Source organism: Ictidomys tridecemlineatus, chromosome 5, assembly GCF_052094955.1.
Source record: "Ictidomys tridecemlineatus isolate mIctTri1 chromosome 5, mIctTri1.hap1, whole genome shotgun sequence".
Lineage (NCBI taxonomy): Eukaryota > Metazoa > Chordata > Mammalia > Rodentia > Sciuridae > Ictidomys > Ictidomys tridecemlineatus.
In genome coordinates, this window is record NC_135481.1 from 164,282,776 (window position 1) to 164,426,954 (window position 144,179).

Genomic DNA, 144,179 nt, shown 5'->3' on the forward strand with positions numbered 1-144,179 from the left:
GAAGTCCCATTGTATTTGTTTTCTAATGTTACATAAAATATTATCACAAACTTTGCATCTTGAATATCGCAATCAAGTATCTCCCAGTTTCTGTGGGACCAGAGTGAAGACACAGTTAGCTGGTCCTCAGCACAGGAAGAAAGAAATATCCAAACATGAAGTTTCACTTCTTTGCAGGCCAACGGAGTTGACTTCCCTCTAACTTCTTTTGTCTCTAAACTAACAACCCTCTTTTAAGAGCTCACCTGATTAGTTCAAGCCCCCCCTCTAAAATCTTCCTCCCTTTGATCACCTCTAAGTCAGCTTATTAGGGACCATTTTGCATTTACAAAAATCTATTTACTCTTGTCACACCTTCCTATTCAGAACCAAATAGTCAGAGTTTCATGGAATCCTAATCAGAGGTCCTAATGGGGAGGAGACTTTTCAGGGCTGTCCACCAGGATGTGGACATCCTGGAAGACACTTTATAATTCTGCCTCCCACACCAGCTCACTTTAAAGGTAAGGACACAGAGCCCCGAGCGCAGAGTCAGAGCCAAAGGCAGAGCAGGCTGTCTCCCCGCAGGCCTCCCTTACCAGTTTCCTTTTATTCTAACAAAGGTTCTCATTCTAAAACAGCTCTAGCGAAATTACTGTTTTTCTCATGGTCATTGATGCTTTCCCCCTAGATCCCATGGTGTCTGGTGGTAGTCAACCTCTGGCAATGTTTTTATGTTGCTACATTCATTCATTTAATAAGTATGAACTGCATTTCCCCAAGGAAAGGATGCTTTAGCTGTAAAGTGAAGCAAATGTTGTGGTTACCTAGAGGATGGAGAGATGGTGCGGGACTTATAGAAGCCTGAGGCGGAAATGAGCAAAGTTAGTAATAGAAAGCAGAGAGGCAGGAATAAGGTGAGTTCTGTTTCCCTAAGAAAAATCAGACACACTTATAAAATGGATTCTGAATTTTGTTTTGAAAAAAACATTCAGACAGCAAAATAAAAAGACAGAGAAGAGAGGATGTGAGACTCATTGCCCAGTGAGCTGTGAAGAGGTCATTGTCATAATCGTACAGCACTGTGCAGCCGAATATTCTATGACAGTGGAAAATTCTATATCCAATCATCCCATGAGCTAGATTATAGACATGTGTGGCTCTTGAGCACTCAAAATGTGGTTAGTACAAATGAGAAATTTAATTTTGAATTGGATTTAATTGTAATTTATTTAAATTTAAGTAGCTACAAGTAGCTAGTGGTTCCTATATTGGACAGCACAGAGCTAGAAAGCAAGCACTGATAGCTTGTGAAATGGCATAAAGAAAATGGTGTGGCTTTGCAGGAAGGTACGTGAAGTGGGCAGGACTTTGTCTGGATTGGGAATGGGGAAGGGGACTGGAAAGTTCCTGACAAAGAAAGTTCACCATCTGTCACTGGCAGCTCACTTTAAGAATTTAACCCTTTAAGCTGAGTACCATTGTGAATGTCTGTAATCCTGCCTACTCAGGAGGCTGAGGCAGGAGGATTGCAAGTTGGAGGCCAGCCTGGGCAGCCTAGTGAAATCCTTTCCTGAAATAAGAAAACAAAAATGACTGGAGATGTAGTTCCATGGTAGTGCATCCCTGAGTTAAATGCCAAGTAACCCTACCACCAAAAAATTTAATCCTTTAAGATATATGCTTATTATCAGTTAATATCTGGTGACAGATATCCCCTGTGAGGGCCCATTGTGCTGTTAGCTGATGAACAAGTACATCAGCTATTAGGGAGGGTAAAGACAGAATGTTTGAAGGAGAGGAAGGCCCAAGAACAGGAGAACCTGCAAGCAGAGGTGGGGATCATAGTGGTAGATGTTATCCACTTCATGTTTGTGCCTAAGGCTTGTGCTTGGCTCTAGTCTGTCTCTCAGCATATGCTGGGTATGTGTTCAAGAGCCTGAAGGTTGTTTTCCATTGGATTTGGAATCTTCATACTGTGATGACTCAGCAACTGGGTTTCAGTTGGTTTCAGTTGGAGAACTGCAGGAGACCTGGGTACCAACCTGACAGTTGGTGGGCTTGAGTTTGGGGATAGCATTCACACTCTCCCAGCAAGGCAAGCCCCCTTCACTCCAAATAGGGCTCCTTACAAATCTTGTTTAGATTAACTGTCCTTGCTGCAGTACTAAAACTGAATTCAGGTTGGAGAAACAAAGAATACAATCACTTTAAACCTCCATTAACGAAAGGAGTGCATCCAGCCTTCCTGTTTGCTAAATATTCACTCTAAGTAGGGCAAGTGTCCTTCCAGACTCTACCTAGCCTGAGCACTTGGCCTCAGCTTTGCCCCAGCAAGGAGCCAATGCGGTGAGCTCACATCGATTCTAATTTGTGTTTCATCAGTAGATGGCAAACCATTTAAATTGGCTTCTGTCCCTTATGATGGAAGGGAAAGGTGGCTCTATATTTAGAACCTGTCCTAGAGATTTGGGATTCACAGCAACCTTCTCTTTAGACTCCTGTAAATCCTTTCTAGAAGCTTACAGGGTGTTCTGAGTTTAGGTTATACAAACATTTTAAAATCTCACCTTCATTCTAAAATGTAATGACTCTTTTTCAGAGCATCAAGCCATGGTTAAATGAGTTTCCTTCTCATCGGAGATACTTTGCTGAGTTTCAAATATCATGGGACATATTGGGGACAGAGGCTATTCAGCAAATAACTGATATCCTCAGCAGAGTCCTGTTGAGGAGAAAGAGACAAGAGGGCTCTGGCTGTGTTAAATAAGATATGAAAAAGAAAAGGAGAGAACAGGAGAGGAGAGGGGAGGTGAAAAGGTAAGAAAAAGGAAAAAAAAAAAGTTGGTGTATTAACAATTAGAAGATAAAGTTCAAGTTCTTAGCCTTTTCTGCTTCTCAGATCCTGCTGGCAGTCTGAGCTGATGGATAATTCCTCAGGCTGAAATAGTTCCAAATGCATGAAATGAAAATCTCAAGGGTACAACATTTTAATAAAATTTAAAAACACCAATATTAAAAAGCCTAAATTTGTAGTATAGTGATGTTTGTACTTCTTTATTAGCATATTAAATAAGAGCTACTGGAAAGTCTAATAATATATAAAAGTAGCTATTAGAATACATAACATTTTAAGATATATGAAACAATCACATGGTGATATAGAATTAACTGATTTCTAATGATGCCCAAAACCTAGATACTGCCAGATTTACTACTATACTGGTTGCTTATATACACAATTGAAGGCAATGCTGAATTCCAGTGAAAGAAAGGTATTTGAAAATGTTTCCCTTACAAATTCCTGGTGCCTCCTCTCAACTACCCCATTTAGGTATGTGACCTGTAACTGAACAACCAGTGCAAGTTATCTGATCACATATATTAAATAATTCATGTCAAGAAAAGTCCATTTTTCATTTTGATTAATCTGATAATTGCTAAACCCCATTATCTTTTTTTTTTTTTTTTTTTTTTTGCAATTTCAAAGAGTTTGAGAACAATGAAGGAGAACGGAGTTTAAAACCATATAGGAGTTTAAAACCATATATGACTATCCAAAGTCATAATATTTCATTTTAATTTTAATTCTGCCTCCATGCAGTCAAGAATATGCACAGTCTGCAAATGTTTGCAAGTAATTTTTGAATTAGCATATTGACCCAGGAGCATTGGCACTGGAAACAAAATAAAAATAAAACTCAGAGTGAAGTTTTTAAGCATCAGGAAGAATGAGAAGGTTGGCTTGCTTCCTAGAGTGCAGGATGTACCTCCTCCAATTTTGCGTATGATGCAGGGAGAGATTTGCTGCCCCTCACCCACTGTAGCTTGCCAAGAGAAGTTTCTTTTCTCCAGAGAGAAACTCAAAGCCAACCCACTGACAGAAAAGATCCAGGTTATAGTTTTCTCTGAGTGATTAAGTCCATTTCATGTTATTTTGCTTAAGAAAATCCTCAAATACAAAAGCACATTTTAATTGCATATGAAATAGTTTATCATTTCCACTGAAGAAGATACTTTGCTTTATAAAATAATTTCCTGCAGAGTTATTCAATCAACTCAGTGAGTGACCACCTCATGACAGGTACAAAGTGTTAAAGGAACAACCATAAATGTGAAAGTTACCTTGTCCTAGAGGGGCTCTCCATTTGGTGGAAACTACTTGAAATTTACTTGCACTCATTATTCTTTTAGAGTCCCTTCAGCATCAGTGCAGACAGAGGCTTTACTCATGAGGAAGGAAAATTTAAAAGCAAAGTTTTAGAAGCCCTTGTTAATTGTAGAAAATGTTCAGACATGAAGATGAAGTCTTTTTGCATTCCAGGATCTTAGGAAAGAAAACAAGGCTTTTTCCTCCCAAGGCAGTAACAAGGGCAGACAGCTGAAATCATGCCTTTTAATATCACACTTTGGGACAGGGTTTTTGAAGGAAAACAGGAGCTACAAGGAAATAAAATAAATAAATAGATAAATAAGGAACAAGAATAAAGCAAGCAAAGTGGACAATGATTCCATGTCTTAATGCATTTTTTGTAGAAACTGGAGAAAGAATCTCATTTGGAGCCCTGCAGATAAGAAAGGACCAGACTCCCCTGCTTAAACAGCCATTGGATGGGAAACACAGGGGCTCAGGCCAAATTGAGAAATGCACAGAAACTATAGATGCGGAAGTTCAGAACATTATTTCTTGAATTCTCTGGAGGACGAGAAGTTTGGGGCAATAATAGGTTCATGTGGAAAGCTGAAACATAAGCACTTTTTCAGGAACACCACTCTTGTGTAACGTGAAGTGCGTCTTGAATGAAAATATTAAATATGTGATGCCAGAAATAGGCTCTTAAAGAAGGTATTGAAACCATAGAATTGACAGGTGTGCAACAGGCCATGAAAGACTGAAAGTGATATGTGGATGTTGCTTGCCAACGTTGTGAGCATGTTTGGTTCATGATGAGCCAGGCATCAGCCACTTTCTTTGCACTAACATGAAATCACCACCCTCCCAAGTTCTAACCCCAAGGAAGTGGCTCTGTTGGCAGCTTCTCCCCAGGGAAAAACTGCTTGAGAATTTTTTATCCATGTCAGTTTGGGATGGAAGGTCAGCTTTCAGACTGTAGTCAGGATCCCAGATGTCCAGAACCTTAAAGAATACTGTAGTATTTGAGAAAAGTTACTTATTAATTTAGAGAGTTCCAAAATCATAGGCAGGGACATCTTGAATGCAGATGTATCTGGATAAATCACAAGGTACAGGGAGCTGGGGGCTGAGGAAGGAGGAATACAGGAAGCCAATCCATATTGCAAGTTTTGTCTGCTCAATCCTCTGAGTTCCATGTGCTGAGAAGATAAGGAATCTATATTATGTCAAGTTGCACATACGTGTACAAACACACACACACACACACAAACACACTTCTGATTTTTTTTTTCTTGAAACCTAAGGATGTTCCAGTTGGATGGAGGAAATCAAAAAATTGTGAGAGAAGAAAACAATGGCGCTATAAACTACCTTTCAAAGGAGAAACTCTATTTTAAGCTTGAATTAGTAATAACAGAAGGAAGATGGGGAGGAAATGCAAAAGCAGGAGCAATGGCAGATAGAAAAGCAGTGGGGGATGCTTCACAGCCCCTGTGGTGTGCACTGCCAGATCTCTCCCCATCCTGTGTGGAACATGGTGCATGACTGAACAGAAGGAAAATGGGGAGCAGTGGGCTAGATATGGGAACCCTTGGAATTTACCTTGAAATTACATGTTCCTAGCAGACATGTTTTATTTAAATTTTATGTTTCAGATTGTCTATATTCAGATCTCCTGGAAACAGACCTCCAAGTCAGGGAAGGGGGGATTTTCTGGAGCATGATGATGAAAGATACATTCTATAAGGAAGTGGGAAAGGCAGTGTTGGGCAGAGAAAAGGGCCAACATTTCCCCCTTAGGACAGCTACTGGAGGTCTCTGCCAACCTTACTCTGAGACTGAGATGGCCTTCTCCATCGTCTCAATTGAAGCAAAGCATCAGACCCTGTGTCTTGCATTCGTGAGTCATTTTCTTGATCAGGGTGTTCTCTTGGAGCCAAAGGCAACTTCCAGGTAGGGTCCCTGCTGTTAGCAATTAACTACTGAAATTCTTGACAGTCAGGACTGGAGGAATTGTCCTGAAGAGGGCATCTGGTTTGCACCCCACAATATTCATTAAACATGGGAGCATGCCAATGGAGGTTTCAGAGACCTAAAAGGCCCTGTCCACCATTTCAGGCTGCTATAACAATACTTTAGACTGAGAGATTTAAGCAAGAGAAATTCATGTCATATTGTTTTGGAGTCTGGGAAGTCCAAGATAAGTGTAGCAGTTTGGTTGAATTCTGAGAGGGCCCTCTTCCAGGTTTACCCATTAGTTATCTTCTTGCTATGTCCTCACATGGAAGAGAGATAGAAAGTGTGGGGGGGGGGCAGGGAGAGATTGAGATTAGTTGATTCAGCTCCCTCCTCTGTCCCCTTACACAGGCATTTTTCCCATTTGTGAAGGATCCACCTTTGTGATTGAATTACTTCTCAAAGGCTCTTCCTCCAATACCGTCACATTAGGGGTTGGGATTTCAACACGTGAACTTTGGAGGTATACAAATAAGCCCCAAGCCTCTGTTCCTCCTCCTTTGCTTCTCAGTCAGGGCTCTCCAATGAGCCATGCTGAAAGAGGTCAGTGACTGCTTGAACCTGAGCACCTCTCTAACCTGTCCCACGACTGTGACTCCCCGTGGTGGCAAGCAGATTGTTTTCAAGCCACTCCTGGACCCTCAGCTCCTAGCCACATGTCTAGGTTCTTTCTCTTATTCCAATTAAGCCTCATAGTCTTCTACAAATAGGCAATATTTTTTTCACAGAAGAACATCAGAAGTCTGCTATACATTTCTAGTTTTTTAATTGACAACTAAAGGGAATCAGTAAAGGTCACATAAGAATGATCTATGTGTATCCATCCCCATGACGGAGGACAATGAGTAGAGAAGAGAAAGCAGGAAGAACCTCAAGTGAGAATGGAAATTTGGATCTTTTAGAAGATCTGAATATTCTGAGGGATTGGAGAGGGCTGCAGCATAGGTATGACTCAGAAAGGCCACACACTCTATCCCCCATTTCTCTTTTTCTTTTGGTGCAGTTTTGTGGCTTATGCCCTAGGAGGGCAATATTTAAAACATTCCCTGTATGTTTTGAATCAGTTATTTCTTGATTGCCTTGTGAGTCAGCTATAGCTAGAATGACTCTACATCCTGTCTGCCTAGAACAATCTCTTTTTATCTGGGACCTGGATTAATTATTAAAACTCCATCATTCTACTCTCATAAGAGGCCTTGTTTGGTCAATATGATTACCCGAGCTATGGGCAAATGGTGCTCTTTAATGTACGTGCTTGTAAGCACTGCAGCTTTCTAGCTCTGCTTCCTCACACAAATCTCTCCTGTCTTTAGGTCCCAGAGGCCTCCTCCAAGCAATCCCCCTGCTTGAAAACAAAGCCAGGCCACATTTTCAGCAGAAAATGTGCTGAATTCTGCTTAATGGAATATCTGTGGAGCAAAGATCACCACTTCTAGGACTTACCCATAAAACCTGCTCTAGTGTAAGTCCTGCTGTCCTTCCTCAAGTAAAGAGGATGCTGAGGAACTAGAGAAAGACAGAACCCCAAAATGGAAGGAGACTGGGTCTTTGAATGATTGCCTGATGCCCACAAAACTGCACTGAATTAAAGAGAGCAAAAACAACAACTTATCATTTTAAGCCACTGACATTTGGAGTTAATTGCTATGGAATTTTGACTTCACAGTTCATATATTCTCTCCCAGATCCAAACCTGCAGTCTTAGACTGACTTTCCTAGAAGCAGAATTTGAGTAGGGACTCGGGTGCACGTTGTTCATTGAAGGACACTTAGAGGAAGAGAGTTAAGAAGGAAAATGGGGAGCAGTGGGCTAGATATGGGAACCCTTGGAATTTACCTTGAAATTACATGTTCCTAGCAGACATGTTTTATGTAGATTTTATGTTTCAGATTGTCTATATTCAGATCTCCTGGAAACAGACCTCCAAGTCAGGCAGGGCTTTCATTTTGAGGATTTTCTGGAGCATGATGTTGAGAGATACATTCTATAAGGAAGTGGGAAAGGCAGTGTTGGGCAGAGAAAAGGGCCAACATTTCCCCCTTGGGACAGCTACTGGAGGTCTCTGCCAACCTTACTCTGAGACTGAGATGGCCTTCTCCATTGTCTCAATTGAAGCAAAACATCAGACCCTGTGTCTTGCATTCGTGAGTCATTATTTTGATCAGGGTGTTCTCTTGGAGCCAAAGGCAACTTCCAGATAGGGTCCCTGCTGTTAGCAATTAACTGCTGAAATTCTTGACAACTAGGACTGGGGGATTGTCCTGAAGAGGGCATCTGGTTTGCACCCCACAATATTCATTAAAAATGGGAGCATGTCAACAGAGGTTTCAGAGTCTGGGAAGTCCAAGATAAGTGTAGCAGTTTGGTTGAATTCTGAGAGGGCCCTCTTCCAGGTTTACTCATTGGTTATCTTCTTTCTATGTCCTCACATGGAAGAGAGAAAGAGTGTGTGTGTGTGTGTGTGTGTGTGTGTGTGTGTGTGTGTGTGTGTGTGATGGGACTGAGATTAATTGATTCAGCTCCCTCCTCTTTCCCCTTATACAGTTTTTGTTTTTGTGGGACTAGATTAGTTATGGCAAAGACAGAGTGGTATAAAGTCAGGCTTCCCCTTTTATTTTGTCTTTTCTGCAAACTCCTTCTTATCCTTCTGCTTTTCTACCATATTATGGTGCAGCATGAGGTCCTCAATATACAGCTGCCTAATTTGGACTTCCAGCCTCCAGAACCATGAGTTGAATGCACTTCTTTCCTTTATAAGTTACCCGGTCTATTGTGTTTTCTTATAGCAACAGAAAACAGACTAAGACAAGAAAATTATTAGAGAGAGGAGTTTTATTACCAAGTAGCTATAAAAACAGCTGAGAAGCCTGGAAAATGTAGCTTACAAAAATGGCAGGAATGAAGGAAATTTGGGCAGAAAGAAATGTATCCAAGTTCAAAATATCTAAATAGGATGCTATCCCTAGCACCATCAGCACTGAGCTCCTTTAACTGTCATCTCCTACATTACCCTTCACTTGGGAAATGCTTTGTTCAGCATTGTACTCCTTTAAATTTTTACTGAGTAAAAAAGAGTGCTAAGGGAAAAAGAAAATGAGTGCAAGAGCTATCTGGAGAGCTAGGTAGGTTACTCATCTCAAATGCATGAGCACCTCTGCTTGTACTTCCACCATCATAACTTTAAGTGCTTGACCCTTGAAAGCTTCAGAATATCAACAGACCCTCTAAAAATGGAAACACACTGAATATTTTTTTCCTTAACACTTTAATCTTTGGCTAGCACCATATGTATGACTATGTCCAAGTTAACAAAAGGCAAGGCAATGATGACTTGGGCTGATATATATTCAGAGGTAAAAAAGACATTCTGATGGAAGAAGAATTTCTGATGGAAAAAAGAAATATACTCAAGAAGTATTTTTTAATAACTTTTTTTTTTGGTACCAAGGATTGAACCTAGGGGTGCTTAACCACTGAGACACATTGCCAGTCTTCTATTTTTATGTTAATTAATTAATTAATTAATTAATATTTATTTTGAGACATGGTCTCACTAAGTTGCTTAGGGCCTTGCTAATTTGCTGAGGCTGCAATTATCCTGTTTTAGCCTCCCAAGTTGCTGGGATTACAGGTGCATGCCACCACGTCTGGTTTAGGAGATTTTTCTGAGCATTAATTGACAACGTTACTTTTCCCTGCTTGAGCTTGTATTGCCTCCAAGCTGGAAACAAACTTCAAAATATAGAGGTCTCATTTTATCCCTCTCTAAACGTACTGGGTCTTTTTCCTGATATATATTGCTTATTTTTTTCACTACCTGGAAATTCAACCAATGAGCTTTTTTAATGCTCATATATTTTAAGTAAATTACAATGGCTGTGGTATATTGACCACTTGTTCCCAGGCCTTTTGTAAGATTATTTTCACACTGCTCCCATAAAGACATGAACTTTATTTTCCTCCCCTTGAATCTTGCAGACTCCCAGGTTATATCTGAGAGATATAGATAGCAGAATAGATAGCATATCAATTCTGAGTGTTGGCCTATTTAAGATTTTCAGATTCTGCTGTTTCATAGAGTTGATCTTCTCTAGTCTGGTGGATGATAAGAGATATGTGTAGTTGAAATAAACTATTGTAGTGAAGATCATTTTAAAATAACTCCCAGTCAACCTGGCTGCTGACCACAAACAAATAAGTGATCCAAGACAAGACCAGAAGAAGCACCCAGCTGAGCCTCGCCCAGATTGCTAAACAATCTGTTGAATCATGAGTTAACTACATGGTTATTGCTTTAAAAGCCACTTAAGCAAAGAAGTGCCTTGTTGAGCTACAAAAGACTAAAAACTATAGATACTGAATTAACTCTTACTATATGGGCAAAGGCAGAAAATAGACATCCAAAGCTTAACTATCATATTCAGGTGTCTGACCAGAGACTTTCTCCTCTGCTTAATATTCTTTACATAGCAGGGCTGTGGAAAGAATGTGAGCCTCAGTCATTTTGCAGGCACTAATTATTTGACCACTTCCATTTCTAAGATAACTTTGTATCTTAGAAAGGATAACCGTTTACTTCTAATTCCAAGAGAGCTAAGAAAAAAAGGAAAGAAAATGACAAAGGCTTCAGCATCCACGGATTGCACAATTAAAACAGAAATCTGTCATCAGTAGCCAGGGGTGAGGCAGGTAAAATTAAACATAAACTGTCATGGAAATAATTACCAACCAGACTTTTACATTAAAAGTTGTATTTTCATAATTAGTTAACACTTGCTATTGTTTTAAATAGACTTGTTGTTAACCTTTGACACTTTGCTCATGCAGTCCTTTCTCAACCAGATTTTAATTATGCCTGTGGGAAAGTGAAAAAGTTATCTATTCATTAGTTTATTAAATACCTATTCTATATAAAATGAGCCTTCAAAGGATGTAGAAAAGGATGGCCCCTGTTCTCAATAATATGAGATAATACAGGAGGGGAGATAAGTGCTCGAACATATCACTTGATTGTTGATTTTCAATTAATTGGGTAAGCAAAAAAGCTCAAAGAGATGGCATTTGAACTACCTGAGATGAAAGAAAGCTGCTGATTCGGATCTTCTGAAATGTACTATCAGTAGTAGATTGAGTTCTATAACTCTCAGGAAGAGAATGTCAACAGTGTAGGCTTGTAAACCAAGCCATATTCTTTCCTCTACAGGCCTAGTCAGTTTCCTTAAACAATAAACTTTCTCCTTGAGTAGCAGATTACAGCAGCAGAGGAAGACAGTAGAAATACGAGTGACACCCATGTGAAAAACTTCTGAAGACCAGAGATTTGCTTTTCCACCATCCCAGTTGTCTCAAGTAACAAAGGTCCACAGGTGCTTGCTATGGGATGTCCTTGAATACCTCTATGAGGACATTCATTTCTGCCTGTACTGAGCACTTCAAATACGTTTGGACTTTGGCACCTTAGCACCATTATGTCTTTAAGAAGGTGCTTGACTGGGGGCTATTTAGCTGAAGGTAGGAAATTTGACTCTGGACTATGGACAAATATTTCCTTCTTCAGTGAAAGAACAGAAGCACTTGGAAAGACTTTTATCAGCCCCTACCAGCACATTCCCACCTGCCTGCCTCCTCCTTGGTGGAAGGATGAAAGGTCCATGCCCCCACATTAACCACTTCCCTCTCTTTATGTATAGAATCCACGCTTATCACCATCCAATGCCATCAATCCAGCCACTACCCCTTCTCTTTTGTATTATTACTTTTGCTTGCTCTAATGCATCCTATGAGGATGCTTTCCCCATCCATGAAGAAACTAATTCTCCCTTAATTCATCATCACACTCTAGGAAAGAAATAATAAAACATTCACTCTTTCCTAGTACTATTTGAAAGAGTGATCTGTACTCCCAGTCACCAATTTCTCCAGTCCAGCTCTCTGTTGAATTCACTTCGACCAAGCTTGTGCCCTATCATTCAAACTAATCTCTTCTCAAGGAGATCATCAGTGACTTCCATGTTGCTCAACCTCACAGTTGACTTGTCAGCAGCCTGTGACAAAGTTGACAACTCCCTTCTGCTTTAGAGCATTTCTTCACTGGATTTGTATCACTTTATACTCTCTTCTTTCTCTCCCATGCTCTAGCCATTTATTCTAAGTTTCTGTAGCTGGTTCTTCACCATCTTCTTGGATATAGAAATTAAAAGTGCTCCAGGATTCTGGCTTTGATTTTTGTCACTCTTTTATCTATATTCACTTCTTTGGTGATCTTGTCTTGTCTTGCGGCTTTCAATAGCTTCAGGCCTACATGAAAGCATACAAAAATTTCATGACTTCCAAATTTACATCTATAGTCTGGACCTCTCCACTCATCTTACCTGCTTGATAACCTATTTGACTGTTCCACTCAAATATCTAATCGACATCTTAAAAATAACTGAATTCTGAATTTTCCTTTCTGTCATGCTCTTTGCAGAGTCTTTCCCACCTCAGGAAAGTGCATCTCCTTATTTCCAGTTGATGGGGCTAAAGTCTTTGCCACCCTCCCTTATACCACATTTTCCCAAACTGCAGATTTAATCTGTTAGCAAACCCAAATACCACCAGTTCAGTGATTTAACACCACATCTCTGCTGTAAACCTTATCTAAGCTTCCTTGTCTCTCACTTCAAATATCCTGACAGCCTCTTCTCTCTTTTTTCCCCATGCCACCAGTCCACAGCCAATGGACAAGTCACTGATTTTTCAAGTTAGTTGAAAAATGTAATCAGGTTATGTACTTTTTCTTCCAGAAATACTCCAATGGACATTTAGCTCATTGAGAATTAAAACATAAAACCTTTCACTGGCCCCAAATAACCTGATCTCACTTCTTTGGTCTGCTTCTCTTCATTCAGCCATACATTGAATACATTGATTCAGCCATACAGACATACTTTCTGTTCTTCAAATAAGTTAGGTGCCTTTGCACTTGCTTATATCTTTGATTTTCCTCCTATATCTTCTTGGATATGTATTTCTCTGCTTGCAAGAAATTTACTGAATTTTTCATCTTATTTGGCATGTTTTTCCTTTCTGGTCATTCTTCTAAAATTCCAACCACTATTCCCCTCAGTATTCTTATCCCTTTTCCTTTATTTTTTTTTTTTTGGCCATAAAATCCATATAAAATCTTACATGTTTTATTGATTCATGATTTTTCTGTAGAATATAAACTATATAAAACTAAAGATTTTGGTCCAACCACTGCTGGTCTTGACTGCAACCTCACCTGCATCTGAATCTCTAACCCTTGACATAAGTTTGTAGATTGTTTGAGAGAGGTGAATTGCACTTCACTGCCCATGTTTCTGTCAGTCTTAGCCATGAGACTTGCTTTGATCCACGAAATACAGACAGATGTGACCATGTAGAGGTTCTAAGCATCGGCATGTTTACATTGCACGTTTCCACTCACCTCTGTTATACTGCTACCATTGCCATGATAATCATGGGCCCCATGCAGTCACTGGTCCTGGGAGAATATGAGCTGGCTACATGTACAGCCCAATCTGTACAACTTACAGTTTGGAGGCTTGCTCAGTTGAGCCCAACTTAGATCAGTTAGACCCTAGCCACCAAACATATGCACAAAAGAAATAAATGCTGATTTTGAATGTCCCTGAAATTCTGTGATTGTTACACACTAAAAGCTCGCTAGTGTATTGTTATATCAACATAAGGAGTACCAAATGAATAAAGGGTTGATAAAGTATGAGATAAAAGTACAAAACATGGTATCTCTGGGAGTCATTTGTGCTTACCAAATATTTTCTCTCTGCATCTTCTAACAGAGAGAATAGAGCTCAATGATTAGTTCTAACCAAGGGGTTATGAGTTAAAGCACTAGTGTGTCACTTTCAGGCTAGAATATTTAATTATAAGACATTCTAGAGCACCATTTTTCCTTTGGCATGATGAGAGCAATGAGTGCAATGGTGGCTGCTCCATCTGTGACAGCAAAGAGCAGTACTTTAACATGACTGAAAAACTATTGGTGCTTTAAATCACTGACATTTGAGGTTTGTTCATTACTGTAGCTTAACTTACATATTTTCTCTGTGAATTGTAATACAAATCAGATTTGTGTTAAGGCTGTGTTGTCCTTATGTCTTTGTTTTATGATATAGAAAGTTCCTAATGAGTGTTCACCCTAAAGAAAGTTGAGTGAAAGTCTGGATATAGCCATATATTATTTGTGTTACAGTAGATAAGTCATTAAATTACTCTGATCCTATTTCCTTATTTAACAAAAGGAATAATAATTCCACTTCTAAGAGTTATTACTGTTATTCATTCATATACCTGGCATTTATTGAGCACATACTGACCTGATATATTGATCTCAATGAACTGGATGTCCAGGAAGGGACAAACCATAGGAACATACCTTTACATACAAAGCACTGGATGTGGAAAATGCCAGGATGGCCTCAGAACAGCATGTAAGAGGCTGATGAATAGAACTGACAGCTGTCAGGGGAGCAGGAAGACACTATCCACGACTCAGCAGCAATTCTCTGGGCCAGACAAAATCATAAATTGTAAGTTGGAGGCCAGTTTCTAAGATAACTTTATTCTTTTTGTTTATTTCTGAACTATTAAACTGCTTCCTGTCACCTGTCTGATAAGCATTCTGTTTCTTATTCAGGATCATCTGATCTTTGAACATGAGTTTTTCTGTGGAAGATAGCACTATGACCCTAGAAAAGTGACTTTTAGTGATCTTCACTCTTCCTTCCCTCATTCCCTCCTTCTTCCCTCCTTCCCTTTCTCCCTCCCTCCCTTCCTTCCCTTCCTTTTTTTCTTCCTTTCTTTTTTGTAGTGCGGGGGAATGAACCCAGGGCCTTGCATATGGTAGGCAAGCACTCTACCACTGATCTTCACATCCATACAAAAAATTTCCAAATCCTCTCATCTCTTTCCATCTCTTTTTCATCCAGGTCACTGAAACCTTCATTTCTCTCAATAATTTGTACATTCCATAAATATAAATTCCATATTATATACTTAATAGCATTGGGTTAGATTAAAAAAAATTTTGTTGAACCTGAATGCCTAGTAAGGAAAATGATCCAAATAAAGCAAATTTACCTCAAGTATAATCCAAACTTTCCTGTTCAGAAGGTTTTATGTTTTAAAAGATGATTTGTAAAGGGAAAGTTATTTAAGCAAAATGAAAGACTATTTAATGGTGGAATTTTTGACAAGAGAGATATTTAATCAAAAAGGGACAGGCAATTATTTTGAAACATTTTCACATGTATTATCATGCTGCTCTTCAAATTATACCATCTGTATAATTGTTCACTCATGAAGCCAACCAGGATTAAGACATGAGAGGAGCAAAGGAGAATTTGGGGAAAAAATACATAGTTTTTCCTAAAACTGGATAATTTTAATTAATTCAACCCTCATTAAAAGCAAGCAGCTAATTGAATTAAAGTGTGTCCTAGAAATTATAATAACTACCTTTTGAAATGTAAATGCTTGAACACATGAAGAACAATTAAAGAAGCACTTCAGAAAAAGAGGCCTGACTTTATTCTGATGTAGCCAAACATTTTAGCTATTCATTCATGTTATTTTATTTAAAAATACTTCATCATAATACAATATACCAGAATAACTTACCATCTTTTTTCTTTACAAGCAAGAATGAAGTGTTAAACATTATGTGCTTGCATATTAAACTCAAATCATTAGACTCAAGAAGTAATTCCTCAGAAATGCTAACTGTTAAGAGTAAAAGCACAGCAAGTATGTAGAGAGTGTGGGTTTCCATTTGAATGTTGGGATGTTGAACCAAATTATATAAATACTTGGTTTAGATTGGAAACCAACTCATTTAGCACTATGTCAATGGTTCTAAAATACTGTAGGCTTCTAATTTTATACATCTCATCTGCTCAATTTGCCTTTAATTTACGGTATAAGCCGTGTGACCTCATTTCATGGAGATGAAGAAAACCTCAGATTCATTCAGAAGCAATAATTATGGATTGCAAGAGGATAACATAATGAGAAGGTCCCGATTGCATAAAATTGATGCTTGAGTGTTGGATGCAGTGTTGGCTTTACGAAGGTTCGACACATCTGCTAGACTTAGCTTTGATTCCAATGGGAAACTGAAATTTAATGTGAGTGCTGATGATGTTGAAGTCTACAATTCACAGTAATGGGTGTCGCAGCTGATGTGACAAGTTATCTTCTATATAATATCATTATTATGGGCCTGCCAGCTTGCTAAACATTTATGAGAATTATTTCATTTCCAACTTCAAACAACCCTCTAAGGGAAGTATGGTTATTATTATCCCCATTTGATGGATTTAAAAAAAGGATCTTTCTCTAAGGCTGTGCAGTTAGACAGTGGCTGAACCCTAACCAATAGATCTACATATAGAGCCCAAGCTTACAATCTTTTCATTATCATACTATCTTTTCTTTTATCATACATGTATCCGTCTAACTACTCATTCTTCTCCTTCCTGTCACTTTTCCTCTTTCTTCATCTCCCCATGTATGTGTGTTCTTTCTCTGTATTGCCATGTTTCCCTGTCTCTGTTTTTCTTATTTGTTTTTCCTATTCTTGTGTCTTTCTCTGCCTTATGGGTTTCTATCTTTCTCTCTATTATTCTCCTTCTCAGTGGTTCAGTCTTTCTATTCATATAATTATTTATGTGTCTACTACTCATTTATACATCTATTACACATACTCTTTGTCTTTCCTTACTGCTCCATCCATCCATCCATCCATCTATCTATCCATCCATCCTTCCATTGCCCCACACAGCTTACCATATCTCTATATACTATTTTTGGGGGGAGGTGCAGGGGATTGAACTCAGGGTAACTCAACCACTGAGCCACATCCCCAGCCCTATTTTGTATTTTATTTAGAGATAGGGTCTCACTGAGTTGTTTAAAACCTTGCTTTTTCTGAGGCTGGCTTTGAACTCTCGATCCTCCTGCCTCAGTCTCCCAAGCCACTATGATTACAGGCATACACCACCATGCCTGGCTCCATATTCTACTTTTAGTCTGTTGTATATTTTCTAATTTTCTCTCTGGTTCTACCTCCTTATTTCTGACTCTGTCTCTCTCTTCCTCTCCCTGTATCTCTATTCTCCCCCATCCCTTCTCTCAATTCTCTCCCCTCCCCTCCCCTCCCCTCCCCTCCCCTCCCCTCCCCTCCCCTCCTCTCCTCTCCTCTCCTCTTCTCTTCTCTTCTCTTCTCTTCTCTCTCTCTCCCCTCTCCCTCTCCCTCTCCCTGTCTCTGATTCTGCCTCTGCTTCTCTCTGTCTCTGTCTCTCGCCCCCACTTTCAAAGTTACTGCTAATCCACATATTCTAAGCATGCCCTTCAATTCTCTGCAGAAAAACATCCATTTGTGTAGATCTACTAATGGTCAACCCTATCATTACTTGATGAAAGGCAACATATTGAAAAAAAACTTCTCATAACTCTCTTGCAACTCTGCACTAATGTCCCTTTGTTCCAGATTATCTTTTGTAAACTGGTCAGCCTTAGGAGACAAAGATAGTGTCTGCTTCTGAATCTAAGACAAGGTCTGCTTACATTCTTGGAAGAAAGAGATAGTATTTCTTTCTAGAGGAAATGGAAGGTACCCTTGCTATTCAGAATAATAAAGATGATCTCTCTCTGAGCCTAGGGAGTGCTTACCTGGCCAATGTGCATATTTCAAATTCCTTACACTCAGGGTTTCTTTCGTGTAATGGAACTTTATGTAAGGGCTTCCATTTGGATCCTTCTGTATAGTTCCTTTTGAACTTGAGGATAAGAAAACTGGACACAAACATGTAAACATGTGCTCTCAGTAGTAAAGTCCTTTGTCTCTGATGCAGAGTCTCCTGCATCCTACTGTCATCTATGAGTCTGCAGCAAATCAGCTCATTAAACTGTAAGTGGAGAGAAATCAAAGCTGTACCTTTGTTGCACTGTATCATAGTAGCATCATGCTGACTATCAAATTTATTTAAATAAAAAAGATTCATATCTTGAATAAAAAATATTTTAGCTAAAATTTTCCAGCCTCCTATTGTCCATCGGGAAAAAAAAAATAGATATTTCAGCAGCAAACTCAGGTCTTCCTTGATCTATCTGCTATTTTCAATGTGAAAGAAAATCCTTCCCATCTGGGCACTTCACAATGCCTCCCTCCCAAGGCTTATTTGGTGAAATGGTCTGTCACTTGGGTGTGACTGAGATATTGAAGCTCTTCTGCCTTTCTAAAGCCAGTGCAACTGAAGACTTTGCTTGTAGATGTGGCCTGGAAGGGCTTGAGCCCCAGGTAGTGTGACTGCTAATGTCAGAGCCCTTGGTGCCTCGGCTCATCTGCTCAGCCTCACCTCTGATCCTGGATGTGGGAAGTCCGTATAAGTTTAGGCTTTCTTCACATTCAACGTATCTCATCTCAGCCGTTCCCTATCCCCTAAATTCTTCTCTGATCCTCAAAAGCAAGCAACAGTCCAATCATGCACTTCCTAAAAGGGCAACAGCAAATTTCAAACACAGGGGAATGGGTAATCATTTCTCTCTATTTATTCTGAAGTGGAAATTTCTGAGAAACCTTTACAAGCTGTTGAGGAAACTCTGGAAAGGATCAAATTCAAGTTTCCCATACCAGTGTCCTCGACAAAATGCACCCTCATATTGGCTTTTCTTTCTTTCCTCATTCTCTCGCGTTCCTCTCACCTAACCTCTGAGATCACTTTGCAAATAAACTACCTGGACACAGTTCCTTGCCTCAGAGTGTACTTACAATGGAAACAAAAGCTAGTCCACTGTGAGGCAGAGACACCAAGACCTCTGGAACCAGACAGACTGGGGTCTCCATAACAACTCTGCCATTTCTACCTAGGAGCTCTTGAAAAAATTACTTAACTTCTCTGAGCATTTATATCTTAATTTAACATAGAAAAAAATAATGCTTACTTTTCAGGGTCTTTTTGAGAATATTGATTATAAATAAAAAGCTTTCAGTCCTTAACCCAGAGTCTTTGACCACATCAGTACATGACAAATAGCAGCAATTACTCTTATTATAGCCCAAGCAGATCTCAGGGGTATCCTGAAAACTAGAGGTGCAGAAACCGGGATGTTCTGACATCAGTGACTGTCTGGGGACTACTAAGCTGTAGAACTTAATCACTTTAAGAACCCCAAACCATATCAATTATTTATAACTTACTGTTTATAAAAATTATTGCTCATAAATAGCTTCTGGATTCTATAAATATATTTATGCATATGCAGAAAGATAATGTATTTGGAACATTAAGCCATTTGTTTTATTGATTCCTTCTACCTTTGGACTTTCATTTGTCTAGTCAGCTAGTCATTATGTATTTGAGGTCTCAAAGAAACGATGATACAGCAAACTTAGTGAGAAAAATCCAAGCAACTATGTCAAGTTGAGACAGCAGGTAGAGGATTGAGGCAAAAAGCTAGAATTCAGGCAGGGGTCCTATCCATTACCATTCCTTCATCTCCAAAATTGACTCACATCCTTAGTGTTTATCCTGTCTCATGCGGTCCTAACTGGGAGCCTTCACTCATTTCTGTTTTTTCTTCATTTCTAGGCTTATTGACAATAAACTTGTTCTGAGCTAACTAGCTCAAACTTCTCTTATCATTAAAAGAGAAAGAATAAGAGAGCTAAAAATAAGAGCCTTGTACTTTCAACTGTCACCTTGTCACATTTTCATTTCATCTCTTCTTGTTCTCTTCCCCCTCCAAGGTCTCCAAATAGAGGCTTCCATAGCCGGCTCCCCAGGCTTGCCTGTTCTTCTGGGTCCTTCCTTATGTTTCCACATCTCTTGGTACTCTCTAAAGTGGGTGATGGGCAGAGCTTGGGATCAATCCTTCTCCTTTACTACTCAATCATATTTACCCTTCTACCCTTAATCCTTGCTTCTTAAGTGCTTTATTTTTGTGAGTTGCAATATCACACAAACCAGCTATTTTTTTCTATATTTCTCACCAATCCTTCCAGAGCTTATTCATTTATCTTTCCACTGAAATGTACTGTGTACAAGATTGTGGTGCTTCAGTGCTCATCAAAGTCTTCTATGGAAGATTATAGTTGGGCTTTTGGTATAGGTCTTGGCCTCCTCAGGAATATTCTTGGAGTACCAGAGTTAATATCCACAGGAAAAGCCCCCAGTCAATGCAGGGCAGGAGATGGTAGTTAAGTGGCTCAGTCCCTGACTTCTCAGTAGGGAATTTAACAAAAGATCAAGCTCTCAATAGAAATCAACACAAAACCAAGCCACATTGGAGCCTGGGACAAAAGCAAATATGTATGCTCCTTTGCAATTGTTTTTATGTATGTTTAAATGTTTAATGGTTTTAAAGAGAACATCGGTGAGTTTGCATCCATGAAAACCAGTAAAGTAAGATTATAATTATTTCTCTTTGATATAGGTAATATGTTTAAGTCTAAAATGATTTGATATTTAATATGCTTACTTTTCAATTTTACAATGTTCTTTCAGTTAACTTAATGTTCTAGAAAAAATGACCACTTAAAAGTTCATAAAATGTATTTTACATAACTTTCCTTTTGCCTCGGGCTCTGATCTAGCCTGTCTTTATTAAAAATCTTGATAATTTGTTTATTGTGAATTTTTATGTTGACTCTGTTTTTCAAAAGTGGACTTTGTGGACACATGGTTCACGTTGGTTGATCACTGGCCTACCGTTAAGCTCTGCATTCTAACAAGTGGGCCCTCACCTCAGTCCCAAAGCCATTCACTTTGCTTCCTTTATTGGAATTTTCCCCTTCCCTTCTTTACTCTGCTCCTCTCGCCCTGCTTACTGGGATTATTTTCCAAATAGACTTATTAAACTATTTGTCTTAGGATATTCTCTTAAGGGAATCCAAAGCAAGACACAATCTTTGACATTGGAACAGCTGACTATTCCCAAAACACACCATACCATTGACTCTTAAGCCTATACATAGACTATTCAGGGTGTTTCCTACTCCTACCTTGATTAACAACTATAATTAACATCTTATGTAAGAGATCCCTTTATTAAAATGAACTACCAAATTGTGACTGTGACACAGTAGGATTATATTTGGGTTTTGTCTCTAATTCTTGGCATCAATTTTCTTAAACTCAGAATTTCTTTTTTTCTTTTTTTATTTTTTTGGTACCAGGGATTGAACTCAGGGGCACTTAACCATTGAGCCACAGCCCCAGCCTTTTATTATTTTTTTTATTATTTTGAAACAGGGTCTTATGAGGGTAGCTTTGAATTTGAGATCCTCCTGCCTCAGCCTCCCAAGTCACAGGGATCACAAACCACTATGCCTGGTTTGGGTCCCAAATTTGGAATCAACATCCTGATTTCTTAAAAGATAGGAGTATATCTATTTTTCATAAGAAACTCTTTTTCATCATACCTGAGTTTATTCTAATTATGCACCTGAAGATGGGTAGCTTGTCCCAGGATTGGGCTAATCAACAGAAAGAATAAGGGACTCAAGGATTGGAATTTATATCTCCAATCACCAATCTCTGGGATGGGAATAGGGGCTGCTGATTAAGCTTCATAAAAACTCAAATATTGGGAATTAATGACCTTCCAGAAAGTTGGTGAATGCATCCACATGCTGGGAAGGAAACACACCCCAACTCTTTGGGAAGAGAAGCTCTTGTATGTAAGACCTTTCCAAGCCCTTCACTATGCTTCTTCACCTGCCTGTTCATTTGTAATCTTTATAACATCCTTCATAATAAACCAGTAAACATAAGTAAATTGTTGATCTGAGTTCTGTGAGCCACTGTTGCAAACTATAAACCCTGATAAAGGGCTGGGTAATTTAGGGATGCACTGTTTGTGATTGGCACCTGAAATTGGGGACAGTCTAGTGATACTGAACCACTAATCTATGGAGTCTGCACCAACTTCAGGTAGTTAGTTCAGAATTAAATAAAGTTTTAGGGTACCCAGTTGGTTCTGCAGAAATTTGGAGAACTGCTTGGTGCAGAGTACTCTAACACATTTGATTAGGAGTGATATGAGTAAACAGATCCTAGCAATAAGCAATTCTCATTACTTTGTCCATGAAACTCCCTCTTTCTAGAATTCCTTTATTCTGTGTTCACCATTTATGAAACTATCCATACCACTACTCTCATGAAGGCATTGTTCCACATCTCCTCACTCAGATGTATCCTCTTTTCCTCTGTTCTCATGTCTCACTAACAATTCATGATATGAACTGATACGATAGCTGGTAATCCATACCCCAAGTGTTTTAATCCCTCCTTTCTCCTCAATTAGGCCTTCACTCTCAAAAAGTGAGGACACCACCTTATTCAACTTTCTGGGCAGCCTCAGCACCACGCCTTTCAGTGGGCAGTTGCACACTACATGTCAGGTGAAACTAGTTAGAGGTCGAATTTATTAAAATCAGAACCAAACATTCAACAGCAGAACCGTTCAACAACAGAACCTTCACTTGGGTGAACAGAGCAGGTGGAGATATACACAAATATACTGAAAGCAGAATTATCAGGGAACACAACGTACCAGATTAGTTGGCTCAATCTGCTGCCTGGGCGGTAGGTTCAGGAATAAGCCTGCCCAGCAATCTGGAGGTAGGTTTGACAAATAATTCTTCCCTGAAGCCCTTGGCCTTACCCATCAACACAAAGCTCTACCTTTGCCACCACCAAACTGTCCCTGCTTGTGTTGTTTGGCTTTCCATAAATCAGGACAAATATTCCTAACACGTGTCCTCAATCAGGTCTAGAATTGGGAAATGAGGAAAAATAGCTGGCATCTGCTCTTAACCTGATGATAGGGTTGATTTAAGCCCTGGAAAGCTCTTTTCATAACCACCTGGCAGTATATCTCAACACACCCACATACACCATTCAGTTAGCATTTAAAGGACTTTCATAAATCACCAGGTTCTCTAAACTGCTACATAGACAGCTGAATTTTTCTTGGCCATGATTAAACTGTTCATGCCATCTTTTCCCCCGCCTTGTCAAAAAATCAGGGAGTTCAGGACCAAAGAAAAGAACACTTTCTCTTTCCATTCTTAAGTCTTTCTCTGCCATTTAATGGATATTGAGTTGGTCCTTGCAGTGTTATTTATAATATTGCAGAATTGGTAAGAAACCTAAATCACAAAGGAATGGTTAAGCAAAGTATTCCATTTTCACAGGTTTATTCATAGGAAAGTTTATACTAACGGGAAGGCACTAGTAGTCAGATCACTAAGAGTAATAATTTGGGTTATCTAAATATGGATGATTTTTTTTTGTTCTATTCATAATCCATTTTAATACATTCTGAGTATGCATTCCATTAATTATTACATGAAATAATTATCCATTTTACAAATTTCTAAAAAAATGAATCCATGAACATATTATTTGGGGAACATTACTTTGGGGAATAAATTATTAGAGAAGGGTATTTGGGTAAGAGAAACATTTCACTCTCATTCTTTGCCCTAAGAAAAATGACATTTACTTATTCTGAGTGTGTGTGTATGTGTATGTGTAATTCCCAGTTGTAATCTTCATAAATGTTTAACAACTAATTCCAGTAAGAATTATGATTTGTTGTACTTCCTGATTTTTATGATGTAAATACCCCTATGGTAGCCACTGATATGATATCACTGAATGGGATTGAACAGAGATGTGTGACTGACCTCACAAGGCCATAGGAACTGAGCCAGCTCCAACATATCACCAGATTTTATTTTCCCACTGAAAGCCTCTCTGAGCCATGGGCTAAAAGTGGCTCCTAGAAAACAGTTATCCATAGTAGTCTCCAGGGAGCACAATTCCCAGATAAGACAAACTCACCAAGACACAAGCTAAAAGGAATAGATAGGTCTGCATTACCTGAACACAACTATCTGTGTTCTTTGAGTCCTTTTCTGGAAACCAATCATTTGACATTCCCAAATGTCAAATAGGAAACCGTGTGCTGGACTTTGGTAAAAGGAATAGGCAAGATACGAAGAATATTTTTTTTTTTTTGAGAGAGAGAGAGAGAGAGAGAATTTTTTTAATATTTATTTTTTAGTTTTCGGCGGACACAACATCTTTGTTTGTATGTGGTGCTGAGGATCAAACCGGGGCCGCAGGTATGCCAGGCGAGCGCGCTACCGCTTGAGCCACATCCCCAGCCCAAGATATGAAGAATATTAAAGATGGATAATAACATGTGAAGAAGAGCAGTGAGTGAATTTAGAATTTGCAAGTAAATACGAAAAAATCAAACTATTTCTGGAAAATTGATTGGGAAATTGCCAGGCTGGTAGGGACCTTGGTGAATATTTAAACTAATCGTTGTTTTCATAGAAAAGAAAACTGAGGCCCAGAGAGTTGATGTGGCTGGTACAAAATCTACTGTTTTGCATATCTAAAAAAACCAATTTTTTAAAAAAATCTAGTTTCACTTCAATGAATTCCGACTCCAAAGAATCATTTTTTTTGCTATTAATATTGTTCCAAATAAAAATTCATACAAACCTGAATTTTAGTAGATTATAATATATCTCATGTCAACAAGAACTCTGAGAATTTTTTATTATTTTGCTCAGTGAATAAGAAGTAAAGTTTTTATTTTTAAAAAGCATTTTCAATAAGTTTATATTCTAAGGGGAAACTTTTTTGACACCAAACAGAAAGGTGTTGATGTTCACTGTAAATAAAAGTAAAGTCTCTCCCAGATTTTCTCTTCCTGGTACAAAACAGAAGCCAGCCTGCCACAGTTCACCTCTTAGGATCTCATCAAAGGGAAAACATCCTAAGCACACACTGAAAAGAAGTCATATTTTTTACTTTGTTGCTGTTAAAGTCTTTGGAGAATGAAATCTGGAATTGACTTCCACAGCAGGAAAGCCAGGCAACTTGCGCTTGCTCTTCCTGCCAGTAGGCTGCATCTTGTCACAAGTGACTACATTTCTCAGTGAAAGTCTGACTGCTCTGAAATCTCCTAAAACTATCCAGTTAAAAATAAAACAGGTGAAAGCCAAATTCAAATTCACGTTTATATTCTCCCCATCATTTTTGCTAATTTCTTTTTAAGAGACTGCAGGGTACACTAAATCTTTGCTAATTCCATGAGTGTGTCTTGGGGTGTACAAAACAATACACACATGTCAGACATAACACAACGATATTTTTGATTTATCTATGTGACTTAGGTTAGGATTTCAATGAAAAGTTTCTCATTTGTAGCATGCAAATATGCATTAATATTCTTTGTCACTAAATAGAATGTACATTTGATCTCAGGATGACAATTAGTAATTCATACTACAATATGGGCAGTTTAAAAGAGAAGAACAAGTCTTAACACTAATTTAGGGGGACCAACAAGAGTCTTTGGAGTGTTTTGCAATTTACTACCAAATTAGAGATGCCCTTTCCTCCTCTTATTTCCATTAGGGAGAAGCAAAAATGGGTGGATATTGAAATCGCCTATATTTTCCGAGAACCAATGAAATAAGTGGAATCTCATTTCAAAAATATGGTTGAGTACCAAGCAACTGTAGGAAAAAGCGTCAACTGATAACTTTCTGTAAAGGGAATATTCACAGCTGGTGAGAGTGATTTGGAAGCAGATCATAGGAAAAAATAGTTTATTTTCTATCACCCTAAGAGGAATGGGTTGGAGACTACAGCTTGCTTTTTCCAGTCTCTTAAATCATATCAATGAAAAACAACAGCCATTACACAGCAGGAGAGAGAGGAGGGCGGAGACAGGATTGAAGCTGTATCATTGCAGAGTCAAAGACCCACTTTAGTGTTGTGGTTGAAAGTTTGAAAACTAAAACAATAGATTTGCAGTTGACAGCAATCTCACAGGATTTTTTTCAGATCCCCATGTCCTTCCAAGTCCCTTTTACATTATTAAAGTCAAAAGGGAACATGAGACATCATTGTCATTTTACATAAAAAGAAAATGAGGCTCAGAAGACTTTTAAAAAAGACTTTGTCAAAGTCATAAAATAAGGCACAAAACTGGCATGAAGATCCTATGTTTTGGGTTCTCCATCCAGTGCTCTGACTTGGCATAATAACCACATTTCCTGCTTAAAATTCTAGTTGGATTTCACAGAGGAAGGAATCTAGCTTACTTTTTCTTTAACACATTTCCATAAAAAGACTTTTTTAAAAAAAATCAAGATCTAGGAGAAAATAACAAAAGGACATGGCTTTGTATTGGAGAAATTTATTATCTGAAATTTAAAATGTGGGCATCCTTTTATGTTAACAATATACAGACTTAAGAGATCTGGGTCAAGTACAGGGAAGGTCAAGAGAAATCTATTTGCATCACTTGGCAAAGAATAGCACATTTAGGAATACTGGACAGGGGTCCTTAAAGTCTTTGGGGCTTAATTAAAATCTCAGTAGTCTGTGTGGCTTTTGGTAGTGCTCCTACTTCTGTTTCCTAACTTTAGGGAATGAGAATTTGGCCTTAAAGCTACAGACAGCTGTGAAACTGAATGCTCTATTGGAGCATTTTAAATAGCACATTTGGCCCTTCAGAGGTAACTAAGTGGGTTTCACTTCTACAGATTTATAGAACTTGCTCTTTTGCCCAAATTTCTACCTCTTCCGGCTGACTCACTTCCTGCGCTTTTGAATTGAGTCCTTCATTACTCACACTCCCTACAGTACCTAAGGTAAACTGGGATTGACTTCACACAAGGCTGGGAAAGCTAATTTCCTTTCACATGCTAGAATTTAGCCAGCTCTTTTACATAGCAGCGTAGTGAAAAGGAAAAATGGCAGGTAGTGTTGACTCTCAGCTTGGAAAGGAAGGTATGGTGTAGGAAATGGTTTTCAACTGTGGCTGCACATAAGAGTCCTCTGGGGGAACTTCTGATAATCGCCCTGGAAGGCTGCTTTCCACTTCAGTTTCAATCAGAACAGATGGGTGAGACCCAGCCATCAACAGTCTTTATGTACCTCCTCCAGTAGGTCCAGGGTCGCACTAAGACTAAGAACCAGAGGTTCTTCTCAGTCTTTGGTGATCATCAGTTTCATCTGGAGACTTGTGGAAACACAGACTTCTTTGCAGCCTGAGGAGTCTTGGTGCTACTGAAACTGTGGCCTCCCAGTCAACACAATGGCAATACCTAATTAAGCACTTGTTAGAAAGACAGATTCTCAGGTCCTACGCAGAACCAGATCATAGCAGTGGATGGAGCTGATGAGTTTTCCAGATTACCTGGTACACTGATATTTGCCAAAGTTCGGGTACCAAGCTGATAAGAAGGGATCTTATAACAATGGTAACAACTGAAAATATTGACAGTGTTAATAGTCTAATCACCCATTAGCTGATCCATCTGTCATTTGATGCGGTGAAACCGAGATAACTGTCAAAGGCCGGGTTAAATCGATTTGTAAGCTGATTCCTCATTCCACTTTTCCATCTGTATGAACCTTTCTGATTATTTCACAGACAGTACACATCCATGCTGAGGTCTCCATGGAAAGCGACGCCCTTCGTTGCTAGGTTAAGTCTTCATGAAAATAAATGGCAATATGTCTGTCAAGCCCCTAGATTCTCATTTTTGATCAAGGCTGGAGAAGTGAAGCTTAATATGAAAGCAAAGCCCATAACATTTCCAGGGGAATAAGTGCCCAGGATAAAAATATATGTGGGAAACCTTACTTATTGCTCCAGCTTCAATCAGGAATGGTGTTCTCATTCAAGCTTCTAGCCTGCCTCTTGGAATCCAGGCAAAGCTCTAGACACAAAGCAGATAGAGGAGCTTTCTCCTGGACAGAAAGTTCAATTCCATTCTTTAGACTCTCTTTCCCCAGGATTCTTTCCTAGATATAACATCTTGATCACCTCTCTTGACCTCTATTATCCAACAGTTCGCCTGAAGTCACTGAGCCCAGGATTTTTATTTTTTCCTTTCAACCATTATCTTCCTTTAGATAAAACTTTCCCTTGAACTAGAGCAGGACTTCAAGCCACTAACACCTCCAATCTTACCACCTTTATCTGAGAGCAGCATTATCAAGCTCTGCCAAATCAGCTCCTTTTAATCAGTGGAATTCCAAACTAGGGTTCAGAGAGGATCTGATTAATGACATAAGAATCATAACTTCCAAGTCTCTATCTGTTAGTTCAGTCCCCAAAAGCTTTGACTATCATTTTTTAACACAAGTCAATTTCTTTTTTTCTTCCCTAATTAAAATGCTACCTCACTTCACAGTATGTGGTAAAAACAATCACTAACGTTTCAGACACTTGATTGACATCAGGGAAGTACACTTGAAAATTAGACCAAATATTTTCACTTTCAGAGTTTGAGTGGCAGGACCAGGAATTTGGCTTTTTCTAAAGGAAGAAAGAAACATTATTCTGAAGCAAAGCTGACATTGAAACTCCTCTTGGAGAGCAGCAAGCCTCCTTGTAGGTTACTCATAATATTTTATCATTTCCCACCCATCTTGGCTTATAAAAATGCAATAGGAACAAAAAGCTCAGAATTAGAAAAGTATGTAGATTAATTGCAAAGAAACCTTAGACAATTGCAAGCTTCTAGCTTGGGATGTCTTCAATGTTACAAATTTTAATATAGTACCTTTCCCCCTTAAAATTGTATTTAAAAAATTGGGTTCACTTTGCATGTTGATGTTCCTCCTCCTTAGCAAGGTGCTCTGTAACTAGGAAGTTGAATGCTAATGCAGGAGTTGCTATGGTAAGCAATCTTTTCTATTGAGCAGGGAATAAATAGTTATGTGAATTCCTAAATCAATAGTTAAGGAGACTAAACAGGATGCAACCAGGTACTGTAGCACCTAAATATAGGCTTGGAGTTAGAAGATAATATCTTCTCTGTAAAATTCTAATATAATTATAGATGCCTCAGGAAATTTTGTGCTCACCTTTTGAAGCTGATTGTTGATATTTTTTTCAAAGTTTTTACATAACCCTCTAACATTTGCTTAAAAAAATAAATCTTTTAGCCAGATAAAGCCAGCTGAGGAGGGGAAAAAAAAAGAAGAAAAGAACTTCTGATATTCATCACTGGGAAAAGGAGTTTACAAATTTAGACTCTAATTAAAGAATGCATAATGAGCCAGATGTGTTGAATGGACATTAAATGACAGTAAAATAGGTATGCATTTAAAAAAATAATCAAAAAATAGAGTTTTGCTTCATTTATTGAGAAAAATTAACTGTCCATATGATGTTCTTAGAGTTCTTTTCCACCTGGGAGCAAAAGGAGTTTATCTTAGAAGACTGCATCAACAGCTCCTTTGCCTCCCATTTTCTAGTTGGATTCATCCAGTGGTGGACACCAATAGGAGACTGGAGTGATGGAAAGTAAAGTTTGGCTCCCTTCTGTCAGGTGGCTACAAGTTGGCTGATTCCCCACCTACAAACACAGCTCTCCTGGTTGCTAGTTGTTGTTTCTTCTCCCAAACCTTTTCACCCTAGGATTGATACACTGCCCTTGACTCCTGCTAACTGCAGTGGCTTCTTGATTCCTGCCAGTTTCCCTTAACCCTTCCTGTAAACACATTCCTTTAACTTGCTTTAATTTCTTCACTGGAGCATGCATCTGATTTCTTCCAGGGTTTTGAATACTACTTTTAGTCTATTTTTTACTAAGATAAAAACTTTATTAAAAAGCATAACTAAATATTATTTAGATGCACATTTTAACCATATTATATGTATTGCATAATTGTTCCATTTGGCTATCTCATTAACAAATTCATTGAGACCATTTATACAGTTAAAAGTGTTCCCTGTCTTACTTGTACTCTTATGAGCCAGTTTGTATCATTATTTGTATCTGAATCATGTCCTGTTTCCTAAAATATTTTTATGTCTTCTCTACCAAAGTGGAAACTCTGTGAAGAAAGTTTTCCAACTGATTTTTATACTTATCCAAGGACAGTCATACAGCAGACAGAATAGAAAGTCTCAACCTGCTGCTATTAACTAAGGTGCTGTGAGAAAGTTTTCCTCTGCACATTTTGTCTTCTGCTCCCATGGATCACTTACATCTATCTGATATGTCCTTTGGAGTATGGTGACCACTTCAACATTTATTCCGGCTGGTCTGGAGGCTCTTGGATAAATCTGTCAGTTGTGACTGATCAGCAGACACTGAGCAATAAAGCTCTTAGAGCTATGAGAGATGATGAGATATGGTATTCGGTAGAAGTAGTAGTGCCTTTCATTCTATCTCTTACTTCCAAAGAGTCTGTCCTCCCTCAAATTCTACTTTCTAACACTCTGTCTCTCTCCACAGAGGGGCAGATATGCAAAAATCTGGAGAGAGACAATACCATCTAATGTCATTAGTATAGCCTTTGAGCTATGAGGCCTGACTCTCTATGAAGAGAAACTGGAACCCTAAAAAGATAGCAATTTTCCAAATTCACCAACCCAGGAGAATGTTGAGTGATGATGTGTTAGACTATTTTCCCTGTCTATGACAGTTTTGGTGGCAAAGATCCTCATCTTTTACAAATCTATGAGTAATAAACCGCATAGAGACCCAGGATCATAAAGAAGTTAGTGCATCTTCAGAACTGCCTAATTCCAACCAAAGAATAGCTTAGGTCCAGAAATAGCTTAAACTCATTTGGGTTTATTGAATTTTAAATGGCCAGTCAAAATCACATATATCAAGGAGTAAGTCTAGTCTATCCTAAAATAGACCCTGTTAAATGGAAGCTGAAAGTATCAACTGAAGCTGAATATACATAAATCCTATGACACCATGCTTCTACTCATAGCTGTGTACCCAAAAGACTTGTGTGTGTAGTTAAACAGAATATATATCGTAGAATGTTTATAGCAGAATCATTCCTAATAGCTAAAAGCTGGGAGCTTCCAAATTGTTCTTCTCTGTACAGAATACATAAGTACATAAATGTTACATAGAATGAGAAATAATAATCTACAACTATATGCAAAAATATGGGTAAATCTCACATAGTGGTAAGTGAAAGAAACAAGACATACAAGAACATACGGAATGACTCCATATATCCAGAGCAGAGAAACAAAAAAAATTAACATGTTGGCTGAAGTTGGGGTAGTGGATGTACTTTGAGGCATAGTGATGGGAAAGGAGTCTGAGAGGGAGGTTCCATCATCCTATTAGTATTCCATTTCTTGATTGGGATAAGGTTGGAGTCTAATATATTTTCATAAGGTTAACATACCTCATAGATGAAAGGGTAGGTAGGAGTCTTCACTGATTTAATGCCAAATCATTCATCTATAGGAGACGAGCTTTTAATCTTCTTTTAGAATAGGAACAGAGTTGGATGAATGGGAGGTTCATCCAGGCAGCTGTCTGAGGTGCCATTCTATAAGGAATAAGGCCTGCCTGGGGAGAGACAACACAGAAAATTATGTTTTCCTGAATTCCTTCCCCATAGAGTATTGTATATGCTTTAAAACAATCATTTGACAATTAGTTAAATTTAGTAGTAGATTCCAGAAAACAATGGCAAAAAAAAAATTTGACACATACCATTTGATAATAAGAGTAACTTGAATAAAATGACCAGGATTCAAATAACCTCTGTGATAGCTGAGTCAACCATTTAGTTTGATTAACCCTCTCTTTTGCTCTTTGGACAGAGCATGTATCTGGGCATCAATGTGAGGCTTATCTTGTGGCTAATGGAATGTTAGCAGATCCACTAAATCACAGTCTTCATTTGTAAAGAGAACATGAATGGTTCGTCCAGTCACATGAACAATGAAAGGAAGAAAGACAATAAATATATAACAAAGCTATTATCATCTTGGTTTCATAGGCAGAGACTGCAGATTCTTCATTTTTAACAAGCTCCCAGGTGGTGCTGAGGATGCCAGTTGATGTACCACAGGATGACTACAAGGTGTTATACTGTAATGTCTTCATCTTCAAACTGCAGACCATCATACTTACTCATAAGACTGGGGGCCAAGTCAAATGCTGCATCTAAGTGGCCTAACCTATGCACAGTGAATGGTCATTTCTCTTAGTAATTACTTCCCTGACCCAGACCATAAAAAAAGGAGAGCAAATACATGTGGATAAGCATTGTATAAAAAATACAAGATAGAAAATAAGAGGATTTGAGTTCAATAGCATCTCTGTCTCTTACTCGCTGTGCAAATATGGGAAAGTCATGTAACTTCTGTGACTCCCAGTGTTCTCATCTGTAAAAGGAGACCATGGTCTCTAGATTAAGACCATTGTCTTTAAGATTAAGAAGGTTAAAGAAGGTCCGTTCCCTGACAAATGGTGGGTTCCTGAAATGTGTAAATAAAATCCCTTTGTGGTTTAAAATTAAGTATATAAACGTGTTCTGTGACAGTCAAATATACTGAATAGTGGCACCCATGGATAGCAGCATCCTGTGGGTTTCCCTGAACACCAACTGTATATGCACAGAACAACTTGACAGGAGGTTGGTAAATGTCTAAAACTTCCGGGAGCAATTAGAGAATGGGTTTCTTTGGAAAACATAAGTTTGGTCATGCCATATTCCTAAAACCCTTTAATGTCACCTCCTCACATTTAGGATAAAATTATAAATTCTCAACAAGGCCTGCATGAGCTAACCATTGACTGTCGATTGCTTCAAATGCATACTACTCTCTGGTCACTGTCCACTTTTCTTCTGTTCAGCCTCCTATCTCCTTTTATAATGCTTTCTTTTTCCTTGTGGCTCATCATTATTAATGTGCATTTTTGTTTGCATATTTTTTGATTCCAGCATGAAATTTGAAGATTTATGGGGAAGGAATTTTGTTCCTTTAGTTTACCGATGTATCATCTATCAATACATAGTAGATGCCTAATAAATGTCATGAGTGGATAAATGAGAAATACTACAGCATGAAAGTTCTGACTTGTAAATGGATACATGTAAATATTTGGTTGTCCACATTGATGTTTCATAGAAAGTGCTGGTTTTTTACATTCATTCCTTTGTGTATTCAATATTTATTAAGGAACTTTGAACTGCTAGACACTGTGGTAGATTCTTGGGATATATCATTAAATATTCCAGATTGACTTCCTTGGGAAATAAACTCTGAGTTAGAGATTAGCAGAGCTGGAAGCTTTAAGGGAATGTTCTTGGGATTTATATCCAAGAAGCACCTGAGAAAGTGAAGGAAATAAGCCTGGGAAGAGAAGCTGGTCCAGAGAGAAGCAATTACAAGAGTAGTCTCAGCCCACCTGCCATGGAGTTATAGAACATGGGTACCCTTCAGGGTTGTTCCAAATTGAGGTAATGAAGTCAACTTTGCCTGTTTGCATTCAGTAGTCATTGGGTATGGGTTATCCCTGAGGAAGGGCATGACACTGGGCAAAATGAAGCTCTTCAGCAGAGCGCCATTCCCAGAAACCTTTTGAGCTATCAGCTTCCCAGGAACTGGGGAATGACTGCTTTTGTTCTGAAGGTAGGGGCAGTGGCAGGGCATCAGGATGACATTCATTGACATCAACTACAGATAGCAAAAGGAACAGAGAGCTTGTCTCTAAGAAGCTTTTGTCCTGTTGTGGGCAAAACAAACCATCAACCACTGACAAAGTAAATAATTTACGTAGCATAGAAAGTGATAAATGCCAAAGAGAATATAATAAAGAGGAACTAAATACCAGAGGGAAGCAGATGGGCAGGATTTAAAAAGGAGAGTGTAAGCTTCATCATACAGGTTCAGTTTGAGCAAGAGCTTGAAGGAGATAAGAAAGCTGGCCTAACAGAAATGAACCTGGAGGTATAAACACCCAGTCAGAAATCATCCCACTATTGCAAAGACCATAAGGTACAAGGGAGCAGGCTTGGCTTACCCACAGTACCCTCCTCGTAAGACCCTTGACAAATAGAAGTAAGTGGGACCTAGTCACAAAGAAAGAAAGGGTGACCTGTGACCTTTAGATGAAAGAAGAATACAGGAAGAAGAGAAAAAGAAAGAAGAAGGAAGAGGAAATGTCTTTTTTTTTCTTTTTATTCATTTACATAAAGTTGTAAACCTAATTTTCTAATCAAAGCTATAGCTACACTTGGGTTGCTCTGGGGGAATCAGAACGGAGTCTATTTGTTCTTTGTCTTCTCTGTCTTCATGGAGATAAAGTATGTTTTTTAAAAAAAACAAGCAAACATGACCACTCTCTTGACTGACATCTGTCTATCTTTGCCCATTTTAGTTTTTCTTTATGAATTCTCTAAGAGGCACCACTCTGAAAGGGCATGTCATCTTACATGGAAGAATGAGTATTTGTAGGGGAGTGGGATATGGCAAGAGCTTAACTGTGATGAGCACAGTGAATACACTGCTGTATCCTCACTTTGTTCAGAGGACCAACCTATTAGATAAGACTTTGCATGGCTTTATCTTTGCATCTTGAGAAATGCTGGAGTCTGTGGCTGAGCTGAGGATACACATGAAGTGTCTGGCAAAGGAGCCAGGTTGGAAATAGTTTTTCCATGTTCTGATATAAAAGCATGGATAGCCTTGTATCCCAGGACCTTTCTTGTGTAACCAGGAACATTGCAAGGACACTCAGTGAGCAGGTGTATTGTCCTCTAAGGAGCTCGGCTGGGGATATATGAGGGATAAACGCAGTGACTTCTTCCTGTAGTTGCCCTTGAAACAAGAACAGGCACTTGAATGGAAGTGGGTCACAATTGCTTACTAGGAATTTGGATGTAAATTTAGGCAAGTTCTTCTAAAAATTTTAAAGAAAAATCTCATGTATTTGTTCAGTTTTTTTTTTTTTAAAGGAAAGTTTCAGGTATTTGGGCTGTGCCCTTGAGAGGAGAGGAGGAAAAATAATGATTTTATGAGCACCAGATCACAGAGAATCATCATGACTTTGCATTTAAAAAGGACCATATGTTTTATCAGAGCCCTGGGATGAAGGAAATGGGACCTGGGGGCCAATTTTAAACCTAGACAGTTGCCTAGGCATTTTGCAATGGCTTTAATTGAAGCAGGAGTGGGAACAGTGTTGCCTGATGGAATGAGGCCTGAACCTAACATCTAGACATCTTTGCATTTTCATCTCACACTGACCACTTTTCAGATACACAAGGCAAGAAAATGCCTTTATCCTCTCTGAGACATGAAGATTTCCTGTTCCAAGCCCATCTAACAGGAGAATAGGGAACAGCAAAGAGTTTAGGGATATATAATATATGGAGTCTTGAATCAGTATCACCAGTACCGGAAATGAGGACTTGTGTATAAAGCTCTTGTTGGATGGTGATTCCAGGAGAGTCTTGTAAGTGAGGGAAGCTAGTATGGCAGGATCCTAGTGCAAAGCGTAAAGGTACTTATCATATATCATATATTAACCTTGACATAGCATTTGGCCCTTGGCCCTTATCCTCTCAGCTCCTAGCTCTCATGACCACTATAAAATAAGCACTCCTTGTATGTTTCTTTAATTAATCTGTTAGTTAATATATATATATATATATATATATATATATATATATATATATATATATATATATATTTTCAAATTCAGCATAGTAGTTGAGCATATACTCATGAAAGATAACCAACGTAAATTTCAAGGGAGTTAGAAACCAGGTACCTGTGGCCCAGTTTTGGCCTTGGTTCAATCCAATTCTAAAAGTGTGTGTGATATCTTACTCTTAAGGCACTCTTAAAAGGAAGAAATGTAAAACTAGAACATGCCACTGCTCTCAACATCAAAGAAAATACACTCTCACTTTGAAACCAGACTCCATTCTCCCTTTCCCCAGCAATAAAAATTAATTTTCTATAATTTTGAATTTCCCTCTCCTGGATGTTTCATCTAAAAGAAATCAGACAATATGTGACACTTTTTACATCTGGCTTAAAAATTTCATATGAAATGGTTCCAAAATGCATCCTCGCTGCAACATAGACTAGTGCTTCATTTAATTTTATGGATGAATAATATTTCTTGTATGTTTATACTGCAATTTATTTATCCACTCATCCTCTGATGGATCTTTAGGCCCTCTCTACATTTTGGCTACCATGAATTATGGTACTGTAATATGAATGTTCATGGACAAGTTTCTATGTGGACAAATGTTTCATTTACCATGGGAATATAGCTAGGTGTAGAAAGTGTGGGTTATATGACAATTTTGTTACCTTTATGAGAAACCATTAAACTTTCACAACAATTGTATCATTATACATTCCCACTAATGTATGAGGATTTCTATATCCCTATATTCTCACCAATACTTGCTCTTTTCCATTTTCATCACTACTATTATTGGTATTCTAGTGAGTATGAAGTGGTAGTCCATGACTTTTCCTTTGTGTTTCCTTAATGACCACTTAATTTGAATAACTCTTCATGTGCTCACGGGCCATTTGTATATATTTTGGGGAGGTGTCTAGTCAAGTCCATTTTCCATTTTTAAATTATGTTGTCTGTGTCCCTGTTATTGAGTTTCACAGGTTTTTTTTTATATAGTCTGAATATTAAATTAAGCCAGATATATAATATGGAAATATTTGTCTCTGCTCTGGATGTTTTCTTTCACATTATGGATAATGTTCTTCAATGCACAGAAGTTTTAATGTTTATGAAGTCCAGTTTCTCTATTTTATCTTTCATTGCTGATAGTGTTTTGGTTTTAGAATTTCATTTATTTCATCTAGGTTATCTCATTTGTTGGTGTACAATGGTACATAGTATTCTCTCATAGTCTTAAATTTCTCTAAGATTGATAGTAATGTTTCTGCATTTACTTCTGATTTTATTAACTTGAGTCTTCTCTCTTTGTTATTAGTCAGTTTAACTAAAAGTTTGACTCTTTTGTTGATCTTTGTAAACTGTTTTAGTTTTGCAGATCCTTTCTATTGTTTTTCTCTCCTCTGTTTATCCATGCTCTAATGTTTGTTGTTTCTTTCTTCTGTTTGTTTTGGATTTGGTTATTTGTGTCTTTGCATCTAACATAATTCCCTTGTAAGCAGTGTGTATTTGTGTATGCAGTTTTTTAGATCTATTCTATAATCTCTCTTTTAATTGATGAGTTTAACTATTGAACCTTTAAGAACTCAATATTTTGAAACTCTGGAGTCTAGTCAAATGCTTGTACTATCCAAAGAAGTGTTTGATGAAGAAAGAAGCTGGTGATTTCACTTAATATCAGAGTCTTATATAGCAGGTACCATCCCCAAATTTCTAGCCCTGTGGTGTACAACCATGGGGTCACCAAACCTCATTCCCTGTACAGCTTGCTGGTGCCAGGATAGCAAACAAGACCAGTGGGTCACTGAGAGACCAGGAAAGATGTTGTTCACTGTTTTAAACCCATTGAGTTAAAGTAGCTTCCCAGGTGACATCTGCAGAAGGGACTAAAAGAGGAACTCAAAGAAAATTCAGACAGGTATTCTGTTTATTTCAGCTAGTGACCTAACTTGATTTTTCTTGAGTGCCTGAATCCAATGTCCGGCTAGGGCGGGTAGATTGAGGGGAGAGGAAATTATATGTCTCCTTTGGATTCCATAATTTCAAAACAATGGACTCTGATAGTTCTTGCAAGTTCTTGGGTGGAGATATTGATTCCTGGAGTTTCTTATTCACCATTTTCTGTGATACTGCCTAATATGTTTCAGAATTTGATAGACTAAACTCGTTACATTCCCTTGATTATCATAGTTTTTTCAGTTACCTTTGCATAGCTATTTTTTTCAGATAAACATTAAAATAATTATCGTTTCTTAACAAAAAAGAAAAACAAATTTATAATGAAATTTGCTTTGCATATTTAATTATTTTGGTTAATTTTTAGAAAAACTGTATCATTTACAGTATTACAAAATCTAGTCTGATGTAGTTATTTATTCAGATCTTCTTCCAAGTCCTTGTATAGGGCTTATATTTTTTATACAATACTTGTCAAATTATTGTGATGTTTGTTCTTTAATGTTTTATATTTTTAAAATATTAATATTAGTATTTATAACATGATTGTGAATGCAATCATTTTCTCTATTATAGTCCTAAAGTGGTACTATTATATAATAAAGCTACACTTGATTATTTATTTTGAGATTGCCTGTTCTAATGAATTCTTTCACTAATTCAAATGGTTGTTGCTTTTCTTAAGAGATCTCAAATGTGTAATCACATAATTTGCAAATAATTATAATTATTTCCTTCATATTTCTGTTATTTATATCTCTTATATTTTCAGGACAATTATGAACAATAGTGATGATTGCAATAGTCCTTCTTTTGTTCCTAGTTTAAATGGAAAAGTGCTTGGTGTTTCAATATTAATCATGATGATGGTTACTATTATGTGCTATAAATATATATAAATATATATACATATATATACATACACACATATATATATACACACCACACACAGAAATATATTTATTATAATCCACATATATGGAAACTTCATTTTAATGAATTTTATTTAATTATGACATTAAAACAATTATATACCTTAGATATATTTTGGATTTTATTATATGCCATTTGTAATATATTTAAATATTTATAATTTTCTAGTTTTTTTCTTTGACTCAGTAGTAAAATTAATCTATTAATAGATTTCTAAAAATTTAAACTTTCTTCATTTGGAGCATTAACCTCCTGGGATCACTATGTAGATGATATTGTCTAGATCTACATTTCACACTTTAAATAGGTCAGTTCTTTTTCTCCTTCATCTGTTATGTTGTCATGAAGTGATACAAAAAATGACAGCATTTTTTTCTGTAGTTCAGTGGACAACTTCTGTTCTTTCTTTATTTTAAAACAGTATAAGGTATAGACACCTGCGCTTTGTTTTTGTTTGTTTGCTTATTTTTTTGATGTTTGAAATATTAATAATTATACCAAGAATCATTTTTCTTCAGGATAGGTATTTAGTTCCCGCATTTTCCACATGACTATTGTACTATTTAATTGTCTCAAAAATCATCTGTTACATTTAATTTTATAAATTTATTATCATAAAGCTATGCAAATACTTGAATATCTTCTACAATTGAATCTTGACTCATGATTTATGGGGTAAATTTGTTTTGTGGCTACATATCTATGTATATATGATATATACGGTCATTATTGTCATATATACTTACATATTAGTACTGTATGTTCATTCACCTTTCAAAAGACAGCTGTTATTATAATTTTATTTTTTCTAACTTATTTTTAAATCTATTAAAAATAGATGATGAGTTTTCAGAGATGTCCCTGAAAGTGTGATCTGTTTTTAAATATCAGTAAATTAAAGTTCAGTGAAATTAAAACCTTTTGTTTTGCAAAATACCCTACTAAGATGATAAAAATACAAGGCATAGACTTGGAAGAAATTATTTGCAAACTACATAAGTGACAAAGGATTTGGATCTAGAATTTATTAAGACTCTTTTAAACTCAACAATAAGAAAATAAATAATCCAACTGGAAAGTGGATAGAAACTTGAACATTTCACCCAAGAGGAGATAAGAAAATAAACAATGAAAGGATTTTCAACCTCACTAGACACTAGTGAAATTCAAGGCTATAAGATACGACTACATAACCTATCAGAATGACTAAAACTGAAAACGAGAACTCCAGAGCTCTTATACATTGCTAGTAAAATGGTACAGACACATTAGAAAATAGTTTTGTAATTTCCTGTCACTTTAAAAACCATTACCACTTGACCCAACTACCATTATTTCTGGATGTTTATTGTAGAATCAAGTAAATATATGTTACACAAAATCTGTACATGAATATTCATAGTAGCTTAACTGATATTTAAAAAGTGAAAACAACACAAATATACCTTATTAATTGGATGGACAAACAGTAGTATATCTATACAGTGAAGAACTTATCAGGAATTAAATTTTTTTAAAATAAACTATTAATGTTTGCAAAAATTTGAATGGATCATAAAGACATTATGCTACTTATTTTTCAAACCAATCTCAAAGGCTTATACACTGTATAAATATTCCCACAACTGAAATAATGTGACTGTAATAAAATTATATTAATAAGAACATATCAGTGGATGCTGGAGGAGTAGAAGAAGGATGTAATGACGTGGGAGATGTGAGGGGGTTTCTTTATGGTGGTTAAATGGTTTATATCCTGACTGTGTAATAGTCACTTAAATATGCATATGTAACAAAATTTCATAGAGCTGCACACAAAAGACTGCAAGAAAAAAAATGTTAAATTCCAAATAATTTACTTAATTATGGCCAATAATTAATAATTATGTCTAGTGATTAACATAATTTAATATTCATATTTCTATCAAATTCAATATCAATGGCCAAATTTTTATTTAACATACACTGTGGTTATATAAGCTGTTATCTTCATTTTCCAAAAATTAATCTAATGGCACAGAAGTATATATACCTCAGATTCTTTCCTCTCTCTCACACACCACACACACATACACACACACAAACACAAAAACAAACAACAACAACTAAAAGAAACGGGTCAAATATCTCACGAACTGGTCAGATTTCTTTAAACTGGATGAAGGGCACTGGGGGCCTTCCTGGGAAAATTTTGAAATTATCCATGAGTCTAGATGATTATTTCCAAATAACAGATGTAAACACATTGGCTTCAAATTCTGTTGTGACTCTTACTGCTTAAGCAATACGCTTGGTCTGGTTCCTACGTGTAAAGAGCTTGGGAATTGCCATTCTCTTTCTTCAAACAAGAAAAATCTGGGAAAACTGAAGCCCCATGGTTTTGCTTGGATCTTTCAGAGAACAAAGGCAAACAAACCTCTCTCCTGAAATCTTTAGTGACATTCAAACCCAGAGAGTAAAAGCTGGGATCGGCTTACCTAGAGCAAAGCCTCTGGAGTCCTACACTGGGAGAAGCTGTGGAGGGTTAATTTTCATGAAGTGATGGAGGGTAGAGAAGTATAAGAGTGAGAAAGAAATGTGAGGACCCTTACTTTTGTGAGCTTTGCTTACAGGGGCCCCACTAGTTTCCCATATTGAGAACCTAAGGCCTATCTTGTCTCACATTGAGAAGACAGTAATCATTTTGAAAAAAAAAAAAAAAAAAACTCCCAGAAACATGAAGACCCATGATGCAGGGTAAAAGCCTGCCAAAGTTTCATCTTACCCAAAGAAGGGCATTGCTCTCACCCTAGCACCCCCTAACCTTCCTGACTCATCTGAGAATAGAAGGGATCCCGCAATAGGGAATAGGGCTTCAAGAAAATTGACTGGCAAATCTGAAGACAGGAAAAGGCATATGAAGCAATTAGGGAGAAAGCAAGAATGTATGTTGGATGGATGAGTTATCAATCCTATGTGTCAAATTTCCGATTACTACTTATTCCACAGTTTACCAGGGGAGCAGCAGTAGTTTAGAAGAGAAAATTATTCGAATTTTTCCATTCCTTCAGCATAGTACAAAGCTTCTGAGAAGGTAGACTACTTTTCTCTACCCCCTTGACTTTGAACATGGCCATGGGGTTGCTTTGTCCCCAGAACATGATCACATGTGATGTGAATAGAGGCTTTCAATGTGGTTTAGTTTTTGTTATTGTTTTCATATTTCTCCTCTACCAGGAGAAGCACATGCCCTCATATGACCTCTTCCTCTTCAGCCTGTGTCTTGAAATGACAGATCTGTGAAGCTGACATAAACCTCAGTCCAGCCAAGATAACTGCAGACCCTTGGACATGAAAACATTTGTTTTCATATGCAACTAAGATTTTGGAGATTGTTTGTTATCCAGCATTTTATGCAAACTGATACATAAAGAAGGCATCTTCCTTAAATACAATCTAAATTATTCGATGTCTTGTTTATAGCATTTGAAGTCATTCATAGCATGAAGTTGAAACCCTAGGATTCTAGTCACTAGCTCTGTAATCCATCAGTGACTGTGCCGAGGCCACACTCTTCATGGGATGATGCCAGTCAATGACTGAGCACATGATGAGTTACACTAAGGCAGGCCCAAGACCTTTCTGATGACAAACTTTGGGTCAAGAACTCCCCAATAACTGGGTGAAATTTCCTTAGACTGAAAAATGTTCTAGGATGCTTTCATTCCTCCTTCCTTCATCCCTGATTTCTCTCCAGGTCAAACAGATGTGCATTGTTGTCTAACTTTTTCCAGCTCTTACATTTTCATTTTTTTTAAATGTCCCCCTCCAGTCCACCAGAACAAAACCAAAACCAAAGCCAAACAAAATAACAAAAAAGACCTTTTGCTTGATCCTTAAAAGCAGTGTTTGGGTAGGCATTTTAAAATCACGGTTAGTGATAGGGATTGTATTTTCAGATTTGTTTTATCAGGGGTGCAAAGAAATTCAGGGAACTTCTCATCTACTCTTTCAGGATTGTTCCTTTTATCTCTTGAGTTTTTAAGCTAGGACATCTTTTTAGGAAGCAATGCCACATTTCTTAAGGAAAATTGGCATAGTTCATAAAAAGAAGAGGTCGGATTTAGGAAACAGAGATTCTGTCCATAAGATTCTGAATGTTCATAAGATAGTCACACGGTTCATGGATTCTTAAACAAGGCAGGCGAGATGAGCTTTCATATTTGAAATTTAATTATAAATCTTAAACTCACTGAGGCTTTGTGGCCCGGTGGCCCCCGAACTAGTTCATGAAATGATTGGGTTAACAGGACACAGTTGGATCTCTGCAATTATAGAGCAATAGCCTTGCTTTTATTTCCCTAAGGTATGAGGGCTTTAGAGGCTAGGATCAGATTTTAAACATATTAAGTATGTGTGCATATGGAGTGTGTGTGTGTGTGTGTGTGTGTGTGTGTGTGTGTGTGTAAAGTAGGCCAGTTGGATATCCTTAACTTTCACAACAACCTGAATAATGTATGGTTTAATAATGGTATCTTGTGTATTTTGTTGTGACTATTGCAACCCAGCTATAACACACAAAGGAGATGATGGAACCATAATTTCCTTGAAGCTGTTAAATATGGATATAAAATGGCTGATGTGCTGAAGCCAGTTTTCAGCTTGAAAATTCATTGGGAGTTTTGACTCTCAGGGGCACATCCAAAAAATAGCTTTGAAATCAAACAGTAGGGGCAAGAAGGAGGTAAGACAGATACAACATCTATAAACAAATAAATTACCCCAAAATATGTTTGAATTCTCTGTGGACAAATGAATCAAAGCCATTCTGTAGTCAGCACTCAAGCAGACACACACTTACAAAACCTGCCTGAGCAGTCACCAATCCATGCTGGTTGTTTTCATGGGCTCAACTGATCCACTGTCAGGCTTTTAAAAAAAATGATTTTATTTTATTTTATTGATCAATTCACATGATTGGGGATTGAATCCAGGAGTGCTTTACCACTAAAACTACATTCACAGCCCTTTTTATTTTTTATTTTGAGACAGGGTCTCACTAAGTGGTCAAGCTTGGTCTTGAACTTTCGATCCTCCTACTCAGGCAGCTGGGATTACAGGCATGTGCCACCATGCCCAGCCTTTTAAATCAAGCTTTGGCTAACTAGTTACTCATCAAGACTGCTATAAAAATTAAAAAAAAAAAAGTGCACTGAAAAATGGTCCATCTATTGTTTCTGTATTGAAATAACAATAGCTGGAAAGGTAGAAGGCATCTTGGAAAAGACAGTATTTGAACTGTCAGTGACAAGTAAAAAGCAAAAGATTCATTAAAAAGAATCTGCACACCCACACCAAAACATTGTAATACTTGCTTTTCTCAAAAAGAGGAGTGTCCCCTTAGTCAGAATTCAATTTTGCATTTCCTTGCTTTACAGATGGAAAGAATTCCAATGCTCATTTATTTTGTGATGCCTGGCATGTGAACCTCTAGCTGGCTCAAGTAATTCTGATGAAATGCAGGACAATGACACCTTGAAAGGTGGTGACAGTATATCCACTTGAAAAGTAATTGCTCCTGGCTCCACGCACAGTAACTTCAAGATGAAAAATACATTCAGAATAGCAAATGCCAAGAATGCTTCTCATACAACTCAAGTAGTCCCTTATCACTTTAGGGAAGCAGGTAGGATAAAAATATGAGCCCAAAGTATTATTTATTGTATCAGAATTTAGTGTTTGTTCAGTATTCTATATTCTGCTCTCACTCTTTCTCCTTCCCTCAATCTTTAACATATCCATTAATCTAAATTTTATTTTATCATTCATTAGGCCCTATGTATGTAATCCTAAACCACATATTGTTTAGTTTTGACTTTATTAAAAGGATATCCTCCTGTGCCTATTTTCTGTGGGACTTCCCTTTTTTCACTAAATGTATTTATATTTTTATTCATCCAAATGTTATAAGAGCTGAACTTCATTAATTTTCACTACTATGTAGTATTCTATTTTACAAATATTTTACAATACTTTGTGTTAACTCATGGTCCAGTTGTGACGTGTGTTACAAATATCTTCTTCCAGTTTAGAGTGTATCCTTATTTTTCCTATAGAATCTTTGATAACCAGAAGTTCTTAATTTTAATTTAGTCAAAATTATCACCTTTTTAAAAAATTTAGAATCCTGTGACTTATTTAAAAGAATCATTCTTCTCTAAAGTTATCTTTTTCTAAGTAATTTGGCCTTTACATTTAAATCTTCTGGTCTTCAAAAATATGTCTTTGTAGAGGCTATTTTATTAAGTACATACAAACTTACAATTTTATTTTCCTGTTTTAAATTTTTATAATTCTCAATCTCTGACTGTGCTTTTTGTCTTAAAATCTTTTTGATCACTAATACAATTACACCAGACCTCTTTTGGTAATGTTTGCCTTGTATATTTTTCCCATATCTTCATATTCAAATGTTCCATGCTCTTATAATTTGATTGTACATCATAAAAGTAAGTAGGTGATTGTTCTTTAATCATATTATTTTTTATAATCTGACCATAACTCAAGAATTGGAGGGGGTCAATGGTATAACTCAGTTCTAGAATGCATGTTTAGCCTGCCTGAGGCTCTGGATTAAATCTGCAGCAAAATAAAACAAAACAAAAACTGAAATTGTAAACTTTCAGTTAGGATTCTTTCTATATATAAGTAAAAGCACAGAGGGTGCCAACCTATAAAAAGTACAGATTGGATTATGTCACGTAATTGATTATTATCATAAAGATGACTCAGCAGCTTTGAAAGAAGTTTAATCTAGAAGCTTAATCTCTATCTTGATTCTTTTAGAACAAGTTGTGCAGACAGAGTCCTAAAAATGAACTGTTTGTTGGATCATTTCAATTCATATGAAGAAAAATCCTCCAAATAGAAACAAAAATGGTTCTATCAAATCTTATATTTAACAGCATGTCACACTGGGGACTTATCTAAGCAAAGGAAATACCTAGTTATTAAAACTTTCTTTTAAATTGCATTTTGCAATTTAGTAAGAAAAAAAGTGCCCTTGTGGAACTAGAGAGGACCTTGGAGAGATGCACCCCACCAAGCAGTCCCCAATACACACATTTTCTACCAGCAAATATTTTCTACCAGGGAGATTGTTCAAACCTCAGTTCTGGTTCTGTACATCTTAGCCCATGGAAGAAAATAAAGGATTACTCAGAATGAATCAAAGCTTCATGCCTGTAGGTTCTAAAGGAGGCCTCCAGTTTGGGCTCATCACATCAAGGGGTATCACTGGCTCCTGGCTATTTGAAGATGGCCACAGCTGGGTTGACTCCACAGGCCTTTCATCTCCCAACAGCCTAACCTAGCCATGTTCACACAGACATCCCAGAGAGCAAGACGAGCTACCCTGATATGCAGATACTTTGAGAGCCTCTTCCTGTGTTTCCCTTGCTTCCATCCCATAGTCCCAAATAAGTCATATAACTGGGCTTAGAATCAGATAAGGCAGACACTAGAAGGCTCAGGGCCAGGGTAAGGGTACTTGTAATGGTGAAGCAGCAGGACCATTAATTCAATCAATCTACCACAGAGACCAATTTCCTTCCCTGGCTAGGAAATATGGGAAATGAACAAAACAATAAGCTTTTTTTTTTTTTTTTTTTTTTTCCTTACAGGGACTGACAGAGAATCATTGTCCCCGGGGAAAAGCTAGTTTCAGCTCAGGCAGGACCTCTGTGAAGGACAGGCTTGCCCTTTAGCCTGGGCACCTCACCAATCTTCGCTTGCTTTTTGAAGAGCTGGAACTTCTAATTGCCTAGAATCAATTTTAACAAGGAGAAAGAAGCAACCCACAAGAGCAGAGTCCTTTGTCTTACATCACATTTGTGACAGAAGCAACCAGAAAAAGTGACATTACCCATAAAGGAATGGCGGATTTCTTCAAAGGGATATAAAGCAATTTGGGGAATAAGACAGATCCCTTGTAACTGCTATTAGGGAATTGTTGATCCTTGATTTGCATAAGCTGTGGGTATCTCCATTGAATTTTAGAAAAATTGCACATTAAGAAATACAGATGCATGCTTAGGAACAGCTAGATTTCTGAGGCACTGTAACAAAATACTAAAAAGCCATTTTGAGATATTGCAATGAATTCATGATTTCCATCTTTTGTATTTGGGTACATTGACTTCATTGTTTTTTTTGTTTTGTTTTGTTTTGTTTTGTTTTGTACATGTGTGACAGTCACATCACAAACTTGATATATAGTTTTAGCTTATTTAGGTTAGATCCCCAGAGTTACATTGATGCATGTTTTTGCATTCACTGTTAGAAAACAGGGCAATAAATTGGAGGGGTTTCAGACCTAACCTGTGCTGCCGTAGCAGAATGAAAAGCTAGATATTCTGCGCATATTTTAAGCTGCCTCCTTCCTTAATGCATTGTGTCATGTGCTTAGCAGTTATTCCCATAGAAGATAGGCTTTCAGTGTGCATGTCGGCTTGAGGGAAACCATGCTCCTATGTATTAGCTGCTCACTCCTTTAATCCTGTTAGAATTTAATTTTTCTTGATTGAATGTGGTGTTATCACCAGGTGCTGAGTGGCCCTTTCCTATCAGTACATATAAATCCTGTTAGTCCTTCCCAGACTCATGGTGTTCCAGACTCTTCTGAGGTCACACTGATCCTAAGGAGCATTTGCTCTCAGGTTTGTTGCACAAAGAGAATGAAAGTGAAACTTCAATCTATGGATATTTGTGCCTGGGAAAATACCAGCAGTTTTCAGAAGTTTCTGCATTAACTAATGTATTTAAAGACATTTTTTTTTTAAGTCTTAAATTGTGAGATGTTTTTCATTCTGCTACGGCAGAATGAAACGTCCCTACCTATACTATTATATCGGGTGTTCTGTTCTTCCAATTTTATTAAAGAAAGCATGTCTTCTTTATATGTGTGACCTGGATTCACATGCTTATCCCAGGAAACTTTCTGGCAATTATTAGGATTTGTAATGAAATCAGTTCTCTAAGATCTCAAGCTCTTTGGTTTTCTGTAAGAGAGACTGTTTCTCCAGACTTGTTCTTTCTGCTCCTCCTCTGTTGGCCATTTCCTGCTAATTATCTTCCTTCAACAACCACAAGAAAGGCATGTCTGATCATAGTGAGTTTGCCTTGTTAGCACCTCTAATTATTTTTTTTTCAAAAGTTTAAGAAGAAATTATTGGAGAAATTGACATGTTTGTGGTACCTGCAGATTTCAGATATTAATTAAAACAAATCCACCTTGTTACTAACAATCAAGAGGTACGATTCTACTGATAGCATTTTAAAGGTTTAATTTAACTATTTTGCTGGCATCAATTTGGTTACAAAAGTGGTCCAAACATTCTGCAGCATGCTATGATTTACAGATAATTAAGATGCTTTCCCTTACAAGAGTTTACTTCAGAATTTTTTCAAGGATGTCAGACTCAAAAACATTCAGGTCAGCTTAGTATTAAAAAAAAAAAGAAAAAAAAAAAAGCCTGGGCCCCCTGGCCATGTGTAGATCTCAGCCCCAGTGGAAGGAGGAGGGGGAGGCCAGCTTTAGTAACACAGCCATCTTTTCTGCATTGGAATGTCACTCTACTGTGAATGTCTACTGCTGTCAAGATTTCTGAATTTTCAAGAGGTGTTGGAGTTTGGGATTTGTTTGCACTATTTCCTAATTTATAAATGTCAACAAACGTTTTAATGAAAAGCCATTTTGAGGTTATGAACAGGGTTTAGCCTTCTCTTATACCCATTTGCAAAGAAGAGTTGAAGATCCAATTATCACCAGCAATTGGCAGGGCTCTTTTATTGTCTGCTTCAGGACTGATTTTCTACTCTTCATTGGACCAGATCCTACACACCCCCGTTCACATCTTGAACTGCAAACTGGTGCCATCACTTGGCCAGAAAGCTAATATTTAACCCTAGCTTAAATAAGATAAGGTAAGTCAACCCAGAGGATAATAAAAAGAGGAAATGAAAAGCCAGAACCTGCTGATGAGAGATGGACAGTGAAGCTGTGGGAGGGTAAATTACCCTACCTCAGTATGCTTCTTTGGAATATTTAGAGTTGGTTATTCAGAGAAACTGCAGACCTCTGCAGATACAGGAATGGCTCTGGAAGGCTGCCCTTTTGTAAGAGAAATTTTCATATGTAAAGGAAATCTACATTAGTGAAGTAAACACCCAGGAAATGTCTTCTTTCCATCTCCAACTCTTCTTTCTGCTTAGGAAGAATCTTTTAACAGAATAAGAGACTGGGAACCAGACAGTATTACTGGTGGCTATACCTGGGGGACTATCTGCATAAGAAGAAAGTCCCTGCTCACTGTGCACCTCCTATTCTAACTTTCTATAGCCTGTTACCCCTTTCCTTCCCCCTACAAGCCAAGCCCCTATCTCTTTGTTTGGTTGTCCATGAGGTTCAGATATTCATTTGAATCTCACACTCTATATGTGGCTCTAATGTTAATGTGCAGTAATACATTTGTCACTTTTTTCTTTTAATCTGTCAGTTTATCTCATAGAGTAAAATTATTGAGCCTTCATAAGGAAAAAGGCACATTTAAAACTTCCCTATGCAACTAATGTTAGCATCTTCTTGGAAAGAAAAAATAATAATTTTTTCAACCCTTACTTATAAATTCATAGTGGAAATGGACACACTGTATCAAATGAGGAGATTAACAAGATAAAAATTTTAAAAAAGTGTTAAGATGCATATCTTGGGTAGGGATTGGTGTTCAGCAGTAGAGTGCTTGCCTAGCATGTGTGAAGACCTGATTCAATCCTCAGCACTACATACAAATAAATAAATAAAATAAAGGTATTGTGTCCACTTACAACTGTATATATATATATATATATATATATATATATATATATATATACACACACACATATATATATATATATATACATTTATTATTTTTCCATGCCTGTAATTATATATACTATATAATTTTAAAAATATATATATATTTTTAAAAGATGCATATCTCACATTTCCATGAGAGATACCAAGTGAATGAATAGTTCTCAGAGAGATACTTTTGGATGTCAACTTATAAAGCATCTTCAACAAAGAACAATAATTTCTGAGAGTAACAGACAAAGGAAAATGACTTTGAGTCTCTAGGGGTGATAACTGGTAGGAAGGCTAATAAATGGCAGATAGAGATCCGTAATAGTAAAGAGAGTAAAGTTTGCTTAGATAGATTCCTTTGGTGCCATCTCATAGGATTTGAAATTACCTTCAGTGGTTAACCTTGTCCTCCCTGGTAGGAGGAGATGGGATATCTTTTGCCTTCCGAAATTTATGTCCTGCTTTGAGGCACACAGGTGGAGGGCAGAGAGCTTCCCTGCATCTACTTCTTGCTGTCATTTGACAAGCTTTATGCTCAAGAAGCGTATTTTGAGTTGGCTTATTCAGGTCTCCTATACTCTAAACAGGGTAAGAACTGTGGAGATAGAGTACTGTTTTGTAAAACATAGCAGAAATGAGGAAATAGGAGCCCTGGGAGGGAAGAGTCCTCAGATCTCAGTAGTTTTCCAGTTCTTAGATTATTTTTGATGGAAGATAGGGTGCATTTTCTGCATCAGGATTTTATTATTTTTCCATGCCTATCGGTAATTGTTCTTCTTTTATGTAACTAATAATATGTGACAATATTGGGAAAAACATATGAGGTAATTTTTTAAAAATTTCTTGTTGTTGTAGATGGACAGTATGTCTTTATTTTATTTGTTTTATGTTTATGTGGTGCTGAGGATAGAACCCAGTGTCTCTCATGTGCTAGGCAGGCACTCTGCTGCTGAGCTACAGCCCTAGCTCCAACATGAGGCAAATTTTAACTGAAAGTTGTCTGCTATAATTATATTAAAATGAGTTTAGCCAGGCATGGTGATTCAAGCCTGTAATCCTAGTAGCTACGGAAGCTGAGGCAGGAGGATTGCAAGTTCAAAGCCAGCCCCAGCAACTTAGTGAGGCCCTAAATAATTTAGCAAGACCCTGTCCCTAAATAAAGTATAATAAGGGCTAGGGAAGTAGTTTAGTGGTTAAGATCCCTGGATTCAATCCCTTGTAACCAAAAATAAGTAGATAAAATAAAATAAGGTTTTTTTTGCACTCTTTTTTTATTGGTTGTTCAAAACATTAAAAAGCTCTTGACATATCATATTTCATACATTAGATTCAAGTGGGTTATGAACTCCCATTTTTACCCCAATTACAGATTGCAGAATCACATCGGTTACACATCCACATTTTTACATAATGCCATATTAGTAACTGTTTTATTCTGCTACCTTTCCTGTTTAGTGGTTAAGATCCCTGGATTCAATCCCTTGTAACCAAAAATAAGTAGATAAAATAAAATAAGTTTAAAAGACCTTAACACAAACATCAGAGTTAGAGTGAGAAAGGTTCTTTGTTTGATGATGTTGTGGTTTAGATCTAGAATGTCACCTAAGGCTCCTATGTCAAAAGCTTGGTCCCCAATGCAGCAATATTCAGTATTAAGTGGGGCTCTTGGGATGCTAAGTTCCTCAGTGGATTAATCCAGTGATGCATTCGTATTTTGAATGGATTATTAGGAGATGATGGCAACTGTAGGAGGTGGGACGCAGTTGAAGGGAGTGGGTCCTTGGGGCTCTGTCCTTGGATATTATATCTGATTCCTGACCCCTTCTTGTTCCTATGCTTCCAAGCCACAATGAGGTAAGCAATTTTGCTCTGTCACATTCTTCCACCAGAAACAGTGGAGCCAACCATGGACTTGAACCTCTGAGACTGTAAGCCAAAATAAGTATTTCCTCCTTTCAGTTGTTTTTCTCAGATATTAAGTTATATTGATACAAAGAAAACTGACTTACACAAACAATTAAAAAAAAAGTTAAACAGGAAAATTTGGAATTCTAAATACTAAATCCAAAATTAAAATACTGATTAAAGCTAGAGTCTGCTCTTAGTCAGATGTTAGCAGTAGCTCACATTTATTTAATTCAAGAGGGAAAAGTGGAAGATTACAGATTCAGGCAGACTGACTTTGGTTTCCCCAGTTAGTTGTAAATAGTTATTATAATATAAGATATTATAATATAATATGTTTCTGATCTCACTAATTTATGGATTATTTTCTTTGGAGAAAGTCAAAACCTCATGATACCCATATAACTTTGTAAAGATTTGCATATAACCTGGTATCCAATTACTGGGTTTCAAATATATAATGTACTACATGACAGAAGAAAGAGGGAAAATATATCAATATCACTCATAGAAGGAGATTTAATGCAGATATCTCAATATATTATAAAATAACCAGATAAAACATTACTAAGGAAAATTAAATATGATGAATTAATTTGACCCAATTGGTAGGTATTCTGTATCCTTTATCACTTTCAATAATACCACTTTTGAATGCACAAGAAACATTTACCAAAGTGGATCTCATGCTTGCCACATCTAAACAAATTTCATGGAATTGAAATCACGTATAGTGTGTTTTATGGTCAGAATGGAATTCAGCTAGAAATCAATAACAACAAGAAAAAGGAAAATATCATGTGTGTGGAAATTAAATAATAAATTTCTAATTTATCCATGGCTAACTGAGAAACAGAAAGTTCTCTGAAATTGAAATTTAGGGAGCATAGTTCAATCTATGACTAAAGGGGAGTTTATACCAATATATATATACGCAGAAGAGAAGAAAAACTGAAAATTGACTATCTAAACATCATCTCAAAAAGTTAGAAAAGAATAGCAAATTAAATGTGAAGGATGGAAATAATAATAATTGGATAAGAAATTAAGGAAATGTAAAATAAATATAATATAGAGGGGATTGGCAAAGCCAAGAGTTGCTATTTTTAGAAAGACTAACGAAATCACTGAGCCTCTGGCAAGACAGATTCAGAAACAATGAAAGAGGTACAAAGCACTCATGTACAGAAGGAAAACTGGGACACCATTATAAATAAAAAATAACAGGAGAATATTATAAAACTCTGACCAAATCTGCTACCAAAAAAAAGAGACATATTTAGTGGCTCTTATTAAAAGGTAGGAATGGTGGAAAGAATCTGACCAAACTATCCTATCTACATATATTAATGAACCACAATGAATTTCACCTTTTCATCCATAATGCACTAATCCTAAAATTAAAAAATAAATAGAAGGTCAGTAGAGTAGAAGAAAGGAAACAGGGTGGAAAAGTAGAAGGAAAGGGGAATTATTGGGGACTGAATTGGAGCAAATTATATTCCATGCATGTTTATGTCAAAACAAACCCTAATATATGTTTAAGTGTAATAACTAAAAAATAAAAAAGTTTAATATGAAAGAGCATTTCCACAAAGAAAACTTCTTACTCCAAGTTGCTTGATTTGTGATTTCTACCAAATATCCAAGGGAGAAGTAATTCAACCTTATGTAAATTATGGCCAGATAATAGTGAAAAAAAAAAAGAAGAAACTCATTTCACTTTTTTTTTCTTCCCCACCAGAATAGCCTTGACACTAAAACCCAATAAGGACAATAAAGAAAGAAAAAGTATAGCCCAAGTTCTCCCATGAACATGAACACAAATATAAACAAAATAACAATAAAACCTGGTAATATATAACTAGAATAATTATATAATTAGAATATATTATTAGAATAAAGATAGATCATGACAAAGTGAGGACTGTCCCAAGAATGCGTGGGTGGCTCATCTTCAAAGCTGAAGCATATAATTTACAATAGGGAAAAAAGAAAAGAAAAAGTATCTCAGAGGATGCTGAGAAAGCCTCTGACAAAACTCAATATTCACAATAAAAACTATAGGGGGTTAGGAACAGAAAGGAGCATTTTAATCTAAGAGTGTCTGAACAAGCTTTTCCTGGGATATTAGGGAAAGATACATGCTATCACAACTTCTAATCATCACTGTACTGGAGACCTAGTCAGTTCAGTAGGAAAGAAGTTTTTACACAGGTGAAATAATAAGAAAGAAGAAATAAAACAGTCATTACTTGTAGATGGAATGATTGTGTGCATAGAAAATCCACTATAATCTACAAATAACCTGTTCGTATTCCTAAGAGGTTATAACAAGGTTACTGAACAATATATCAATTTACGGCATCATTTTCATTCTATATTCTATCAAGAAACAATTAGGAAATGATTTTTAATTTATATCTGTCACCTAAACATTGAAGATCCTGAATAATTCCTGCTAGATTAGTTTTCCTTTTATGATGGAGATCATAAGATCAATACTTTGTAAATATCATTTACATCCTTGGTGTATTTAAGATTTTATTATTTCAACATATACTTTCTTTTGCTATTTCTTTTGCTATTGCTATCAAGAAGTGTAGGTATTTTTGCAAAATCCTTCATAAACATTGCCATTTGAACAATTTATAAAAAGGATATAGCCAGGCATGCTAACACATGCCTGTAATCCCATCAACTCAGGAGACTGAGGCAGGATCACAAGTTCAAGGCCAGTCTCACCAACTTAAAGAGACCCTCGGCAACTTAGCAAGACCTTGTCTTAAAAAATAAAAAAGTTTGGGGATATAGCTCAGTGTTAAACACCACTGAGACTGAGTTTGATCCCTAGTACCATATAGAAAAAAAAAATAAAAAGAAGAAGGAAACGGAAAAAAAGACAGTGTTTATAATAGGTGGATACCTATATTCTCAACTACATGGAAGATAGAGTCAGGAGCATCAGTTGAGCCAAAAGTTCAAGGTCAGCCTAGGCAATATAGAAGAATACTGTGAGAGATGCTATTTTCTTATATTGAAAAATTTAACATATCTCAGAAATTAATACTTCTCAAATTAATCTAAAGTTCAAATAAAATTTCATTAAAACTATCAGATATTTTTTGGGGGAATTAAAACCTGATATATGAAAACGGGGCAAGGGGTTAGGAACAAGAATGAACAAGATAATCTGAAAGAACAGCCTTTTGGATGTGAGGTCTTATACTACTTCTTATCAAGAGAAAATATCAGTAAGGCAGAGAGATTGTTTGAAGAATAGATAAATAGACCAATGGGACAATTTGGGATTCAAAAGCAGATCCATGCCTGACAAATACTTGATTTATGACAACATTGACACTGTAGAATAGAGGATGAAGAATGTCCTTTTCAATTACTGGTATTGGGTCAATTAAATAAACATAAGGAAAACCATACATTTTCCCCTACAATCATTTACAGAAAATCAATTCAAGAGTGATCATGATCGTAAAAGAAAATATAAATGGTAAAACAATAAAACTTCTAGAACATAATGAGGGAGAATGCATTCATAAAACTGGGGTAGGAAATAATTTCTTAATCAAGAAACACTAACCATGAAGAAATAGATGTATTGATGGGCAGTATAGCTCAGCGGTAGAGAACACGCACCAGGTTCTTGGTTCAACCCCAATTGCCAATTAAAAAAAAAGATGAATAAATTAAAGTTAGACCTTTTTGTCATCAAAATATACAAGAAGATAAAAAAGCAAGCAAGAGAGTAGATAAAGAAAGATGCTTGCAAAACTTTTATCAATAAAGAACTTTCCTTTATAGGGTACAAACATTTTTTTTAAACCAGTAAGAAAAATCAAACAATCCAATGGAAAAAACTGGGCAAAATCTTTGTTTGTTTATTTTGTAAAAACCTACCCAGAGGACCATTAAACATATGAAAAGTGCATAAACTTATTACTCATTGTGGAAATACAAATTAAAACCATATTGAGATTTATATACTCTTGGAGTTACCTAAAATCATCCATGTGACAATATCCAATGTTGTAGATATATAGAGAGCAGCTGGATCCCTTCTGGCTATGAAGACCTATAATACTATCTCTAATCAAGAGAAAATATCAGTAAGGCAGAGCCTAATTGTTTAAAGAATAGATAGATGGAGCAATGCAATTGATGGGCCTGTAAACAATAAATAGAAGTAAAAACAAACAAAAAAAAGAATAGTACACCCACTTTGGAAACTGGGAGTTTCTCATAAAATTAAGCATATATTTAACCCATGTGACCTAGAAATTATACTCCTAGACATTTATTAAACAGTAACATACACCAAAATGCTCATATGAAAATGGTTACACCAGCATTATGCATAATACCCTCAAATCTAAAACAAGTCAAACACTGATCAGTATTAAGACATATAAACAATTTGAGTTATATCCATGTACATAAGCATTGCCTAGCAAAGAAAAGAAATGAACTATCATTACTTGTTTTAACCTGGATAGATCTGATAAACTTGAAGTTGAACAGAAGAAACTAGTCACAACTGAGAACATACTCTATCAGCCCCTTCATGTAAAGGTTGAAAGCAGGATTGGAAGATATTCCCTATGGGGAAGACTGAGGATAGTGACTGGCAGGTTCACAGAGTATCCTATAGAATTGAATCTCTTCTTCCCTTTGACACAGACAGGTTCACTTTGTGATAGTTCACTTATAATTCATATCATATGCTCACTTTTCTTAGTATATGAAACATTTTGAAAATATTTGAAAAATGTTTTCATAAATAAAATTATATATCGAATTGAGGTTAAAAGTTTAAAATTATCCTATTACAAGTGTTAGGTAAAGGTTTACAAAAATAGTGAGGAATATACAGTCTTGTCAGCAAAAGTATTTTTATGATTGCACAATCCATAAATAAAATAAATAACATAGAATGATTATTAATAATTAACTATATTAAACAATTATGTTTTCTATGCTGTTTTGTATATTACTATTACTTGTATATTACTAGTAATAGTAATATACAAAATCATCCTCTTTTTTGTTTTTGCATTTCTATTTTGTCTGAGCTTTATCCAATGTAATCTATTTTACTGTAGTTGGTCATATACTTAATTCTAAAATTATGAGTATATATACATATTTATACATATGATAACATTTTCAAGGAATGATGTCCTCACATATCTACCATGATGAGGGGTTTGTAAGCAAGCACTCAACAAATACATTTAAGAAATTACATAGTAAATCATAATTTTACTTATCTAAGCAGTGAGCATATATTGAATTAGAGATAATACCATGCTATTAAAAGGATCAATAATGTCACAAAGACTCATGTTATAATCATAATTATATATTTATTAGTTGTCTTACTTTGTTCAAGTGTTTAATCTTTCTTCTTCTTCTCTTTTTATTTTTCTTAATAGTACTATAGATTGAACCAAGGGACTTGTACAAGGTAGGTAAGCATTCTACCATTAGTGTACATCCCAACTCTCCTTATCTATTCTATAAAAACATGCAGCAATTCCCCTAATTACTAATATTATGATGAGTAAATTAACTATCAGACCCAAGAGTACTTTAACACATGCCTGACACATAGTTGATTTATAAACACTATCTCTTTATCCAACTCTTCCCTTGTTATTCTGAATAACTGTCACCTAGGGTAGGAAATAATGTTTGTATGAAACCCTACCAAGAAAAGAGTGGAAGGATAGTTCTCAATACCTAGAACATGCAATGTACCTCCCTGTTACTGTCTTCTTCAAATATAAATAACATTCCCTGGCCTTTTACATACCATGACACAGATTGATTTGGACATTATTTAATGTAAGTATTTATTTTAGGATTCTTACACTATTGGGTTAACTCAGCAACATTGATTTATAACATGCAATACATTTTCAAATTCTTTCCCCCTCTGTCAACAAAATGAATTGTGTCCATGAGAGCTGTGGCTGAAACTGTGATTTCCCTAACTGCTGGTGACATTTTGAAGATGGAAAATATTGACATATCCTATCGCCAACTTGCATTCCTGTTTCTTCCATTATGACACATAAACCTGAAAAATAGCATCATGGCATTATTTGAATAAAGAACCCCATTGCCTCATGAATTACATCTACTCCCTGCCCATTTCTTGCTTGTTGTATTTAACCTGCCTATAGACTCTGTGCCTAGAAGAAGCCATTATGTCTTGCCAAATTATTCACTAGGGTCAACTCGGTATTCAAATTGCCTTTTCATCTTTCTTAAATTTTACAAAAGGATTTTGGCTTCTTTCCACTTCAATTTCCTGGTAGCATTACTATTCATTTTTTTTTTTATATTTGACATCCCTACAGTGGGTCTGGATTAATGGCCAGCATGATTTGCTCATGTTCTCCCAGCCTTCTGCTCTTGATTGTGAAATTATAGTGTTTTTTTTTATTCCTGCGAAGAAATTAGAATGTGTGCAGTTGTTCAAGTGCCACATAAAATCACACAACTAAATGAAAAATTAAACTATATTATTTCAAATCACAAACCTCCATTCTCTGGCAATAGTATTGATACTCTGATATTTTTAACATAGTTTAGTGGAAGTGAACCAAAGGTAAAAATTTCCTTTGCATAGGAAATCATCACCTCTCCCCCAAAACAGTGATTATTTTTAATGCTGCTTTATGAACCCTGCCTCAATGGCCTATGAGGGAGGCCAGTCATGGAAACTACCATGGCCTGAATCCAGCCAATTGTTGAGTATTAGTTGGCAAGTAATTGCTCCCCACTCCCACCTCAAAATGCCCTCAGCTACTTTTCAGAAATTTCTGCGGCACTACATCATGGACACTCAAAAACTTCATGTCCTGCACCCCACTCTCCTCACTTTTCCTCTAGCAGTTTTCTCAGTGTTCATCATAGATTATTCTATATTCCAATATCAGTGTCTCTGTTGGGTAAGACCACCCCTAGAAGTCTGAGACATATGGGCACTGACCTTATTCTGATTCCTCAGAATACACCGTAGCCAAGCTACAACTTAAAAAAAGGCTCTTATAGTTATAATAGTGGGGTTCATTTTGACATAATTATATAGGCATGAAATATAATTTGCTCCCTTTCAGGCCCATGTACTTTCTCGTTCTCTCTCCTTCTCCCTCTCCCTATTCCATTTCATCTACTCTACTTATCTTCCTTCTATTTATTATATTATTTTATGTATTATATTTTTTTACCTAGAGCTTTATAGATATATCTAAAGGTAGAATTTTATGTGATATATTCATAATCTATACAGCATAGTTTGGTCTATTTCATTCCATAAAGTTTCCTCCTAAAGGCAGGGGGATAGCAAGTTTGAGACAAGCCTCAATAACTTAGTGAGAACCTCATTTATGTAGCAAGACCCTATCTCAAAATAAAAAGGTCTGGGATGCAGTTCAGTGGTAAAGTGCCCTTGGGTTCAAATCCATAGTACAAAAACAAACAAACAAAAAGTCTGTAGAAAGGCCATTACTTTTTAACAAGGACCTTCTGAAGTTTGAAGATAATGGAAGAGAAGCAGAACCTAGAGACAATTTCACAGCAACAAAACAAGCACAGCACCATCTAAAATCTCAATGTTCCCATCCAGGAGTTCATTATAGGAGCAGTTCAGATCTCTCCAAATTCTCAAGCAAGAGCCAAATACACAAATTTTGGATTTTAGAGAAATACATAGTCTTCCAAACTTTTCTTTAAAATCTTTGCAGTGGGGCCTGGGGTTATAGTTTAGCCTTAGAGAACTTGCTTCGCACATGCAAGGCACTGGGTTTGATACTCAGCACCGCATACAAAATAAATAAATAAAATAAATAAAGATGTTGTGTCCATCTTTAAAAAAACCTCATATGTATCTTAAAAAAAATCCTTGAAGTGAGTTGAATGATGGCCCCCCACAGGTTATGTCCACATCCTAATCTATAAAACCTTTGCATATTGCATCATATGGCAAAAGAGCCATTTCTACCTTACAGTATTTCACCATATAATTGTCACCATCATGTAAGAGTGGCACCCTGTTTTTTCAGTCCAAAAATTTAAAACTTTTAAGTTTTAAATGGGTAATCTTAGCAGATTTGTTGTCCCATTGCTTATAAGGTAAATAGCAGCAATATATTCGCCAGTGACATATGGATGTGTGTTTATGTTCTGCATAGCAAGTAGCTTGCCAAGAATTCTGGGTGCACTGCATTGTTGGCATATTTCTGAAAGCCAACTTTCATGGTTTGTTTGGACCACTGCAGCACCAAAGGGTAAACATATCCTACATGAGTGGTGCCCAGAACCATGCATCAGATAATGAAACTAAACCAAAATGGAGCAGATTCTTCAAAGATTAAACTTTTTAAGTCCATACTTGGCAACACTCTAGTAAATTTTCTCAAGTATAAAATCTTGACTATAATGCACAAATCAATAATAACTAATGTTTGGCTTTATTTTGCAGACTGGAAAATGTTTGCTAACCTGTCATGAATAAATAATGTGTGTCAACTTGGATTATTTAATTTTTTTAAAGAATTTTTTCACAACACCTTTATTCTATTTATTTATTTTTACACAAGTATTTCATGTGTCCTAATCTTGCACCAAAGACAGTTTAGTAAAAAAAATTATTTTTAATAATTCTGGCAAATTTCTTTTAAAAAGTTTACATAATGGTCCGCATCCCACATTTTTGCAAAAAAAAAAAATATTGGCATAAAATCTCCAACAATTATGTGGTGAAATACAGTACTCGGCAGAAGATGTGTTTACGTTAAGGATTTTGAAAGGGGAAGGTTATCATGGGTGAAACCAGGAGGTGTCTGAGATAGAAACAACCAGAAGAAGACTCACAGAAGAGGAGAAAATGCTGAAACCAATGTCCAATGGGGGTAAATATGGGGAGAGTTGAGAATTCAAGTCAAGAAACCAATGACCACCAGAAAAGTCAAGAAAAGTACTCACCTCTGGAGCCTCTGGAGGGAGCATAGCCCTATAAACATCTCGATTTCAGGTTTCTGATCTCGAGAGCTGTAAAATATAGAAAGATTAACCCATTATTTTCCAGAGACTGAGTTCAACACATTCTGTATAAGAGTTTTGACTCTTTCCTGTGAATGGAATTTATTAAATTAGACTCTGAGTTGTTATGACCAGATTCCAGGTCATCAGTGTTTCAAATTAATAAACACTTAGGTGCTGTTTCCTTTATCCAGGAAATAATAAACTATGATATTATTAAAGCAGCAGTTGCACTAGACTAGCAGAATTTTTCTGATGCTCCTTTTGTCAAGCACCTGCAGAGAAACCAAAAGCCAACTTCCATGAAATAGTGGTGGTCCTGGGAGCCTTCTAAAGCTCTGTCAGTCCAATCCTTTAAAAGATTTAGGGATGGCATTTTTTTTTAATGTAACTGTACCTCATCTGACTCTTCCCACCATCACTCAAGTTCCTCTGACCTTTACCTCAAGCTATTATTATCTTTACAATAGAAATCTGGAAACATGAATGCTATACAAAATTATCAAAATGCATGTAGAAGGAAAAGCTTACACAAAGAGAAAGTACAATACCAAGTGTGGATCAATCTTTTCATAAACTTTTGATTAAAATAGACCTTGACTTTATTTTTTACAGAGTTTATGCACAGAGGAAAATAAGAGAAGACTTTACACAGGTGATAGATCACGAGGATGATTGATAGGAAACATAATTTCTCTTCAGGAGATATCCAACCCTAAAGCTCTGACAAGAGACTCAGAAAAGAACTCACCTTTGGAATATTTCTCCAAAGTTTGGTGTTACTACCCCCTTTTGTTGCTAGTTTTTTGCCCACATCCTTTTCAAGAATTAAAATAGAATCTCCATATTCACTTCATCCTATGTCTAAGATTTTACATGTTGCAAATCTGCATCTGAAACCCCCTAGCTTTTACTAATGATAAAGAGTTACGTTTTTACCATTTAAAACATACTTTGCTGGTTTTCCATTTTTTACTACAAGTGGAGCATTCCTTATATGAAATGTATGAGATAAGAAGTAGTTCAGATTTTGTATTTTTAAGATCTTAAAATATTTACATGTACATAATAAGGTATCTTGGAGATGGGACAAATCTAAACACTTCATATATATCTTGTACACCTATCACAAAGGCATTTATATAATATTTTTAATAATTTTGCACATGAAATAGTTTCATGGAATGGAATTTTCCATTTGTGGAATCATATTGGTGCTGAAAAAGTTTGGTAGTTTATATCATTTAGAATTTCAGATTTTCACATTAAGGATGCTCAATCTGTAAAACCATATTTTTGAACTTTTAAAGAACTTTCCTTCATTTTGGTTTCTTTACTAATTATAAGCATAATATCTGTTTGACATTATCTTTCCAAATGACTGCCTTTTAAAAATATAAATGCAATAGGTGGTTTGTGAACACTCAAATCCCTTTCTAGAATCAACACATCCTATTCTCATGGACTTTCCCCCTCCTTTAAAAAATGGTTTTAGAAAACAAATTTTATATAAAGAAGACATGAATCTTAAATGTAGATGATTTTTTTTCATATGCATGCATATTTGTAACTACTCTTCACATCAAGATCTAGAATACTCCAAGCACTCCAGTTGTTTCCCCTGGGCCCATTCTAATCAGTCATCTCTGAAAGATAATCATTATTCTCACTGACTTTTTTTAAAAAATCCAAGTAATTCCTATAAACAAATTCTTTCTGAACCTCTTATTTTCGAAAAGGGCTGGATAATAAGGCATAGTTTTCTCTTCTAAAAAAATTATTTTGTCTCATCTCCAAATGTTCTGTTCAGTGAAACATTTGGACCAGCCTTTGCAGAAAACCCACCAGATTGCCAGGTGTGCAAACAAGGCTTGCTGTCTGTGGTTGCCAGGGTCATTCTCCATGGAAAAATTTCCCATGGGTGGAGGGTCTATTGGCAGGACTCCAGTGCATAAACCAGCACACACCACAAGCCTGGTATTACACATTTTTTCCCAACAGTTTCCCAGGTTTGCCCTTGAATTACTGTGGCTTTTAATAGAAATGTTTCTGAGCAATTTGTGCAAATTGAATTTTATATCTTCTTAAAATGAAGTATTTGTAACAAAAATTGAATGTAAATTTCTTTAAAAGCAAAGAGTCTACACTTAGAAGGCAGGAATTTAATAGGGCATATTTATGAAAAATGAGGAAATTGTTTAAGTGAGTTTTAAACTTTCAATAACCTCATATATCCAATTTGTCTTTAAGCAAATTGTACCCATAATGTGGATGAAAACCCCTTACATATCACTTTTAAAGGACAGTTTTGGTGTTACTGATGTCAATTTAACATTTTATAAAAAATAATTACTCAAGGTGGTAAAACTTAATTACTGAATTAAACTCTTAGAATTTAACTCAATTAATTTAGTTTGACCATGCTACACTAATTCCCTGAACAGACATGTTTAATGATGGCTACTGTCGATCAGAGTTAAGCACATCTATGTATCTGTTTGCAAACATTTAGTTACTGATGTATTATCAACCACTCCAAAACATAATGGTTTAAAACAAACATAAGTTAATAATTCTATAGGAAACAGAGTTTTTCTCTTTATTTGGCAGGATTGGCTGGCCTTGGCAGAAATGGCCCAGGCATCTGTAGTCAGTTTAGAGCGTAGCTGAAGACTAGGTGCACTTGGTGGTTCTCACTGTGAGTTGCTAGCCTCCTCTCCACATGCTTTCTGAAATTCCTCCAAGACAGTCCAGGCTTGCTCATTAGTATGAATGCTTCCCACAAACAGCAGAATTATGCAAGGTCTCTTGAGGTCTAGGTGCAAACCTGGCCTCGTACTCACTTTTGTCACATTTTATAGGCCAAAGCAAACCAGAATACTCACCCTGATTGAAGGGAGGTAGAAATAGAAATAGAAGGAGCTGCAAGTTAGGCTGTAAACGACCAGGGTAAGATGCAGTAATTCATTTATATGTTTTATAAAATAAGGCTTTCCCACAAATAGTGGTGTTTGTTTATTGTGTATAATCATCCACTCCAATGATAAGTTTTTAAGCCTACAATTAAGTTTCACCATATCATGTAGTGTGACTATATCTCCCAAACTGGCCTGTCCCAAGGAAATTAAAACTAAGTGATTTGGACTTGCACTTCTGGACACATGAAAGTGGAACCATAGGAACCAGATTTATGCTACCACCTAAAAAAAAAAAAAAAACCCAACCAAACAAACAAGATGTGCAAAACATATTTCAAGAAGCTGAATGTCACACAATAAAATGCAGTGACCTCTGAAAGACAGGAAACAAAACAAGATTAGCCCTGCGACTGTCCCAGCTGCATGGAGGGTTTCCAGATGACAGCACAGGGAAGGGGACAGAGATTGAGACCAGTAGATTCCCTGAGTTGAGAACACAAAGATGAAAAGTCTCAAGAGACCAATTTCAAGGACTAAGAACCAGAGAGGAGAGAGCTAAATACAGAGAGAACTTGAGAAATAAGCAGAAGTTTCCACTTGAGTTGTTTTTTTTTTTTAAGAGAGAAGAGACAGGAGAGAGAGAGAGAGAGAGAGAGAGACAGACAGACAGAGAGAGAGAGAGAGAGAGAGAGAGAGAGAGAGAGAGAGAGAGAGAATATTTTCAGTTTTCGGTGGACACAACATTTTTATTTTTATTTTTATGTGGCGCCTCACGCATGCCACGCGAGTGTGTTACCGCTTAAGCCACATCCCCAGCCCTACACTTGAGTTTTGCTGAGTTCTCAGAGAGAGAGAGAGAGAGAGAGAGAGAGAGAGAGAGAGAGAGAGTGAGTTGGGGGGAAACATCCAGAAATAAAAACTACAAAGTCTGAGAAGGAAATTACACAGGAATGAATTAGCAGTAGAGTCAACATGCAAAAGGAAAATAAACAGATGAGTAGATAGCAATAGAAACAATACAAAATAAAATAGAGGTGCAAAGAGGAAAAAAAAAACAATAGTAGCAAGAATAGCATTTATGAGGCAAATATCCAAAGAGAGAAAAAAGGGAGACACAGATTAATATCTAGTCAAATCATAGTGGCTGAAATTTTTCCAAGTTGATGAAAACATACAAACCTGAGAAGCTTGAAGAATCCAAAGGCAATAGCTAAGAAATAAACAATAAGACGTTATAATAAATCATTCCAAATCAAGGATTAAAAGAAAAGGTTAAGAAAGCCAGAAAAAAATGCATGATATATGTAGAAGAAAACAATTAAGGATGGCATAAATATACAAAAAGAGGAACAGATCATTACTAAGTACAGTTTATCTCAGGAATACAAGATTGCTTTAACACTGGAAATCAACATGTATCACTTTATTAGAAAATTAAGAAAACCCAGGTGACTATCTTAACAGATGCAGAAGAAAACTTTTAATACAATTGAATGTCCATGCCTGATAAACATTTTCAAAGAAATATGAATAAAAGAGACATCCCTTAACCTGATAAGGGACATCTCTCTATCAAGGGCATCTATCTATCTATCATTAATAATTTATAGCTGGCATCATATTTCATAGTTAAAGACTAAATGCTTCTCCATTAGTTCAGAAAAAAAGACAAGGATATTTTCTGTAACCATTCCACTCAAAACAACATTTAGAAAATGTTATGAAAATTCTAAGTCTACTATCATTAAAAAGGCAGTTTATCAAAATCCCCAGATACAAAATCAACATCCAAGATGGAAGATTGGAAAGGAAGGATTGCCAAGAGACATGGCAAAATTTTGGGGAGTGGTGGATGTGTTCATTACCTTGATGCTGATGATGATTTCATGAATGTCAAAACATCAAATTTTAATATGTGTACTTTATTGTGCATAAATCATACCTCAATAAAGGTATATATAAGTTATATATTTTATAACTTCTTTAGGGCTTTTAATTTTAAACTTCCCTGCCAAACAATATATGAAATGAGTGATTATATGCTGAATTATAAAAGAATCACAAAAAAAATCTTGATTATTTTTATGTCATAGAAGCACCAAGGATAATTTACAATGAGAAAACAGCTACTTTAGGATACTACAGGAAGAAGTCTCACCCTCATTGTGATTGAATCTATGTTGCCTTTAAGAGAAACCATGAAATTCATCCAGTGCCACAAGTGCAATACGTTCCCTAAAATGTTCTTGTCACTGAAGAGGATAAAGACTGACTTTACACAGAGGGGTTGGATTGTGTCTCCCGAGTTTGAAGTAGGTCAACCATGGATCTACAAGTTTATGAGGTTCTGAATAACAATACTTATATATGAATAACTATGACTAAATTACAGCAAAGATTCAAAGAGTCAGAGAATTAAAATGATTCCCTGGATCAGTGATTCTAAACTTCTTGAAACATTTTAGGATTTTGTAGCAGTATTTCTGATTTCTTCATATTCTACTTCAAAATCTCCTTTAAAAATATTTTAAATACCTCTTCAAATGGCCAATAGAAATCACATATATTAAATCAGTGAATTCACTCAGAATTACCAAATGTTACTTTTTAAGTGACTCATTTCTGTGCCACTCTCTAAATAAAAACTTTGTGCTGTCTCAGTTTAATTAAAGTGTAGCCTGAGTTTGCAAATGCTCCCCAGATATCTGGGTTTGTGGCAATGTGTTGTGGAGATGAAAGATTTCTCTGCACTGACCTTTTGTGACTTCAGGCCTGTAGATGTCCATTTACTTAAAATTGTACAAGGAAGTTCAAATCTACAGAACAAGGACAGCATGCTCTATTAAATACGTGTAAGACCGGATCATATTAGCCAGACACAACTTCCTGCTGTGAAATCCCAGTTGAAGGCAGTTAACAATAGAATGTGAAGCATGCACCTTTATGATAAAAATACTTGATGCAAAAATTTGTATTCATGATATATTTAATATGGTTCTTGTCTATTATAGTTTCATACATTTTTTTCTTATGTGGCAAAATGATTTGTATTTAAAACAGAAATAGATGACCAATTAAATGTAGAAAATTTGAAATAAAAATCTGCTGGTACAAGTGGAATATTTGAGTTTTGCAAAGTGGAAATAAGACAATCTAGCTCTAGAATTCACAGGATCTCTAAACCTTCAAAAACAGGAACCATTAATTCTCCACTAGAGCAAAAGAAACTCAGATGGCAGGACACAAAATCTTCCTAGCTATTTCCAGAAAGTCAATCTTCCTTGCTATCTTCCTAGCCAGAGGGACCAGGTGGGCCCCAATGGACCCTGGATCTAGGAAAGAGCATCTCATTCTTTTTCAGATCCTTAAGAGAGAAAGCCAAGTTACTCTATGGTGATATTTAACAATTGTTATTGTTACACAATTTTAGAATTTTCTAAAATAATATTGAAGTCACTTTTGCAAAATGAGTCTAGCCATTTCTATCAACCAAATATTATTTAATTTTTAAACAAATTAATGCTAAAATAAGTGTCTTGAGTTTCATTTACTACAAAACATGAAACGTTGTAAGTTTATTTCCAAAAGACACTAATATAAGCTTATAGTTTCATTTAATGTATTCAAAAATACAATTAAAAATACAATTGCACCTGAAAATATGTGAAAACTGAAATGCAGCAATGTACATGGAACATACCTAAATTATATATATATTACAAAAATAAATGTACATATATATGCAATTTGCTTGGTGTTTAGTAAATGTAAGTGTGGGGACTGGTGTTTTCTTCCTAAATTACGCCTTTTGCAATTGGACACTCTTTTTTTTGTCCTCTTTCACCTCTTGATCTCTTTTTGTTCATACTTGCCAGCAATTTTTCTGCTCCCATTCTTTTATATCCTGTAAATAATGTAAGACTGTGTTTTTAACCGAATTTAATTTGTTCTGCTTTATGTAGGACAATTCAGCCTGTGCTCACCTAAGGCAGCCACCAAAGTATTGATTTGATTCCATTCATTGTTCCTTACATTTTCCATTTATTTCACTTTGCTTTCTGAACTTCTCTTCTCGTCCTTGTTTCTTTGGGCCTTGAAGTGTACTTTCCAACTTCAATAGTGATTACCTTCAAAATGCCACCAGTCATTATCAAAACACACTTCTGTATTGTGTGAAAGAAAGTTACCACTTATTCTCCCTTACAAAGAAATTCTCTTCCCCCACACTCACATGGCAATGAAAGGAGAACTTCAGATTTATAAACTTATTTATTTAAATTTGTTTTATTGATGAATAATTCAGTAAAATGCACAGATCTTTATGTATACACTGTGGCAACTACCACCTAGATGGAAATACAGAAAGTTTCCAGTACCCTTGATGGCACCCTTAGGTTCTTTTCAGCAGCCTCAGACTCTCATGTAGCTACTACCGTGACTATTCCTGAACATTTTTGTTTGGTTGTTTTTTTTGGGTTTTTTTGTAGCGGGTATTGAACCAAGGGGCACTTAACCATTGAACTACAATCCCAGCCTTTATATTTTTTATTTTGATACAGGATCTCACTAAGTCACTTAGGGCTTTTCTAAATTGCTAAGGCTGGCTTAGAACTTGTAAACCTCCTGTTACAACCTCCTGAGCCACTGGGATTATAGGTGTGCATCATGGTACCTGGCTATTCTTGAACTTTTAATAAAATGAATCATATAATATGTGTTCTTTTTTATCTGGCTTCTGCTATTTTGTATTATGTTTTTGAGATTCATAAAAACAACCATCAATAAGTCATTCTATCTCATTGGTTGTACTTTTTAATATGAATACATTGTAATTTATCTATTTCTCATTCATGGACATTTCAGTTGTTTTCAGTTTGGAACTATTATGAATCACACTATTATATACATGCACATATGTGGCTTAGGTAGGCCCTTACTCTTGATTTTTCTTAAGCTTATACCCAGGAGTGAAATTGTTTGGTCATAAATTTACTAATTTGGTCATAATGTTACTAAAAACTGTCTAAGGGAGAATACTAGGGAACAAGTAGGCCAAATTATACTGTCATATTGGGTTCATGTAAAAATGCATAATAGAAAATATAGCCATTATGAATTATTATAATGCACCAATAAAAAAATATAGGAAAAGGACTATCTCATGGCTTTCCAAAGTAGCTTTTTTTAATTTAAAATTAAAAATTTAGGGATGTTCCCATGACACTGTTCCGACACTTAATATTGATATTCTCTTTAACATTAGGTCTTCTTGAATTCTATTCAGATAGTAAATGAGTACCTTTCCATGTTTCTATTGGCATTTTAGGATGATAGAATATGCATAGTACTTCTATCGCTAAGAATAAGAAAGAGGAAATAGAAAGAACTCATTTAATACCAATAAGAAAAATATTTTCATACAAAATAAAGAAGCAAATTATTTGATTGTGAAATTTACATACCTGGAAATATGAATAAGCAATAAACATGTAAAGATGGTCCACCTAAAACATGAGAAAATGAAAGTTACAATATTAATGCACTATCATTAATGTTCATCAATTTTGATATAATTGAGAGTTGGTAAGAATGAGAGAAATTGAGAAACTTTAGACTCCTGGTAGACATGCAAATTGAAACTTCTCTGTTGATGACCCATTTGACAATGTCTAAAATCTTTGGAAAAACATATTCATATACTTAACAAGTTTGTTTCATGATGTATGTACATGAGAAACATGTAAAAGATGTTAATTTTAGCATTGTTTATAAAAACAACAATTTGGAGAAACTTGAATGATCAACAGGAGAGAAATGGATGTATAATTATTCTGGAATAGTTAATATGAATGAAATACATGTAAATTTTTTCATATGGATAGAACTTTAATTTTATTTTTGATTAAGAGCAACTAATGCATTGTACATAGAGTTCCATCTAAAAAAATAATAAATTATTCATAGAGTATTTTTGGGGGGGAGGGGTACCAGGGATTGAACTCAGGGCAGTTGACCACTGAGCTACATCCTCAGTATTATCATGTATTTTATTTAGAGACAAAGTCTCAATGAGTTACTTAGCACTTCACTTTTCCTGAGGCTGGTTTTGAACTCATGACCCTCTTGCCTCAGGCTCCTGAGCCATTGGGATTATAGGCATGCTCCACTGTACCTGGATCATAGAATTTTTGTGTGTGGTGGTGGTGATAGGGTTTGAACCCAGGGTCTTTTGCATGTGAGGCAAGCTCTCTACCAACTAAGCTCTATCCCCAGCCCACATAAAGTATTTTTTTAAAGCAAGAAAAAATATCTGGCCCCTAGACCTGTGAGATTAGCATTTCCTGGGAACTTGTTAGAAATGACCAACCTCAGCTGGGCATGGTGGTGTACACCTATAATCCCAGCTACTTGGAAGGCTAAGGCAGGAGGATCACAAGTTCAAGACCAGCCCCTGCAATTTAGAGAAACCTGTCTCAAAAATAAAGTTAAAAAGGGATGGGGAAGTGAACAGTGATAGAGGGCTTCTGGGTTCAATCCCCACTACTGAGAGAGAGAGAGAGGGGGGGGGGGAAAGGAAGAAAGAAAGAAAAAAATGGAAAAGAAAGAAGGAAGAGTACAATACTAATATTTCTCAATTCCTAGTGCTGAATATTGGCATCCTTCTGAACTTACTAAATTTTTCAGAAAGCAAAAAAACCATCTCACTTCAGTCAGAATGGCAGCTATTAAGAATACAAACAACAATAAGTGTTGGTGAGAATGTGGGAGAAAAAGTACACTCATACATTGCTGGTAGGACTGCAAATTGGTGCAGCAAACATGGAAAGCAGTATGGAGATTCCTTGGAAATCTGGGTGTCAACATACTTTATATATAAACAGAGATATGAAAAATTGTGCTGTAGATGTGTAATAGGAATTGTAAGGCATTCTCCTGTCATTTATTTTTTTAATCAATTAAAAATGTGTGACAGAGAATGTTATATTAATAGTTATAGGATAGTACAAGAATTCAATGTGGAAATTAAAATATTTTAGTTCTTTCTCAAGTTTTCAAATTTAGTTGAAGAATAATTCAAGATTGCAAATCAGGCTTTTAGAAACAAAAATCTCAGAACCCATAATTTTGTAATCATTGACACTTGTTAAATTTACTGAATCACACTTTTTAGGATTTTTTCACCTCAAAATAAAATAGAAAAATGAACTAGAAAGTAAGGTTGATGTTAAACTGTAAATCTATCTGTAATCTCAATATCAATTCTTTGATTTTTATGAAAATAGTTCTACTGACATCAATGATTGTATTATAAAGTTAAAAATGAGAAAATACACTTATTTGGGAAAAATGGCACATTTACTTGTTCATATATTGAAATTGTGTAATATTACATACAAACAAGATATTTCATTGCTTTAAAAATGGTTTGTTAAGCTGGGAGTGGTGGCACACGCCTGTAATCCCAGCAACTCGGGAGGCTGAAGCAGGATCATTGCCAGTTGTAGGGCACCCTCTCCAATTTAGTGATACCTTAAGTAACTTAGTGAGACTCTGTCTCAAAATGAAAATAAAAAATAAAAAGCACTGGGAATGTATCTCAGTAGTAGAGTGCTCGTGGGTTCAATCTCCAGTAACAAATAAATAAATATGATTTGTTTGGTAAGGGAATATTTTATTTCATTCCCATCTTCCTGGCAGGGATGCCCCTTAACCCTGAGATGTGAATACTGTGTGATTGAATACCTCCAGAGACTTGGATTTCCCAGCGACATTTAGTAAGAACTTTTTAAGTCTCGCACTTCAGATCTTAGGGCATCTTGCCTTATGTTACCTGACACTCCATGATCGTTCTGAACAAAGAATATTCACTTCCTGTCATTTATAAGATACTCTCCCCAAATAACTAAGCTCCTAATGAAGCACACTTCCCACTTCAGTCCTGATGGCTGAATCAGCACAAGCAGCCATGCCCTGGCTTTTCTTTCATTCAACAGTGACCCTTTCTGTGTCGCACAAAGGAAATATAAAAACAGCTTTGAGTATAAAAACTTAAAGTTTAGTTAAAGACATAGGAAATTTCTACTTGCAACATTGTGCAGAAAGACACTACCATAAACTAACATTTGAACAGTTAACCATAACAAATTAAATCATTTGGGACAATACTGAACGCAGAGAACATTTTAGAAGGGGAAATCAGAAAATGGTGAAAATATTGACAGAAAGTTTTCATGAGAGAAATGAGGCTCGAAAGCTCAATGGTGTTGAAGAAAACAGTGGGCAAGAGGAATGGAGGGGGAGGTGGAGCCACACATTCTAGAGCATGTGGGCTGCTAAGGTTAAGAGAGGCCAAGGTGGGTAATAAAGATGGTTAAGGCAAGGGGCTGAGAGCAGACTGTAATTATGCAGTGTGGAAGAATTTGGAAGATGTATACACTTGTTGTGAAGAATGCTATCTATTCCCTCATTAAGAAAAACTTCCTTTATAAATGTACTCAACTCTTATCACAAACCATTTGGGAAACAGTGCAGAGAAAATAAGGGCCTTCCCAATTTGTCATCATCAACATGGGCCTGAATTAATATTTTATTGCCTGCTTTTGTTCCACAACAACTGTTTCCTTCTCATATTTTTTTCTTGCATTTTAAAAATAATATATGCTCACTTTTATAAAAAGTGACCCCAAATTTCACTTTTTATAAAAGTGAGCATATATTATAGCTCATTGAGTGGCAGTCTAAGTGTTTCTTTCAATTTTAGCTCTGTGTGATTCTCACAACCACTTGATTATTTTACAAAAAAGGATAGATTGCACAGAGATGTTAAGAAACTAGACCAAGGTCACATGTGGGTAGGCTGTGCTAGGTCTTGATTTGATGGACTGAAGTCCACATGTTTAACCACTCTTCTGAGCACTACTGCTTATCTCCTTACCCGAATCTGAGTTTGATTTTGGCATTAAAATTCATGAAATGTATGTATCATAAGCCTTCTAAATATTTCTTTAATTTGGTTTTGTGTCCATTTGAAAATATTTGCTTTTGCAAATGATGCAAACATTGGACATACTTACACAGAAATCTTTACAAAAGTATCAATTATTTTATTAATATAAATTCTTATAAGAAAGACTAAGTCATATATGAGAAGTATTTAAGGCAATTATGTTGGCAAATATTTTTTTAAAATTCACCCACATGTGAAAATGGAACCTCATCCAATATGTAAGCAAGAAGCAGATACTGTTTCATCTTTTCTAACTCAAAGAATCATGTTTTTTTTTCCTAAATTAAAGTTTTGAGATAATCATTGATTCACAAACAATGAATCTTTTGTACATTTTACCCAATGTGCCCCAACAATAACATCTTTAGAAACTTGGTTCAATGTCACAACGAGGATCTCGACATCAATATTACAAAGGTACAGTTAATACCATCACTGTAGGAGTCTTCACAATGACTTTTCATTGCCCACATCCACATTTCTCCTTTCCCCACCCCTTCTTAATTCCAGGTAACCACTAATCTCTTCTCCATTCCTGTACTTTTGTCATTTCAAGAATGTTGTAAAACCTGAGCAAGGTGGTACATCCAAAGTACTCAGGAGGCTGAGGCAGGAATATCCCAAATTCAAAGACATCCTGGGCAACCTGGTGAGACTCTGTCTCAAAGTTTAAAAAGGGCTGGTAATATGGCTTTTTGGTTGAGCATCCTTGGGTTCAATTCTCAGAATAATGATAATAATAATAATAATAAATGATGTATAAATGGAATCATACAGTATATAAACCTTGGGCTTCCTTTTGCACTGAATATGATTATTTAGACAATTATCCTGTTTGTTTCATATGTTAATAGTTTGCTTCTTTGTATTGCTGAGTATCCATGGTAATTATGCAGCATGGTTTGTTTAACCATTCACAGTCTGTGTTATTTCCACTTTGGTCTTTTATGAATAGAACCACTATGAACATTTTTGTTCCTGTTTTTGTGTGAACATAATTTTCATTTCTCTGGTATTAATGTCCAAGGATGCAATTTCTAGGTCATATGGTTATTTTAGATACATATTTATATGAGAAACTGTCAAACTATTTTTTTTGAGTGGCTTTACCATACTACATCTTCATCAACAACTTTTGAGTTTCTCCTCATCATTGCTAACATTTGGTGTTGTCACAGTTTCTTAATTTGGCCATTCTCATAGATATAAGGTGCTATTACAGTTTGGTTTTAATACATTTTATAATTTATCCATTACTAATTTAGCCCAATAAAGTGATTTCCCATTTTAATTTGGTAGTATTTTTCTTTTCATCATCTCAATTTTTGATTATTTTCTTCTATAAATTGTACTTAATTGATTTTGTTTCCGATTTTTTAATAGGTTGTCTTCATCTCTTCAAACTTCTATAACAGAATTTCATAGACTGAGTGGCTTATAAACAATAGATTTATTTTATTTTCAGTTTTTCAATGTATTTCTACTAGTTGTGGAAATGGAAGTCCAAAATCAAGGTACAACTATGATTGGGTTCTGTACAGGCTTTTTTTTTTTTTTTAACTTATTGCAGACTGCCCAGTTTTGGTTGCATACTGACACTGGGAACCAAGGGCTCTCTGACTTCTTCTTGTAATAATTTTCATGCCATTCATGAAGGGTTCACCTTCAGAAATGGATTATTTTCCCAAGGCCCAACTTCTAATATCAATCACACTGGAAATCAGGACTTCACCATATATATTTGGTGAGGACACAAATATTCATTACACAATATAAGTATTATAATTGTTTTTTGAAACTGCATCTCATATGATTTTTATATACTAATGATTTTATTCTAGTTTTAGTCTTATCTTTTCTTGATTTTTCTTCCATTACTTGAGCAAGTAGGTGTTTTCATTTGCCCATAAATCTTTATTCTGTAAGCTTTGAATGGCCACCACACTCCAACACACACTTTTTAAGTCTGCTTTAATTCTTGGTCTCTGCAGTTGTTGAATAAAACTAAACTGAAGACCTCTTAAATTCCATAAAGAATATTCCATTGCATATTATACATAAATTAACACTATTTTTATGAGACCCTGCTATGCTTGATGCATTATTTACCTACAGTAGCACATTATTTGCTATTAATTTTCTCTGAAACCAGGTATCTTTTTCTGGTTAGTATTTATAATCCTCAGCCCATCTCAAGGTTTGGGAATGAAAGTACTACACCTGAAAATGAAGCCATTTAAGTCTATAACATGTAAATAAATTTTTGAAGAGAACAGGAATTTTATATAAACAGTTGAAGGACTGATTGAGCCTGAGAATTCTGAGCTTGTACATGCTCATTCTGGATCAGTCAGAGACTTGCTCAGTGACCTAAGAAAATTGCTCAACCCCATGCCTTTTTCATTTCTTCTTCTTTAAACAGGGATCAAATAATTTTTGTGCCCCTTTGGTCTGATCTGAAAAACTTCACTGATGAGATAAAACCAGTAGAAAGGTTAAGACAAAAGACAGCACTCGGTCGGGAACAGATTCATTTTAATTATCCACCTAGGGAATATTTGTGTTTGCAACAACCCCTACTATTGATTATCAGATTGAGGGGCATATTGATATTTACAGCCATAAGACAGAGTTGGTGTTTCAGAATGCTCACCCAAGAGCCAAGGGAAGCATTAATGGCCCTTCACAGTAACTCAAAGCACCCTGAAGTTCAGTCTCAGAGAGTATTAACAAAGCTAGGGATTATTTTGAGCAGTTACTGTCCACAGGCAAAATTCAGCTTGCTCCGGATATGAAGCCAGATGAAAGAAATGACATCAAAGTGCAAAGGTGAAATATCTGCATCTGGGGATGCAGAACATGAGCTAAATCTCCTGCATAGAATCTGAGAAAAGCAAACCACGTCAGCCTAGGTCCAAAGTCTCACAAGAACACTAAGTACTGCTGAATGGTCCAGCAGGATGCAATTGAATGGAATACCCATCTCTCTCTCTCTGAAACATCCTTTGGCAGAGTGCACCTAGAAAAGCCCTGCTTTTTCTTCCAAAGGAAGCCAACTCTGAAAGTTTGCTAAGAAAGGGTAGAATCTTTGCAACCACAGACTCCTGATATTTTTGAGTTTCATGGAGACCTCAGGAATCGGCAAACTAAAATCCACAAGCACAAAGTAGCCTGTCCCATGTATTTTAGGGCCTCTGTGCTAAGAATAGTTTTTATATATCTAATCACTGAAAAAATATCAAAAGATGAATGATAGTCCATGGCACAAGAAAGTAATATGAAATTACAATTTCCATGTTCATAAATAATACATACATTCATTTATGTATTATCTGTGGCTGATTTTGTGCGACAACAGAGTTTGCTTATTTTGACAGAGACTATAAAACCAGAAAGCTTAAAAGACTTACCAACTGGCCCTTTAGAGAATCAGTTGGGCAGACCACCCTCCCACCAACTACTTGATTGATTCAATAGACTATCATCTTTCTTTGTGTCTCACACTAGCAATGGCACTCTCACATGGCACACTCACAAGTCAGCCTGTAACTTTGACAGTCAGCAGCAATTCTCAAAACTATTCTCATTTCAGACTCAAATCTCTAATGTGACAGAACTAATTATTAAAGCTCTATTAAAATTATGTAGAATCGACAGGTGTGGTAGTGAACACCTGTAATCCCAGTCTTGGGAGGATGAGGCAGGAGGATCTCAAGTTTGAGAGACCCTGTGTCAGAAATTTAAAAAATAAAAACAGCTGGAGTTATAGCTCAGTGGTAGAGCACCCCTGAGTTAAATCTCTAGCATTACCACAGAAAAAGTATTAATAAATTAATAAACAGAACATTATCTACAATAGAAATGGGATAAATCATTCCCTTTCAATTGAGAATGTGTTTCTCTATTTTTTTATTATCAAATGCTCCTAAGATTCTATCAGTTACAACTCCATCCTCTAATTTGGCTTGTACTAACTAGAATCTCTAGTCTTGTTGGTTTTAGGGAATATGAAGGGACATTTTTAAGCTTTTGACACATGTGCCTAATATATGGTTGTATAATAAATCAAAACACCATAAATCTAGAAACATTTAGTAAAAAAAAAATCTTTGTCTTTGGTAATGCCACAGAAATACATCATATCTCACAGATAGTAGTTTTATCTAAGAGTCTATTTGGGACTGAAATAATTAAAAACATATTTATGGGGCTTGAGGTTCAGATCTTAATAGATGGGTCCTGCCCCCACATCCTGCACCGCAGGTCTTTTCCTTAACAGCCATCTTAAGTAAAATTAAAATGGGCTATGCATTTTAACATAATAGTCACTTTTGCCCTTGTACATGTAATTGCTTGAATTTTAGTTTTAATTCTCCCTCTCTCTTGCTGTAATTACGAGAATAATTAGATGTCAGAGTTCAGAGCTGTGTAAGTTTAAGAAGAGGTCCACCCAAAACGAAGTCTTTTTTCCTGCCTTAAAATACTGATTGCTAAAACAGTTACAACTAACATTTTCATAATGCTTTGCAGCTAAGACACATTCACCTAAAAAGAGACAAGCATGAAAAGTAACCTTTTCTAGGATTAACCAATATTGTAACAGAAAGACCTTGGATTCAATATTCAGACATACCTGAATTTGAATCCTACTTAGTCACTTATTAGTGGCCTGCCTCAAAATGCCTAAGTTCACAGTACCTTCTTGTCTATAAAGTGGCATTGAGACACAATCTTCCCTGAAGAGGTGTTCTGGTGAATAAATCAGTATTATGTGTGTGTGTGTGTGTGTGTGTGTGTGTGTGTGTGTGTGTGTATTCTAATACTAATGATGAAGCATATCCATTACACACACACACACACACGTAAAAGAAATGAATATGCTTCATCATTAGAGTAGAATTTATCCTCTGAAAATATGGTCCCTGGTCTTCATTATTCTCTAACTCTGTACTATTCAATACTATAGACTCACATGGGCTTACTTATATTAAATTTAAAGTACAATAAAATATAGAACTGAAGGTTGAGGGCCTCAGTCATGGTAGGAAGTGCTCAATAGCCACACATGGCAAATAGCTACTATATTAGACACAATGTATTATAGAATATTTTATCTTCTCAAATATTAGGTAGTTCTATTGGATAGGTCTGGAGCTACATCTATAGATAGAAAGATTTCCAAATAGTTGGCTAATCATAGACAAGCTATGCTATACTTCATTGTGACTATCACACAATCCTGCCCTGTGAAGAGACATAATTTGGGGGTGCTCTTCCATAAGCTTCTTCTAGGGTGAGGTGGCTGGGATGGGCCATGGCTGATGGGAGGAAAGTTGTGGATCATCTCTTGCTCCTCAATTGGTGGAAAGATCTGAAGATCTGGGCTCCTTGATAGTTAACATCAGACAATAATTTCAATATAAAATTCATATAGGTAAGTATATATTTCCGTAAATCAACATTAACTTTCCTTCGAATTCCCATCTTGCTGGTATGGAAGAAAAGTAAACATTTGCAATTGCTCCTCCTTACCTTGCACACTTATCAAGGACTTATTCCACATAGTCTTGGGGAGTGCTCCCTCTCCCACCCCGTTGTCTTCTGTCATCCCAGACACTCCCGTAGTATTTATTCCCCAAGGTGCATCAAGATCCATTGCTCCTTATTTATTGGGGATACATCCCTTAACTTCAGGATGCTTAAAACCACAGACAGTCCTGAACCCTTCATGTACTATTTTGCTTATACATAATACCATACCTATAATTGAGTTAACTTTTAAATTAGGCAGTAAGAAATTAACAACTAATAACATATTATTTATTAAGGTATATACTGTAATAAAAGTTCTGCAAATGAGCTGTCACCCTATCTCAAAATTTTATTTTCACCCTAAGAAATTGACATCTTCTTTGTGGCACATCTGAATTGCCAGAATTTCTATTCTTCTGTTTGGGGCTATTATTAAGTTAATAAGGGTTATCTGAACATACCTCTGAAATACCATAATAATTGATATTATAACCAATAAGCCTGCTAAGTGACAAAAGAGTGGGTAACATATAAGTGTGGACACACTGGGCAAAGGGATGATTCATATCCAGGTTGGAACAGATAGGGACTGGCATGAAATTTCATCATGCTAATCAAAATGCAATTTAAAACTTAACGGTTGTTTATATCTAGAATTTTCCATTTAATATTTTTGTTCCTGGGTTAGAAATAGCAACCATGAATAAGAGGGGACTACTACCTTTCCCTGATCAAGAGGGCTGAGTTGTTCCACGTCCTCAGCAGCCTGCCCAACTGAAGAAATCATCTAGTCCTTAGTGTTTCCATAGGCTCTCTCTTCATCCTGTCAGTATACTTAGAATCCTTCCTCTAGGATTTCACAATGAAGAGCAAAGTCTCCACATTTTATGAAACTTCTTTCAGCCCCATAAAAATACTTGAGGAAAAGAAATTCAAACAGCCTGACTATATGATTAGGGAAGGAAGTCACAGAGAAAAGAGATAATAGAGAACAAATGCAAATTGACATCTCAAGTAAGTAAAATATTCTTACCCTCTGGGGAATATGAAATTTGCACATAAAAGGTTTCAATATCAATTGCTTTAGTTTTTTTTAATTATTTATCAGAGCATGTCACTGATTTGCTCAAAGCCACAGAATGACATTGGCCAAGCCAACACCCAGTCCAGTGACTCTACCTATGAGGAATTCCCTGAGACTTAGGTTTGTAATAGCCGATGATCTCCTGAGTAAGTACAGGTGAGAAGGACTCTTGTGGATGTTTGCTACTATGAGACATCCAGCATCCACCTCCCTTTCTTCTAGAATGATATATTTACTTTTTCTTTGTAAAACAACCTCTTCCTCAGTTTTGGCCCACATGGCTTGGGTGAATCAGCCTCTTATCTGAGCTCCAGACAGAGCCTCCTGACTCACACAGGTGTAATCCATATAGTCTACTTATGGGACCCATATGTTTGGTTCAAAGATTAGCTTGTAAATCCCAAGAGTCTAACGATACAGGCCCAAATTTGTATAGATGGAACTCTCTTTCCTCCAAGGTGACCAAACTAATAAGATGTAAATCTTGATCTTTTGGTGGCCGACTAGTACTATTGTGTGGAATGGCCATCCTGAGATTAAATCTGATATGGTGGAAAAGGCTGTCAAAGGATGCAAAGACACAGAAGCCTGGAAATGCTGTTAGAGTGTCTGACTGAGGCTTGGAGTAGTTAAGGTCAGACCCACCTGGAATTTTCAATTATGAGAACAAATAAGTTCCCTGTTCTGTTCACACTGGGCACATTGCATATTCTGTCATTTGTGTCCATAGAGTTCTCAATAGTTTCAGAATTCAATAGGATGGAAATCTCTTCTCATGCCCACGGTGGGGGGGGAAGATTTATGGCAACTGGAGGCGAGCAGAGATGATTTGAAGAGCTCAATATCCCCCGCACCCAACAGGGCAGCTGACCATAGAAACTCAAGGGACAGTCTGGGGCTCATTGCTTTCCCTTAAAGAGACAGCTGTAGAGGAGAGAGCAGCAGATAAACCCTCGCCTTTTTGTTTTTCTCAAAGGATGCTTGAAATGAAATTATATTGATAGACTGAATACTTGTTGAGAGCAAACAGGGCTGAGTATTCGCAAGGGCTCCAGAACACACATATTTATTGAATCCTCCAGTAGGTATGTATGTTGGGAAAGCGACTCTTACTCAAGGCTTCAGGGAGTATCAAAATCTCTTATTCCCAGAGCCAAACTATAACCAGATAAGGAAGTTCAAACAGCAAATGGTAATGGTCACTAAATTTGAAAGGCAAGGAGCAGGAAAAGCAAGGGTGAGGCACAAAACCAGGGATTCAAGAAGCAAAGTATGATGCACAAATATGGAATTTCTTGGGAGTATTATCTAAGGTAGACAGTCTTCTCTATACCTATTTTTTGTAGACCATGCAGGATGTAGGCAAGCTGGTCAAACTTCACAGTTCAGGCACAGAGTGGGCTGAAGAGATGGGAATAGAAGAGAATAAGGGAACTTTCCTGAATCACCTGATAGTACAGTGCAGAAGTTACATGCATTCACTATAATAAAATGACAAGTAGCATATGGGAAACAGGCTACAGAAACAAGTAAATATCTCCAGGAATATGGGAGAAAGACAAACTGGTTTTGATTCAGTAGTCTTAGAAGATTTCCTGGAAATAAAAGCAACTTAACTAAGTTTTCACAGGATTTCAAGATGCAAAAAAAAATGGTTGGAGGGAAAACAATTTCAGTGGAGGGAAATCAAGTTCAAAAGCAAGAAAGGTGGAAAACACAGATAATTTTCAGTGTCTTAGTACAATAGAGGAAAGGCCCTGGCACCTGGCAGACTAAGGGGTCTGGAAGAAGGTGAACTTACACCAGCAGGAGCCCTGAGTCAGAGGGTGGTTTGTATGATGGATATGTCAGGGATGGGATAGGAACATGTAAGGAATGCAGCATACTATTCCTAAATGAGAGTGTAAAGGGGGCTGCAGAAGTGAGGGATTCTGCAATCAGAGGTTGCCTTTTGGTTGCAGGCAGTTCAGAAAGAAAAGAGGCAAAGAGACTTTCAACCAGTATGGTCAGGAGATGGTGATTCTCTTAAATGAACATCAGTACTTTATATATTAAAGAATGATTTGTAATGCATTCTGCTGTCATTTATTTTTTTAAAAAAAATTAATTAAAATTTTTTTTAAAAAAAGAATGGTTTAAAATATCTTTTCCCCCCTTTTTTTCAAATGCCTCATGTCAAAGATATGTGTTTCTGCCTATTTTGAAAATCACTTACATATGAGACTTATTTATAACTTCAAAATATTTCCCATGTTATTTTGACATATGCAGTTTTTAGGTTGGATTCCCTGGAAGCAGAACTTGACACAAGAATCTGTTTTCCAAGACATATGATTTAGTGAGAGTACAATCAGGAGAAGTCTCAAAGGGAAGGAAGCAGCAGATGGGACCAGGGAACAAGCTAAGCAAAAATGTGGGCTCCTCTGGAGTAGACCCTCTACTTGATCCCATGGGGATTTGTGTAGCATAAAGTATGCCACAGGGTTGGTCCCAATTAGAGGAAAGGCCCTAATTTGAGGTTTCCTGCACCACTAGGTTCAAATTACCTTGGGACCAAGTGTCAAATGATTCTGGCCTCCATGGAAGTTCTCAATGGTTTATGGTAACTCTCTAGAGGAGGAAGGAGCTTCAACTTGTAGATGCCAATGGTTAGGGTAGTGGATATGTATATGCTGTCCTTGTGCAGGGAATCTAGAGGAAAGTACAGGTTTGAATATTGACCTTCAATAACCATATCCCAGGATATTTCAAATAAAAGACATTTTGGTGACTTGTCATTTCTTTAATTATCTTTTGTTTTCTCCCATGAGGATGAGTTGGCAGAGAATATGCTCCTACTGACAGAAATAATGGGACATCTTGGACCAGGATCTTAGAGATAGCAAGAAGGCTGCCAAAAGAGTATGAGCTCTCTGAACCTTCCTCCATTTATAGCTCCAGCTTCACTTTTCCCCCACAGAGCATCATGGTCAGAATATATTCTTGTCAGAATCTATGAGTCACAGTCTTTGTTGCCTAGTAACATTTGAGCTTAACCATCCATTGATCTCAAGTTGCAGGAAACACCTGAGCCCAGAAGCAGAGTGAGCACTGGATAAGAATATGACAGGCTTTGGTGCTAATATTTTGAATCAACCAAAGCTATTTCTAAGAGAAGGATTTTTAGATAAGCTCTGGGTAACTGATAAGCAAATTTCAATAAAGGTCACATTAATAGCTTAATTGCTTGAATTAATGAAGGCAATAGTTCTAGAGTTGATCACTTCACAAGCTTGTGAGTTTTTGTCACTTGACCATAGAAATGTAGTGTCTGTCCACTGTTGCTTGTTACACTAGAAACGTTTTTTTTTTAATATTTAAAAGAAAAAGCCCACAAAGTTATGCTATCACATAGTTCCTGCCAGACAAATAGAGTACAATTTGAGCAACACAATATTTAAAGATGGCAATCCATAATTCAGTACCAAATATAGCTAGAAAATTCAATAAGTAAGCAGGAGAGAAGGAAATCTCTTGCTTAAACAGAATGCCAATTAGTGATTGATAGATGTAGCTGATAATTGGAGTTAAAAGATCATTATTTCACATCCACTATAGCAAAGATTCAATCAAGCAATGAATATCAAAGGATACCAAATTTATGCAGCAATTTTGATCAGGAAAAAGATAGTTGTATGCTTTTAAGTGCCTTTGACAGACTTTTTATTAGTTGCAAAAAGAAACATACTAACTATACTGTAGATAAATTGGACAAACCCTTAAGCGAAAAGTATTTGAATAATGCATTAAGAAAATGACCAAAATCAACATCATTACTGAGGGCTTGATGGACATTGTATCCCTCTGAATCAATATCTGGATAAGGGCACTATATCCCCATGCAATATTACAGATGAAAATGCACAATCTCAATCCAGTCATGGAGAACTCTCAGAATCCTCAAAAGAGAAGCATTCAATTTAAAAAAGAAAAAGTAGTCGTATTATTTTAAAATGTCAATGTCAAAATCACTAAGGCTAAAGAAGAGTTCCAGATTAAAGAAAACTAGAGATATTGCAATTAAATGAAATGTGTGATCCGAGACTAGATAATGCACTAGAAGGAAAAGCATATTCTAAATGTCCTGAAATTTACAATTGACTGTAGTTATACAAAAGAAGATCCTTCGTCTTAGGAAATGTTCACTTACAACTCTAGAAGTAAACAGCTGTGTTGTGTGAAACCTACATGCTCTCTGGAGGTTTCGAAAATTATATTTATATGGGGTGCAGTGGTACATGTTTTTCATGCACCCAGTGACTTGAGAGGCTGAGGCAAGAGGATCACAGGTTTAAGGCCAACCTAAACAAACTTAGCAAGACCCTGTTTCAAAATAAGAAATGAAAAATTAAAAATAGAAACAACAAAAAGAACTGAGGATGCAGTTCAGTAGTAAATGAGCTATTGGTTCAAGCCCCAGTACTAAAAATAAAAAAAAAGTATCTTTATATTTAAATATATATGTATACTGAGAAAGAAACAAGAGATGAACAAACAAATTGATCAAAATGTAACAATAGATAAAACTGTGTGTTCATTGTGCACTATCCCTTCAACTTTTCTACATATTTCCACATAGAAAGTTATTTACACCCAACAAACAAAAACCTAGGATCAGGTAACTTTGACTTCACCAAACATGCAAAGACAATTAATACAAACACCTCCCTAACTCTTTCAAAAAAACTGAAGGGGCAGGAATACTTTCAACCTCAATTTTAATACATTTACCTATATCTTAATTAATTAATAAGCATTATCTTTATATTAAAGCCAGTCAAAAACACCACACAAAAACAATATTCCATAACCCTACTGAGTACAGGTACAAAAGTTCTCAAGAACATTTTAACAAACCAAATTCAACACAGTACAAGAAAAAGATTATGCACCATAGCCAAGTGAACTTTTATCCCTAGGTTTCAAGGATATCTCAACACATGAAAAATCAACTAATGCAATGTCCCACGTAACAGAATAAAGAATAAAAATGGAAAATTATTTTAATAGATGCAGAAATAAGCATTTGACAACATGCAATACTGATTCTTGTTAAAAATGCTCAATGATCTGAGTAGAAGGGAAGTATTTGAACATAATAAGGGCCGTATATGAAAAGCTGACAGGTAACCTCATCTATGTGGCTCCAGTGGTAGAGCACTTGCTTAGGACATGTGAGGCTCTAGGTTCTTTATTCTAAAACTATTCTATTTCCTTTATTCTATAACTATTCTATTTCCAAGAAAACTGAGACATAAAGAGGCTAAATGACAAGGTCAGATAATCAGTAAAGTGACAAAGCCAAGAAGGAGACCCAGAGAGTTGGACTCCAAAGTTTGTTCTCTAAACCATTACAGTGCATCATTTGGAATGTTGCTTCAGAAGTGCCATTTGCCATTAAGACAGCAAGGAGATTGTCTGCAGGCAGGATTGTCATAAAAATGTCAGTGCCATTGGGCAGCCACCCTACCCGCTCACCCATAGGAGGCCATGTGCTTTTCCAGCTAAGGACCCTGCCTTCTTCCTTGTTTTGTATACTTCTTCAAAACCAACCACTACTCCTTTCCTACCACTTGTCTTTAAAGCTTCTGTACCCTAAATATCTCACCACCCAATCTCCCCTTCTATTAGATTCCAACTGTGATGATATACCACCCCACATCTCATTGGCTTATAAAAATGCTTATTTATTCTATCAGAATAGAATAAGAAAATAATTGGCTAATCTTGATTGTATTTACCTGATTCACATGAATGGAGATAGACCTTAGCTTCTGATCACATTTAAGTTTGTTCTATATGTTTTCATTATTTTGAAAGGAGATACAAAGAAAGAACCAGTTCCTCTTGATCAGGAACTGACAGATATGGGAGGTGGGAACATGAGGTTAAGGAAATAGTTCTGGAAACTGGGCTCACTGCTTTGACCCTCACATACTTTCTTTTAGAAAACAATTCACCTCAGCCCTGCCTGGCTTAAGTCAATAGGATAAGTTACACTCCTCAGCAAACAATCTGTTATCTATGGGAGAAATACAGACTCAAAATGCCAATAGAAAAAAACATGATTTAACCTAGAAGGGGGAACTTTTATGACCCTTACACAGAGCAGATCCCAGGATTCAGGGAGATAAGGATAATTCACCCTAACCATAAAATCCGTTAGAACAAATTAAAATTAGTGCTGGTCAGCATGGGCCAAAGTGACCTAGCATTGTCCTGGATCTTTACTATGTACAGTGGGGACTTGAATGTTTGGTGCCATTCTGCTGTTGGTTAAAAACATAGGGACTTGGGTAGGACTCTCTGGAAACTTCCTTGGGGCCCCTACTAAAACTGGAAGGTAAGAGGGTTCTGCCATCCTTCTCCTCTCTGAGAAGACCCACTCTCTCTCTTGAGAGTACCGCTTTTCCCCTTTTCCCATCCCTTTTAATAAATTCATGACTGCAACTCCTAGTGACAAGTCTGAAACCTTTCAAGTATAATCCTACGAACCCATGCAAAAGCCCTGCCTGCAGTGGCTGCCTCAGCTCTGCAGCGAAACCTTGCCATGTATCCCTCTGAATAGGCAGGCAGGAAGTCAAAAGAGGCTGTAAAAGCTACAGAGCATATTTAAGTCCTTTGCACATGATACATATGTTAATGTTCCATTGTTCAAAGCAAGTTGTATGAACCCTGGGTGGACAAGATGGAAAATAACACAGCAAAGGAGTTGGAAACAACCATAGGAAAGAGTGAAGAATTAGGAATGGTCATACAATCTACAGAGCTCCCCCCAAAATCCTAGAGACAGCAATGAGTTGGGGTCTCAACCAAAACATGGGTAGGAACAGCACATTTTATGGCTTACCCCCTAGACTCTCTAAGGACTGAGCCCTAGCAGTCATTTGGAAGTGGATGGGAAGACCAATCAGTAGGAATGCTCAGAGAGCATATTCAGGTACAACCCAACATGCTTCAGAAAAATCATGTTACTCATTTGAGTTAGTGGGCACAGTTATGCAATCAACCAACAAATAGCTACTGAGTAGCTAAACTACATCAAGTCAGCGTTGCTGAGTCCGAAAGAGAAATGGTGTGTGGAGGACCAATTGACCTCTCCCGGAAGACATGACTAACACACTTGCCACACTTATTGAACAAGTCAGTGTGTGATTAAGTCCTCAACCACTTAGAGGAGCTCCTAAAGAAAAGGACAGTATTTTACAAAGTGATAATTGCACAGCATGGAACACATGCAGAGAAAGCCTTGGGGAGCTGAGCACTTTGAAAGAGGACCTTGAACGTCCTATAGATAGAAAGAACAGATAAAAAAATGTTAGATACGCATTTCCAGAGAGCATAACCAGATGAGTTGGGAGAGAGGAGGGACAATAATAGAGCAGGATATTATAGGATTGCCACTTAATAGACTCTTAGAGAAATGTGTGTGTGTGTGTGTGTGTGTGTATGCATGTGGGGACACACACACACACACACACACACACACACACACACACACATATGCCAGGAGCAAGAGGGGAAATGGAAAATAGCCTGGGCTGACATACTGAGGCTGTCTGGTCTGGGAGAAATTCCTAAACTGTCATTTTGAGTTAAAGTTCTATGTTTTATATTTTAACTGCTTCAAAACCATTTACTTTCTGACTAAACTGTGGAGGGAAACAAAATCTAAATGATTCAACATATGTCACCCAGAACTTCTGAGCCCTGCTGTTCCTTTTTAAAAGACAACCCCCAGGAGAGGTCTATTTTTGGTTTGAGCAGATTTCCATTTCAACCAGAGCTCCCTGGGATGACACCTTCCCTTCTTCTCTGTTTAGCGTGGGAGTCAGTTGGGATTCTTTAAAAGGCCTGCTGTGTTGCTGAGTGTCCTGGAAGGAGGCAGGACCACAGCACTGCAGTCCTTGGGGCTGAACCAATAAATCATGACCTGGGAACATCAGCCATTGTACCTTTCCATTCATCCTGCACACACACAAAAAAGAAATGCAACTCCTTTTCTTTCTCCCTCTGTAGCATTGTAGCACCCAGGGATTATAATATGAGGAGGAAGAATTTAAAACTGGAGGCTTGATATTTTTCTAACATGAGTCAAATGTTACTTTGCAGATTATAAATCTCACTCTAGAGACTTCACCCAAATCTGGTTCTAGGGGCATAGGAAGATGAAACGCCCTTACCTCTTTTATTGTGGGTGGACACGATTGACCGGTTCTGGCCAAAGGACACAGATGTTTGTAACTTCAAGATTCTCAGGGAAAAGCCCACACAGCTTTCTCCAGTTTCTCTAACCTGCTTTGATAAATAGGGAGGTCACCTCTTTCTGATAGTGTAGCTAATAGTTATGGCACGCAATCAGCCCTGAACAAGAAGTTGCTGTATCAAGGACAGTGGCCTTGGGGGTGTTGCTTGGACACTCAGTGGATACCACATAAGCAAGAAATATACCTTTTCTGTGTTTGGCATTGAATTCTCAGAGTTGTCTTCATGGTTTAAACTATCTGTCCTAATTCACAACTGCTAACATGTATTTCTGCAGAGACCCGAAAGGCAATGACCTTAATGTTGTGACAACAATGATAACTAGACAAAGTGGAGCCTAAAGAACAAAGGTGCTTAAGCCATATGTAGATCTGCCAAGCTCCACTGTGCATTTTATTTAGAGGAGAATCCCTCAGAATCTTAATTAGGCACAATTCAAACACAGTTTCTTCTTCATAAACCAAAGCAGAAAGTTAGAAGGGAGAATGTTCAAAGGTACATGTGGCAGCAATAAACAAAGACACCTGGCTGCTTATCAGCTTGAATGTTTTGCTGCTTTCTTGGTCCTGAATTTGGTGATCTTGCAAGTTCCCTTTCTTAATGTCTGATTTTCTGAAATGTCATTTATTTTGCCTATTGAAGATCATTGCTGAATGTCTTCTCTGGGACTCAGCCCACTCTATAATTCCAACAATTTCCTAGAAGCAATGCAGTGGAAGACATGTCAGAAGCACAGTGTGGTTCACATGAACCCAAATTAAGCATTTGAACTTGAACATGAACTGGATCTTTTGGCCAGCAGTCTAAAGTGTAATACCTGAGTATAGCCATAAAATGTGTGAGGGGGTATGAGGCATCAGGTTCTTGTTATCAAGGAGCAGTGTGATTTACATGGGAACTTCATTTTGAACACACTTATAAACACGCTTAGTGTTGCAAGCTTCTTTCATACTGGCCACCATCTCTTTGGAGACATTTATCTAAGTTTACCGACAATTGGTAACATCACATGTACAGAATAAATCTTTCATTACCATCTTTTCCAGTGAACTTGACTACTTTTCATAAACAGCATTAATTGACAGATGATATCTGAGAGAGAGTTGATGGAGGTTAACAGATTACATTGTACTATAACCATCAGATGTTCTTACCCCACTTCTAGATATTCAAAATTGATCTCTACAAGATGATCGAAACTCATGGTTTTCACTATGCATCATCTGTCATTTTCCTACATCTGAAGCCAAGCAAGGAGAGAGGGACTAACAGAGAAACTACAGTGAATGTAATTTTCTTATCAGGTTATCACCCTGAATGAACAAATAGACACCTTTCTTATGAAAAGTGCCTTGGAATTTAAGAAAATGAGTGCCCTCCTTCTTAGACAACCTATCACCAGAGTTGCCTGCATAAATTCCTTCCCTATTAGCTCTGGCTAATGTTGATGTTGAGCATCTGGGAGTTTAGGCTGATGCTGAAAAAGAGGATAAATGAGGAAAATGTTTGACAAGTAACCACTTAACTATAACCTAAAGGAAGTCCCTATTTCTCCATGGGACATGATTAAATGTCCTTGGGAAAGAGTCCAATGTGAACTGGAAAACCTTTACAGAAAAAGAATTCAATGGTGACCAATCTTTTCACAAATTGGATATAGTCAAGGGCCCCTCTCACAGCTAAAGAAATAATCAGAGCTCTGCAGCAGTCATTTATAAAGCAGATTGTCAGACACAATCATTTGTAAGCACAGTTAAGAATAATGAATTTGTGATCGGGGTCCTTATCTCAGTTGTACCATTTTCTATCACTTCACGCAATTGGTCAACCTGAAATGATGGAACCAAATTATAAGGGGGACTTAAAGAGGCCTTTGGGTGCTACTAGCAGATATGCTTTGATTTTCAAGAGTAAAAACTCACCTGGTTTAAGTAAAAGTATAACATAACTCAGATCTTGCCTTGATTACCACCATCAAGCTTCAAATAATGATTTGAAAAATAAAATGAATAAATAAAATGGTAAAGATGTCATTCTGTCTGATATGCTTATTTTTTTAAATGAAATATTCCCCAACTGCAGGAAATATGGAGCTAAAGTGAAAGTTTCTACTGCAATAATAGAGGACATAGTAATCTGTATCTTACAAACTCAAAGGCTGATATATTTGAGCAATTAGCATTTGCTCACTTTTTATTTTAGTTAGCTTTTTTGTTGCTGATCTTGGGGTACAGGGATGGACACCACAAGAACAATACAAAGGAGGAAAAGTATATTTGGTACTCATTGATCTGAGGTCTCAGTCCAAAGACGGCCGGCTGACTCCATTGCTCTATGCCCAATTTGAGTCAGAACATCATGGAAGAAGTGTGTGACAGAGAAAAGCATCTCAGGACATGACAATCAGGAAGCAAAGATAAAATTCTCCTTACCACACATAAAATATAAACTCCAGAGGCATGCCCCCAGTGATCCACCTCCTCCAGTTGCTCCCTACCTGCTTACATTTACCAGCCAGTTAATCACTATCAGTGGAATTAATCCACTGGTTAAGGTTGAGACTCTCATAACCTAATCATTTCATCTCTAAATTTTCTTGTGTTGTATTACACATGAACTTTTGGGGGAACACCTCATTCCTACACCAGGACACTTTTGGCGACCTTCCTCCCAATATGTGACAGTTAACTAACAATTAAAAACAATCATATCAGCCACATACCCTAGAGATGTTACATATATCTGAAGATCCACAAAATAAAGGATTTAATAATGCATTTTTGTCCTTCAGAAGGTTTAAAAAATACAGTCATCTACTATGTCTACCCCCAAAAGTGTAATATTAAAGTATGTCTTAATGGAATGCTAATAATGACCTACTGATCCTCTCTTGCTTAACCGATTCTAATACCACAAACAACACTATAACATTCATGAAAACAGGTTGTATGTGTGTGTGTATTTAGTAGGATAGAGGACCTGAATATTTTTCAAAATTATTCTGTGTGACTGACTACACAGGTCTACCAACTTAAACCTCATCCTTGCCCACTCTATTTAACATTCTCAACAAGCAGTCTTGCAACTTGTATCAGAGTATTTTAGTATTTCATTAAGACCAAAGAATGTCTATTCAGTCTCATTATTACACAGAATTCACATGTCATATGGGATTATTAGAAATGAGAGACCCCACACTATTGTTCTTTGTGAACTAATGTCCTTGATCATCCTGGAAGAGATCCTGTTTGAATTCTATATGTTTGACTGCATCTCTGATCTTGGGGTACAGGGATGGACACCAGGGGTCCTGTGAACATCCCAGATTCCCTGCAACCATATGTGAGTGTGCAAAAGGAAGTCCATTGCTTTCAGGAGGGTCTCAGAGTAGATCTGTAATTCTCATCCCTAAAAGGTGAGATGCACTGCCCACAGGAAGAACACCTCCTACAGTGTGCACACAACTCAATAGCAAATTTACTTTTTTTCCAAATTCTATAAAGAGAAAGTAGACAAAACTCATTTTGGTCCTTCTTCATTTCCTCATTCTTTTCCTGTCGTTTCCTTCACTTTCTCTCCCTCCTTGAAGCATCCTTGGTCCTCCAAATCAGGTCCAAATAGTCTCTGATGAAATTATTTTCTCAAAGGTGTTAACTGTGATATAAGAATATATTACTTCTCCCAGAACTCTTTGTTCTACATTTAAAACAAACAGAGTAAGGGCTGATGCCAAAGAACACATCTGATAAGACTTGTAGGTACTCGGGTTCCTGGAGTTAAATCACTTAAGGGTCCCTCCCAGCATCTTTCTAATCCCACATGCAAGTGATAGTCTTGTGATGCCTACACGTGTAGCTGCCCTAGACATGCCTTTCTTAAACTAAAGAAGGTCACCAAAAGGACACAATTCTAGTCCAACAGGAAAAAAAATAGCTAAACTTATGGAGAGGCTAAAAAAGGGTTGACTGATTTTAATATTCATTTGTATTCTGATCACATGGCTTTATCTCTAAGTTTTACAATTTTTATCTAGCAGGTTCAGCCTACTTAAAAAAATTCCGTAGTTTTCATGACTTAAATAACCTTAGACCATATAAGAACTTACATCAGTGAATTCCTTACAAAATAAAAAGGTAGGGAGAGGTCAGAATTGCTTATCATGCAATGCAGGCAGGAGAACAGTGGGCACTTTTCTAGCTCACACTACTTCTCCAGCACACTGTAACCTTCAGTTTGCACTTCACATACCATGGACAGCCTGCTGCCAGATGACCAAACACTCTGCTCTTCTTTACCTTCCTCCTGGCTGTTCCAACTTGGTGTTCTCACAGGAATATCTGGGACTCTTCCATTGCCCTTCCTACTCCCTTTCTTTATAAATATACCCCAGAACTCATAGAGTATCTCAAACATGTATCAATATCAGCTTTTTCCTCCTTTTGAGGACAATCTGGCCAATTATTTATTGATGGTTCTGAGAAAAAATGACTATGTATAATGAAACTGCCTAAGTGAGCATGGAAACACAGATCATTTTATATAATTTCTGCAGCTTCTGTCAGTCTCCTATGACACTCTCTAAACCTAATCATCTTCCATATTTTGCCCACTTTTCTGAGCAAAAGTGTGTGTGTGTGTGTGTGTGTGTGTGTGTGTGTGTGTGTGTGTGTGTGTGTCTATTCCATTACCATTAATGGGAATTGGGAGCACTTAAGAGGAGGCAAGCTTTTCTCTAGAGATGTAATTTTGTGCATTAAGATATCAAAACATGAGAGAATACACATTGATATGTGGTGGATTCATTTGATTGGCTCCATTAACACTAATGGGAATGAGGCCCACATTCCCCTGCCACATGGAAATGGCTGAGACATAAACCATTGTGCCTCACGAGGCCCAGGCTTGCAACTGACCTCACCCTTGCATGTAGTTTGCTTTGTTTTTCAAATCCAGCTGGATAAATACAGCAAAGACCCCTGACTGAATATAGTTACCAGGTCTACACCCTGGGAGCAGGTGGTCTTTATTGTATGGCTTTAAATGAATGCATGAGATTGATGCCATAAGCCACAGTACAAACATCAGTTCAATCCATTTATGATTAATAGAGTTCACAGAACAGACAAAGCAAATTGGGGATTTTAGTTTTCCTAGAAAAGAGGTGTAAAATCTCGAACCTCAAAGATCTATGCGTTCTGCACACCAGGGCTATCTAGGACACCAGCTATGCCCCATAGGATCACTATCCATACCACTAAAAATGTGAACTTAATTTTCTTCCCTTTGGTGTCTTTTCTCTGTCTTGCTTTATGATAGCTCTTCCCACTGAATATTTTGTATAGTTAATATTTACTTGATTACAAAATCTCAGCCTTCCAAAATATGAAATTAGATGGAGGCATAACATCTTGAAGAGGAGGATACCATAATCAATTATCCTCTATGAGCCATTAGTCAGCAAGGAATAGAAATCAAGGATCCAGGGGAAATGAAGCAGTAACCATGGAATTGGATATCTCTGGGTTCCAATCAAATGTTTAATGTGTGGTTTTGATTAAGTCATTTAGCCTTTTCTATTTCCACACCTATTTGTGTGTGTGTGTGTGTGTGTGTGTGTGTGTGTGTGTGGTGTTTTGTTAAGCTTTAAACCAGTGATATATGTTTACAATAATAATGCATAAATACATGCACAGAATCTTAATGTTTTACAGTAATAAACATGTATTTTTGCTTATGAATCTATGGGTTAGTTGGAGTTTTCTGTAGATCTGGCCTCTGCTCAGCTCACTTACACATATTTAGTGAATGTGCTAGTCATGCAGATCTGGTTTAGTTTGTTCAGTCTACTTAAAAAAAATTCCATAGACTTCATGACTTAGAAACAACAGAAATTTATTACATAGAGTTCTGGAGATTGGAAGTCCAAGATTAGACTAGCATAGTTGGTTTCCGGGGAGGGAGTTCTTCCAGGTTGCAGACAGCTGAGATTACTGTGTCCATAAGTGGAGGAAGGGGTAAGGGGCCTCTTGGGATCTCTGTTATAAAGGAACTAACCTCCACCCTCATGAACTAATCACTTCACTGTGAGGTATTCTAGGATGACCTCAGCTGGTGTCTTATCTGTGCTCCATATTATCACATGGCTTCCAGCTGTCTTTCCTACCCTTGTTTTTCTGGTGGCAAGAGACCAAGAGAAATCAACAGTGCATATGGCCTCTTACTTAATCACTTCCTCTGCATTTTATTGTTTTAAGAAAGTCTCCTCACCAAACTTAACACTTAAGTGATGGGGAAGTAGACTCCATGTCTTCAGAGAAATTACTGAAAAATCATAATGCAAGGGGTGTAGTAAAGGAGAATAAAGGATTGAGACTTTTTTCCAGGCAGTCACCCGCAAGCCAGAATGAGTTAGCTTTACCAACTGGGCTCAGCACAGTTCTTAGTACTCAGAAAATTGCTTAACCAGAATTCAACTATTGTTAAAACCACAGCAAGCAGAATGTAAGTCACGATTACTAATTATAAAGTTTAACATCTAACATATTTTATGTGTTTCTCAAATTCCCTTGGTGCTGACCTCTTCCACATTCTCAGGTATATGCAATTTGTTAGTTATTATGCAAGGAATCAACTCTGCTTGGACTGTGTTGCTCAGCTGCTTGCTAGTGAAATGGGAGGCCCACCACACAGCTGAGTTTCTAGCTCATCCCATGACATATAGATTAATATAAAATTTCCCATTGTGGGGCCTGGGGTCTGTCTTCCTGGGAGAAGGTGCTATGCTTGGAATTACTGGGGAGGCAATCCTCTGTGGGATCACCTTTGACCTATATAACACAGGAAGAATGGATAAATGAATAATAGAATTTCCTCATTTTATTCTTTCCCATGGATTATTCCTTATTGATAATACCTGTCTAGATATCTTATGGTGCTGAGCAAGCACACCTGTCAGGCAACCCACCGTATCTAATCACAGATCATCATGAAGCAATAACTGATACAGCCTCCTGTCACCTTTTGTCCCGCCCTTCCATGTCTCCCTTCCCTTTGTCTTCAGCCTTGCTGGTCTGAGTTTGCACCTAGATAAAACACTGGCCTTTAATCTTTGTTTCAGGCTCTTTTCCTATGCAACTCCAAGATAAAGAGTTGGGCCTCATTCCCATTAGTGTTTGTACTGTGGCTTGTGGCGTTCATTGTTTATCTCGTGTACATATTATACATCTTTAACACAATGAGTCAGTTTAAGATAAACAATAACATACAATATTTGCCTAATGACTGAATTTTACAGGTATAATCTCTGCACAAATAACAAGTGTTCGGAGTCCACTAATGAGAAGTCAAAGACTTGTGCTAAATGGTATAAATGATAAGGCTGGCCAGTGTAATAGAAGAGGACCAGGAAAAGGTTGAGGTGAGGAAAATGGGAAATACTAGAGAATAGCATTAACAGAATTATGCTGTTTTAGTGTGTGCAGGCACAAATATGTAACAATAAAGGCCACTATGATGTGTAATTATAATGCACCAATACAAATGATAAGGCTACATAATTTGAAAAACAACATTGAAGTAGGGGTTGAGAGAAAGATCAAATTCCTCTGGTATTCACATCAGGTATGTTTTTCAGTTGAATTTGAGTCATTCAACTGGAGATACTTTGCAGAGTAGGTTGGATGAGTAAAATGAGCATACGTGACCAGCAAGGCTGTTCATCTCCCACATACTAAGTGCAGCGTCCAGAGAACCAAGGACTTCATTTCATAGAATCTGCATTTTCAGATAGGACCCAATTGTTCTTGTATACCTGCTTTAATTCATATTCCCTTCCCAACTTGTGACACACTTTCTAAAGCATTTCCTCAATGGAGAGATTTTAAAAATAAGAAAAGAAAACTGCTCAGGCAACATAAATATCCTAACAGGAGGAGTAGGGATGGGGAAGAGGATTTGCTCCCTCCTCTCATGATGCCCAGATTCTGCACCCTCTTAAAGAGTAGCTTGGTTTGTGGGGAATTCTCAATATCTTCAACATATGAAAAGAGACAGTTGTTTTTTATTTGAAGGTTGTTGAGAGCCACAGCCAAAGGGGCCCCAGCAAACTTCCAGCTGCCAGCAAACTTCCAGCTGCCGGGTGATGATTGGCTCACAGCAGCCCCAGCAACATCTAGCTGATTTGCTCCTCTGCGGTGATGTTCATTGGGCTGTTTCCCTGCCCTCTCAGACTACGGAGCTGCTCATTAGGGGACTTCTTTGGCTCTGCCCACATGACCCAGCCAATCGGCCTCAAGAGCAGGAGGATATTGGGAGGTGGTGAGGCTTGTGTTGGGGTGAGAGGCTTGTGGGAAGCCGGTGGTGGCAGTTGGGCTCTGAGGGTTTTTTCCTGAGGAGCTGTTTTGTTTGGCGTGTGTAGTTCTAAAAATAAAGTTAGTTTCTTTTGACAAGTGGATCCTGAATTGTGCCCAGCCAGACTGCGGCAGAACGTGCTGAGAATTATCGGAGTCATGATTCTATAAAGTTATTGGTTATGCTATAATTTCGTTGGAATGACCTCTTCAGTTTATTGGGAGAAGGTAGAAAGTGGGCTCAGAACATGAATTTAAGACGGAGCCAGACTTGAGTTCAAGAGTAGATATCCATCCTTACTAACCTTGAGATCTGAAAAAGTCATGCACTGACCTTTCCTTAGTCTTGGAATTTATAAGAGCATCATCATTTTTTTAGACTAGTATTTTATGCCAGCTACCTGTGAGATGAGAATTCATGTGCAATGATTTACTGTGAAACTTCTTCCAGGAAAGACTGGTGAAGCAGTGAGGGGAGTTGGTAAAAGAAGCCAAGTGAGAGGGGGAGAATATTCAGGTAAATTCCTGACACTAGCCTGGTCACTAGGGAAGCTCTGGAGTATAAATTATATCCTAAATTTGGACAAGCCTTAAGGCAAATGAGCTGAGCTTTCATATTTCATTCCTAGTCAGTTATTAGTAAAAGCTCACTTCTTAATTTGTAAAATAGGAATAATACCTAAATCTCAAAGTTACTTGAATTCCAAATTCTCTGATTTTAAAACATTTAACAAAGTACCTACAGCAAGGCAGGAAGGTGGCATGTGATGGGGTGTTGATAATAATGATTATTGCTCTTATTAAAGAAACTGACCAAGTTCCTCAAGCCTCACCCATCCAGCCAGAACAGACTTGAAAGAGGACATGTGCTTCTCATTTTCAGGAGTCACAGGAACTCTGAGCAGCATGCTTGCGTTTGGTTGATCATCTGGTATCCATGTGTCTTCTTCTGGGTGGTTCTAATTCTGAAGTGAATTCGGATTAAAGGGAAAGGTCAAAAAAGAAAGCTTTTCTGCACATGTTCTTTAGAGTAGTTCTGAAGGTCTGAATGCAAAAGATCAGACAATTCAAATGCATTCCTACAGGTGGGTAGGAATTAGGAATATTATATTTCACACTGCCCAGGAAGCACTGTAGTTTTGGTTGAAAGTGCTTTGTAACCTCTCTTTAAATTTCAAAAAACATAGCTACTAAATGGCAGAGAGAAAGACACTGAAGATTGAACCCAGGGCCTTGTGCATACTAGGAAAGTACTCTACCACTGAGTTGACAACCTCAATCCTTTCTTCTTACCTTTCTGTCTACTTTGTTTCTAACAAAGCGGCACCTCTGAGCCTTTTACTGGAGGAACATTCTTCAGCTATTAAAGCCATTTTACTGCACATCTAGATTCAGAAGGGCTGAGATTTTCCTTCATGTAAAAGGAGCTTTAATTGGTGACTGATTATTACTGAAGTATGTAACCCCAGTGCCTTTGCCTTGAGGTAAGATGAAGTAATTGGGTACACCTGGGGTCAGGCTAAATCTGGGAATTTGCCTATAAGGTTTCCTTACTTGTTTACCAGTTCCTCTGCCCCAGGAAAGCTCTCTCCCCTTTCACCAGTCTTTCATGGAAATCTTTCCATAACACATCATTTCCAAGTGATTCTTCATCTCGGGTTTATTTCTGAAGTCCTGACTCAAGATTAATTACTTCATCAAGATTTTCTTAACAATTATACAACCAAAGCAAGCTGCCACATTCCATAGTATAAATGAACATTTTGTGCATGTTTATCATTAATCAGAAAATGTATGAAGTAATCTTCAGGTTATATTATCTATAGAATAAGTTTGAAGATAGAGAACCTTGCTAAAAAAGATTAGGTGACCTGTTCATAGTCATCCATACAGATAACGACTAAGTGCATTTTGAATCAAACTATCTTGATAATGAAGCCTATGCGCTTAACCAGCACACCACCTTTGAACCCTTGAACTTGAAACTGAGAAAGCATGAAAGGAGATCCTTTAGTACTTATTCCAAGAGGCATCCATTTCAAAGTCTGGATTAAAATGGGCTAAGAAACTCTGTCTTTGTTTTCAGGTTCTCTCCTAGGTCAGCTTTGTGAATATTTCTGGATTTTATATCATATTCCTTGGAGAAAACATAGACTGACACTTCTCATGCATTTTTCTTCTTGTGTTGCATAGATCTTGTTATGATCCTGTTGAATCCCAATAGTAGCTGCCAGTGATTCCCCACCAGAGAGTGGTTTAAAATTATCACTGACCATAGAGGCTCATCCAGCAGAAATGTAATATCCCTGAAACCTGACCTTCCTGAATTTCAAAAAAAAACAAGATCACTAAAATGAAAGACAATCCTTTGGCGTCGAACTGACCTTATTGACTATCATGAGGACCAAAGTTTCAACCTGCCTCCCAAGTGTGTTGCCATGAGAAAGAAAAGAAACAAACCCAAGAATGTGGAAAGGAAGACAGCTCAGTGGAATTTGGTACCAAAAAGGTACTAAAGGTCTTCCACATGTACTCACTTTGTCACGTTGGGTAGCATTCCTACCACCTTCTTTTTGAACCCCACTGTAACCCCCTACTGTGACAGTCAACATAACAGTACTTGGCAATAACAGGAAGGATTAACACTCCCTTGGTATTCCTCCACAACTTATAAAATATATTTGGTAACTATAAAGCTAATAATGATCAGGAAAAAGAATCAACACAGTTTTGCATGCAAAGAGGTAAGAAACTTGCATTGATTTTTTTGTTCTGCCCCTTCTGCCATGTATTAGCTCAAAGAATAAGTAGATAGTAGTAAGTACTTGGAGATCAAAAAGACAAAGATCCACTTTTGGGTGCACTGGCATACATCAACCAGGAACCAGGTGAAAACACTGTACAAGTTGCAGGTGTAACTTCCTGAAGAAGCTTACAGTGTAGATAACACTTTTGATTGATTGATATAGCACCAAGGTTAACTTATATTTTGAGTGTCTAGGTTGAGTGGTTGAAGAAATTATTTAGAAGACTAGTCAAGGCAAATGCTGTGAAGGAAATCAGTGTTGAACAGTAGCTTGCCATGGGCAGGCTGTGAGGAACAGAGAAGGAATTCCATGTTTAGAAACATCTTAAACAATGGGTAGCAGGAGGAAATTTACAAGGCATATCTGGCATACAATGGGCAAGAAAGAGTTTATGACTAAAAAAATGAGATATTTTAACTAGGACTATAAGCCCTGTGAAACATATTTAAATGTCAAGTCTTTCCTTATTAAAAACTTATTGGTTGTTTCTTAATATATATTATGAGACAAACTAAGTGACGTAAGACAATGACTGTATCATTTACTCATAAGTGGATAATTTAAGTTGGGCTTAACTGAGTTTTTTTTTTCTTCTTCTGTTGGTCTTATTTGGATCACTAATGGAGCTTGAGTCCTGTGACAGGTCAAATGGGCTTGGGTGGTTTTGATGACTTTGAATATATGCTCTTTTTTGATGGTCTTAAGCCAATGATTCATCCAATTTGGGGTACATGTCACAACCCCACCACACTATCTCCACCCCTTTAGCTTTTCCCCTTTCTTCCAATCTGCATTAGGTAAAATCTGCCTTATGGACTTTGCTCTTCTACCAGGGCCGGGGTGAAGACTCTGGTGCCCTTAAATAAACATCAAGAGAGACAGGAGTACCAAGTGAGACTTAAAGTTGGAGATAAGTTCATCCTATTTATTAAGTGTGGAGCCAGCTCTGAATTACCCCAGGCTGTATGAAACAGCAGTTTTCAGGTTTAGCCCTGCCCTGATTTATGCTGTTTTATAAAGCAGAGGTTTGCTCGGAGCTAGTTGATTTTGATTGCAAATGCTAAGGCAGAATGCCTTGGTAACTTGCCTGGAAAAAATAGATAACCACCAGATATTAGATATATAGAAATTATCATAAACAATAACCTACTTCATGGCACAATCATAAGGCAAAAACTGATAAATAAATGTATAGAGCTAATAAAAATTACTACCTCTTTTTAGAAATACCGAGGTGCCGCAAGAAATTGAACACATGCTTGAAAGTGGATGGGCAAGGCAAAACTTTATTTCTGCCAGAAGGACATGCTACCAGAACCTAGCTAGCAAGCATTCCCGGGTGGAGAGTCTGCTGGTTTGTATACCTAACACAGTGCTGCCATTTGCCCTGATTGGAAGACTCAGGGGTACAATGTACATGATTGGTTAATTTTAAAATTAGAGAAGGCAAAAGGAGGGCTATAATTAAAATGGCTATAATTGGATTCAATTAAGGCTGAATATTATATACTGAAAATGGACCATCAGACTTTCTATTTCTTACACTGTGAACTTATCATTTTAAATCAGTAGCACCATGGATGCATGAGTGTATCAAACTGATATCAGAGAAACCAGACCCCCTTGAGCTTATCAGACTCAGACCCAAACCAGTGATCAAGGCAAACCCCACTCAGCTGGAATGCCTAAAAGGAAGGGTACCTAGGAAGATGGTAAAGTTGCATACATACATCAATCCATCATATTATCAGATTATCTGATGAATTCATCATGAGTTCCCATGGGACTTCAGCTCAGCTTGATCTCCCTGCTGGACTTGGCCCACTTTGAACCTGCCTGCTCTCCAGACCCTTTCCCCTTATTTGAACAACTCAGCACCTTGAACAACTCAGAACCTTGAACAAGTTCCATGCCTCCAACAAGTGCTTCCACTGGGTTCCTACCTTGCTGAAAACCTTTGGAACTAACTCCTTTGCATCTGGATCCACTCTCTGTTTTTCAGTTCTGCCTCTTTAAACCCTGTGGTCATTTTTAGCCATTTTGCAACCTATATATCATTATGTAAAATGTGATGTGTGACTTGAATGTTACAGACATTACTAATTAAGATTGAAAAGGAGTAAAAGAACCTGTGATTACCCAGCTCACAACTACCAAGAGAACCATAAATATTCCACAAATCAAAGCCAATCAAAGTGATATAAGTTGTATCAGGCCTGTATTTTTGGCCAAACTAAGGTTTGCCAGGAATGGGCTCCTTCAGCTGTCATTCTCCACACCACAGCTGCAAAATGGTTCCTTGTTCTGTCCTCTGCATGCAGCCTAGAGAAAAGGTGGCTTCTTTTCCCTCACACAGATATCCTACAGCATGCCTTTCAGATTTGTCACACAATGTCCTTAATCTCTAAATGCTCTGTATCTAGACACACCTCAGGCCTCCCTCCAAAAAAGGAGCTGGCGTTCCTTTAATTTCCTTATCCCTCCACTTTGCTCATGGAGGGACTTTTCTGGCTGGTGCTTCTGGCCGGGGTGCAGCAGTAGCTATGTCACTAGGGACTTTTCCTTATTTTATTATATCCAACCTCCTGTGTGTCTGGTCTGCTTTGAATGTCCAGTATTACATTCCAGTAAATTATCCCCCTCCCTTTTTTTTGTTCACCAACCTTGCAGAGAAGCTAACTGTCTGCTTTCCTGGTTTCAAGTCATGGAACAGCCAGGAAAGTGACCCTTCCTATTCTGCCATCTTGAAAAGCCTCAAAAAGGTAACACTAGTTAGGGAGACAGGGGGTCCTTTCAGAGAGAGAGACAGCAGGTCCCTCCTATCCTCTAGTTTTATTGGGAGTCTCAGGGAATCCCATCCATGTCCATCTTTTGACTTTTGTCTGACAGCCAGGTCACATCAGACTTCCAAATCCTCATTTCACATGGTCTTACCCCAAGATGGAAAAAATTGTACTATTACAATGATACACGGAAGAGCCAAGCTCACTCTGGGTGACTTTGGCTCATACTGACTGGTTCTAATTGGAATTTGTTTTTTACAGATTTTATGGTTAGGGGACTTTGACTATCTTCATGAGTTCTGGAATCTGATTTTTGTAAATGTTGAAGCCAGAATTAAAAGAGGCAGTCAGTATAGGTAGGTAAATGGAGTCAGGTTGGATCAAGGAGACCAATTTGAATGAGTCCAGAAAGTTGGAGAGGGATTGAAATGCTAATGCCTTCAGAGCCCTTCCTGTACCCTTATCAAGATAACTTGCCCCTGCTCCAACCTGTTGCCAAGGTAACCTGTCCCAGGGATTCTCCCTCCCTACAAGGAGTTGTTTCTTACCCCTCCTTCCCGCCCAGATCACTTCACCTTGGCCCCTCCAGCCCATAAGCTTCTCACCTTTTGTCCATCTCATTGAGCATCTCCTGGGCCTACTCATGTCTGCAGGAAGGATAGAGATAAGGGAAAGAGAGCTGAATAACAAAGGAAGCTTAACAAATATAAAAAAGGCAAAAACCTTGCTTCTTGGGATACCAGGATACCGGTTATACCCCCCTTTTCCCTCCTGAGAGAAGTCTATGTTACCCCTTTTTAAAATAAACCCTGCTTTATATGCTTGCCTTGGCATGCTTCTCTAATGTTACACTTCAACGTGTGAGGGAGCAGAACCTGTCACTGGTAACCAGTAGTATCAGTATCACAGAAGTCCCCTGCCCCTCAGGGTAACTTTTGCTCTTTTTGTTGGCAGGGAGGAGACTTTGGGATCTTCAGTTCTCCTGCAGATAACAGGTTTTTGCTGAGGGATGTTTAGCATATCCTATTGAATTAAGCCAGGTATGTTGCAGGTAAATTGCATTTTAAAAATAAAGCATGTAGTGGGGGCAGGGAAGCTCAGTGGGCCAAGTTCATAGAATTATCTTCTTAATTTCATGTTCCAACTGTTCATGTCTGTTAGCTATCAGAAAGAGTCCATGGTCTTTGGAGAGTATGCATAGGTCTGGTAACCCTGAGCAACAATGCTAACACTGTTTTCTCAGTGAGGAGAAATTGAATCTGTGTTTTCCTGGTACGTGTGTACAGGATCTAGGCCAGGTATGGAAAGGACAAACAGCACTTTGTCTATCTTTCTTTCTTATATCTTGTATACTAAATACACAGCATGCCAACAATACCTACAACATGATTTGTCAGTATCTGAAAGTAATATTTATTTTCATTTACTTCCTAATTTCCCAATAATTGAGAAAATTTATCATTTTGTGACCTGAAACAGAATGTAACTACATCCTACCTAGATAAGCTGAAAATTTTTATAATTTCTAAAAATATCCAAAAGAAGTTTCTAACAGGAAAAAAATGTTTGCCATCACACTTTGCATACAGTGGATTTTCCAAAGCATACAGAAGATCATGGTATGCTTCAAAAGTGTGAATTCTCTTATTCTACAAATAAAGTAATGTCTTCATTAAAGGTATGAAGAAACAACACAATGCCATCTAAAAATAAGAGTACCACATTAGCATCTGCCTCTGTCCCTTTTGGCCTTAACTTTGTGGTGCACATTGACCTGACATCCAAATGTCAGTATTTGCATCTTTTTGCCTGAGGACTTCTCTTGTTCCCATCCTTCTCTTCTCTATGCATAGCAGGCTGGAAAGGCTGGAGAATTAACAGTTCCCCAGGAGCAGCAATGAACCCATACTGACAAAAATAAAACATTGGTGTACTGCACCCTCACCCCAACTTCCTCTTCTATCTGCTACAAAAACTCTCAGGTCCAAGTTCTGGTATCCCCAGTTACCTAACAGCACTAAATTCCATTTGTCCACAATGTCACCAATCTTGGTAATGCATCCTGAATCCTTTGTCTTGCCATCCTGTTGCTTCTTGGGATTACCTCCTAATGAACCATTTGCTCTCAAATCCTGGTTTGGGATTCTACTTCTGAGGAAGGAAATCTAAGACCAACAGTTTGTTTTTAATCAAATCATCTAATTTTCAGATCTGATCTGAAGTCCACAACTCTTTCCAAAAGACCCAGGCTCTTTCTTCTGTATTGAAAATTCTAGAGTTTAAAAATTAGAAAAGAACATACAGAATATTACTCCAAATCCCTCGTTCTACAGAGAGAAAACTGAGCATGAGCTGGAGAACTTGCAGATATCAAACAACTTCTCAGGGGTAAGGGAGAGCAAGGCTATCCCGTGTTGATCGTGTTCAAAGTATCTATATGTCCTAACTTATTGCCTATGAGGCAATCAAATACAATATTTCAATAAGGAAGACAAACTTATAGATAGAAAAAACATAGGCCAGAAGAGGAGTCAGGGAAGGAGTGGAGGAAGAAAAAAAAAATCCAGACTAGCTAAACAGTGGAAAGTTAAATTGAGCACATGAGCACAGTGGTTCTAAATTTTGGATACTCATTGGCATCACCTGGAGAGTTTTTAAAACCACTGAAGCCTGAATAGAGTCTCCAGAGATTCTGATTTAATTAATTCAGTGTGCAGCCTTGGCATTGGGACTTCAAAGGAAAAAAAAAAGTTGATTCTAATGTGCAGTCAAGATTGAAAACCACTAGTTTGGTTTAACTGTATAATTTTTTTTCCATTATTGAGATAAGAGATCACTTTGCTTCCAGTAGGGCCTTTTAGAGGTTCCAAATATATATTTTTTAAATCAAGAAATAACAAAGTTGTAAAAATGTTGGTATATTTTAAAAGTCACATTTAACTAGCTAACATGCATAAAAGGCACTGTTTAAAATAATTGTACATTAACTCATAGTGCTTGTTGAAGACCAATTAATGACCCACAAATATATCCACAACCTAACCCCCAGAATTTATATATTTCCTTTTGTGACAAATGGGACTCAGCAGATTAAAGATCCTAAGATGAACAGGCTACTTGGTTATGGGAGTGTGCCCAGTGTAATCTCAAGTCTCTTTAAAAAACAGAGTCAGGAGTGTTATTCAGAAAAAAAAAATGTAAGAGGTGTGAGATGTGGAATAGAAACAGAGGTTGGGCAATGCTGTAGCTGGAATGCTGCAGTCTCTTGGAGCAACAAGAGACAGATTTTCTCTCTTTTGGGGAAAAGAGATACAGCCCTGTCAACACCTGGATTTAGTGGCTTGAGACACATTCCATACTTCTGACCTCCAGAACTGTAAAATAATAAATTTGTGTTGTTTTAAACCACTAAGTTTGTGGGAAGTAGTTACAGCAGCAGTAGAAAACTAATACAGGACTGGTGGGGAATGCTATTGATGAGATATAACTTCAAAACCATTTAATAAAGATTGTCTTTCACCTCTATACCCCACTTCCACCCTTGTAAATAATGTAATCTATAGTTAAGGTTAAAAGTCTAAAAACAGAACACTTTGTGCCTGTATAGCCCAGGACAAATGAATCTCTTGGCCAACAGTGATGACTCTGACTCTAAGGGCATATGATCATTTCTAGATAATATAAAATATGATACATGCTGACATTTGCCTCAATGCAATATACTAAACAGAGAATTAGAGATGCTAAATGCAAATTTAGCAAATTCATTCATCTATTTATGTATTCATTTGCCTATTCAATCAATATCTTTTGCTCCATTGTGAAATGACAGATATGAACCTTACCTATAATTACAATAATATAACTGGATAAAAATTCAAATAAAAGGGGAAGTAAATTTAAAAAATTGTGATTTAAAAGAAACATTTTAGGTTGAAAGACTTCAGTTTGAAACATCCCTGGGTAGTACACTTGCAGTTGGAAGATAAAACACAAATCCCCAGGTAAGTATGAATTTCAGAAAACTACAATTTACAAATAACTTCTAGCTTAAGTATGTCTAAAATATTTTATTGTAATTATATCTAAATATTGATTGGTGAAATTCAAGTTAAACTGGGCATGCTATATTTTTATTCACTAAATCTGCCAATGCTGAGTGCAGGTGGTTCTTAGCCAGTATTTCAAGATGTTCGACTGGGTTACTGGTAATTTGTTGCTATACTTTATGAATGATTTATGTTTACAATTCTTTTGGTGCATTGCTAGATTCTGTTTCATAGTTTTGTTTTTGTTTTGAGAATTTTTGTATCTGTATTTATAAGTGAAATTGATGTGAAGAATAAAAGAAGATGGATGTCCTAATTCCAGAATAGAGGTATTTTTTTCTTCTATCCAGGCCCTCAATGGATTATAGGGTGGCCCTTCTTTATACAGTCTACTGAGTCAAATGTTAAACTCTCCCAGAAATACCCTCACAAACACACTAAAAAGTAAATACATTTTCAGCTATGTGGGTATCCCTTAACCTAGTCAAATTGACACATAAAATTAACCATAATAATTACGTTAGCTGACCCGGATTTCTTTTAGTTACTGTTTGCATGATACATTTTTCACATTGTTTTTTCAAACTGAAGTGAGTCTTTCAACCTAAAGTATGTTTCTTTTATATCATAAGTTTAAAAAGTTATTTTCCCTTTTATTTGAATTTTTATCCAATTATAGTTATTGTAATTATAGGTAAGGCTTATTTCTGTCATTTCCCCTCTCTAATCATCAATTAATATCCATTTTGTGTGAAGTAGACTTTCTAGTCATTTAATTTAATTTAATTTACTATCTTTAGGTTATGTTTATATTGGTTAACCTCAGGATTTCAATAAATATCTTAATATATAAAAGTTCTAGTTTTATTAACACCAGTTTAATCATATACCAAAATTTTACTGCATTATAGCTAAATTCCCTATCCAACTTTTTTGTGCAAATTTAAAATTATGGGTTTAATGCATTTTAAATTATATAAAAGAAAGTTCAAACAAAAACTACATTTATACTTTTTAAAAAATATTTGCATATATGGTTAACTTTAACAGTAGCCTTTTATTTTCATGAAGATTTCATTTACAGGTTAGTATTCTTTCAATCAGCCAGAAAGCCTTTCTTTTATAATTTTTGTCAGATAATTCTGATGATGACAAATTTTCCTAATTTTTATTTATCTGAAGATGTCTTAATTTTTTCTTCCTTTTTAAGGACCCATTTTACTAGCTATAAATTGTTACTTGAATTAGTTGAAAAGAAACTCTTCCTCTTTCAACACTTTAGATATATCATCTTTTGTCTTTTAACCTTCATATTTTTTGATAAGAAACCTGCTGTTAATCTCATTGATAATCCCTTGTAGATAATGAAGTTCTTCTTATTGCTGTAAAGATTGTCTTTTCAAAAATAGTTTTTGATTATGTGTGTTTAAAGATAGATCTCTTTAAGTTTATTCTATTTGAGTTTGTCGATATTCTTTGATGTTTAAATTCATATTTTTTATCAAATCTGGAAAATTTTTCGTCATTATTTCTTCAATACTACTTTCTTTCTAGGACTTTTATTATATGAATATGTCTATATATTTACTTAGTCCTATAGACCTGTGTGTCTCTATTTATCACAATTTTTCTTTCTGTTCTGCAAAGGAAATATCAATTAATCAATAGTCCGTTTTGTTGGTTCTTTCTTTTGCTTACTCTTCTACTAAATCCCTCGGGTAAGTTTTTCATTCAATTATTGAATTTTCCTACTTTAATATTTGTATTTGATCCTTTTAGATATTTCCTATTCATTTATTGATAGTCTCTAACTAGCAAACTATCACTCTCATACTTTCCTGTGCATCTATATTCATGTTATTTAACTATGGTTAAAATAGCTGACTTAAAGTCTATTTTTATTAATTCTACATGTGAGCTTTCTTGGGAACATATTCTATCTACTACTCCTTTTTTTTTTCTCTGTATATTCCATACTTTCTTAGGTTTTTTGCATGTCTCATAAGTTGTGTTGGATATCTAAAATAATGTGACAACTCCAGAAATTAAACTATCTCCTTGTGAATGTTTATTTTATTGCAGTGTTGAGCTGTGATGGTGATGGTGTATTTGTTAAGTGTCTTACCTGAATAATATTATAAAGTCTGTATTTTTTGTCAATTATAACCACTGAAGTGTCTAGGTACTTAGTGTAACAGGTAGCAAATTATTAGACATAAATTATCTTAAATGCCCAGAATCAATATTTCCCAGGGCTCTTCTGTGTGTCAGTTGAGGAACACCTTCAAACTCAGCCAGTCATTTGACAGTTCTGCCTTATCCTTCATTTCCTGCTTGCAAAGCATTCATGGTTGTCCACAGGTGTAAGTTTATGGACTTCTCAAGCCTTTTCTGAACATGAACTCAGCTCTGGTCATGTATACAGCTCTAGACATACACATAATATTTTAGATCCTCAATGCCCTGGTGGATATCACATATCCTTACATTTCCTTAAACCTGTTTGTTAACGTAGTTTTAGCTCCAATTCTCTGTCTTAGTCACAAAATCAATTTCTTCCATTTTTTTAAAATAAATACACACTATGCAGTTAAATGCTCTTTGTACTGGATGAGTTCTGAATGAAGTCAAATTCAGGTAAACTTACAAGTGGGGTTTTTGGGGAATCCATTGACAGAACAAATAATGGAAAATCTATGGGAAAGAGTAGAAGGAACTTTATACCTGTCCTTTGTGTTTCTGCCAACCTGCTGGATTTAACCATGATTGTAGGTTGTATATGTTTTTGACGCTACCACAGAACTGAAGGGTAGGGTGACAGAATTGCGCCAGTTAAAGTGTCCTAAGACAAAGTTCACTGTTTTCAGTGACATACATATATTGTTATTTCAAAAATGATTCCCATCTATCTCCCAATATTTGGTTAATTTCCAGTATTATGAAAATGTCGATTTTTTCTTTCTTTCTTTTTTTTTTTACAGATTTCATGTGGCTTTATGGAGAACAGAATGTTCAAAGGTCCTTGCTCTATCATTTAAAAAAAATCTATCATATATCAATACAAATTCATGAAATATTGGTCTGAGGAGTAATTAGAAAGATTTAAAATTCATTGTTGTTTATTTCTCAATACTCCCCTGTAAAGAAACAATGTGCTATGCATATCATAGTCTAGCTTTATGAACATTATACATATTCATTTTACTAGGAGAAATAAATTGCCCAAGTCTGGACTTAGAAAATTCTAGAAGTATAGTAAAATGTTCCTTGATATAACTCTTTCATGTTCAAGAGGGTATCTGGAACTTGGGGAGGCATTTGAAGAGCTAAGAGATAAATTTTCCATTGTGGAATGCTATCCCCAAAGAGCAAGCAAACTCTGTTGCAATCAGAACTCTTGCTGTTGCTTTGTTGTTATAAAACAGACTGTTAATGGTCCTGGTATTGACTATTTTTATTTTTATTTTGTTACCATTGAAGGTGATAGTTCTCTCTGAAAGCTAGGTAAAAGTATGCATTTAGCCTCTGCATGATCCCTTATAGAAAAATAATTGACCAAATTCAACACTTTCCTACTTTCAGATCATAAACAACATCATTACATCCTTGGAGTCAGAGCTTATCATCACAAGCCAAGAGGGCAGTTTGGCTCAGGCTACACAGTTAGGAAGACTGCAGTGTTACAATTTCCATATCATGCCTAAGTTATATTACACTTTCAGTCACAGAAGAAAAAAATAAAGCCTTATAAGATAAAAGACGTTGTTATGTAAAGTGTATAAAATGTGATATATGGATAATTAATAACACCATCTTATAAGAGATTTTGGATACATAGAATCTCAGGCATGACTCTAGACCTCCTGAATCAGAATACACACTGAAGCACAATGCCTGGGTGACTCACATACACATTAAAGACTGAGAAGCACTGGCATAGATAATCTAGCCATGGCTTGTTGAAATTTGATTGTATACACTCCATTAAACAAGGCCTTGGGGAATGTAAAACATTGTTTTTAGTCTTTCTTGCTGCTCTGTTCTCTTCAATTGCAAAGGCAACAGGGCAGCTAAGAAATTCTGACCTCAAAGCAGCCTCTTATAAATTGTTAGCTTAGTTATGTTAAATATCACTGTACATACGATTTCGGTATAATCTCTATAACATGAAACAGAAAAGGCATCCTTTTATACCTCTTAAGAAAATTCATTTATGGTTCCTAGGGATATTTTACAGTCGCTTCATTCTATATAGTATGCAGGTCGACACCTTCCTTGGCCCCATCTGCAAAGAGATGCCAAACACCATTCCTAGCCTTTTGAAAGGGAAAGATGTAAATGAAATAATGAGCTACAGGCCTTGCATTATTGCAGAGAGGTAAAGTTTCTGCATATAAATTATTACAATTATATGGCAAATGCAATAGTAGGTTATCAATGGGTCTTGGAAGGAAAGGCCCAATGAACATCAGGAGTTGTCTTAAATCAGGTTCTCTGTAAGAACTCTAGAGAGAAGGAGTTATCATGAAAATTAATGTGTATAGTAGGTGAGAATAACGCTGACTTATGAAGATCATTATGGCAGAAGAATGTAGTAAAGTGGTCAAGGATGCAACCATTCAATGGATATTCTCTAAGTATCAACTGTGTGACTGGCACCATAGTTATGGTTTAAATATGAGGTGTCCCCCAAAAGCTCATATGTGAGACAATGCAAGAATGCTCAGAGGTGAAATAATTGGGCTATGAGACTTTTAACCTAATAAGTGCATTGATCCCGCTAGGGATTAACTTGGTGGTAACTGTAAGAGGACAGGGTTTGGTTAAAGAACGTGAGAACCTAGGGGTATGATTTGGGGGGTCTATAGAGTTTTCCCCCTGCTTTTCCCCTTCCTTGTTCTGCCATGATATTCTGCCTCATTTTGGACTACAGCAATGGAGTTGGCCATTCATGGACTGAGACCTCTGAAATTTGTAGCCCCCAAATAAACTTTTCCTCTTCTAAAATTGTTCTTCTCTGGTCTTTTGGTCACAGCAGTGAAAAGCTGACTAAAACAACCCTGTTATGGATAGTTATAGAATCTGACCAGACAGGACATTCCAGAGGATACTGACCAGCACCCCACAACAGCAAATGTTAGTCCTCATACCTGGCCCCAGCTGTCTCTTTTCCAACTGTTAGGCAGGCCACCCCAGTGGAGTCCAGGTGACCCTGTGGGGAATTGGGCACCCTCTGAAGCTCTAGGAGCTGAGTTACTACATAAGGAGGGCTAAGGTTACTAAATTAAGGGTCAGGAAGCCAAGATTCTACTTCATGCTTCTCTACTTCAGCATTTCTCCTTTCTCTGATTTATTTTGCTTCCTGTAAAAGTAGGAAAACTGAACTTGAGATTGTCTAAAGCCTTCTTCTACAAACTCTGCTCAGACACAAGCCCAAGCCTCATTTTATGGGTCAAGAACATGTTTGATCTGCCACCTCCTACCTCGAAACTAACCGGGTTAAACTTCAACCCACATATTAAAGGTCATTTGCCCATTGGCAAGGCCCATAAAATGAAAATGTTCTTTTTCATTTGCCTGAAATTAGCCACCATGTATTCCTCTTAAATAAACATCTAGTGGAAATTTTTCACCTCATGAATTTTCACAACTCACAGTAAATTGAGGTGTGCCTTCCCGTTGTACAAAAGCTCTTCTGCAGCATGCCTTTTCCTTCTACCAAGATGAGCAAACATCTTGAAGTCAGTGTTACACAACATCTTTTATTTACCATTGCATAATGTTTTTGAATTATAAAAGCCATGCTTGTGAGAAAATGTGCCATTGGATCACAAAATAAACCATGCCTAAAGAAAATCTTTTCACTCAGATGACAGAGTTGCTATGAAGGAGGTGGCAGCTTATACAACCCTTAGCCATAGTGTCCAGGAATAAATAAAGTGCCATTCCAGATATATTAATGACAATAAACATCAGAGTCTATCAGTGTCCCCATTTGCATGGTCAATAGCCGATTCTGACCACAGTGTTTGTTCAGTCTCCCAGTTTGTACAGAGATCTGAGCTATGTTTCTCTCAAAACTTATACTAGAGAATCAATAGCACATATTGTCCTTGAGTTTGGAGTAAGTTGGCAAATGCCAAGTTCAACAAAAGGCAGCAACGTAATAAGTGTTCTAAGTGTTAACAGTTACACATCTCAACAGCCAACTTCATAGGATGTGCAAAACCTGAACACTAGGTAGGAGTTAAACTGATCTTTTAAAGGGGAAAATACAAAACTCTACAGAAAAGAGGGTGGCATTTCTTTCTTAGAAAGTTCTAGGCTCCTAAGGACACAGACTTTATTTTTAAAATTCAACTATAAAAATAAGCATCTGTGTGCTAATGTGGCAGCACACAGAAGCTATTTTTTATTAAAAAAAAAAGAAAGAAAACTATTTCTGAATGTTCAATGAGGGATATACTCCAGAGGGACCAAATCATAAATGACTTATGTTTATACAAATTTAAGACAAAAAAAAAAAAAAACAGTGTAACTGCCAGCTGCGGACCACGCAGTAAAGACACCTCACATTTTAGGCACATAATGACTTTGGAAAATATTCTAGTTTGGCTCTTTGGGGTTTGAAAGTGAAACTAAAAGAAAACAACAATAAAAAATAGTTTACTTTGTATATTTGTATTATCTGGTTAGCCATATTATTCAAAATCCAAAAAGACAAAAAAAAAAAAAAAAGCACAGAAAGTTGGATTTCAAGGGGCCTCGAAAAGCCACACAGGTACCCACTCAAGCATGAATTCCTAGTATTTAGAGTAGGCCTGGATACTACTGGGGGAAAGATGAGGTCATTAATGAAAAGAAAAATAAATCTCATTTCCCTACAAGGCCCTGATTGCTTACCCTCCCTCCCCTCTCTCCCTCCTTCTTTCCTCCTCTTACTCTCATTCCTTCTCTTTGTTTCCTTCCTCCTTTGTCCCTCCTTCAACATCTCCCTTTCCTTCCTCCCTCTTTATACCTTCCTCCCCTCTTTTTATCTTCTTTGTTTCTCTCTGTCTGTCTCTCTCTGTCTCTCTCTCTCTCTCTCTCTCTCTCTCTCTCTCTCTCTCTCTCTCTCTCCAGCACAATGACCTTGACATATCATACATTTGAATCACATGGGATACAATATCTCATTTTTCTGAGCAGACAGGTTGCAGAATCACATTGGTCATGCATTCTCATATATACACACAGTAATAATAATGTCTGTTTCTTGCTTTTGGAAAGTTTAACTTACATTGTGAAAAACTTTGTTCCTTCTAAATTCCTCCATTTGTGCAGTTCTCCACCTTCTGTCCCATCAGAATAAGGACATTTGGCTCCTTTCTTTCCTTGACTTCCAACCTCTCCAAACACACACATATGGCTGAAGAATGAGAAAACAGAGCTGCAAGTTAGATCAGGGACACTATTTTATTTTATAGAGTATCTACATTTTTATCATTTAGGTACTTTACCTAAGGGATGGAAGAGAAGCTGACCAGACAATATTAATACACTAGTCAAATCTTTTGCATATTTCCCATGTGACGATGCGCAACATACTTACAAAGACCATCTCACACTGTTCTTGCCACCTGCAAGAAAGCCAAGATTAGCCTCTTTCTTTACAGAAGGGTGTTAAGAAACAAGCCCAAGGTCAACTAGCTCAGAATGGCAGCATTATGCATTGAGCTGGTGCCCGTTTACCTCCCAACCCAGTGCTGTCAATCACTACACAATCCTGTCTTTATATGGTGCCCTGTTTAATTTTTAAAATGGCATTCTAGATAACTTTTCTTTTCACACATTTTTTTTTTAAGAATCCTAAGGAATCTTGGTTCCTGTTTATGAGGTCTCTGCCCTGCAGGAGAGGTATTCAGCATCCACAAAATCTGATGAGAGATCTCTTAGCACCCCACCCTTACAGGGTCTCTCCTCCTTCCTGGCCTCTGCTCCTCATGCTCCTTCTGTGTGATGTCTGTACCTGTCCTTTCAGAACTGTGCAAGTACCACCTACCTACCCCCATGACATCACTTTCAGGAAATCACCCCCTCCCTCAGCACTTTGACTTAACCTGGAGAGACATCCTTACCTCTGAAGTCCTTAGGTTGGAGTCATGACACCTCCCCAGCTTAGGAAGGCCTCAAGGGCAGAGTCTTGTCCCTAGCCATCACTTTACACACTCACCCCTGCTGCATACATTTATCAATAGATCTCTATTCTTAGCATCTCCATGAAGCGCTCAATCTGTCCTCATTCCCCTGATCTGCACACTCAGCTCTGCCTTCTGGAAGGAGTATAAGCCTACTTCTACTCCTAAATTCCTTTTCAAGCTTACCCTGCTTAAAAGGATCACCCACACAGCTTAGCATTTCTCCCAGCAGCCTGGAGAGAATGAGGGGATCACAAAACAGCCAACTGTGTCTATATTTTGTGCTCAAATTCTACATTTACACAGGACCAAAAAAGCAAAACCACACTAACCCCTGGAGAGTCTCAGCTTCCAAAGGAGATGTTAGAAGAAGATTGCTTTTGACAGAGACCCTCAAGAGGAGTGGGAACTTCCCATGGCACATGTAACCATGAGCAAAAAGCCCCCGAAGCATTTGGGCATAATTTCCTCTCTTAATAAAAGATTAATTCCCTTGTAAAAGGCTGTGTGGGGACCACTCATTACTGATGAACGGGGCCATTCCATTTCCCAGTGCTGTGTCTGACCTGCTTGTGAAAGCTTCATAATGTGCTGTCAGGGGGTCATTGCAGGGATGGGATAGATGAATGCAAATGAAACTAAAGAGGAGGCTGCACTGACCCAGATTAAGGTGCTAGTGGCTGCTCTCAGTTCTGACACATCTATTTCCATTTATGCATTTTCATTTTCACTCATTAGACAACCCCCCAAGCAGGTCTCATTCCTGGGTTCTCCCTGGAATGACTGGCATGTTCTAAACACATCTCCATGGGCTCTTCATTCTGGCTGGGAACCCTCTATTTTAGGGTTCTAGCTAATTCCTCCTGGCAGTGGCTACCTCGACCACTTTTTGAACCCTTCCTAGAAGGCACCAAGTCTGGCACATCAATTGAATTATATCATGTCACACTCATAAGCCCTAAGACAGATTCGCTTGTATTATGAGTAGTAGAATTATTATCATTATTATTATAAATCTATAGTCAATAATTGAAAGTTGTATAATGATGTATATTCAAATTAATGTTTAATAAAAAAGTATGATGGGATGTGATTAAATAATTATCCCAACTTCATGAGCTAAGTTGGAAAGATCATCCTGGGTCCCTCAATTAATAAGAACTGAGAATTGACTCTAAATCTAGGTTTTCCTCTTGCCCATGTTTTTTTTGCAGCCACCTACTGTGCTATACTACCTTTATTCATCCTCCAAGGTCAAGCTGAAATATACCCCGACAGGAAGAGCCTTCCTGGATAACAACCAAGCTAATTGAGTGCTTTCCACTCCCTATAATATTTTTACATATTTAACTGCATAATTATGAGTCCCCTTAAGCCCCTTAATGCTATCTCAACATTTTCTCAAAATCAAAGGAAATACCAATCAATCTCATACCCAGAATTTGTAGGTAAGTTGCCAAAACCTTGTAGTAGGCTCTTTAAGAAATTCCAGAGATAGAATACATTCACTAAAAATGCAAAGTATTGCTGAGCATGGTGGTTCATGCCTATAGTACCAGCAACAAAGGAGGCTGAGGAAGGAAGATCACAAGTTCGAGGCCAGTCTCAAAACCTCAGCAACTTAGCAAGACCCTATCTCAAAATTTAAAAGACAACAAAACAAAACAAATAAAAAGGATTGGGGATGTAGCTCAGTGGCAGAACATCCCTGGGTTCAATTGGCAGTTAAAAAAAATGCAAGTAACTGAAAACCTTCAAAGAGCTTCTGAAAAATTCATCTTTTCTCTCTATTCATATATCAATATATACATATTGCATGTACATATCTATCTTTATACAATATCATATATATCTCTTTACACCTAATACATAATAATAAACAATTACTGGTGAGAGGTAGGTTATCATAAAAGTAACTTTAAAGAAAAAAAAACTCTTTTAAATCTGTTCTCTGATAGATCTGCCCTTCCTGAGAAGCCCCAAGACTGTCTATGGCCTTACCACCCTGAAGGAGCCCCATCTCATCTGCTCCCAGCAAAGCTGGTCCTGGCTAGTACTTGAATGGGAGAGAGTCCCATGACATAGCTCATCACAATTATGTAATATAATCCCCCCATCACTTTAAAGTATGTGATTAAAACATCCATTCTTTGCAATTGTCAAAGTTACCAACTTGATGCAGAGTTTGTTTGATCAGTCCACCTTCCCAAGACAGAATGTCCTGCAGACAGAAGGCTGACCACAGAGGAGGGAGGGGAACATGAGCAAGTTTCCTGACTGTCCAAGTTCTCCATAGAAATGGCTCTCTGACTTTAGTTTTTCATCCCTCTAGGATTACAGCACAGGAAACCTTATACTACTGAACTGAATCTTGTTAGCTGCCTCTGTATGTTTGACTAACAGAAGCAATGTACACTATACAGAACTAACATTCCAATATTTTTTAAAGATCAAAAACAGCAAAAAGAAAGAAAGAAATGCCCTTCACATTCCCACATGCCATATGTTCACAATAACGTTTGGGTGTCCACTATTCATTTTTCACCTCCAGATGTACATATTGCATATGCATGTTTAATAGAATCCTTTTTCTAAACTTAGCAGTGACCTTTTCCTCTCATAGAGTTTTTGAGTATAGTACATAAAAAAGAAACTATATCCCCTATTGATAATAACTGTCTCTTTTTGCTTTCTACAAATATTCTAGAAAAGAGTACAGTATGCTGGTTGTCTCTAGATTTCAGGGGTCCTTACAATACTTCCCTCCTATTATGGTTTAGATAGGAGGTGTCCCCCAAAAGCTCATGTGTAAGACAATGATTAGGTTCTTAGAGCCTTGACCTAATCAGGGCATGAATCCACTTGTAGGGATTAACTGGGTGGTAATACTAGGCAGATGGGGAGTGGCTAGAGAAGGTGAGTTACTGGGGACATGCCTTTGGGGTTTATATTTTGTCCTTGGGGAGCGGGACTCTGCCTCTGCTTCCTTGTTACCATGTCCTGAGCTGCTTTCCTCTGTCAGCCCTTCCACCATGAGGTTCTTCTGCCTTATCTCAGACACAGAGCTATGATGTTGGCGGTCTATGGACTGAAACCTTCAAAACCATGAGTCAAATAAACTTTTCATCCCCTTAAATTGTTCTTCTCAGGTCTTTTTGGTCACAGTGGTGAAAAAGCTGACTAAAACACCTTGCTTATTAACTGAACTCACTTTAGTAAATGAAATCATTCTATGTTTCTATGCCTCCGTTTTCTAATCTGTCAGATGGGTATAATTATATTGAGTTATTTTGAAATAGAAAACATACAAATTAGTATATACATTTAAAAAGTACTTGAAGCTTATGTATGAAATATGATATGTCAAGAGCTTTGTAATGTTTTGAACAACCAATAAAAAAAATAAAATAAAAAGTATTTTTGGAGTTGTAGATGGACACAATACCTCTATATTTTATTTGTTTATTTTTATGTAGTTCCTGGGATTGAACCCAGTGTCTCATGCATGCTAGGCAAGCATTCTACCACTGAGCCACAAACCCAGCCCAGTATATACAATTAATATTCTTTAAGAGTGTCCAGCTAATAGTGAGCTCTACACAACTCTTCCCTGTGAAGATGAGGATGATGGTGATTTAATCATGCAGTTGTGAGATGAAACAAAGATAAACTAAACAATTTAAAGAAGATTAAAGTGCTGTTCACTTAGGCAAGTTTGAAAATTCTTTTTCAAAGTGTCACGATAGGTGTTAGTAAACATAGTGAAGCTTGAGAGACTTTGAGCTCACTTGAGTATGACAGTCTTGTTTAACACACACAGGTGCGCATGCATGCAATTTGTTAAGTACCATTTTCCCTACACTGTTTTCTAATTTTCAATATTTTTCAGGGCCTTCTTCATGCTTCCTAAAATCCAGCTAGTTTGGGGGGATACAGTGATGATAGTAAGCTTTGGTAAGCTTAATAAATAAACAGACTTCAGGATCCTATTAGAGAAAGTCACAGAGACCCCCTCCTGGTTCTCTCAGCTAGCCCTCCCTTCAGCCCAGTGCACATCCTTGTTGGACTAGTCTCTGATTAAAGGAGATTGGAAAAAAGGGTAAAGCTGCAATTTGGGAATTATTTCCTCCTTGACAATCACCTCCCAGTGGATCCCTCACCAGCTAATGTGATTGGGACATCTCTTACAGAGTGGATGGAACAAAAAGAATTGGGGAAGATGGCAGGTTTATTTTTTGTTTGTTTGTCTGTTTGTTTGTTTTAAGTACAGACTACCAGAATGTGAGGTGGGATGTGTTGTTAGAAAACCCAAAGAAGGGGCTGGGGTTGTGGCTCAGAGGTAGAGTGCTAGCTTACCATGTGTGGGGCACTGGGTTCGACCCTCAGCACCACATAATAATAAAATGAAGATGTTGTGTCCACCTATAACTAAAGACTAAATATTTTTAAAAAAGAAAACCCAAAGAAGCAGTTACTAATCATGAACCCAGGTATGTTTATGTTATTCTGAATGCATGTATATTTTTTGATACTTTTTAAAATTATTTGACATTTTGGCCCCTGGATCTGGGTTTTGATGCATGCTTGGAGTTTTTCTTTCTTTCTTTTTTTTTTTTGATCGGAGTGGGTACCAGGAATTAAAATCAGGGGCATTTGACCACTGAGCCACATCCCTAACCATATTTTGTATTTTATTTAGAGGCAGGGTCTCACTGAGTTGCTTATGCCTTGCCATTGCTGAGGCTGGCTTTGAATTCCTGATCCCCCTGTCTCAGTCTCCTGAGCCACTGGTATTACAGGCATGGGCCACTGTGCCTGGCTAGGAATTTTTCAAGAAACCAAAAAAATGAGAGTATTCCACACAGAAGTACTATCTATATTGAGAAGAAATAGTCAGGGGGCTAGCAAGTGTCTCATTACATCTTGGAGACACCTTGGATGCCAGGTGGTTCCTTTAGGTCAATGCTTCTCAATCCTGGCAGCATTGATAGAAAGTACCTTGGCTCTTTAAAGAATTTATCTTATCTTATTGTATTTATTTCTTGAAGTACGGGAGATTAAACCCAGGAATGTTCTATCTCTGGACTACACCCAAGTCCTTTTTCTTTTTAATTTTACTTTGAGACAGGAACTCACTAAGTTGCTCAAATTTGTGATCATCCTGCTTCAGCTTCTCGAGTTACTGGGATTACAACTGTATGCCACAGCGCCTAGCACCTGGGGACTTTTTAAAAAGATTGATACTCTGGCTGCAGAAAAAAAAATTTCAATCAACATTACAATTGGTGAAACCTAAGCATTAGCATTTGTAAAAACAAAAAAGTAATAATTTTTTAAATTAGTATATTTTAGGAGCACATTGGTTATTCCAACATGCAGTCAATGTTGAGAACCTATGCTGTAGTAATAGCAAAAGAGTCCAGATAGGTGGACCCATTTACTGCATGCAAAACGCCGCATAGGCATGGAGGATGGAAAGTTAGAGGACCTGTTTTGTGGCCATACATTTCAGGGTTCCAGATTCTCTGTCACTAATTTCTTAGCTGTCTGGATTTGGATCAGTTGCTAAGCTTCTCTTTCCTCCTTTGTTCATTCAGTGGAAATAATCCAAGCATCAACTTTGCAGGGGTTATGTATGGATTCGAGAAGTTAAATGAAAAGTGATTAGCACAGTGCCTGGCCATGGTAAGGACTCAATAAATGACAGCTGCTATAGTTGTTATTTGAAAAAAATTTTAATAATTTTAGAAATAAAACAGTGTGTGCTATTGATATGGAATCATAGTCATGTACACAGGAAAGCACACTTCAAATGAATATGTGTTCTTGGTGTTTATTTCTTAAATGTTAACACCTGTCTCTAAATTGATAAGTGCTCAAAATTATGGATATTAACTTTCTAAATAGAGGAGGTATTTCCTCCTTCTATGCAGGCTGTGATGCAGAAATTGAATTGGAATTCAATGGGTGCATTCATTGCCAGTGTTGAAGCAGTATGGAGCCTTTATTGCATCCATCATGGCAAAGGGATGTAGATAAGAATATGTGTTATCAGCCAAGGACAGATCAAGGAAACAGCCTGAGAGCTTCAGAGTCATAAAGTCATAAAATGTTTAACTTACAAGAGATCGTATAGTTCATTGAGCTTAAAAACTGTACACTTTTAGCAGTGAAACACTTTGCTCAATAGAAACCTTAACTGCTAATGTCCTATGCATTTATAAGTGAAAGTCTTATTGAAGTGAGGCTCAGCCAGTTCACCCTCAGGGGTTGTTTAGATTTCTAGGGATTCCAAAGAGCGCACTTTGAAAATTACTGATTGAGTTTGAACCACTTGTGATAGACTGATACTGGAGTAGCATCCAGTTAAAAATCACCATCTAATATTTCCACTCTTATTCATTCCCTTTCGCCTTGAGCCTGGGCCTGATCGTATATGTCTGGCAGATGGGAGTTTACCTTCTTGAGATGCTCACACGTGAAGCCAGCTGCCACGCTGTAATAAAGTGTGGGTGAGACCACTGTACGATCAGACTGTGTAAAAAGACAGATCTGGAAGAGAAGCACTAAACTGCCAGATGTGTGGAAGAAGCTCTTACGGCTTGGATGTGAGGTGTCCCACCAAAGCTCATGTGTGAGACAATGCAAGAAGATTCGGAGAAGGAATGATTGGGTTATGAGATCCTTAACCCAATCATCAGATTAATCACCTGATAAAATTAATTGAGTGGTAGCTGAAGGCAGGTGGGGTGTAGCTGGAGGAGGTGGGAACTGGGACGTGGCTTTGGAGTATATGTTTGTATCTGGCAAATAAATGGAGATCTTTCTCTCTCTGGCCTCTGATCATCATGTGAGCTGCTTCCCTCTGCCACAGTCTTCCTCCATGATGTTCAGCCTCACTTTTAGCCCCGAGGAATGAAGCCTGCTGTCTATGGATTGAGACCTCTAAAACCATGAGCCCTCAGATAAACTTGTCCTCCTCTGAAGTTGTTCTGGTCAGTGTCTTTAGTCACAGCAGTGAAAAGCTGACTAAAACAGAAACCATCCTAGATCACTCATGCATACTTAAGCCTCCAAATAACTTCAGGTTCCTAAAGACTTTAAGTTGGATCAATAGAAAAACCACCTTGCCAATCCCAGCCTAGATTGTAGAACCATGAGGAAATAAAATTGTTTTTACATTAAGACACTAGGGGCTTGGGGTGAATGGTTACATTTCAACAGGCAACTTAAAAATCATTTGCTTTAGCTGCTATCATATCTGTGTATGTACAACTGCGCCTGCCATTAACAAAGTGTTTTGAAAAATATTGAATTAGCCTGACTAATCAGTATGAGGAAGAATTAGAAATATAATTGACATCTTCTTATTCTGAATTGAGTCCTCTTGTCACAATTTACTGGTCTATTCATTAATGGAATAAAACCCTAAACTCTAAGTAATCAATCTAGATTACCTACTGTTAGTAATATTTTGAGGTAGTATGGGTAATTTCATTCTCAGAAGTAAAATATCAGTTTTAAACAGTTTAGAACAGAAGGCTTCTAATCAATGAAAGAAGATGTCACAATGTTTATGTGCTTTGCTTAGAGGATAAAATCTCTTAAAACTTACATTCTCTTATTATATAAGTTCTGTATTATCATGGATTTCTAAATTTCTGGTCCATATTTGATTGGCAGGAAAGGCCCTTGAAACATATTGAAACTTCAATAATAGACAAGAAGAAAATAGAAAAACTACACAATAATACAAGTATAAGTATCCAATACCACTTAAGAGTCTGGGGCAATTTGGTATAGACATTAACGATCTTCCCACATGGTAAATATCATGAAAGTATGATTTGTCAATTGATTCAGTGGTCTTCCAACATCAATGAAAGTTTGATATTCTCTGGTAGATAATTATTATACATTCTAACTTGTACAATACTGTAGCAGATAGAAGGTTATCAATCCAGTAGCCATTGATGTGGGGAATGGGTCATCACTTCCTCATCCTCCAGCATTCCTTATTGACCATGTGGCTCTAACAGATCTGAACAGGAGCTTCAGAACATGAAGTTGACCAGTTCTGGCCAATGCATTTACTCCCTTCCCAGGGTACAGGAATTGGTTCATTGTTGGGCATGTGATAAAAGATTGTTCCATCAGAGCTTGACATTTGCCAGTTACTAAGAAATTGTCCTCTTTTCCTCCATCTTATAGATTCAGAGATGCTCTGGGCCCTGAGTGGATCGTGAGGATGAAAGTTGCTTGGAAGGATTTTTCTTCCACATACAAAGAGGCTTTCTATGAACAAAGCTATAGGGAAGTAAGAAATATTAAGAGATGAGGAAAAAGAAAATTGCAATGATGCTGAGTCCCTAAATTTGATCCCAGCATCTCTTTGTGAACTTCTTAGACCAGACAGATATATATATCTTACAGCTTTTATAGCCCCCTTCATGCTCAATGTAAGTGTTCATGACAATTTTTGTTGTTGTTCTTACTGGGGATTGAATTGAGGGATGCTTTCCCAACCCTTTTTGAAATTTTGAGGCAGGGTCTCCTTAAGTTGCTGAGACTGTCCTTGAACTTGCCATCCTCCTGCCTCAGCCTCTGGAATCACTGGAATTACAACCATGTGCCACAGTGCCCGGCTGATACTATTTTCTCTTGCAAACAAAAGATTCTATACTAACAAGCCCACTTCACAGTTTCCAAATATTTTTTCCCATTCATCATACATTAGTCCCCCACAGTAATCGTCAAGGTGAACAGAGAAGAGGAATGATCCCTATGTTATTGATTATGGAAATGAGCTTCCATGGGCACAGCTTGCATCCACACAAATCACCAGAGGAGTCTGTAGGAAAATTGTTCCTCTGATTTTATGTCTAGAGGATATCTCACTTCACTGATACCATAAATTTTTTTTTCCAAAAACTTCAACTGATAAAAATGTCAGGGATTCAGGTGTGGTAGTACACACCTAAAATTTTAGCTACTCCTTGGGAGGCTGAGGCAGGACGATCACAATTTAGAGGCTAGTCTGAGCAACTTAGCAAGACCCTGTCTCAGAATTCAAAAAGTTAAAAGGGGTTGGGGATGTGGCTCAGTGGTAGAATGCTTGCCTAGCACATGCAAGGCCCTAGGTTCCATCCTCAGGGGAAAAAATGTATCAGCATTTAATTAAAGTGGTAGAAATTTAGTTATGTGAAGTGCACTATTTTTCATCATCATTGGAGTATTGCAACTAAGAAAAGACTCGGCATTATTTTTGGTACGCTGTCAATATTGAGGGATTACTCACAGTGGGAAATAGGCTCAGAGGGTTTTATGTTTAGCTACAGAATACAGATGCTTGAGCAAGAGTTTCATTATGGGGGAGGAGCTCTTGGGAGAAGAGAAAGGAGGGTTACAGGATAGGACAGAAAAAAAGGGACAAGTGAGGATGTGATGTCAGCTGGAGCCTGGCATCAATTAGGAAATGTGACTGACACCTCACGGTCATTAGCACCTTGGGGCAAGAGGGGACAGCTTTGTGCCCTTGTGTCAATCAGACATCACTTCTGGGCTGTCCCTACTCTGGGAAAAAGGAATAAATCTCCAAGTACGTTTTAATTAAAGCAGCTCCTGATGATTGAGATGATCCTCTTAGAAAGGATCACTTGAGACAGCTATGTGTGCTTTTAAACAGAGGCTATCCATAGTAGCCGAGAGATGCCTGTATTGGCCCTATAAAAGGTGGGGAACCACAGCATCTGAGAAGCCTAAGCCCATGGGGTTCATCCTGACTCAGTTTTTCCCCAAAATTCTGTGAAAACACTTTATGCAATATAGAGCAAGTATTTGTGAAGTGTCATACAATGCCAGTCTTGAGACCATATGCAGTAGTGTCATATCTTATGCAAGCAGTATGCTCTAAAGTAAATGTGAGATAAAAATAGCATAAAGTCAAAATTACCATAACACATGCACACACACACATATGCACACATACATGCATACAAACATGCACACGTGCATACACATTTATATATAAGGCATAAAGTAAGCTACATGTAATAAAGGATATATATATTTAAATATAAACTAATTTACTAGATTAAATTCATATTTAATTGTATTACACTGTACATTGAAGAACCATATAAAATCCTGCATGAACAAAATTTAAGGGCTTTTTTTAAAAAAAAAAATTCTATCCTATCAGCAAGGGCTCAATCTGAGATATTTCCCAGCAGATTTTTTTTGTGGCAGAGGCCTTGACCTGTATGCTTTGCCCTCACTATGTATCTTTGACTTGAATGTCAGTGTCACTGCCATACCTGGTAGTTAAGTATTATTCCTTCAAGCCTGCAAACCATCGATCAGACATTTATAAGTCCACTGAAAGAAGTTATGTGGCTACTGGATGATTTATTTCTCTACTTTCCCAAAAAGAATATGTAAGAAAATTTATTACAATTTGAGAGGATTGTGGAGAGTATGAATTGTACCCCAAAATATTGGGTTAAAAAATTTACCTTTCTTGATTTCTTGGAATGAAATATACTCTATTCACCTGCATAATTGATGAAAAAGACCTTTCATTTGTTAAAGTATAATCTTCAGAAAGGTAAAATAATAACTCTCTGGCAAATACAAAATGAACATGTGTCAAAGATTTATTCAACTCATTAATTACTAGAAGAAATACTAAGGTGTTAAAACCAGCCCAAAGAGCCTTTGAAAAGATTGGTATTTATAGACAAGTTAATAAAAGTAGGTTATGGTATGATTTCTGGATTAGACATAAAACTGACTAATGTCTACTAGGGTGATAAACTTTAGTTATCTGTTTCACTGATGAGAAATTATTTGCATCTCTGCTGCACAAAAATTGGTAAGACGGGATGTAACTTCACCAAATCTGAGAACTCCAGTAAGGTCAAACAAGGAGTTAAAAAGCACACATTTGTCTAATCCCCAGTATGATGCTGAATAATAAAGCCACCTACTTTTTGCTTTGCATCTAAGTTTTGCACAATTAATTTTTTCTAGTACTCATTATTGAGGCTGTCTCTAACCATTAATGCAAGAATCCTGGGACTTTCAAAAGCTAGAAAATAGGAAAAGGGTCAGACCTTGGCCCACTGGGCCATCATCTTTTACCAGTGCTACCCTTGACCTCTGTAGATGTCAATTCAGACCTCTGCCTTGGATTGGTACAGTGTGGGAAACAGACTCTAAATAATCCCCAGCAACCATAATCACCACCTCCTGGTATCTCTACTTTTGTTTAATCCCTTCCCCTTAAATATGAATAAGACCTATCACTTTCTTCTAGACAACAGAATACTGCAAAGATGAAGTGATTTCACAAACACAATTTATACATTAAATGCTTTGACTGAGGGAAGGGAGATTGACTAGGGTGGATATGAATTAATCAATTGACAGTCCTTAAAAGCAGGGCTGAGCTCTTCATGTAGAAAGACTTTTTGAAGTCAGCTTCCATATTCTGAGAGGAAGGGGTGATAAAGAATTGAGGTGGCACCTGAGAAATGAGAGTGAATCCAACAGAGCCAGGGAGAAAACCTCAGTCCTACAACCACAAGCTCTGCATTCTTCCAACAGCTACATGAGGTTAGAAGAAGCCCTGAAGCTTTAGAAAGGAAGGCAGAACATCTACCATCATGATTGCTCCTAATGTTCTGATACCTGACTGAGCTATCACTGTTCTCCATCCCACAGGTGCTGTGAGATGGTCTGTATATTTAATGCCACTGTTTGTTGCAATGCATTACACAGCAATAGATCAATAGACAACTAATACACTCAGGAATTTCATGCACAAGGTCTGCTTCACTGACAGCTCCTGGTGCATAACTTCAGCCCTCTATTGCATTCAGGGTTAAGGTCAATTTTATTTTATTTTATTTTTTTGCAAAGTCAGGGTCTCACTAAGTTTCACAGACTGGCCTCAAACTTGTTATACTCCTGTCTCAGCCTCCTCCATTAGCTGGAATTATAGAAGTGCATCACCATACCTGGTCAGGATAATTCTTTTGTATGTACAAGCCAATCTGGGTCTCTGCCAGCACAGAAAACCCTCAAAAGTTCACCCTTTATCTTAGACTTATAGATGCATCCCCTACCATAACCCTTCTCTAAAAACAACTCTTTCCAAGCCAGCCCTATGAGATTGTAGGTCATAACTATTAGCTCTCGAATCTTCCTCTTTGGATCCTCAAAGCTCTCAACTTATCAGTTTTTGGAAGGAAGAGAGAAAAAGAGAGATGAGAAATGGTATGACAGTTTTGGTTTTCAGAAAATACAGTATTGGCCTCTTTCCTGGGAGTGAGAGCCAGGAAAGGAGATTCTAGCACATTTAGATATTTTATTACTTACCCACCTTTAAAAAGAGAGTTACTATAATATGCACTATATAACTGAGCTGTAATAAAGTCTTGGGGGAGGCAGAATGGCAAAATAAATGGGGCTTCTTAACACTTTCCTGATGATGCACTTTGTATTTTTTTAAGATTATAAAAGAAAAGGAACCAGAAGTAAAACATGTTGCATCAGTAATAATGAATTGAAGACACAAGGGCCAGAGGGGACGACAAGGCTTCAGATCAGGAGAAGCTGCAAGAAATCTAAGGAGGTAAGTTTTAAAGGTCACCCTGTTGGTGGGACCACCCTGGGATGCATGGGCTGGTTCCTGATTTTGCATCAGTGTTTACAATACTGCCTGCACATTGGACTCATCTAGGAAGACTTTGAAAATCCCAAATGCCTAGGCCATGTACTGTTTTCAGAAGGTGGAACCCAATTATCTGTATTTTTTAAATTTTACTATTAAAAAAATGCATTCTTATCAGCAATGCATGAGAACTATTTTTTTTAATATCCCAGGTAATTTTAACATGCAGCCAATTTTTTAAATCACTGCTTTGCACATCTTTCCATTGTTCAGCACAGTGGTTCTCATGCATTAGCTGGTGAGCATTACCTGGATACATTGCAACATAGATTCCTGGGCTCCCTCTTCTGGAGTTTCTGATTCAGTAGACTGAAGGTCAAACTTGAGAATCTGCATTTCTAATAAACCTCCAGGCAAGGTTGTTGCCACTGTTTGGAGAAGCACTATTTGAGCAGCAAGGTCTGGATTTTTACCTTGATGAAATTACAAGCCCAAGTTTTAGTGCACACTTAAAATATAAATGACTCATGAACTGCATGTGATCTGTTTTGTGTTTGTGGAATACTTAGCAATTCCAGATCCAACACTAAATTTTAACTTATCTTGTTTCCTAAGCAGCAAGACACAGATACCAACTGCCCCAGGGAGAAGGACTTTTGCACAAAAACCATTAAGAAAGATCCAAGTCTTCTGTACATTTCCCTTAGTGCAACTGGCTCTCCCTGTACATTGGCGTTCCCTGGGGTTCATGCAAATGATACTACAATTTGGTCCTCACCTCTGGAAATTCTAATTTACTGAGTAGGAGTCTATAGAAAATTAGATTTTATTCTTAGAGAAGTTTGGGGTTTACAGAAAAACTAAGCAGAAACTACAAAATGTTCTCATACTCTCTCTAACCACCCTCTCACAGTTTTCCCCATTATGAACATCTTCCAATGATGGGGTACATTGGTTACAACTAATTAATACTGATACATTATTATAGCTAAAGTATATATTTTTCATTAGGATTCACTTTTTGTACTGTTCTATGGATATTGCCAAATTTATAATGTCAAATATCCACCATTATAGTATCATAGAGCAATTTCATTGCCCTAATAATCCCCATGTATGCTATCTATTCATTTTTCCTCTCTTACCCCAAATCCCTGGCAATCTTTTATCTCTTTATTGCCTATAGCTTTGCCTTGTTCAGAATAACATACAGTTGCAAACATAAACTCAATAACTGTCTCTGACTTGTTCTTTCACTTGGTAATGTACTTTTAAAATTTCGCCATGTATTTCTGTGTCTAGAGAGCTCACTTATTATTGCTGAATACTGTTCCATTATATGGATATACATTTTTCTATCTGTTCATCTGTTCACCTTTGGAAGGACATCTTGATTTCTTCTAAGTTTGGGCAATTATGGATAAAACTGCTCTAAACATTTGTATGCAGGGGTTTTTGTGTGACATAAGTTTTTTTTTTTTAACTCATTTGGGTAAATACCAAGAAGTGCTATTGCTGAATCATATGGTAAGACTATGTTTAGTCTGTAAGAAACAGCCAAGCTGTCTTCCAAAGTAGCTGTATCATTTTGCATCCTTACCAGCAATGAAAGAGAGTTCCTGTTGCTTTACCATTAAATATTTGGAACCACCATACAGTATTCTTTTTATCACTTAGAAAGTCCTGTTCTATGAACTGGGCTCTAATTCTGTTGATATATTTTTCTAGGATACTGAAAAAAATGTGCAACTAAATTGAAACCTACTGTCCTTTAACATTTGCACAAATTTAATTGGTCATTTCTTGTGTTCTTCAGAAAGCTAAGTGTGAGGTTAAGGATTCATACGATTATATTAGAGAGGGAAGTGGTTGAGAAACAAGAAGAATCAAGAACGTTAGGTAGAAAAGCCATAAGAGGAGGCTACATTATAAAAACTATTGTCACTGGTGAAATTTGTTACTAATAATATCCTCAAGCTTTGGGAAGCCATATAAGCTATAACCCACAACTCTTGGTACTGGATGTAAAGAGAAAGGGGAAATTATACATGTATTTGTTTTAGTCATCTTTATGTTGCTGTGACCAAAAGAAATGACAAGAACAATTAGGAGAGGGAAATTTTATTTGGCTTACAATGTCAGAGGTTTCTGTTCACAGATGACCAACTCTATAGCTCTGGCACAAGGCGAGGTAGAACACCATGGTTGGAAGTGTGTGATGGAGGAAAGCAACTCAAATATGGCAGCCAGGAGGCAGAGAGAGATCTCTGCTCATCAAAGACAAAATATAAACCTCAATGACACCTTCTTCCAGTGATCTGCTTCTTCCATTCACAATTTACCTGCTTACAGTTATGCCCAGCTAATGCACTGATTAGATTAATGATCTAATAACCCAATCATTTCACCTCTGAACTTTTTTGCATTGCCTCACACATGAGCTTTTGAGGGATGCTTCATATCTAAACCATAACATCACTGGTTACCATTGATAATGCTCCACAGATCAATTACTGGAGGGTGGTTGTTGAGAATGGTGGGCATCTGTAACACTCAACATTGGAGAAACTGGAGGGGAAACTCTCTTTTCTGACTTTCAACAGGTTTGAGAGTCCTGACTTCTCAAAGGCCAGATATGAGATGTTTTACATAGAGTTGTCCCTCATTATCTGTGGGGATTGGCTCCAGGACACACTGTACCAAAATCCAAAGATGCTCAAATTCCTTATATAAAATTATATGGTATTTGCCTATAGCCTACACAGACATATCCTCCTTTATACCTTAAATCATCCCTACATTATTTATTTATAAGACCTAATGCAATGTAAATGCTATGCAAATCATTGTAATACTGAATTGTTGAGGAGATAATGACAATGGGAAATAAAGTCTGTTCATTTTCATTCAGTACAGATGCAATTTATTTTGGGGGAGAATATTTTCTATCTACAAACTGATTTTATCCATGGATATGAACTTATGGATATGAAGGGCCAATTGTACTTTGTAACAATTTGGTTTTCCACATATAAAAGCAAGAAACAGGAAAGCAATAGGAAAATCAGTGTTCCCTTTGCCTTTTTAAAATAATGAAGCTGAGCTGAGCATCTCCAGCATTGATCTCACAGGGCATTTTAGCCTCCATGAAACTCTACACCAAGATCACTAAGGTCAAAGCTGTTTCCTGTAAATCTATGCAGCTGTGATTTGCCCCAATCATGGTTTGAAGAGAAGCACAGTCTTCCTTCCAGAAAGAAGTTCTATACAAATCCAAAACACAAGGCTGCTCAATTACATTGTAATTGACTCTAATTGGCCCTCCCACGGGCTATTAAATTCTTTATCTGCAGCCTAGTAGCACATTAGGAAGCTGAACACCTCTATCCTGCCCTGTAGAACACAAGAGAAAATGTACCCCACAAAAAAAGAAAAAAACAAAACAAAACAAAAAACCCATCAAGCAGCTTGTCCTGGAAAGAGAGTTCCAGTGGGTAAATAAAATGGCAGCCACTGTAGGAGCTACATGGAAGGGAACTCAGGGAAAAGTGAAACTCCGGGCTGCCTTCTAATTAAAGAGAAGAAAACTAAAATTCCTGAGGGATTGTTATTGATCTCACAGACTTTTTTTAAAATTGACACGCCTTCCAAGAAACTTTCTATTTTCCCTCATTTAATGGGTATGTATTGATGCCAAGTAGGGGCCAGGCACCAGGTCAGCACTGGAGATGGATAGCAGAGATGAGACAGGGACAGCCTAGCATGAAAGAGAAGTTTCAGTAAGAACAACACAGGACCCAACTGACAAGATGAGCTGAAATCAGGAGGAGGTTGGAGAAGTGGGCAGCCAGAAGTGCCCCAGCAACAGGAAGAACTAGATGTAAGGGCCAGACATCTGCAAGCATAAGCGACCCGAGTCCTGTGCTCTTGGACAACAGTCAAGGTTAAGCAAACTCTGCCCTTTTGTGTTCCAGAAAGGTCTCTTGCAAAGAACCTCAATTACCCTTTCCTATAGGACTTACATAAGGCTCAAGAATGAACTATGATGAGGCCAGACACAAAACCTCTATTTTTTTTTAACCTCATAAATGATTGACTGAAACTTTGTCTTCACTAATCCATTGGAACAAAATGTCTGCTATCCATATGTTAGTATATTCTCTTGTCCCAGGTCCCTATATTTTGGCCCTCCCTTAACCTAAGTAGCTTGTGTTCCCTCTTTAAAAGCCCCTCATGAAATTAGACTGGCTTCATGGTAAATATTTTCTGATGTATTGTTGGATGACCCCATGTTATTTCATCTTGCTCCCTATCCACCTGCTTCTTTCTAGCCTGATTCACTTCTCTATGAAGGGAAAACTCTTTTCTGCCTCTTTTCCCCATATATTAAAGTGGATATATTATAATTATATATAATCACAAGATTCATTGTTTTCCTAACTCTTGAGAAGCTTGCAGATGTAAGTTCAGAGCATTCTCTCTATTGCATGAGTCCCTTCCCCAACATTTTTTATATTCCTTTAGAGTGAAATCTGCCCTTACTAAGTTCTGATGTAATTTTAATTAGACATGACTGAGCATAACACTCAACCATAACATCATAAACCATCTTGTAATTACTAAACTGATATTGTCCTCGCATACCTACCCACGCTCACCGCTCACCAAGTTTCTTTTAAAAGAGCCCGAAAACACCAAAACTGTCTCTCATGTCATGATGACCCACATTTTACTTTGAATGTGTACTTCTTGCTTAGAATAAATTTTTGTACCTCAGTATCTGACATGTCTAGAAAATGTTTTTCTATAGCATTTGTCAAGGACCCTGTCATACTAAGTTGAGGTCCCCTTCTCCCTGCTCTAGGTCCTCCTCAGATTATCTCCTGATGAAAAAAGTAGTGTTTAACCTAGATCATACATCAATTTGTTGAAACAAAGAGTGTTGGCTCCAAACCCCAGAATTTCAGATTCAGTAAGCCTTTAATTTTGCATTTCTGAGAAGTTTCCAGGTAAGGCTAATGCTGCTCAGCAAGCATTTCATCTTTAGAACCACTCACTGTAGAACCACCAGGAAAGGCAAATGATTGGGCCTCTGGAGAATCAGGAAGAGGCCAGAACATGCAGGGCCATAGAGTTTTAGACTTGTATCCCAGGGAATTGGGGATCGACTGAAGGATAAAAACATGAGGACATTAAATCACATTTGTTTCTATTGGAAATCCTACTGTCTGAAACTTGGAGAACAGATTGGAAGAAGACAGACTCCAGGGCAGGAGGCCCATGAGGAAGCTGCTATAGGATCCGGATAAGAAAAGTGCATGCCCTGGGCTGAGTTGGGGAGTGGACTGCTAGTGACTGAGGAGAAGGAGAGATTCAAGTCTCATCTAAAAAATTAGCATGCACAGGACTCTTGAGGCTTACTGGAAATGGGAAATGAGGAAGAGAAAGGGATCATTCCTGATCTCTGGCTTTCAGACAATAAACAGAGCCTTTAACAAGAAGAGGAAGGCCTGAGCAGGGAGATGTTCTGGAGAGAAAGTTGTGCTGTTGCCACCTCCAGTGTGATACCCTAGAGAAATCTGGAGCCAAGGGGGGCACAATGTAGCTAGATGGAAAAATTCTGGAGAGTCGGAATTTGTTCCAGGACAGAGAGAGGCCTAGGAACCAGCAAGTGAAATCCATGGGGAAAGTGAAGCCATGAGAATGGGTGACTGTTCTGGCAAAGCCCAGTCCCAATGTCTAAGAAGACACTGTGAGACCAAAAGCAGAATTTAAAATTTGCATTTCAGAGAAGTTTCTACGTGAGGCTAATGCTGCTCAGGGTTGCACAGAGCGCAATTTATCAGTGTCTTACTGACAGAACTCCACAATCACCCTAATAGTTTTGTTTATTTATGGTTTTCTGGGAAACTATGCAAGGAAAACAGACCAGGGTTATTTGGGGCAAACATGGCAGTTTTGTCTCAAGATGGCTGTGGTTCTATCCAGCTGAATTCATGCAGTGATTCCATACCAAAGAGAGGATGCAGAGTAAAGGACAGATAGGTAAAGCAAATGGATTGAGAATCAACACCCCAAGCACTCCAGGAACCAGGCCAGTGCTGGTCTGAGCCCCTTTCTCAATAGTCTCATCAGTGTCCTGCTTCTATTTTCTTCATAATTACATGGGACTCAGTTTCCTCCCCCTGATGGACACCAACCCAGAGAACTCTGTGATTTATTTGTTACTACTAGTTGTCCCAGGCAGTACTTGTTTTTCGTGGAGAAAGCATTTGAAAAAAATCAGCATATTAATTTGTTTATGACTATTTTTAAAATTTAGATTAGAAAACAGATGACAAATATTAGAAATGTCTTCTTGTTTTGCTCTTTACCTCTACTGTTATTCAGCAGCTAGAAAAGTTAGAGATGACATACAGACCCAAGGATAAAGATGCTGTTTCCCAGGCCCAAATCAGGCACACAGAGAAGGAATCCATGCTTGCAAACAGTACTCAGAGCTACCATGTTGACTTCTTTAAAGGAAATTAAATGGAGCACCGTGTCCCAGAAATGATGTGTCATATGGTTGTGCATATTTATGTAGAGACTGTTATATTTTTAGTTGGAAGGAGGTGGAATTTTTTTCTCAGTTTCTATGGTAAATCACTTGCAAAGTCTGCATTTATAAGATTAAAGGAATAACACTGAGTCGGCCAATTTGCCCAAGTGGGAAATGCACACCATCGACAGGTTTTAAAATATAGTTGTGTCTTCTGTATCCCAGAGTAGATAGCTTCGGGACTCCCAAATCCATGAATGCACAAGCCCCTTACACAGGACAGTGTACTGTTCACATATAACCTACACACATCTTTCTCTACACTTTAAACCATTTCTGCATTATTTGTAATGCCTAGAGCATTGTAAATGCTATATAAAGAGTTGTCACACTGTATTGTTTGTGGAATAGTGACAAGGGGGAAAAGCCTGCACATGTTCAGTCTCATTTTTTTTCAGATATTTTTTTTTCTGCAGTTGGTTGAATCTATAGAGCTGTTAAGCTGTGTAAATGGAAGACAAACTGTACATGAACTCCTGCATAAGTAGAAACTATACTAACGGAAAAAAAAAAAAAAACATGGACTTCTGAATGCACTTCTTCAGACTTTAAGGCTAGTCATTCCTCCTTGGTTCCTCACAGCACTTCCCTGGTGCAGTGGATGTGCACCTGGTCAACTTGGAGAAGAAGAGAACACCTGCCTTACATCTTAGCTCATCTGAAACCTGTGCTGTCCAATTAGGGGAGCCTCAAGCTAGACATGGTTCCTGAGCATTTGTAATGTAGTCAAATCCAATTGAGATATGCTATGTCAAATCCACACTGGATATAGGAGGATGCAAAAAAAAATATTTTATGTTAATTACATCTGGGATGATGATGTTTTGATCTGTGGGATTAAATAAATGCATTATTAGAAATATTTTCAATGTGTATCAGTATGCTAGGGCTGCTGCCAATTAAGTATCACTACTAAGTGGCTTAAACAATGGAGAATTATTTTCTTCCAGTTCTGGAGTCAAGGAGTATAGAATCAAGGTTTCAGGGACTGGGGATACACAGTGGTAGAGTAACTGCCCAGCATGTGAGGCCCTGGCTTTGATCTCCAGTACCACACACACAGAAGTAAATAAATAAATGAAATAAAGGTGTCAGCAGGGTGTATTCCTCAGGAGGGCTATGAGGGAAAGATCTGCCTAGGCTTCTACTAGAAAGAAAGACTCAGTGAAGGACATGATCCTGATTTCCATGGCTCCCTGAGAAGACTCATCCTCATGCAACCCTGGAATCCCACCAATAGAAGTTTCATGCCCTCCATCCTGTCTTTACTTCCTCTCTCTCCGCTATCATTTTCTCTTTCTTTCCTTCCTTCCTTTCTTCTTTTTTCTTTCTTCTAGTTTCTTTCTCTTTCTTGTCATACTGGTGATCGAACCCAGGGGTGCTCTACCACTGAGTTACATCATTCCCAGCCGCCAACCACCTTTCTGGAGACAGGGTCTCACTAAATTGTTGAGGCTGTCCTCAAACTTGCCCTCCTCCTGCCTCAGATTCCTGAGTCATGGAAATTTCAGGTGTGTGCCACCGCATCCTGCCAAAAGTCTCTTTTCTAAATATTCTCATTAATTTTTTTTTTAAATTTCATTTTTTTTTGGTATTGCCTGCCAGAAGAGTAAAGGGCATTTTGTTCTCTCACTCATCCATTCACCATCGCTGCATGCATCTGTCCATTCATTCCCTTATTCATATTTCATGTTATACTTTTGGAGGCCCATATATTTTGCCTCCAGAATACCTTAAATATGTGCTTGACTGACTGGGCAGACAGATTGGAGATAGGGGCTGAGAAAGGCAGGTTTTAAATAGGAAGGTAGACAGCACTTTGAGCTAGTGAGAGAAAATAGATAAGAGGTCAGGGATAATAGAGATTTATAAAAGGAAAAGACAGGAGCCAATATTCAGGTTCATCCAAGTGTTTCCTCCTCCACATTTCTTATGTGTATGGAAAGGCTTAACTTTATAAAGAAAGTTTGCCCAGAAGTTAGACATAAACTTTGCTCACTCTATGTTGTTCCTGTCAGCAATTCCTGGATTCCTGGCACCTCATTTGTATTCAAGACCTGTGGGAATTTCTGCTTTCCCATTAAAAAAAAAAAAAAAAGTAATGGTTCAGAGGAAGTTGTTACCAATTCCTGCTCTTTAACTGTCAGAGAGCAAAACTATTCTTATTTAGCAAAGGCATGGAAGATGAGCATGATAGATTCTTGAAAAGTAGAAAAATTTTATTTTCTCTTTCATTGAATGGGGTCTGAGTTGTCTTCTGTGTAAAAACCATGTGTGGGTCCTCTCTCTGCATGCACAGAATGAAGTCTTTTTAACGAGGTTCTGTGGAGTTGTTTGCATCTCTCAAAGGAAGCCCTTGGAGACTGAGTTACTCAGAACTAAAATTAAATGCAGCCTCTCGCATCCTAGATTCATAATAACCCCGTGCAGCACAGGGAGCATTGGTAGGCATCCTAATCTCCCCGGATTGACCTCCTTACCATTCTCCTTATCACCATGGCAAAGCACATTTCCTTTTTACAGAAAGAGGTACAAAACTGTTCTAAGTGGCAGAATTGCCCAGAGGAGATAAGACTGAACTGCATTAACCTTCCCACCCAATGTGCTCCCGGCTCCAAGAGGAGGGAAAACAAGACTCAAATTAATTTGGGTTATGACTGACAAACTCAGAACGGTTCACAGATTTTGATCTGATTCTTTCCTCCTAGGTCTGGACATCTCTAGCAAAGTCTTCTCTGAGATCAAAGGACAGGTCAGCCACAGAGCTTATTTCTGACCATCTGAGATTCAGGAGATAAACATGTCATGTAGTAACTGTCAGCCACGTGGCTTTCCTAAATGATTCCATAAGAGTGCTTTGAAGACAGGAGGTCTTAAGTAGACCATGGAAGAAGGACTTGGCAGAAATAATTGACGACACATTAACTATCACAATAGTACCCAGGAAAGCTGAATTAACTATACATCAATTGGGTAGCAATATATCTAGCCTTTGTTTAGTGAGTTACTATGCCAGAAAGGATTTAGTTTCTCCTAAACATGAAATTGGAAAAGATAGAATGTTTCTCATATTTTTTTAAGTTTTTCCCCCTAAAGACATCTTAACCTAACTGGCTCTCTTTTGTACTGTGCTTAGCATTTCTTATGGTAGTTTATCAAAATCCATCTCTCAGAGTTTTAAGACTCCATTTTTAAATGATGCCATTTTTTATTTCTTAAGCTGAGCTCCCACTAGTTCTTCTTTGAGTAACCTGATATTTAATTGATTTAAATTAAATTGTTAGGATCCTCTGTGTGTTTACATCCATTACTTTCAAGTCCTTACTCTACCTCTGGATTTGGCCATGTGACTTGTTTAGGCAAACAGGAAGTTAGCAAATGGCAAAAAGAAAGCAAAAAAAAAGTGAAATGTATTTCTACTTATTCTCTTGCCTCACTGTAGTTCCCTGTGATAACAGGCACAGATTAGCTTAGTATAGAGACTCAGGGAAGAGACTGAGTCATCTGAGCCAGGGCCTCCTTACACCAGCCAGCCCCAGTCAACATGCCAGCAAACCTCAGACACCCAAGCAAGCCCAGGCCACATCAGCCAAGCCTGGCCATGATCAGCAAGTCTCCAGCTGAGTTTTGGGGTAACTGTTTTGCAGGATTATTGTGGTTACAACTCAGAGAAATGAAAGGTTCAGTGATATCTGAAACTCTCCCCTCCAAATAAGCATTAATAATATATTTTGCCAAATGAGTAAAAATAAATCTTGCCATTGCAAATGTAATATTCCAGTTGACCATACCATGGCTTATGCCCAATTTGATGTTCCTCAACACTTGGGTCAGAGCCCATGAATATTGGGGAAACTGTCCTTGCTCCTGAGCTTCATGTTTATCCAGGCATGGACTATTCCCTAGGCCTTTTGGGTAGTACAGAACCAATTTCTCATTCAACTGAAAGCAGGTTCACCTTTCCTGGATTTTTGACAGCCCTATCTCAAACTAAGCCCATGTGGGTCCCAAGAAATCAAGTTTTTATGCTAAATTTTTTATTTATTGTTTTCTCCTAAATTTGTCTTTCTTTTGCCTTTGAGAGAAAGTATATTTATGAAGTGGTAGGACTGTTGACAATCATCTAACCAATTTCTTTATTTGCAAAAGATTTCCCTTAAAAGAAATCTTGTCATTTTCAGCAACATAATTGAAACTGGAAGATATTTTATTAAATGAAATAAGCCAGATACAGAAAGACAAATGGCACATGTTCCATTCATTTGTGAAAACTAAAAAAAATTCTCTCATGAAAGAATAAGAGTGGAACAGTAGTATCTAGAGACTAGGAAGGGCAGGGAGAAGGAGGTTGGAAAAGTGTTACACGGAAGTCAAATAAGGGACATCAAAACATGGTAGAAAGAATTAGTTCTGGTTTTCTACAGCACAACAGAGTAACTATTGGTTACAACAATCAATAATACATTTCCAAATAATTGAAAGAGTATAGTCAGACACAGTGGTACATAATAACTCCAGCTACTTAGAAAGACTGAGCCAAGTTGAAATCCAGTCTTGGCAACTTAGCAAGACCCTGACTCAAAAGAAAAAAAAAATTAAAGGGTAGAGGATATAGTTCAGAGATACAATGCTTGCCTAGCATGTGCAAGACCCTGGTTTTAACCCCCATACTAGAAAAAAAAAGAATACAAAATTCATAGCACATAGAAATGATGTTGTTTGAGGGGTTGGACATGCTTATTAAATCATGATGTAATCACTATATGTTGTTTACAGGTATTGAATCATTACACTGAACCTCATAAAGATGTATAAGCATTATATCTACATAAACTTTTTAAAGACAAAAAACAGGGTTGCCTTTTTTTTCAAGACAGGTTGAAACAAGCACTGTAAAGGCAGCCCCTCTTTGAATGCCCTTCTCTTGCTCTCTCTCACATCCCCCACATCTCCACATCCTCTCTCACACCAAAGACTCACCTAGGATCAGGGTATCTCTGACATGAGTATAGGAATCACCTGGAGGGTTTTCTGTTTTGTTTTTTAAATTCAGGTTCAGAGTCACTAGTTCTGGGGTGGGCTTAGAGACACTGCATTTCTCATGAGCTCTCAGGTGACAGGATGCTGCTGATATAGGAATACACTCCTAGTGACAAGTCCTCGGGATATAGGAGGACAACTTGAAAAACACTGACTTGCGTGAGTTCCTCCTCCTTTGGCAAAGAAGGAAAAAACGATTCCAGGAAGGTCACATTTAATGTCAGGGCTGGGACTCCTCATACACATCAATGTTCTCTCTTCCCCATCTCAGTATATTACCCCAATCCCCCACGGGTTCATATTAGACAATAAAAGAATGAGTTAATAAAAAATACTGACCTAGCTTTCAACTTTCATATCTGCCCCCTACCCTGCTGTTAAGAGATATTTTAACTCCCCAAAAGAATCTATAGTTTTAAAACCTACTTGTTCTAAGAAATTTCACCAAGTGTTACAACTGTTACAAACCCACTAAAACACAAACAAACACACAGAAGGTGAAACAACCAAAACAAAACATAATGAGCACATCACCCAAAAATGAAAAGTAGAGCACTGAATGACCTAACTCCAGAATTTGGAAGGACTATCCTGTCTCTAAAAGCCATTGAGGTTGAATTGCTTGTGTTTTGTTTCATAAAACTGTTCATCTGGGGGCAGGATGGAGGAGGCATCAGTTTGACCTTGAGTCACAGCAGCGAGGCATCTAACTCCCCCAGAAAAGTTGTCAGCTCCTTTAGAGCTCATATTCTTTAGTAAGACAGCCACATCAGGTAATTTGAGTAGGAGAAGATACCATGCAGTCAGCAATGTCATACGACATAAATACACTTGACAGCACAATTGGGCTGGAAACTACACACATTTGCATAAGCTCACAGTTCAGCTTTTCATGAGAAAGAATTTCCACCATCACCAAAATGGACAGACTGATCATCTCAGACCCATCCATAGATCTGATACCCTGAGGAAAGTCCAGAGAAAAAAAAAAAAATCCTTAACTAAGGACAAATAAAACAACAATACTTTAAAAATACTGCATGCAGATTAAGGGAAAGAGGCCTTTATCCTCAAGTTCAGAGGATAAGCACAACAGGAGGAAGCAGAACTTTGGACCTGTGCCACCCTGGGCACTTGGGTTAGAAAACTTTCACCCACCCTGTTCTAACTCCTGAATCCTGCTCTTTGTCCATGTTTTATTTTGAATATTACTGGCTCAAAGAGTCCTTTGCTTACCCCCTAGATAAAAGCAGGTCTCCTGTTATGAACTCTCAGGCCCCCTGTGATGTTCGTCAGTATATAATAATTTGTGTAATTATTTGGTTTAGTGTCTGTGACTAATCAAGGTGCTACTGAGCATGAAATAAGTGTTCAACAAAGTATGACTGAATCGGTGTTGACACAGAGGGTGACTATTTATATAAAATAGACAAAAAAAGCCATAGGAAAGACGAATATAGAACCTTAGGGTAAGGTCCCAAACAGTGAGCTGAGACAAAGGTGACCTTGGAGACAGGGAAGGATTTTTAAAGACATTGACACTGGGGAAACCAACTGAAATCCTCACAGAGGTAAGAAGAGCAGACCCACATCACTGAAATGTTGCTATGTATTTTTTTTCCCTTCTTTTTTTTTTTTAAGAAATTCACAGAAAGATAAAGAGATGAAAACAACACAGTAGGAAATTATGTACAGATAGCTAGAGAATGAAAATCTCATTTGAGAATTACAGGCATATTTGATGAGACAAAACTAAGGAAAATCTGAACTCAAAAAAACAACATATTTTATTATTTTTTTGAAGAAACAAACTTAAGAAAGTATCCAAGCATGCGGGTTAAAACAGTTCATACATTCCCACAGCAACAATCAAATAAAAATAGTTAAAAATAAATAAATAAATGAATAAGCCCTTAACTAGACAACTACTTGATCCATTTTGAATGAGTAGAACACAAAAACAATCTGACAATAATAATAAGGTTGAAAAACACAAGTTACTTCAAAAGAAAAGCAAAAACAAAAATAAGTACCGACTAATAATGGAACAGAATTGAGGGAAAAGAAAAAACAAAAACTGAAAGGGACTCTAAACCAGTAATTTTATTCCAGTCAAATCACTAGGTAGAAAAATAATGTTTTAAGCAAATAAGTCTCCAGAAATTATATCAATCCTGTACCCTTCCTGAATAATATTAATAATATATTACTAAAAGTTTATATTCCTGCTGGATGAAAGATGATTCAAATTAAAGTGTCATGTTTTTATTGTTAAAATATACACTCACAATATAAATTTAGCACTCATAAAATGCTATGCATAAAATAACAGTTCACCAAATGCATAAATTAAAAACTTTAAGATGAAATGGACAAAATTACAACCAGTAAAAAACATTTTAAACATGATTTGTCAGCTTTTTGTTAGATAAAGAACAGAAGAAGTAAATAAATGCATGTTGAGTTTAATATAAAACAATATTAGGAATTTGTAGGGAAGTAATGAAATATATAATCAACCAACAAAAAAATAGACCTTTTCCCAAAGTTCACTTGATATATTTGCAAAAATTGATTTTAAATGAAATCAACAAAAGTTTACATTTGCCAGATTTCCAAGCACAAATGTTTGAAAACTAGAAATTGCTAGAAAAACTTCTAACAACAACAAAAACTAGCTTTGGAAAGCATGAATTTTATCAGTTGACATAAGAACCAGATAAAAGAATAGGATTTTTCACCTTAAATTACATTAGGTGGTGTGAAATTTAATTCAAGGTATCCCAGTGTAAACAGAAAACATATACATGTGTGTTTATTTTAATTTACACCATTGGAACAGTAGGTTTCCCTGAGCAACAACCCACCTTCCAGTTGTTTTTTTAGTACTCCATCAAAGACCACACTTTAAGCATGAAATAAGTGTTCAACAAAGTATGACTACAAGTGCCTGGGTAATGTTGATATCGGAATACCACCTAAGGTTTGGTTAATTAGCATAATGTCAGAAATTAATTTTCCTTAGTGAGGCCAGTAATTTTCTTAATGATCACAGTGGATTTTAGAAATGGGTTTTCGTCAGTAACATTAATGATGCTCAAGGTATTTGCGTTGGTTACAAACATGAAACAGTCATTCATTGTTTTGCATGCATAGGGTACAGAATTCAGAGTGTTCTCTGTTCTTCTCAATTAGAAATAATTCCCTAAGCCTTATTCATAAACAATTTACAATGTAGCAGATTATGAAAAGAACTGTTGATTTCCTGAGTCTATTATATGCTTAGCTATGACCTGCTGCATTTGTCTTAGGTAAATATTTTATGGAAGAAATCACCTAAAAGCTGGAGATATGTCCAAATGAAATAAAATCATACCTCCAAGAGATATCTGTACTCCAAGAGATATCTGTACTCCTGTGGTCATTGTGGCATTATTCACAAAAGCCAAGATATGTAATCAACCTAATTGTCTATTAATAGATGATGGATAAAGAAAATATGGCTTAAAGCTGAGCACATCTGTAATCCCAGAGATTCAGGAGGCCAAGGTAAGAGGCTCACAAGTTCAAAGCCAGCCTCAGCAACCTTGGGAGGCCCTAAGCACCTTAGTGAAATCCTGTCTTGAAATAAAAAGTAAAAAGGTCTGGGGATGTGGCTCCATGCTCAAGTACCCCTGGGTTCAATCCCCAGTATACTCCACCAAAAAAAGAAAAAGAAATTACAGCATATATATAAATAGAATGTTATTCAGACATTAAAGCAAGAAAGGGAAATCCTTCATTTGTGACAACATGAATGAACCTGAAAGACATTACAAATATTGCATAGTCTCACTGATGAGTAGAGTCTAACAAATTTAAATCACAGAAACAGACAAACAGAGAAATTACAGAAGGAGAAGGACAGAAAGAGATATTGGTCAAAAGGTACAACCTTTCAGTCATAAGGTGAATAAGGTCTGCAGACCTAATGTGCATCAAGGGGACTACAGTTAATAATAATCTATTGAATAATAATAATAATAATAATAATAATAATCTATTGAATAATTGTAATTTGCTAAAAGAGTAGAACTTAAGTAATTTGCACACAAACAGATAAATATGTGAGGTGATGGATATGTTCATTAGCTTGATCAGTGCAATCATTTCACAGTGTTTATGATATCAAAGTATTGTGTTGTATAGGCAAAGTCAGAAATCCCTACAGCTATAGAGTCTGAAGCAGGAGGATCACAAGTTCAACGCCAACCTCTGCAAGTTAGACCCCGATCAACTTAGTGATACCTATCTTAAAAAAAAAAAATACAAATCCCTTGGGATCTAACACAGAGTAAAGTACCCCCTTGGTTCAATCCTTCAATCCCCAGTACAAAAAAAAATCACCTTGTATACCTTGAAAAGTGAAATTTTATCAATTATATCTCAAAAAGCTGGAAAAAATCCCCTGAAAATAGAGATGGAGTCTTTATTGAGCCTTCAGCACAGGGCATGTGGACTCTCAAGACTGTTTGCTAATAAATGTCTGTAGGGGAGACAGACGTGGGTCTGAGATTTGGCTTCATTGCAATTTTTCAAGAGATCTCTTGGGAGGAAACCTATCACCTCCATTATGTTCGGCTTCTAAAAGTTCCCCCAAAGAATGAACTGGCTGAGCTTGACCTAATCAATTTAAATCAGTTCCCAGTAAAGCACAGAATGCTTCAAACATACCAAATTAATAGACCATTTTTACCTATTGCCAGGACTTCTAGGTAAAACAACATAATTTTCATCTCCATAATTTAAGATGAAATACTAGGTATGGTGATTAGTATACTGCAAAGTATTAAGACTTGAAATGCACTTGTTGTAACTAAAGAACTCATTTTCTCATTGTGTTTTATTTAAACTAAATTAAAGTTTAAAAGGTCACATATGATTAGTGGCTGCCATATTGGATATCATAGACAGAGTATTGCCTGATGCATGACTTCTTCTGAGTGCACTCATATCCACAATTAATAGGATATCTGAATTCTTCTGGTTTTGAAACTATGTTCTTTTTACTCTCTGAATGTCAGTTTGGTTATAGGAATTGCATAGATCAATGGAGGTACATCCAAAACCATCTGAGGCCAACCAGATTCTAGCTGATCCACTAACTGACTGCAAATGAATGAGTGGTCCAAGCCAAGATGAGTAGAACCACCCAGTACACTTATAGATTCTCAAGAAACAGTGAATAGTTGTTGTTTAAAATCACTAAGTGTCGGGGTGGCTTGCCATATTCATTCTGAAGGCTCAGACACAATCAAACTCAACAATTGATGCAGCTATTAAACATTTTGGATGAGGGGAAATATGTCTAGAAAAGATTGTGTAGATAAAAGATGCATACCCCATTCTTCAAGTAGCCCATTCCAAGGTCATTTCTTTTGCTCCTCACCATTCAGAGAAATGCTGACAAGGGAGTTTCCGGGCCTTCTCCATTCCATCACTTATTGTTCCCACAGAAAGAAGAGTTGACCATCAGACAGATGAAGTATGAAGTATTTGTTGGGTCAGGCATTGAAAGCATTGGAATTATATCTATAAAAAGCAGACTGCTAGGTCTTACCCATTCTCTTTCACTTCTTATTTGCTACCAAGAAGCTCAATTCACTTCCTGTCCAGGATGAAGGATGGTTGGTAAGCACCATCCTTCCCATGGGATCAACTGAAGAGAAGTTATCAAAATCACTTCATTGTAGATATATCCAATGACATTATTCAGATTGTGACTAGGAGATGGATAACAATACAGTTTGACCCCAGAACTAAAAGCAGATCAACTCTTATTTTAATATGGGATTCATTTTCTAACACAAAAATGCCATACATAAACAAAATTGTTCTTTGCTTTGCTATTAGCTACTGATAATTGTGCACATGATCAGAATCTATAGGCAAAGGGGAAATAAAAAGAACCCCAATATCTTATAGTCTGTCAAACATTTTAATTTAATTTAAACTCACTGGTGACTAGTTTTCTTTATTCTATGTACCCCACAATTTAAAGAAATGTCCAACGGGCAAAATCTCAGATATTATGATTGAATTGGTTTAGAAAACTGTCATAGGAGAGATGCTGGGAAAAGAAGACAGAAATAAATTGTCTATTCTTGGAAAGCACAGCTTAGAAAATCTGTAGTTCTGGTTGAGAAACTGATTAATATGGACAAAATCACTTTAAAATATCGGTGTTATGACAGCAACATGAGAAAAGGCGCAGAAGTGGAGCAAATATCTTCTTAAATGAAAAAGTTGATATAGAGTTTGTACCTTTAAATAAAGTCAGGCTGACTACAGTTGGAAGAAAAGGCAAGAAGAAATCAATTGAAATCCCATATAAAATGTTGGAGATCCAAAAGGTATAATATATCAAACATTAGTGGAGTAAGTGAAAGGGCTTGGGCTTTG

The 144,179-nt window shown here is 37.1% G+C and overlaps 1 long non-coding RNA gene across 3 annotated transcripts; it reads right to left on the reverse strand.

Annotated features, from left to right (window-relative positions):
• Positions 1-8,633: 8,633 nt before the first annotated feature.
• LOC144378052 (uncharacterized) lies at positions 8,634-113,635 on the reverse strand. 3 transcript variants are annotated; one of them, XR_013439549.1, is made up of 8 exons: positions 113,362-113,635; positions 112,836-112,863; positions 112,524-112,652; positions 68,793-68,834; positions 60,356-60,421; positions 31,394-31,560; positions 14,554-14,683; positions 8,634-12,428 (listed from the first exon to the last, which is right to left on the reverse strand). It is a non-coding gene; the product is annotated as an uncharacterized LOC144378052 (long non-coding RNA). The 3 variants fall into 3 exon arrangements; XR_013439547.1 differs by lacking the exon at positions 112,836-112,863 and having other exon boundaries at positions 113,362-113,632; XR_013439548.1 differs by lacking the exon at positions 113,362-113,635 and having other exon boundaries at positions 112,744-112,849.
• Between the last annotated feature and the right edge of the window lie 30,544 nt (positions 113,636-144,179).